Source organism: Canis lupus, chromosome 28 (assembly GCF_003254725.2).
Source record: "Canis lupus dingo isolate Sandy chromosome 28, ASM325472v2, whole genome shotgun sequence".
NCBI classification, from domain to species: Eukaryota; Metazoa; Chordata; class Mammalia; order Carnivora; family Canidae; genus Canis; species Canis lupus.
The window spans coordinates 11,011,222-11,139,010 of NC_064270.1; the positions used below are offsets into that span (position 1 = coordinate 11,011,222).

At 47.8% G+C, this 127,789-nt stretch overlaps 5 protein-coding genes, 1 long non-coding RNA gene and 1 pseudogene across 15 annotated transcripts in view; 4 read left to right on the plus strand and 3 right to left on the minus strand.

Moving 5' to 3' along the window:
• Nucleotides 1-631: 631 nt before the first annotated feature.
• PI4K2A (phosphatidylinositol 4-kinase type 2 alpha) lies at nucleotides 632-41,473 on the plus strand. 2 transcript variants are annotated; one of them, XM_049103633.1, is made up of 9 exons: nucleotides 632-1,174; nucleotides 9,197-9,397; nucleotides 14,187-14,318; nucleotides 14,674-14,827; nucleotides 20,951-21,012; nucleotides 22,895-22,994; nucleotides 23,677-23,810; nucleotides 24,312-24,371; nucleotides 41,014-41,473. In XM_049103633.1, exons 1-9 carry the CDS (start codon nucleotides 722-724, stop codon nucleotides 41,173-41,175), a joined length of 1,458 nt encoding a protein of 485 aa, XP_048959590.1. In that variant the 5' UTR covers nucleotides 632-721; the 3' UTR covers nucleotides 41,176-41,473. The 2 variants fall into 2 exon arrangements, with proteins under 2 accessions (XP_048959590.1, XP_025322602.1); XM_025466817.3 differs by lacking the exon at nucleotides 41,014-41,473 and adding an exon at nucleotides 30,103-32,560 and having other exon boundaries at nucleotides 637-1,174.
• Nucleotides 33,603-58,853, minus strand: AVPI1 (arginine vasopressin induced 1). 5 transcript variants are annotated; one of them, XM_049103635.1, is made up of 4 exons: nucleotides 41,536-41,707; nucleotides 39,030-39,104; nucleotides 35,169-35,465; nucleotides 33,603-34,202 (listed from the first exon to the last, which is right to left on the minus strand). In XM_049103635.1, the coding sequence occupies exons 2-4, from the start codon at nucleotides 39,038-39,040 to the stop codon at nucleotides 34,043-34,045; spliced, it is 468 nt and encodes a 155-aa protein (XP_048959592.1). In that variant the 5' UTR covers nucleotides 39,041-39,104; nucleotides 41,536-41,707; the 3' UTR covers nucleotides 33,603-34,042. The 5 variants fall into 5 exon arrangements, with proteins under 5 accessions (XP_048959592.1, XP_035563585.2, XP_035563586.2 ...); XM_035707692.2 differs by lacking the exons at nucleotides 39,030-39,104; nucleotides 41,536-41,707 and adding an exon at nucleotides 58,555-58,853; XM_035707693.2 differs by lacking the exons at nucleotides 39,030-39,104; nucleotides 41,536-41,707 and adding an exon at nucleotides 58,555-58,853 and having other exon boundaries at nucleotides 35,137-35,465.
• LOC112672148 (40S ribosomal protein SA-like) lies at nucleotides 47,051-48,171 on the plus strand (annotated as a pseudogene).
• On the plus strand, nucleotides 57,589-62,016 carry MARVELD1 (MARVEL domain containing 1). Its single transcript, XM_049103636.1, has 2 exons — nucleotides 57,589-59,825; nucleotides 61,122-62,016. The coding sequence occupies exon 1, from the start codon at nucleotides 57,828-57,830 to the stop codon at nucleotides 58,347-58,349; it is 522 nt and encodes a 173-aa protein (XP_048959593.1). The 5' UTR covers nucleotides 57,589-57,827; the 3' UTR covers nucleotides 58,350-59,825; nucleotides 61,122-62,016.
• Nucleotides 62,017-77,242: 15,226 nt separating this feature from the next.
• ZFYVE27 (zinc finger FYVE-type containing 27) lies at nucleotides 77,243-98,722 on the plus strand. Of its 5 annotated transcripts, none has more exons than XM_025466822.3 (13): nucleotides 77,243-77,441; nucleotides 78,808-79,005; nucleotides 82,831-82,901; nucleotides 84,671-84,857; nucleotides 87,792-87,887; nucleotides 88,644-88,756; nucleotides 89,486-89,625; nucleotides 90,131-90,202; nucleotides 91,562-91,582; nucleotides 91,752-91,896; nucleotides 95,641-95,687; nucleotides 95,988-96,069; nucleotides 96,332-96,665. In XM_025466822.3, the coding sequence occupies exons 2-13, from the start codon at nucleotides 78,809-78,811 to the stop codon at nucleotides 96,484-96,486; spliced, it is 1,326 nt and encodes a 441-aa protein (XP_025322607.1). In that variant the 5' UTR covers nucleotides 77,243-77,441; nucleotide 78,808; the 3' UTR covers nucleotides 96,487-96,665. The 5 variants fall into 5 exon arrangements, with proteins under 5 accessions (XP_025322607.1, XP_025322610.1, XP_025322608.1 ...); XM_025466825.3 differs by lacking the exon at nucleotides 96,332-96,665 and adding an exon at nucleotides 96,679-96,797 and having other exon boundaries at nucleotides 77,244-77,441; XM_025466824.3 differs by lacking the exon at nucleotides 96,332-96,665 and adding an exon at nucleotides 97,097-98,722 and having other exon boundaries at nucleotides 77,245-77,441.
• A 6,363-nt stretch (nucleotides 98,723-105,085) lies between these two features.
• SFRP5 (secreted frizzled related protein 5) lies at nucleotides 105,086-111,003 on the minus strand. The gene is made up of 3 exons (XM_025466827.3): nucleotides 110,166-111,003; nucleotides 107,877-107,954; nucleotides 105,086-106,182 (listed from the first exon to the last, which is right to left on the minus strand). The coding sequence occupies exons 1-3, from the start codon at nucleotides 111,001-111,003 to the stop codon at nucleotides 105,836-105,838; spliced, it is 1,263 nt and encodes a 420-aa protein (XP_025322612.2). The 3' UTR covers nucleotides 105,086-105,835.
• A 15,902-nt stretch (nucleotides 111,004-126,905) lies between these two features.
• LOC112672585 (uncharacterized) overlaps nucleotides 126,906-127,789 on the minus strand; it is a 10,186-nt gene continuing 9,302 nt past the window's right edge. Inside the window, exon 3 of the long non-coding RNA XR_003144365.2 lies at nucleotides 126,906-127,442. This is a non-coding gene — a long non-coding RNA (uncharacterized LOC112672585). The remainder of the gene's footprint in view (nucleotides 127,443-127,789) is intronic.

Here is a 127,789-nt window from a genome sequence, read left to right on the forward strand (position 1 = left end):
ACACAGGCAGAGGGAGAAGCAGACTCCCTACGGGGAGCCTGATGTGGGACTAGATCGCAGGACCCCGGGGTTAGTGACCTGAGCCAAAGGCCGACGCTCAACCATTGAGCCACGCAGGTGCCCCTATAGTGGTAATTTTTTAAAACCTTTTTATTTAGGTAGATCAGGGGTTTTTGTTTCTTTGTTTTATTTTTGTCTCTAGCACTTAAGAACATAGTAGGTGTTCGATAAATATTTTAGGATTGGGTGCATGATTGCATGAATGCAAATACAAAGATTAGATTTCTGCAGTTTCAGAGCCGGCTGGCTCCTGGCAGGCGTTCAACAAACGACTGACTGATTGGGCAGGCTGCTTCACTGAAAGCACCGGAGGACAGGTCAGCAATCGGAAGCTGAGCGAGAGGCAGGGCTGCTGAGAGCAGGGGGCGTGTCTGACCCAGGTTTGGCTCCTGGAGCATGGAGCATGCGCAGTCTTCACAGACGGTGACGGGCGAAAATTGCGGAGGGCGCGATTACGTAGACGCCGGTTCTGATTGGCTACCGTTCGCGCGCGAGGGGTCGTGCCTACTCGTCGCCAAGTAAACAGGCTGGGGGGGGGGCGGGGCCAGCGAGGCGCCACGACCTGGTTGGCCAGGCGGGGGTTGGGGGTGTCGCGGATTGGTCCCGGCCGGGAGCTCAGCTGTGTGGAGCTCACCGGGCCCCGGAGCCGGCCGCCTGAGGGATGGACGAAACGAGCCCACTGGTGTCCCCCGAGCGGGCCCAACCCCCGGACTACACCTTCCCGTCCTGCTCGGGCTCTCACTTTCCGCAGGTGCCGGGGGGCGCGGTCCGAGTGGCGGCGGCGGCGGCGGCGGCGGCGGCGGCCGGCCCGGCCCCCTCTCCACCGGGCTCGCCAGGCCACGACCGGGAGCGGCAGCCACTGCTGGATCGGGCTCGGGGCGCGGCGGCCCAGGGCCAGACCCAGACCGTGGCGGCGCAGGCCCAGGCGCTGGCCGCCCAGGCGGCGGCGGCGGCGCACGCCGCGCAGGCCCACCGCGAGCGGAACGAGTTCCCGGAGGACCCCGAGTTCGAGGCTGTGGTGCGGCTGGCCGAGCTGGCCATCGAACGCTGCATCTTCCCCGAGCGTATCTACCAGGGCTCCAGCGGAAGCTACTTCGTCAAGGACCCCCAGGGGGTGAGAGTGGGGCGGAGGCCGCCGCCGCAGCCTCTGGGGAGGGCGGGCCTGTCCGGGGAGTTAGGCGCTTCGCACAGCCGGAGGCAGGGGGGGGTGAAAGGCTACGAAGGGAGCAACTTCTCAGTGCAGAGCCCCCTGGCAAGATGTTGGAATGCCCCTGAGGACTGGAGATGGAGAAGTCTGCGAACCGAAGAAATAAATCAGGACCTATTTGGTGGGGGAGGAGTGAGCGGAGAATGAAAAGAGGAAATTGACCAGATACGGGCGAGGAGGGGCCCAGCGGTGTGGTGGGGCAATCGGCCTGTCGCCGGGACACGCGCGGGGACGTGCTGCTTTCTAGTAGGTTCCTTAGCTTTAAACTGCGGAGTCTGCTGTGCGGCCGTTGTCCTACAGATTTGAGCTTTGGGTCCATTTCTTCTTTTTGGACCGAACCAGCGTTGTCGCTGTTCACCGAGGAGGACGGGTGATGCATCAAGGGCTCTGAGGGTTCGGTGCCAGCCTTCTGTGTTGTGGGGATGTTCCCGCCGTCCCAGAGCTCTTACTGGCAGACGTCGGTGATGGAGTAGGTGGACTTAAACCGGTTTCATCTGTCCTGGTTATTGCTCACTTCTGGGAAATTGTTCAAGTTCTTTTTTATGGTTTCTCAGTAAAGAGTGTGGAGTTTTAGAAACCGAGGACTAGCTGCTACATTTTACTTTTCATTTCTCTCCCAGGACTATCAGCAGTTTGCTTTTTTTAAGCTAAGGCAAAAATGTTTGCTGACCTTTATTTTGTACCCTGTGTGTGTATAAAGGGGGACGGGGATGAGATGGGTTGGGATGGGACATGGGGTGACTGGGGCAGCTGAGAGGTGACTTTATTCTTTCGATAGCTGCAGATGAATTCAGGGCGTTTATATCAAACCAGAGGTATCATTGGAATATCAGTCGGTCAAAAAATACTGATTTTTCCTCTCAGATCTCGGATGGGCCAGAATGTTTTTTTGGGAAAATATACTATTGTTATATACTCACTAAAATAATGGTTGTCCTATCTCCCGCAAAAATTTTCCCTGCGTCTCCCCCGTGGGAACACTTTAGATGGGTGGTGGTCTGTTCTTATAGGAGTGACAAGTGGCCCGGATGGTCTGACTTGTAGCCCTTGGGGAGGTTTATTGAATGATCTGGTCGTTCTCCCAGATGTTGTTGTCCCTAAATCATCAAGAACCAGAAAGCAATTCTATCAGCTCATTTAACATAAATTGAGGAAAACTTTGGGAATAATAAGTCTTTCCAAGCCCCTCGAATAAGGGAGCAGTGAGTTAAATTGAAAGCTCAAAGGGGAACCATTACTTCTAGAAGAAAAGAAGAGTGGGTGTCCTGAGGTCTAAATGTTAGCAAGATACTTTGTCTTTTAAATAAGTGGTTTTTGTTGTTGTTGTTAATTTTACCTTACTTTTTTTTTTTTTAAAGCTTATTGGCTGATGTAAGAAGGGGCTAATTATCTTTGATAGGTATAGTAACAGGGGGAAGGGTTTTATTTTTCCTTCATGACTCTGTTAAAGCTTTGTGGAAGTGTGTCAGGTCAGCTGAGAAGTGATCTGGTGTTCTGACAGGTAGAAGCAATAAGATCTTTCACCTTTACCTGGCAGGTAAAGTACTACCACCTCTGTGCATAGGCTTCAGAGAATGACAGACTACAGGTATGTTTCTTGGTGGTTTGCAGGATCACAGGGTATAAATTTTTCTGGTCACTGTCCTTTCTTAGAGAGGAAGTCAAAATACATATGCCCTGACAAAACTTTTAATATAACCATCTTCCTCCCACTGAGGAAAATGTGGCTCACAGCAGAGGACCACTTCCTAAATGCTGTGGTGGATTATAGTGGACCACAGGCTCACTGTAGTTGGTCATGTCATCCTTGGCCCTGCTCCAAATATGTTTGTTTATTTTATTTAACAAATACACAGATAGCACTTACTATCTGCTAGGTACTGTTTTAAGTGCTTTACAAATAATAATCACTTAGCACTTATAACACTCTTGGAAGTAGGTACTATTATTCTCCTCACAAATATTGAAATTAAGGCACACAGTATAACTAATTTGCTTAGGGTCTAGCAGTAAGCTAAGGAGGCAGGATTCAGACCCAGGCCTACTGGCTCCAGAATTCATATTCCTCACACTATGCTGTGCTGCCTCAAAGAGAGTCATCTGAATTTCTGCTTTCTCTTTTCATCTACCATATTGGTTAGGATTAAACTTGTCTATGTGTGGCAGAAAATTTAAAACAATAATGGCTTGAATAAGTACATTTAACTCTCAGAAAAAACCTCTAGGCTGTTCAAGGCTGGCATGGCATTATGAACAATGTGTGTCCTTCCGCAGGCTGATGAGCCATCCCTAGCATGTGGCTTCCACTTTATGATCCAGGATGGCTACTCAGACTGTAGACATCTTGTGTGTTTTTTAGCCAGTTGGAAGAAAGAAAGAAAGAAAGAAAGGAGAGGGAGAGTATGCCCTCTTCCATTAAGACATTTCTTAGAAGTTGCACCAGACCCTTTTTTGCATCCCGTCATTCAGAACTTAACTGCAGTAGTGACTGGTAACCGTAGTCTTAATTGGGCCCCACTAAATGCAGAGTCCTGTGTCCAAGGAAGAAGAGGCAACAGAGATTGGGGGAACCAGCAGTTTCTGCCATAGCTGCTTTTGGAGCTAGAAAGGCTAGAAGGTTCTTAAAGATAATGGCCCTGATTTCATTTCCCAATTTAGGATGGTTTCTCCCTCAAGGCAAGCAAGTGGGGACCTAGAAAAGTAAGATGGAAAATGCTAGATCAGAAGGCATGGTAGAGAGTGCTCATGTTATCCTCCTCACTTGCATTCTTGTGCTTTCTGGTCTTACGCTCAATCACCTATGAAAATATTTTTTGAGCATTTTCTGATTTGTGAGGCTAGTAATACTATATGTTCATATTGCCAAGAATCATAGAATAGCATGTGATTCACTAGTTTATTAAGAAGATTAAATGCGATATCACACATGAAAGCCCCTGGCATAGTTCCTGGTGCTTAGCAGGAGCTCAGAGTTTAAAAACCACTCTGCCCCACTATCTTAAATTTTTTTTTTTCCTCTTAAGTTAATGCCCACTGACCTCTGGGTTAGGCTTTCTTGGATACATGGCATTGAGTAAAGCAAATTTGTAGAATTGTGAGAAGATGATTTTATGATCATCTGAGAATGGTAATTCATTAGATAATGCTAACTGGTATTTGCTTCAAAATTTTGCAGATACTGCTCACGTGTTCTAGGAACGAGGCCTTGTATCAGTAATTTTCAATTTTTTTTTTTTTAAATATTTATTTTTTTTTTTTTTAAATTTTTATTTATTTATGATAGGCACACAGAGAGAGAGAGGAGAGAGGCAGAGACACAGGCAGAGGGAGAAGCAGGCTCCACGCACCGGGAGCCTGACGTGGGATTCGATCCCGGGTCTCCAGGATCGCGCCCTGGGCCAAAGGCAGGCGCTAAACCGCTGCGCCACCCAGGGATCCCCCTCAATTTTTTTTTTAAAGATTTTATTTATTCATGAGAGACAGAGAGACAGAGAGAGAGAGAGAGAGAGAGAGGCAGAGACACAGGCAGAGGGAGAAACAGGCTTCATGCAGGGAGCCTGAAGTGGGACTCGATCCTGGGTCTCCAGGATCACGCCCTGGGCTGAAGGCAGCGTTAGATCGCTGAGCCACCTGGGCAGTCCAATTTTCAATCTTTTAAAAACACTTATCCATCAAGACCTTGTCATGACAATGGTACAGGTTTTGTTTTTTTTTTTTTCTTTTTTCAAATATAAAATTATGTTATTGAGTGTGCTTCTTCCAACTACCTGTGCCCTCCCAAGAAGTTCTGATATCCTTACACATGGCTGAGAGCAACACTGATAGCCCAATAAAGAATAAAGATCTCAAATAGAATACTTTTTTTAAAGATTTTATTTATTTGAGAGAGAAAGCATGCACGCAGGCAAGCACAGAGGGAGAGGGAGAAGCAGGCTCCCTACTGAGCAGGAAGCCCTAAGTAGGGCTGTATCCTAGGACCCTGAGATTACCACCTAATTGGAAAACAGATGCTTAACTGAGCCACCCAGGAGCCCCCAGAATAACATTTTTTTACTAAAGTGTTAAGAGGCTGTCAAGTTTGTATATCATATTGATTGATTGATTGATTTTATTTATTCATGAGACACACACACACACACACACACACACAGACAGGCAGAGGGAGAAGCAGGTTCAATGCAGGGAGCCCAATGCGGGACTTGATCCCAGGCCTCTAGGATCATGTCCTGGGCCGAAGGCAGGTGCTAAACTGCTGAGCCACCCAGGGATCCCCTGTACATCATATTTAGATGTAGTTCTTGAGGTGGTTTTTTTTGTGTGTTTTTTGTTTGTTTTTGTTTTAGTTCTTGAGGTTTTTTAAGCATCGTTACTATTACAGGGACCTGTCCCAGGCCACCAGTTGTAATGGATGAGGCAGGTCGGGTCAATGGCAGTTGATAGGAAAATAAATACAGGCTTAATCTCTTCCAGTGCGTTCTATTTGGATCCCACCTTCTTTCAGAGTTTCATATATTTGGAGTAGCCCATCCCTCTCTTTTCTAAGAGTTAATATGTAAATAAGGCTTCTCTCCCTAAATAGGAGTGCTGTTTCTGTCCAGCTGATAATACAGAATACAGCAGTTCTCAGAGTGAGGCAGAAGGACTGTAGGAATCCATTTAAGGGTGCACAGGTCAAAATAATAACAATTTTAAGACTATTTGTCATTTTCATTCTCACTTCCTATGAGTGCACAGTGGAGATTTCCAGAGGCTACATGATGTGTGATATCGAAACAGATCGAATATTAAGAAGACATAAAAAACCATAAAAATACAGTTAGTTGCCTTTTATTAATAAGCCAGACACTAGAGAGTTTTGCAAAAATGTAAACCAGTGACTGCCTTTTCACTAAAAGTTGTTTTGAAAATAGTTATTTTTCATAAAAATATATATCACTTATATTAACATGTAATAGGTTTATTTTTATTAAGTGAATTAACAGTCTTAACATTTTAGTTTTAATTTGTAGTATAGCAAATGAAGATTTTACCCACATAAACAAGTTTTGGGGTCTTTAATAATTAAGAGTTTAAAGAGATTTTTTTTTATTTTTATTTATTTATTCATGAGAGACACAGAGAGAGAGAGAGGCAGAGACACAGGCAGAGGGAGACGCAGACTCCATGCAGGGAGGGAGTGTGACGTGGGACTCGATCCCGGGTCTCCAGGATCACACCCCGGGCTGCAGACTGTGCTAAGCCACTGCACCACCGGGGCTGCCCGAGTTTAAAGAGATCTTAAGACAAAATGTTAGAGAATCATCAACTTCATGCTTACCAAATTAAAAAAAAAAAAAAAAAAACTTTTATTAAAAGTTATTTTTGTGTATTTTCACTGTGCAATATGAGCAATGTGCTTGAACTATCTTAAATTTTAGCAGAGCACAATGCCGTCCTCCTTGGGGCTGCCAGAAAGATAGAGAAAACCCTTTGAGTTCCAGGTACCAGTATTTGGTTGTGGGTTCTGACACCAGCCAGTGAATGGCCTCTTGCTTCCCGGGAAGTTGTCTTTGCACTGCAGCTCCATTGCGGCTGCTGCTGCTTAAACTTTCTGTACATCACCCTCTTTATTAAAGGAGGGTTACTAAGTGGGTGTTAAGGAAAGGTATTTGAAAAATATTGGCATCAAACCAAACCTTACTCCTAAATTTAAGAAAGGAACTGAAAGTAAAGAAGAGAGAGGAGAATGAGAAAAATTAGGCAGTAGACATTTTCTTTCTCAACCAAATAATGTGAGTGCCTTTCTGATTTGAGTGGTTCTAGAGTTTATTTTCTGTGAAGTAGGAGAGTATTCTTTAGTACGCAGGAACACAGCTGAAAATGTGAAGTTCACATTAGCTTTGGAAATTAGACCCGAGGCTGTGTCGTGTATTTTGTGGCACCTGCGGCGCTCACACGTCATCTTACACAAACGATGCACTGAGCACATGTTAACAGAATTGAATTGAACTGAGGCCACACTTAGTTCTGAAAGGCCTTTGACTCCCTTTCTGCCTCATGTCCTTCAGTTCCTCCATCCTTCCCGCCCTACCATCCCTCCACGTGTCCTGTCCAAACATTATTATTTAATGAGCCCTGTGTGATACTGAGGCAGCGATGATCACTAATGCTTTCATAGTCGTCAAGATACTTTCTGTTTATCCTTATGTCTGAAGGAAATGGAGAAGTTTAAGAAGTGAGTCTGTTAGTGGGGCTTTGGCTGTCATCTTGGCTTTCAGGTTATTCTTTCTTTAATGCAAGTACTTAAGCCTAGACCTGTTATTTTTTAGCCTTGCTAATAGGAGTGTCTTGGTCTTCCTCCCACTGGGGACCAGCCTGCCAAACCCCACATTGTACCTCAGGTGAACTGGCTGCTGTGGGACGTGCCTCAAGCTGTCCTGTGGATTATACCTACTTCCAGAGTTAGAATGGACTCGTCGGATATTCTCTGAGTCATAGGAGCCCCTTGCTACTGCTGCTGTGTGGCTTGGAGCCCAGAAAGATTGCTGACTTAGACCTTTTGCTAGACATTTTGGATAAAAAGGTAATTCTGAAGACCTAGGATATGAATATGCATTTGACCTTTCCCAGTGATTCAGTAAAATTGTTTGTGTTTATTTATTTATTTTTTTAAAGATTTTGTTTATTCATGAGACACACAGAGAGAGGTAGAGACACAGGCTGAGGGAGAAGCAGGCTTCCCGCGGGGAGCCTGATACGGGACTCGATCCCAGGACCCTGGGGTCGCGCCCTTTGCTGAAGGCAGATGCTCAACCCCTGAGCCACCCAGGTGTCCCAAGTTGTTTGTGTTTAAAAGTAAATTGATTCCTATGGAAGGAGGAGAGTTCTGTATTTTTCTTGTCATCTCAAATTCTTACAAGGCTTCTTGAAAGAATTAGTTTCAAGATGGACCCAATTATTGTTAGAGACCTGCATCTAGCTAATTCCTAATAGGAGTACATACTTAATGCAGGCAGATGGGCGTATGTTTTCTGCTGTGACCTGCCTGTCAGGAAGTGACACCCACAGGAAAATGTCTTATGACCCAGACTAGCTTGAGTTGGCTGTGGGGTAAGGGGAGAAGGAGAATCATATGATACAAAGATGAATCACTTGGATAGCATACTTACTTTTCTTCCTTTGAAAGTACCAGTTTGGTGACTGGAGGGAATGAGACAAATGTGAATAACCGTGGAGGGCAGCCTGGCCTGGGGAAGAGACTCCAGGAGGGAGGTCTGTAGTTTTGGGGTTGCAGCAGCATCCCGTATTTACAAGGACCTCTGAGGATTAAGTTACAACCTGCCAGAGAAGATGGTTTTTAACCTTTGTGGCCTCTCAGGTTCTAATCTGTTGCCTCTCAGAGTTACTTAAAAGAACCCCATTCTAATCAGGTGGCAGATTCTTTTTCCTGCTCTGAGTTTTCCCTTCTGTTGCTTTCTTAGTTTGTCATTCCTAAACTTTTTATATGAAAGTTTTGTTAACACTCAGGGAGTGGGATAGTAAGACTGATAAGAGGAAATCAACCACTGGTGGAGTTTTCTTAGCCTCATTCCATAATACCTTACTCATTTCCTATCAGTTGATACTTAATTTTGAGTTTTTACCTAATTGATGCAGAATACCAGTTTGTATGAATTTACCCTGGAGGTTGGGGTTTGATGGTGTTAAGTCTGTTTTACCATTTGTGTTAGATGTGGCATCTTCTTTGGCCACAGCCCTTTCTGGCAGTGGGTCTCTTAGCTGTGCAAATGAGCTGTGTCTTCCCCTTACACGCTGGGGAGAAATCAGTGTCTGTCTTTTAGGATTGTCTGCCTATGCCCTCTCATGTCTTTCTAGATTCCTACTGACCTGGTCTGTGACCTCCTTTAATCAATTTGCCTTTAACATCCTATTTTTCTTTTTTCTGTGTAGAAGATCATTGCTGTCTTCAAACCCAAGAACGAAGAGCCATATGGGCACCTTAATCCTAAGTGGACCAAGTGGCTGCAGAAGCTATGCTGTCCCTGCTGCTTTGGCCGAGACTGCCTTGTCCTCAACCAGGGCTATCTCTCAGAGGCAGGGGCCAGTCTGGTGGACCAAAAACTGGAACTCAACATTGTACCCCGTACAAAGGTCAGTGACCTGTCTTCAGGGAGCTTTACTGCCTATCCAGAGTTTTCCTGGGCCTAGGTCCTGCTACATGTTAATGGGACCATTAGGTCCAGGGAGGGCTATGTATGTCCTAAGTCTAGGGTCCTGAACCTTTTGTGGGGAGGAGGTGGTTGGTTTAGGCTCATGATTTGATCATCTGATAGAAACCATTCTGAGAAAGATACACGTAAAATTCTTGCATATGTTTCAGGAAATTCGCTGATCCTCTGATGCACATTTACGAGTTCCCTGGGTCTTTTGATCCCAGGTAACTGCATGCTGGTTAGAAACGTAGCTACTTTTGTAGCTCATTCTCTTAGCTATTCCATGGTTTAGATAAATCTAGAATGGACTAGCTGTTAGCTAGTCACTTATGTAAGGTCTGCAAGGAGGAGTCCAAGAGGGACTGAGGGTTAGGATAAAGGTCTGGCTTGAACCTGTATAGGGAACTGACATGGAATTCTCATTTTATTTTATTTTTTAAAAGATTTTATTTTTTTTATTTAACAGAAAGTGAGAGCACAAGCAGGGGAGTGGCAGGCAGAGGGAGAGGGGAAGCCAGCTCTCTGCTGAGCAGGGAGACCCTATGTGAGGCCCCGGGATCATGACACAAGTGGAAGGTAGCTGCTTAACTGACTGAGCCACCCAGGCAGCCCCCACCTGAGATTGAGTAACAACTTCAGGTGGAACTCTGATCTGATGCCCTAAGGTTGCAGGAGCATTTTTATAGCTATGGGCCTTAATCCTCTGAGAATTAGACTAAAGAGGTTTTGAAGTTTTCTTTGCAGGTTTAGATAGTAGACTCTGTGGGCAAAAATACTGATCAGCAGATGAGAGCTTCCCTTCAAACTTGTTTTTTCTGTTTTCCCATGGAGTTTTAGAAGAAATTTTGATTGTTGTGGTTGTTTAACTGTCTACTCTTTTGCTACCAAACTCCAAACAATAAGTCAACTGGTTTGTAAGTTTGTAGAAGTCTGGTACTATTTCTTGAAATTTCCTCTTATTCTCAGCATCTAGCAAAGTACTGTGGGGGGTTTTTTGTTTGCTTGTTTACTGTTTTTGTTTTGAGAGAGAGAGCTATGTGAGTTGGAGGGTAGGGGGAGCAGAGGGGGAGAGAGAGAATCCCAAGCAGGCTCCATGCTCAGTGAGATCCCACAACCCTGAGATCATGACCTGAGCTGAAATCAAGAGTTGGACACTTAACCAACTGTGCTTCCCAGGTGCCCCAAGCAAAGTACTGTTTTTATAGTAAGTATTCTGTAAGTGCCAGCTGAATCAGTGAGTGAATATCAAACCGTGAGGGACAATCCTAGTGATCCCCCAACTCAGGTCTATGAGGAGAGTGTTTGCTTATAGCTCCCACTGACATCTGGTTCATTTCCTGGTCTTATACAACTCATTCCTTCCCTTTATACTTTAGTTCTCTCTGTACACAGAGTTAAATAGCACACTTTGAATATCTTGTATGATAATTAAAGCTCTGAGATCTCCTGCCTAACCTGAATTCCTCCTATTAGGCTCCTCCTAGACTCTAGAAATTCTTTTAACTACTCCTTGCTCATCACTGTTATTCCCTTTCTTTACTGGGTAAATAGCAGTCTGCACCTGGCCCTGTGCCTGCTCTGCCTACTCTGCCTGTGCTTCTGGAGTGTAGTGCCTAAGAATCAAGGCTTGAGTCCACATTCTGGCTCTGTAGCTCTTTGTTGGGTGACCCTTGGCAAGTCAAGACACCCCCACATGCCTTGCCTGCTCAGTTTCCTCACTATAAAAATAGGGATATAAATAGTTCCTACTTGATGGGGTGGCTATTAAGATTACACAGGATAATCCATGTAAAACACGTAGCCCAGTGCCTTTGCACAATGGAAACACTCCATATGTCTTAGCCTATGGTATTTTTTTTTTAAGATTTATTTATTCATGAAAGACAGAGGATAGAGAGAGGCAGAGACACAGGCAGAGGGAGAAGCAGGCTCCAAGCAGAGAGCCTGATGTGGGACTCGATCCCAGGACTCTAGGATCATGCCCTGGGCTGAAGGCAGGTGCTAAACCACTGAGCCACCCAGGGATTCCCAGCCTATGGTATTTTTATGACAATTCTAATCATAATAGAAATGTCACTTATATAATCCTGTTCTTCCCCATCTCTGGTCTTCCTCTTTCGCTGTTAGAGAACCTTAATGTGGCTTGAGGATCTTTTGCATCAAAGTCAGCAGTAACAAAAATACTCATCTTCCATGAGACTGGGATGAGACAGAACTTTGCAAGTTTAACCTACAGCTGCTAGAGAATAGTGAGAGGAAGTCTCTCCCCACCCAACCTCCTCACCCTTGTGACAAGATTCTATCCAGTTGATGAGAACATCTGTCACTATGGGAACGGGGCTCATGTTATGATGGAGCTTCAAATAGTAAGGCTCTAAGTCTCATTTGATAGCTTGTTTCAGCTCTCTGTTCTTGTGAGGTTTCAGATTATGATAATTTCATTAGTCATAGAGAAAAAAGTGGGTTGTTAAAGAGAGCGCTTGAGAAAAAACCTGATTGAGGGGAAAAAGGTGGTTTATTGCTTTGAGAGAGTGAGGATTTTCACTGTGGAAACCGGTAATGTAGTCTTAGGAAAGCCTTTTTTCCCCTTAATTCCTATGCATGTGTTTTCTGGGCATAGAGTGCCAACCTACAGTACCTTGCACATCCATTATAGATACTCTTGTTAACGTTGGAGGAGAGATGGATGGATAGGAGGGAGGAAATGATTTTGCCCCTCTTTAAGATTCATAGGCACAATAATTAGTTATTTGTAACGAATTTTACAAGGCTTTGAAAAGAACGAATTTTCGTTTAAATTTGATTTTTAGGAATTTATATGCTAAGACTCATTTGTTGCTATCTTTGAAAGAAGCTTGTTGGGGATCCCTGGGTGGCGCAGCAGTTTGGCGCCTGCCTTTGGCCCACGGCGCGATCCTGGAGACCCGGGATCGAATCCCACGTCGGGCTCCCGATGCATGGAGCCTGCTTCTCCCTCTGCCTGTGTCTCTGCCTCTCTCTCTCTCTCTCTGTGACTATCATAAATAAATAAAAATTAAAAAAAAAAAAAAAAAGAAGCTTGTAACTCATTCATGCATTCACTTAATAAATAAAGAATATGTAAAAAAAAAAAAAAAAAAAGAACATGTGCCATGCACTGTGTTAGGGACTGAGGATCCTAATGTGAATAAAAATAAGATGTTCTCTTTTTGGGGCAGCCCTGGTGGCTCAGAGGTTTAGCACCACCTTCAGTCCAGAGCATTATCCTGGAGTCCCAGGATCAAGTCCCACGTCGGGTTCCCTGCATGGAGCCTGCTTCTCCCTCTGCCTATGTCTCTGCTTCTCTCTCTCTCTCTCTCTCTCATAAATAAATAAAATCTTAAAAAAAAAATTTTTTTTAAAAATAAAAAAAGATGTTCTCTTTTTCCCCAAATCTCTTTAGTCTTTTTTTTTTTTTAATCTCTTTAGTCTTAAGAGAGGTTAGATCTATTAATGGATAATCACAAGACAATATGATAAGGGTGATAATGGACATACATATGGATTAGAGTTTATTACTGCTATTTGACAGTCAAATGTAATTTATTTTTAAGAGGGAGGGAGGGAGAGAGAGAGAGAATCTTAAGCCCCCATGGGGCTTGATCATAACCTGAGATCATGACCTGAGCCAAAATGAGGAGTCGGATACTTAATCAACTGAGCCACCCAGGCGCCCCAATCAAGTGTTATTGATGGCCCACTAAAAAATGTTTTTTGAAGTGCTGCCAAGGTGGCTCAGTCTGTTGAGCGTCTGCTTTTGGCTCAGGTCATGATCCCAGAATCCTGGGATTGAGCCCCATGTATAGCTTCCTGCTTCACAGGCACTCGCCATACTCACTCGTGCTCTCTTTCTCTCTCAAATAAATAAAATCTTTTTAAAACATGTTTTTTTGAATAGGCAATGCACATATCTAGTATAGAGATCAGAAAGCACAGTAGGGTAAACAGAGAAGAATAGTTTAGCCTCTCTCCCACCCTTCCTGAAAGGCAGCTGCTAGTTCTAGTTTCTTTTGTAATATTCCAGATACAGTCTGTGTAGATATGCATAAATATAGCAATCCACTAAAGATTAAAACCCATTTTAATGCTTATTTTAAAAAAGTGAATAACTGCACATAGTACAGAATATAAGAGAAATAAAAGGATAGAGAGTAAATTGCGATTTTTTTTTTTTTTTTTAATCTGGAGAGAAAATAGGGATTGGGCACTCTTTTAATGAACCAGGAGGTGGCAATATTAGGGGAATTCATGCTAGCTGCCATAACAACCCCTGAATCTCCGTGGTTTAATGGATCTTGCTCACACTGTAGATTCATGCCAGTTAGGCAGTTCTCCTAGATCCCTTGTCATTCCGTGTAGTGACAAGAGATCTGAGATCCCTCCATGATGTGGTTTTGCCATCTCAGACCCCTTCGTTTCCAGCTGCACAGATTGGGGAGTGTGAACTAAGGATCATGGGAGGTTTTAGGGGTCAGGCCCAGAAGTGATACATACATACATCACTTTGTCAGCATTCCACTGGCCTGAACTAGTCATATTAGAAAGACAGAAATGCATTCTTTCTGTATGACCTGGAGAGGAACAGTATTGATAAGCATCCAGCTATTCCCAAATAAGTATAGAACATACTTATTTGTTCTATACCACTACAGTAATATAGTTCCTTGTATTCGACTATAAACTAGGTATTTCTTCTCTTTCCATTGTAGGTAGTATACCTGGCCAGTGATACCTTCAACTATAGTGCCATTGACCGAGTGAAGTCCAGGGGCAAGCGGCTTGCGTTAGAGAAAGTGCCAAAGGTTGGGCAGCGGTTCAATCGCATCGGCCTACCGCCAAAGGTAAAAAACACCTGTGTGGCTTAGTAAAGGTGATGGTGTATGGTGGCATAACCATCCAAGTGCTGAAACAAGGCACTTGCATATAAACATGTGGATAGCCTGCCTCGAGGCTCCTATCTTCCTCATTTCTGAAGGCCTAAGGTTTGGGGAATAATTCTCCAGAAACTGAGTCCCTAACTTTCTCACTTTATTCCTCTGGCACATTTAGGTGGGGTTCTTGAATTTGGATGGGCAATCACTCATGACTTTTTTCTGATATAAACTCCACAGTGCTTTATGGGCCACCTGGCTTACTCCTGAGCTTTTTGGACTTGAGCTATAGGGAAATACCTTTATTCCTCCTCTTTGGCTGCAGGTTGGTTCATTCCAGCTCTTTGTTGAAGGCTACAAAGATGCAGACTACTGGCTGCGGCGTTTTGAAGCAGAACCTCTCCCTGAGAACACTAACCGGCAGCTACTGCTGCAGTTCGAGCGGCTGGTGGTGCTGGACTACATCATCCGCAACACCGGTAAGCAGCCATGGGCACCTGGGGCCTGTATTAGACTGCTGTGCAGCATGCATGCAGAGGCTTGGGAGCTTGCCAGACTCTACTCCAGAGTGCCTTCTAGGGATGAGGGTTTTCTAAGTGAGAAGGGCCTCAAAAATACTTTTCCAAGACAAGCTTTATTCAGGATATCATGTGTGTTTATCAGAGGTAGTGAGTCCTAGAGCTAGTAATAACTAACGTTTTATCTTAGTCTCTTTTCTGGTCCCAGACAGAAGATATATTGGCTCTTCCAAAGCAACATGGAGAGTACTTTTGTCCTTGATCCCTAGTTACTTATAGTAGCAAGACCTATCACCAGACAGTTTTGTCTTTAAGTACTTCTTATGAGTGGGCTTATACAGTATGTCATTTTACGACTGGCTTATTTCACTTAGCATATGCTCTGAACCTTCATTCATGTTGCAGCATATATCAGAATTTCTTTCCTAATTTTTAAGGCTGAATATACATTGTATGTATATGCTGTATTTTGCTTATCTATCTGTTGATGGACACTTGGGTTGCTTCCATGTTTTAGCTCTTGGCGAATAATGCTGCTATAAACATGGGTGTACAAATATCTTTGAGATACTACTTTCATTTCTTTTGAGTATATACCCAGAAGTGGAATTGTTGGGTCATACGGCAGTTCTGTTTAATTTATTTTTTTAGGATTTTTAAATTTATTTGAGAAAGAGAGAGAGTGTACACGTATGTGCATAAGCAGAGGGAGGGGCAAAGGGAGAGGGAGAAGTAGACTTCCCACTGAGTAGGGAGCCTGACATAGGGCTCTATCCAAGGACCACTGAGATCATGACCTGAGCCAAAGGCAGATGCTTAACTGACTGAGCCACCCAGATGTCTCTGTTTATTTTTTTTTAATTAAAGTATGATTGACCTGTGTTTAGTTTTTTGAGGGACTGCCATACTATTTTCCACAGTGGTTGCATCATTTTACATTCCCATCAATGGTGCACAGGGATTCCAATTTCTCCATCTTTTCCTCACCACTTCTTATTTTCTGGGTTTTGTTTTGTTTTTCAATCATAGCTATCCTAATAGGTATAAGGTGATCTCTCATTGTAGTTTTGCATTTCCCTAAGTGATGTTGTGAATATCTTTGCATGTACTTTTTGGCTATTTGCATATCTTTGGAGAAATGTTTTTTCAACTCCTTTTGTTATTGATTTGTAGGACTTTTTTTTTTTTACATATTCTGGATATTCCTTATCAAATACATGATTTGCAAATATTTCCTCCCATTTTGTGGGGTGCCTTTTTATTCTGTTGATAGCATATTCTTCTTCTTCTTCTTCTTTTTTTTTTTTAAAGATTTTATTTATTTATTCGTGAGAGACACAGAGAGAAAGAGAGGCAGAGACACAGGCAGAGGGAGAAGCAGGTTCCATTCAGGGAGCCCGATGCAGATCCCAAGTCTCCAGGATCACGCCCCAGGCCTAAGGTGGCACTAAACCGCTAAGCCACCGGGGCTGCCCTGATAGCATCTTCTGATGCAATTTTTAAAATTTTCATAAAGTCCAGGTTGTCTATTTTTTTATTTATTGTCTATACCTTTGGTGTTATAGATAAGAAATTATTGCCAAATTGGATGCCATGAAGCTTTTGCCCTATGTTTTTGTCTTAAGAGTTTCATAGTTTTCAGTCTTAGATTTAGGTCATGGATCCGTTTTGAGTTCATTTTTGTATATGGTGTGAGATAAGGGTCCAACTTCATTTTCTGTATGTGGATATCCAGTTTTCCCAGTACCATCTGTTGAAGACTGTCTTTTCCCTGTTGAAGTATCTTGTCACTCTTGTTGAAAACCATTTGACCATATATGCAAAAGTTTATGTCTAGAATGTATTGTATTCCATTCATCTATATGTCTGCCTTTATGCTAGTACCACACTATTTTGATTACTATAGCTTTGTAGTAAGTATAGTTTTGTTTAAGAGAGAGAGAGTGCATTCGTGTGTAAGTCAGTGGGGGTAGAGGGAGAAGGGAAGAGAGAATCCTAAGCAGCCTCCATACCCAGCACAGAGCCTGACATGGGGCTCAATCTCACAACCCCGAGATCACATCCTGAGCTGAAACCAAGAGTTGGACATCCAACTGATTGAGCCACCCAGGCACCGCTGTAGTAAGTATAGTTTTATAATAAATTTGGAAGTTTTGGAGAAAGTATGAGTCCTCCAGCTTTGTTCTTCTCTTTCTGGATTGTTTTGTTTATTTGGTGTCCCTTGAGATTCCATAGGAATTTTAGGATGGGTTTTTCTATTTCTATGAAAAACATCATTGGGATTTTGATAGGAATTGCATTAAATCTGTAGATAGCTTTGAGTAGTATTGACATCTTAACAATATTGAATCTTCTAGTCTATGAACATAGGAGGTCTTTCCATTTATTTATGTCTTTAATTTCTTTGAGCAATGTAGTTTTTATTTACAAGTCTTTTATCTCTTTGGTTAAATTAATTCCTAAGGATTTTATGCTTTTTGATGCTAATGGAATTGTTTTCTCAATTTGCTTTTTGGATTGTTTGTTGTTAGCGAAAGAAATAAAAATTAGGGATCCCTGGGTGGCTCAGTGGGTTGGCACCTGCCTTTGGCCCAGGGCGTGATCCTGGAGTCCCGGGATCGAGTCCCACGTCGGGCTTCCCGCATGGAGCCTGCTTCTCCCTCTGCCTGTGTCTCTGCCTCTATGTCTATCATGAATAAATAAATAAAACTTAAAAAAAAAAGAAATAAAAATTATTTTTGTGCGTTGACTTTGTATTCTGATGCTTTGCTGAGTTTATTCTCTTTTTTTTTGTATGGCATCTTTAGGGTTTTCTACATATAAAACCATATCATCTGCAACCAAAGATAATTTTACCTCTTTCTTTCAAACTTGGATGCCTTTTATTTCCTTTTCTTGCATAACTGCTGTGGTCTTCCAGTAACATGTTGAATAGAAATGTTGAAAGCAGGCATTTTTGCCTTGTTCTAGATCTTAGAGAAAAAGCTTTTGGTCTTTCACCATTGAGTATGATGTTTATTGTGGGTTTTTCACATATGACTTTTATTATGTTGAGGTAGTTTCCTTCTATTCCAGTGTTCTTATGAAAGGATATTGAGGGGCACCTGGGTAGCTCAGTTAGTTATGCATCCAGCTCTTGGTTTTGGCTCAGGTCATGATTTCAGGGTTGTGAGATTGAGCTCCTCTTCCAGCTCTGCACTGGGTGTGGAGCCTGCTTAAAATTGTCTTTCTCCCTCTCCCTCTGCCCCTCCACTTGCACACATGCACTATCTCTCTAAAAAAATAAATAATTTTTAAAAAAGGATGTTGAATTTTGTCAAATGCTTTTTCTACATCAATTGAGATGATCATGTGTGTTTTTTCCCTTCATTCTGCTAATGTGGTATATCGCATTAATCAGTTTTCATATGTTGAACCATATTTACTTTGCAGTAATAAATCCCACTTGGTCATGGTATATAATCCTTTTTTTTTTTTTTTTAAGATTTTATTTACTTATTTGAGAGAGAACACAAGTGGAGGAGAGTTGCAGAGGAAGAGGGAGAAGCAGACTCCCAGCTGAGCAGGGAGCCTGATGAAGGGCTTGATCCTGAGACTCTGCGATCATGACCTGAGCCAAAGGCAGACACTTAACTGACTGAGGCACCCAGGCACCCCATAATCCTTTTAATATACTGCTAAATTCCATTTGCTAGTATTTTGTTGAGGATTTTTGCAGCATTATTTATAAGGGATGTTGGTCTATCATTTTCTTGTAGTGTCTTTGTCTAGCATTGATGTCAAAGTAAGGCTGCTCTCATAGAATGAGTTTAGAATGTTCCCTCCTCCTCAAACTTCTGAGAAGTTTGAGGAGGATTGGTGGTAGTTCTTCTTCAAGTGTTTGGTAGAATTCATCAGTGAAGTGATGGTCCAGGGCTATTGGTTGGGAGATTTTTCATTACAGATTCAATCTTCTTACTGGTTATAGATCTATTCAGATTTTCTATTTCTGCATGATGAAGTCTGTCTGTTTTTTGGGTTTTTTTTTTTTTTTTTTTGAGAGCATGTGAGTGAGGGTCGGGGGACAGAAGGAGAGGGGGAGAGAGAATCCCAAGCAGGCTCCATGCCCAGTCATTTCTTCCTGTATTATTGTTTCTTTGAAGGTAATCTCTTTTTCTCTAGCTCCTTTGAGATTTTCCCTGTAGTTGGTTTTCAAAATTTTTACTGCCATACGCTTGGTATAGTTTTCTTTGTATATATCCTATTAGGGATTCATAGTTTTCCTTGAATCAATAGTTTGAAACCTTTTGTCACTTTTGGAAAATTCTCAGCTATTATCTCTTTATTTTATTTATTTAAAAGTTATCTACTTAAGTAATCTCCACACCCACTGTAGGGCTAGAGCTCACAATCCTAAGATCAAGAGTAGCATGGCTCTTTTGATGAGGCAGCCAGGCATCCCTATTCTCTCTTTATTTTATTATTTTTTTTAAGATTTGGGATCCCTGGGTGGCGCAGCGGTTTGGCACCTGCCTTTGGCCCAGGGCGCGATCCTGGAGACCCGGGATCGAATCCCACGTCGGGCTCCCGGTGCATGGAGCCTGCTTCTCCCTCTGCCTATGTCTCTGCCTCTCTCTCTGTGTGACTATCATAAATAAATAAAAATTAAAAAAAAAAAGATTTTATCTAATTATTCATGAGAGACACAGAGAGAGAGGTGGCAGAGACACAGGTAGAGGGAGAAGCAGGGTCCATGCAGGGAACCTGATGTGGGACTCAATCCCAGGTCTCCAGGATCACCCTGGGCCAAAGGCAGGCGCCAAACCGCTGAGCCACCCGGGGATCCCCCTATTCTCTCTTTAAATAATTACTTCTGCTCATTTTTTTTTTCTTCATTCCTTCTTAAGAATCCAATCACATGTTGTTAGTAACACATTTTTTCCTGGGTGCTTCATTCTGGTTTTTTTGTGTGTGACTGTCTTTCAGATCATTACTTCTGTCTTTGGCACAATCTATTGTTAAGCTCATCTATTGGAGTTCTCAATTTGTTTTTGTTTTAAAGATCTTATTTATTCATGAGAGACAGAGAGAGAGAGAGAGAGGCAGGCAGAGAGACAGGCACAGGGAGAAGCAGGTGCCATGCAGGGAGCCTGATGTGGGACTCAATCCCGAGTCTCCAGGATCATGCCCTGGGCTGAAGGTGGCGCTAAACCGCTGAACCACCCAGGCTGCCCATGAAGTTCTCAATTTGGTAACCATATTTTTCAGTTGTTAAATTTCTATTTGATTCTTTTTTGTGAATTCTTATTTTCTGCTAATATTCTTAATCTTGCCTTTTATCTTCTTAAACATATTAAGGATTTTATCTTGCATATTTTAGTGTCTGTATTTTCATTGTTCGAAGTCCCTGTAGATTTATTTTACTTTTATGTTTTCTTTGTTTTTATTTATGTCATTGTGTCTCTTTATATACCTGTTTATATATATATATGTGTGTGTGTGTATGTATGTATAGATAGATAGATAGATAGATAGATAGATAGATTGATTGATTGATTTTATTTATTTATTCATGAGAGACACAGAAAGAGGTAGAGACAGGCAGAGGGAGAAGCAGGCTCCATGCAGGGAGCCCAATATGGGACTCGATCCTGGGACTCTGGGATCATGCCCTGAGCCAAAGGCAGACTCTCAACCACTGAGCCACCCAGGCGTCCCTATATCTGGTTATTTTTGATTGTCAGATATTCTATATCAAAAATGGTAGAAATATTTGGAGGCCTGGATGCTAATATAAATCCCATGTAGAAGAAGATGTCTGTACTTGGCAAGCAATCCGAAGTGTTGGACCTGGAAGACACGTTAAGACACTCTTAATGGTCTTGTTAAAATCTCCAGTACCTTCAAGAGATTTAAAAAAAAATTTTTAGCAGTTTTTTCTAGTTCTCAGTAGAATGATAGGTCCAAGTGCCCAAAATATGAAATCCCTCATACTGAAAGTGAATTTCAGTTTTTCCTAACTTCATGTTTCTGTTTTTCCTAACTTCATGTTAGGAAAAACATGTTTTTCCCCAGTTTTTCCTAACTTCATGTTTCTGTTCACAGATCGAGGCAATGACAACTGGCTGATTAAATATGACTGTCCAATGGATAGTTCTAGCTCTCGGGTAAGTGGTTGATCTCTGTCTCGAAGAAGAGGATGAAGGATGAGGTAGTATGTATGCATAATACAGAAACATAATAATCAGAGATTAGGTAATATAGGTTCAAGAGAATCAGGATAGCACATGTGTTTAAAATTGATAAGTTAATATTTGATAGAGTTATCAATCTGTTTTTTAAGCAATATCTTGAGTGATGTTAATAAAGATAGAATGAAGGAAAGTTCAAATATCTTTGGGCTATATCACATATTTTATGCCTTTCTTGGAGATACACTTGCATAGTACCATTGTAAAGGTCTGAAAAGTAGTTCATTAGATGAACCTATTTAATTTTATTTGGCCCAGTGATTTCTAAACTTTTTAAGAATATTTTTCTCCTAATAGTTCCACAGACAGTTCCACAGAATATCAGTTTAGAAGAAGCTGGTTCCTGCAGCTTTCCATACTTTTTCATTGCTTGCGTACTCCACCATGCTTCTGTATTTCTGCTCAGTCTGCACATTTAAAAAAATTAGTGGGAATGCTACCTAGAATAGGAGAGTGAGATTGACTTTTATTTATAGTGAGTGTTTTTTGTCCTGCTTTATTTAAATATAATTGACATACAACCGTGTGCAGTTTTAAGATGTGCAATGTGGTGACTTTAATGTATATTTTGCAAAGTATTTACCACAGTAAAGTTAGTTAACACATTCTCATAGTGTTTTTACTTCTCTAATAGTGGTTCTCAAATTTTGTATGTCTGAATCACCTGAAGAGCTTATTAAAAATAGTACAGATTCTTCAGGCCTTTCCCTCACTAGCTCTAGGGTAAAACTCAGGATTCCAGACTTTTAATAAGATATCCTAGGGGATTCTGATGCAGGTATCCTTGACCCATACCCCTGTTTCTGTGATGGCACCTGTGAACCTGAAGCATGGAGCCAAATATATAGTCATGAGGGTGGCAGACTGTCGTGGGTACCCTGCCCCACTCTTTGCAATTGACCTTGTCCCTTATCACTGAAATGGCAAGAGACTCTCTTGTGCAAGAGCAACCAGCTGTTACCTTCCATGGCTCCGTCATGTCATGGGAAAATATGGTCACCAGTGAAGTAGCATCTGGTCAAGGACCTTAGCTGGCTGAATTTGATTTTTCTTTTTCTTGTTCATACTCTCAGGACTCTCACTGCCTTTCCCTAGGAGGAAAGGCTTAGAGGTACCTTTGTTATTGTCAGTTTCCTTCTTACCAAGGACTGTGGCAACTCCTGGGGAAGTGTACCTTTTCTAAGATAAGGGAGTCTTAGAACCTTGAATAGGCCAAGGCCAAGGTGCCATAAATGTACTAAGTTTAAAATATCAGTGAGAATGACAGAACATGAGAGACTCCTAACTCTGGGAAATGAACAAGGGGTAGTGTGAAAGGGAGGTGGGTGGAGGGTTGAGGTGACTGGGTGACGGGCACTGAGGGGGGGCACTTGATGGGATGAGCACTGGGTGATATGCTATATGTTGGCAAATTGAACTCCAATTTAAAAAAAAAATACTGGGATCCCTGGGTGGCGCAGCGGTTTGGTGCCTGCCTTTGGCCCAGGGCGCGATCCTGGAGACCCGGGATCGAGTCCCACGTCGGGCTCCTGGTGCATGGAGCCTGCTTCTCCCTCTGCCTGTGTCTCTGCCTCTCTCTCTCTCTGTAACTATCATAAATAAATAAAAAATTAAAAAAAAAATAAAAATAAAAATAAAAAAATAAAAAAAAATACTAAGTTTAGGTAACTATGAAAACCAGTTCAGAGGTTGAATAAGGATTGGTGCCTGAGGGGGTTGAGGTGGGGTGCTTTGCTACTACTTTAAAGGGCATGAGACAGGTGAGACTCTAGATATTTAGTCTTTCCTTGCTCTTCAGGACACAGACTGGGTGGTGGTGAAGGAGCCAGTTATCAAGGTGGCTGCCATAGACAATGGTCTGGCTTTCCCCCTGAAACATCCTGACTCCTGGAGGGCATGTAAGTCTGAGACCACTGTGGTCTGGCTCTTTTCTTGCTCACTCTCAGTTTCTCATCTATGCAATGAAGATAATAATAACTCTACCACAGGATTGTTCTAAGAATTCATGGAATAAAGCAGCTCATGCATTTAGCACAGTAGCTGGCATATGGCAAGTACTGCAAAATACAAGCTATTATTGTCATTTTTACCTTATATTTTTCCTATTACAAGCACACAGTTGAATTTTCTCATCTGTGTTTGCATATTTCTCCTTTCTGAGGACTGTCTTATTATAATTTATTCTATTTGGGTTTCTAAATATAAGCCATTGTTAGTGTTCTATATTCCTTGTTGACATCCTGGAAGTCAGCCCCTGCCCTGTTATAATGAGAAACTCTTGGAAAAAGAGAGCAATACAAGTTGGGGGTCACTAACTCCTTTGCAGTATCAGTCTGTCTTTTCAGTGTCTCCTTGCAAGTCACTGGAAGGTCATGTCATGTCTGGAAAGAGATCTAGGATTCGGCAGTCCTAGGTTTAAATCCTAATTCCTCCAATTACTCTATAGCCATAGGGTTAACAGCCCTTGTAATTTTCTTTCCTGTTGTATATCATGTGAGAGGGGTGTTCTGCCTTTTGCAGTGCTCTGAAGGTGGAGGACATAGCTGGGCAGCTTTGCTTTGTGTTTTTTCCTCTTTTCAGATCCCTTTTACTGGGCCTGGTTGCCCCAGGCAAAAGTTCCGTTCTCTCAGGAGATCAAAGATCTGATTCTTCCAAAGATATCGGACCCTAACTTTGTCAAGGACTTGGAGGAGGACCTATATGAACTCTTCAAGGTTAGCCCTGGGATCCTCAACCTTATAACCATATGGAAGAAGGAATTTCTAATGGCTTTTCTAATGGGTCCTGATACAAGCCAAGAGAGAATGGCTAACACTCTTCTGACTTGTGTTGGCCAATGAAGAGCAAGCAAGATTCCCACATATGGACAGCAAAGACCTAGCTTGGGTTGGTTTGAAAAAAATTGACATCTGTGATGAATCACCATGGGTTTATCCTGCATGTCATGGGGCTGTGGTGTATCTGCAGAGCTCTCCCTTTTCAAATGGAGCACTAGAGCCTGGAATTCTTTAGAGTTAATAATGAGACTTAGGACAAGATACTTACTTGTTCTCTCTTTCCCTGTCTGTGAAACAGTTCTTGGGGTGGTAGTTAACTTCACTAAGCCTCGTAAGTCTTATGTAAGTTTTCTTTATTAGAAGGTTTCTATTTGGGGGAAGAAAATGAAAAAGAATTCTGAGGGGTTCATGCAGGTTCCATCTCCTGCCCTTTTGCAGAAAGATCCTGGTTTTGACAGGGGCCAGTTCCACAAGCAGATTGCTGTCATGCGGGGACAGGTAAGCCTGGGACTTCCTCCTGGTGTCATTCTTGGGATCTCTCTGGGAGGGTTGTATGCTCGTGTTGAGTAAATGTGTAAAGCTTGTGTTGTATATAGCCTTTGAGTTTATGCCATGCTTATTTATGACTCTGTCTTAGCACATGGGAGAGGAAAGGTAGCCCTTTCCAATTTCCCATCTCTTCCATGGTATCCAGTGCTTGGTGAGGATTTACTGTGTGCTCAGCTTTGTGCCAGGTGTTGGGTAGTTCATTGGTAAATTGACCCAGGGTCCACTGTCCTCAAGTTGTTCAAGGCAGGCCATATGCCTTGGTGGTTAAGAGCTAGCCTCTGGAGTCAGACCTCTTCACTACTTGTAAGCTCTGCGATCTTGGGCAAGAGCCTCTGTATCCTTGTTTATAAAGTGTGACAATAATAACACTTTGCAGAGCTGGCCAGAGGATTACATAAGATAATGCATATCAAGTGTTTAGTTAAAACAATTACCTACATAGTACATAGTTAGCACTCATATATATTGGCTGTGGTTATAATTTTTGTAATGGTTATAAGTCATATTATTTCTTCTCTCTCCATTTTACCTTCAAAGAGAGCTAAGGAAACCCCTAGGGCATTGCTGATCTTCCAAATTAGTAAAGACTATGCCTGAAAAATTGTTTTAAAACTCTTTTTTTGGGATCCCTGGGTGGCGCAGCAGTTTGGCTCCTGGTGCATGGAGCCTGCTTCTCCCTCTGCTTATGTCTCTGCACCTCTCTCTCTCTCTCTCTCTGACTATCATAAATAAATTTAAAAAAAAAAAAAAGGGCAGAGGGAGAAGCTGGCATCATACAGAGAGCCCGACGTGGGACTCGATCCAGGGTCTCCAGGATCACGCCCCGGGCTGCAGGTGGTGCTAAACCCCTGTGCCACCGGGGCTGCCGTTTTAAAACTCTTAAAGGGCACTGATGTTCTTATCACTTTAAAGAGATTTGGGATGGGGGCGCCTGGGTGACTCAGTCAGTTGGGTGTCTACCTTTGGCTCAGGTTGTGAAGAGCTCTGCATCAGGCTTCCTGCTCAGCGAGGAGCCTGCTTCTCCCTCTCCCTCTGCTTGCCGCTCCCCCTGCTTGTGTGTGTGCATGTTCTCTCTCTCTCTATCTCTCTCTCTGTCAAATAAATAAATAAATAAATAAAATCTTTTAAAAAAAGATAAAGAGATATGGGATGGCCTAACAGTTAAGGGGCACACCCTGGTCTTGGTGCCTGTGTTTGAATCCTGGCTCTGTCACTTATTGGCTGTGAGGTCTTGGAGAAATTACTTAGTCTTTCCTTCCTTTAGTTTCTCCATTGGTAACATGGGAGTAATAACAGCACCTACACCATAGAGTTATTATGAGATAAATGATTTGGAGTAGTGCTTGATTGAAATTCTCGATAAGCATTAGCTGTTTTATGATTATGTATAGAGAAAAGGCAGCTTGTCACATCTTTAAAGGACAAGATCTTTCTAGTTGTAATTATGCATTTATGTCTTCTTACCATTTAGGTAAAGGCTTCTGGTGAGAGCAACTCTTGGGGTTACTGAGTCCATATTTCCTTGGAAATGGGATGTATAGAGGTTTTAAGAGCTGCAGTTAGAGCTTCCTGCGTACCAGTAACTTGGTCTTCCTACATTTCCCAAGTAGTGTAAGGGCACAGTTAAGCTGGCAGAATTTTTGGAAACCTTAAAAGCCACTTGATGTACTGTGGTATTAGGGAACCCAGCCTAAAGGAATGAACTTCTCAAGTTTATGTAGGCTGTGCCTCTGTGCCTGTGGTATACTCTCTTCCCTCAAACCTTCCCAACTCCATCCCTTGCCCACAACCCTAGCCATCCTCCTTTCATCTGCTCCAGTTAGGGCCGTTGTCTAGAGTGGCAAAAAGGAGGAAGTGCAGTTTTTCTCTTTCTTCTGTTTTGTGCACCTAATGTCCTTTGAGAGCCTTTTGGCCTCTTACAGCCTAGAGTGGCTGCCTCTGGACCCCATAAGGTTTCATAAGCATCCAGCTCCTTTCAGCATGTAGGAGGCCAGTATATTAGTCACATCTTCACTTGCTCACCAGTCACATCCCGTGGCAAAATGAGCTTTTGCCTTCCAGAGGTCGGCCACACCACAGGGAAAGGGGGTCACAATCCTTTACCTGCCTCAGCTGTCATCACAGAGTGCCTGTGTGAGGGCTCTGAGCCAGAGGGGAAGAGTCAGGAGCTCCTAGAGACACAGAGTTGGGGGAAAGAAGTTGTCGCTCACCATAAAATCTTCACACCAGGTGTTAGAGTGTAGGGTCTGAGGTCAAGCCTCTTTAAATGGCCTGTTCAAAGACAGTGTTGATTCTTTCGCATTATGTGCCTGCTATCAGTTTTTCATCAACTTTTTAATTTGAAAAATTTCAAACCTCAGTAAAGAGTAGGATCTTTTCCTGATTCACCAATTATTACACTTAGCCACACTTGCTTTATATCTGTTTTTTCGTATCTCTGTAGATTATCTATTGGAATAATATCTATCTCTGTATATCCCTATATATTTTCTCTCTTTAAAATACCTGTGTAGGGGATCCCTGGGTGGCGCAGCGGTTTGGCGCCTGCCTTTGGCCCAGGGCGCGATCCTGGAGACCCGGGATCGAATCCCATGTCGGGCTCCCGGTGCATGGAGCCTGCTTCTCCCTCTGCCTGTGTCTCTGCCTGTGTCTCTGCCTCTCTCTCTGTGTGACTATCATAAAAAAAAAAAAAAAAAATTAAAAAAAAAAATACCTGTGTAGGAGATCCCTGGGTGGCTCAGCGGTTTGGCACCTGCCTTTGACTCAGGGCGCGATCCTGGGGTCCCGGGATCGAGTCCCACGTCAGGCTTCCGGCATGGAGCCTGCTTCTCCCTCTGCCTGTGTCTTTGCGCCTCTCTCTCTCTCTCTATCTCTCTATTTATTCATGTCTATCATGGATAAATAAAATCTTTAAAAAAATAAAATACCTGTGTAATTTGTCTCTCCCTAGATAGATTGATATATTTTATTTTTGGCCAGATCTTTTGAAAGTAAGTTGTAGATAATTTGACATTTTACCCCAACTCCTTCAGAGGCAGCTTCTAACCCAAAGAACCAAAGGAAGCTCAGGAAGAACCAGCCAGAGCAGGTTTAAAATCCTCTCTCTTGAATTGGGTAGTCTCTGCACAATTCACTCCAATTCCATCTGAACCTCCTTTTCATTCTCTACCCTGAGTTCAGGTTCAGTGGTCTTTGAAGCAGTAGAGGATGCTGACAGGTACCAAAACAAGTGAAAAAAAAAGTTACTGGTAGGATCCAGTTCTCACTTCTCACCTCTGTTTCAGGTGTATCTCTGCCTCTTCATGAGCAGCATTTGCAGACCAGGAATATTTATGGCTTGAGGGCTGTGTGTCTCCTTGATTTGAGGGTGCAGCTGTGCTTACCCTCCCCTGTGTCTGTGGCCTGGCCGTGAAAATCTTCAGTACTATGCAGTTTTTTAATTTTTATTTTTATTTTATTTTATTTTATTTTTTAATTTTTTTTAGTATTGTGCAGTTTAAAGGCAGTTCATGGGCTGGCTGGCTCAGTCGGTAGAGCATGTGACTCTTGATCTTGGGGTTTGAGTTTGAGCCTCACGTTGGGTATAGAGATTACTCAAAAATAAAATCCTTTTTTTTTTTTTTTTTTCAAAAATAAAATCTTAAAAAAAAAAAGAAACTGTGTTTTATAAAGAAGGAAGGCCATTAAAAAAAAAAAAAAAAGGGGATCCCTGGGTGGCGCAGCGGTTTGGCTCCTGCCTTTGGCCCAGGGCATGATCCTGGAGACCCAGGATCGAATCCCACATCAGGCTCCCGGTGCATGGGGCCTGCTTCTCCCTCTGCCTATGTCTCTGCCTCTCTCTCTCTCTCTGTGACTATCATTAAAAAAAAAAAAAAAAAAGAAGGAAGGCCATCATAGGACAACTTCCATTTTTGTACTGTCTTGTCAGAATAGATAATGGTGGTGATTCTTATTTTGATGAACATGTTCCCATGAACACATTTCTTTCTTTTTTTTTTTTTTTTGTAGGATTTTATTTATTATTTGAGAAAGAGAGTGAGAGTAAGAGAGCACAAGCTGGGGAGAGGGAGGGTCCTCGGATCATGACCTGAGCCAAAAGCAGATGGTTAACTGAGCCATCCACGTACCCTCCCATGAGCACATTTCTGAAATCTCTGTAAAGTATGAACAAAAGTTGGTAAAAAGCTAAATGCAGTGTGGTATCCTGAGTGGGATCCTGAAATAGAAAAAGAATGGTACTGGAAAAGTAATGAAAGCCGAATTAAGTCGAGTTTGGTTAATAGTAATGTTTGCAATGTTATTTTCTTAGTTCTTGTAAATATACCATAATTACATGAAAATTTAAAATTAGGAGAAACTGGGGCAGCCTGGGTGGCTCAACGGTTTAGCACCTGCCTTCAGCCCCGGGCCTGATCCTGGAGACCCGGGATCGAGTCCCATGTCGGGCTCCCTGCATGGAGCCTGCTTCTCCTCTGTGTCTCTGCCATTCTCTCTCTCTCTGTGTGTCTCTCATGAATAAATAAAATCTTTAAAAAATAAAAAAACTAAACCTATTTAAAATAAAATAAAATTAGGAGAAACTGAGTGGTGTACAGGAATTCTCTGTACTATTTTTTTTACCTTTTCCATAAGTTTAGAAAACAATGATAAAGACACAGCATTAGAGGGAGAACCCAAATGAAATATTTGACTCTTTTCAAAATGTAGGAAAATCAGAAAATAAGGATCAACAATGAGCAAATAAAAATCACCTATAAAGGATGCCTGGGTGGCTTTGCAGTTTGGCGCCTGCCTTTGGCTCAGGGCGTGATCCTGAAGACCCAGAATCGAGTCCCACATTAGGCTCCCTGCATGGAGCCTGCTTCTCCCTCTGCCTGTGTCTCTGCCTCTCTCTTTTGTCTCTCATGAATAAATAAATAAAATCTTTAAAAAAAAAACACCTATAATTTCTCGACCCAGAGATAATCACTGCCACTTCCAGAATTTGTTTCTATATAGATAGGTAGATAGGAAGAAAGAATTTCAGAAAATAAAGGTGGAGTCACATTATAATCCTGGCTACAGTCTCTATCCTGTTCTAATGACATCGTGATCAACTTTCCACTCCAATAAAATAAATCTTTTAATCACTGTTTCTTATTCCTTAGATTATGAACTGATCCCATACTCTTGGGTATTTATACATTTTCACTGTTATAAACAATACTTCCCTGTATTAGTTGAAACTAAGTGTTTTGTGCATACCCATGATTGTTTCTTTAGTTCCTACAAACAGAATTGCTGAGTCAGAGGGCCTGTTCACTTTTAAGCCTTTATCATCCACTTGTGTTTTGGAAAAACTGGCCCAGGGTCTGGCCCCAGAGCCTGACTCTCTGAACTGTTTTCCAGATTTGAGGCTGCTGCTGCTGCTTCTGTATTCTTTTAAGGGGAATGGCAAAAAATGGGAGTTTTGGTTTTAATTTTCTTTTTTTAAATGACCGGAGTGGTAGTGGTCTCCATATTCTGTGTTTTGCTCCTTTATTTTTCTACTTTTGGAAATACCCTATTTGCATAATTTTCCATTAATGTATTGTTTATTTTTGTATTGATTTATGGAAGTACTCTGTCAGCAGGTCTTCCTTCAGAGGCAGACCAGGATGCCTTGGTCATTCCCAAACTGATCTTATTTTTCCTGCTGCAGATTCTAAATCTGACCCAGGCCCTGAAAGACAACAAGAGTCCCCTGCACCTTGTCCAGATGCCACCCGTGATTGTCGAGACGGCTCGATCCCACCAGCGATCTTCTAGCGAGTCCTACACACAGAGCTTTCAGAGTCGGAAGCCCTTCTTTTCGTGGTGGTAGCCCGAGAGGCAGACAAAGACATGTTTGAAACTTGGGCTGGGAGGAAGCCTGGGGAGTGGGTTGCAGGAGAAGCCAGAGAAGCCGGTGGAGAGCAGTGCCCTTAAGAGCCCTTCTTCTCTGCTTGCCACCCCCTCAGTGCTTTCCCAAGCACAGGGAGAAGCACAATCAGATGGACAGTGTGTGCTATTGGACCCTTTTGAGTACTAGGGAGGGCTGGAGCCTCCGTGGGAATAGTCCAGAGGCCCTGGAAGGAGCATCTCCCAGCGTCCCCTGGGGGCAGGCTGGGACATCCCCTTCCCTCCCTGACATCCTGCTCTGTGGCAATTCCTCATTATATTCTGCATCAGAAAATGAACACACAAATACGAATTTAAATATTAGTAGCAAAAGCCAGGCAGAATCCCAGATCCTCTCAGGTCAGAAAGCTCTGATCCAGACCTAAATTTGCATGGACCCAGACACTCACGTGCCTCACAGTTCCTTACTCTCGTGGACCAAGGCGGCTGCGTGATTCAGAGGGCGACTGGGGGACTCACCAATTGGGACAGACAGAGCCGCATCTTTCCTTTGGGTTTTTGCCAGTTTTTCTTCCCCTTCTTCCACCAGTGCAATAGGCTGACTGAAAGCCTCCCAGCCCAGTCTCACAGTGGGGACGCTTTTGCTCCAGAACTCTCAGTGGTTCTGCAGATGGTCATAGAGATCAGCTCTGCTCTCTGCTCTGGTAGGGATGCAGGTTCCCTAGGCCAGGCTTGTAGTTGCCCATCATACAGGCAATGGCAAGAGGGAGGAAACAGCCGCCCCAGCATGCAGAAGCAATCCCTTTTGGCCTAAGGGCATGCTGGGAGCTGTAATTGGTCTGTGGGTAAATTTATCCCAGCCTTGCTTCCTGAGTCTTGTGATACAACTCCACCAGTCCTCTAATTTGTTCTGTTGTTAGATTTTTTTTTTTTCTCAGCACTTTTGACTTAGGGGTTCAGTTCTGGGTTCTGGAGTGGGTCTCAGTGAGGTGCATCTCAGCTCATAAGAGGACAGGATATTAGGTCCCTGCACTTCTTTTTATGGTACTGCTGCTGCTTGGTGGAGGTTACTGGACTCGTATTCTCTTCCTAGTTGGCAACTTCCCTTTGCTCCCTGACTTCTTGTTCCAGGCCAGTTGTTCCATGGGTTCTTGAGAAAGGCAGCGCCCGGAGGAGAAAGGCCTTCAAACTGTCCCTCAGTGCCTGCCCAGCTCAGTGTGCATCTTCCTGTTTCCATGTCTCTTCCCTCAGCTGTCCCCCTTCCCAGGTGTCCAAGCCCTTTCTACACCAAAGCAAAGAATGGCCTCAAGAGGGAGTAAAGAGGGTGCCATCTGTGGCTAAGCGGCAGTTCTACGCTGCTAGACACTTCAAGATTCTGGCATCCTGCAATTGGTCAATCAACCTTGGAAAGAAACTATCTCGAAGGTTTGAAAAACAACCAAAGAAAGGGAGCGAGGACTATGGCTGTGTGCCCTCTGCTTGCCCAGCTCCCGCTGCCCAGGAGGCAGAGCGGAGATGTACAGCCCTCTTGTCAGCTGGGCCAAGCTGGTACCTTTGCATCCTAGCTCCAGGAGCCAGCTTGTGCTGGGATTCCCTCCAGCTGACAGTAAGAATCTCTGGGAGCTGGATATGCATGCCTGGTGGACAAAGACACAGCTCTTAGCCCTGACAATCTCATTCGACCGACCTGGAATCTGGCCTTGGGGACCATGTTTGTGACAGTGCCTGCCCCCAGACTGCAGGGGCAGCAAGGCTTCCAGAGGCCAGAGGGGGTACCATGGTGTGTTTAGCTCTCCAAGACCTCTCTACATAAACCTGTTGGTAAAGTGTCTCATCTGGGTGTCAAGAGAGCCTAAGCAGTCTTAGAGGAAGCTGGTTGCTTCCTCCAGCCAAGTAGATCTGCACATTGCCCTCATCCAGACCAGCCCTGTGATGAGAAGGAGATTGGGTTCAGTGTACGAGGGGGCTGGTCCCAATCCTGGCAAGAGTGTGGGGCATCCTTTCCTGGCATGTTTCCATTCTCCTTGAAGTCTGTACTCAGGTTGCCTTGAATGTGGACTCGGGGAGAGCCGGGGGCCCAAAGTGCCAGGGCAGGCTTCTGGGTGGTACTCACGGGACAGCCCAGCCCTCTGCCAGCCCGAGGCCCTGTTCTCGTGTCAGGGAGGTGAGGCTGGGCTGGGAGAGTGTTGCTGCCTGTGTTGTTCTGCCAACGCACTGTAGAACTTGTATGTAATGTATTTAAATCAATGCAAATGTATGAATAACAAGTCCAATTCTGACCTTTGTCGTCTAGTATTCTTGGGTGAGAGAAAGACAAGGTAGAATGAAATTTTAAGGACAAAGAACCCTGTGTTTCCATGGAGTTTTGGAGATATGGCTCCTGAATTATACAGGTCCTCATTTCCAAAGTCCTAGTGCTCTGAAAACCAAAAATATTTTCATTAACTCATTTGACACCAAAATGTGACTGAACCTACATTGATATGAATTGAAACTATTTGTAACCATCATGTTTTCCTCTTAGTGTGTATATTTGTTGCAGAAGTATTACTGTTATGTTATGAGATATTTCCCTACTAGGGATTATGCAGCACTTGTACTTAGTACTTCCCAAAAACTGAAAAAATACTGAATAGCAAAATCATCTAGCCCTAAGGGTTTGAGATGAGGAATATGGACTCAGCTTCTCTTCGTGGCCACAAGAGGGCAGCCCTGTTTTGTCTGTGCATCATAGCCTGCTTGAAGTTTTGAATCCTGGGTTTTTGAAGTGGTAGGTAATAGGGCAGATAGGATTCCAGGGGAGTGGAGCTGGATGCTAATGAGCACATGATATACTATTGAGGCAAAGCCAGTAGAGTAACCAAAAATCCTCACTGAACATTTTTAGGCTAGGAAACCTCAGATAATGCCAGAGGCTCAAGAATGATTGGGCTAGCTATTGATGGTTGGCGCGTGGGGAGAAAGAAACCAGCTGAAGAGCTGGCATCCCAGCACAATGACTGCAGGCTCAGTGCTCACTATGCAAGGCCAACTGGAATAACCTCTCCCTTCTAGAACTGGCCAGAGTCCAGGAGCCCTCTTCTGTGGATCAGGACCACCCTATAGAGTTACATCCATCTCCTAATTGGACAACCTCTGGAAAAGGAGGCTTTGGCACAGGGGGCCTAGGAGGTTGGGGGACTCACAGAGAAAAAGGAGGCCTGTCCTATTATCTCCTTCCTGGGAACACCCCCCTTTTCCCTGCAATAAGCACAATCCTTCATTCCCTTGTTTAAGAGTGTCCATTTGGGGATCCTCCCTTTCTGTGACAGACTCACACAATTATTGATGCAAATGTTTTTATTTTGCCACTTAAACCACAGTTTCCTTGTGCTAGCCTGACAGGGGCAGGGATGTGGGCAGGCTGCTGGACTGTGGGTTATAGCAGGAACAGGAGGGTTAGTAGCAGGAGTGGTGAGATGCTCAGTGTGAGTGTCCAACACTTAGGGGAATATCATGCAGCCCAGGTGTACTGTTAGATGGGAAGAGCTGAGGCGCGGTTTCTTCTCATTCTGGTGAGGAATGGGTCCCATATAACCTAGAGCTCAGGAGACATTTCCAGTCCTGTTCCAAATGGAGCAGGCCAGTGGCAGTAGTCTTTCATTTACCCCTGTGGGGCTATCTGTCTCCAGTCTCTCCTCCTTCTTTACCTCCTGGGCCTTTTGGCAAAAGTCCCTGTAATTCCTGGGGAAGATAATGCTATTCCCAGCTCCTTCCCTGGATCAGTGTCTGATTTGATGGAGGTAGCTTGTAGGGCCTGGCTTCTTCCAGTTCCGGCGGATCCTGGCACTTGTCCTCCTGGAGTTCAGATACTGATCACCAGAAGCTGTCTCCGTGCTACCACTCTGTGGGTTGGCCAGTGGAGCGCAGGGCTCGGGGATTCTGCGGAGAACAAGTGTATAATAGGCCCACATCAATAGGAAGAACAGAATGGGAACTAAAGAGATTTGGGTCACAACGGACTATTAAAACAGACTGTTCAGGGTAAAACAAGACCAGAAGCCTGGTTTGGTCTACCCCCTGAAAGCTAAAGCCCAGGCAAAGCTTTCACATTTCTGTAAAGAGAGCTGGGCTAGAACAGGGTATGTGATACTCAGCATTTCTCCAGCTTCCTCATGCTGTACCCATGGCAGCCATCATCAGTCAGCCATGATATGAGACTGGAGAAACAAATATCCTCCTTAGCAAGGTATATTAAACAGGAATTGCAAGTCAACTGGAGGTAATATGAGCAAGGGCCTGATTTACTCCCCCGGACCTGATGACTTGGAAGACCTGTTCAGGTCTAATGTTCTAACTGGGGGCCCTAAGAAAGCAGTGGGAAGAATAGAACCCAGATCGTAACCCACAGTGATTGGCTAGGCTGTGTGGTTTGGCTTGGCCTTGTGGGGTTTGCGGTTCCCAGGCTGTCCGTGACCTAGGCAAAGGGGGATGACTAGTGAAAGTTTAAAGATCCTCAATTTTGAAACCTCATTGCCTCTACGAAACCTTCCTACACTATGTTCTCCATAATCCCACAGGTAAGATTGTGATTGTTACCTATTCTGCAACAGGGAAGCAATTTTTTTCTCCCAAACAAAAATCCCTCCCCTGGCTGAGACTCACTGCAAAATTAAGTGATACCAATAGGGCCCAGGCCTTCCTTCCCATGGAAGTTCACAGGGTCAACATGACTCTAGTAGTAACTGCAGTCACAGGCACTGTGTAGACCTCAAAACCCCCACAGCAGGTGCTTTACAGTGAGGCCAAGTCAGTGGTTCCAGGTCACCCTGCCAGGTGGCAGGAGCATGGTGGAAGGGGCATCATTGGTGCTCACCTTCCCTCAGCCTTCCAGTTCCAGGAACCCACCTGAGCCGGCTGCAGTGGTGCAGTGAGTGGGCCAGTGGTTTCAGCCGGGGGGGCCTCTTCCTACGCAGCCTCCTCAAGGCTTCTGCCACACGGTGGTCTCCTGCACACTCCCAGATGATCTGTGCTCGCTCCTCAGCCAGCTGGTCCCCACTGCGCTGAAACAGGCCCTGGATCTGCAACAGCTCAGCGTCCTGGAAGATGTTGGCCGAGGCCTGCTTGCGGCCCCGGGCTTCGGCTGGAGCTTGCCAAAGGGGCGGCTCACTCACCACAGAGGCTGGGGTGCCCATCCTGGATGCTCTGGGGAAGGAAAGCATGGAGACACTTCAGTCAGTAGGCCATTCCCAAACCTGCAGCCTGACGGATGCAAGGGCTTCTGGTGTTTCTATTCTCCAGGAGTCAACGTGCACTAAGTCTTAGTCACTCTAATTTTCAGGGCACCTGGGGGATATAATGTGAATAACGACAAACTTTGTTATGAAGTGCTTATGTGTACAATACATGTACTATCTCACTGAAGAGTCACAGCAACCCGTGAAGTAAGAATGGTTTATTCCCACCATACAGATGAAGAAGTGTAACTTGGTTGAAATGACCCTTTGCAGTCACAAAGCCTTGCATAAGCAGAGAGCTGGGAGCAGAACCCAGGTCTGTGGCTGTAAAGCCCAGGCCGACCCGGGATACCTACGTCCTGAGGACAGTGCTGACAGCAGCCACGGAACTGTGTTGAGCCTTTAAATGTATTGGGCATGGCTCTGAGAGTTGTAATCCCACAACCACCTCATTGAAACGTGATAACAGCAACCCTATGGGTAGATACTGTATCCTCATTTCACTAATGAAACTTTAGAATGGAAGCCAGGTCTCTCTAAGGCTCTGTAGCACAGAGGTGAGAAGGGTTTTGGGGTTGGAATATGTAGGTTGGAATCCCACTTCTGGCCACCTCCATCCCTGAATGGCTCACTTGCTTCCTGTGTGAATGTGTGAGCTGCACCAATTCCTACTTCACAGGGCCACAGTGGGGACTTAGGACAGTGTTAGGAACGGTGCCCCCCCCCAAAAAAAAAGAACGGTGCCCAACGTTCTATTCTGCTTTTCCAGCTGGAAAACAGAATGGTCATCCTACCTATTTTCAAGACCCTAGAGACACACCAAGTCCATATGGTTCAGTAAGCACAGTATGAAACAGACTAATCAGATCTAACTGCAGACCAAAAGGCCATGGAGAGGAACATAGGGGCAAAGAGGTGGCTACAGGGTTAGAATATACAACCACGGGCAGAGGTTGGGATCTAGAAGAGTTCAATAAAAGGAAGGCTCATGTCAATGCCCTCCCTCCATAGGAAATGAGAATTAAATGATCTTCCTCAGTTCTAGAGAGTTCAGTTTGAGTAACAAAGACATTTGAGGCTCACTCCCCCCATCCTTGTCTCCAGTACAGCCTGAAAAAGCTATGAGATTGGAAAGCAGACCAAAGACCTTGGCATTACACAGAACTGGGCTTGAATCACATTCCTGCCACCTTCTTAACTGTGACCCTAGGCAAGTTACTCAACATCTCTGAGCCTCTGCTTAGCTGTAAAGTAGGGCTCATAACCACTTGTCAGGATTGCTGTAAGGACTGCGTGAATCCAAAAAAAAAAAAAAAAAAAAAAAAGGACTGAGTCCAGTGTGGTATCAGGTACCAGATAAGAGCCAAATAAATGCAAATGCCACCACACCCTCTGTTCTCACCCCCACACCCTGTCCCTTTTGGCTTCCTTGACTTTTGTAATTGGATCAAAAAGAGGATCTCTTTTCCTCTGTTCTGGCCTAAACCAGCTGAGGATTTGCCTGTGCTCCTTTCACCCTTCAGCCCCAGTGAAGGAAGGCCTAGTGGGGAAGGCCTGGCTGCTACACCAGACCTCCTCTCATCCACGGTGAGCTACAGAGATATCGGTCAACCAGAAACCAGCTTAAAAAGGGAGTAAAAATTAAAATACATTTCAATACAAAATGTCTATGCTCCTTGTAAAAAACTCAAACAGAATGGACATCACATAAAGCATTCCCAGCTTCACGGCCCTTAACACTCACCTGCCTTTGTTTTCCTGAGACTTTGAGACCTCTCTCCAACTCTGATCAGACTCCTCAAATGTAACTGGCCCTCCCTCAATAACCAACCTCCTTATTCCAGTAATTTCCAAACTCACCCTGTCCCAGTGCCTAGGCCTCCTATCATAAGAACCCCACTTTCTTCAAAAGGTTTAATAACTAAAACCTCCACAAGAGGGCATCCCGGGTGGCTCAGCGGTTTAGCACCGCCTTCAGCCCAGGGCGTGATCCTGGAGACTCCAATGGAGTCCCACGTAGGGCTCCCTATAGGGAGCCTGCTTCTCCCTCTGCCTATGTCTCTGCTTCTCTCTGTGTCTCTCATAAATAAATAAAATCTTAAAAAAAAAAAAAAAACTGCACAAGACTCAGATAAATTAACTCCACAAAAATTGTGTTTTTTATCTGGAAATGGGAATTTTTCAATCTACATCTCCTTAAGCACTATTTTGAAATCCAGTTAAAAACCTGGTATGTGTGGTAATCAAATCCCCTGAATTGGATGATAAAAAGTGACCAAAAAACAATAGTCACCAGGTAACACTTTCAGGCTGATGTTAAAAAACTAACTCTGGGTCATTTACTGGTGATAGGACAATATGCATGATATTTCATCCTCCAAATAGTTCTAGGAATCAAACACTGTTACCTTCCTCCCAGCTCAGAGAGGAGCAAAGAAAGCCAAGACACAGATTCAATGCCAGAGGCTCAGCCAAGGCCAGGACCTGGTGTAAGGGGCTGCAGCTGTGTTTGAATACCTCGGCTGCCTTCACAGCCAAGCAGCACCGAGCAAACTGAAGCCCATCATTTCTGTGGGGGAGAGGGCTCTGTTCTCACCTAATTCATAAAAGGGGAAACCTGCCACTTGGAAAGGGAACAATGACGAGCCCACACACAAGGTAGGGGCGGGGTTGTAGAGTTTATCTTTTCTTGAGTGTCAGAGCTGTTGACTGTGATCTGCTGTTGTAGCCTTGAACCCGCAGCACTCAGAGTTAGATTCCCAGCTCCCACAAAACAAATCTGGAACCACAGCTCAGCCCAGCCCAGTGCACACAGTACCAGCTCCTGAGTCAGAGGACTCTGAGCCCTTGTGCCACTCGCTGGCTGAGGAGCCTCCAGTACTTCACATCACCTCTGTGGGCCTCTGTTTCCCTCATACACCAGGAAGAAGGAACAGCTTCGTGCTTTTGGTCTCAGGGCGTGTGTAGTCAATGGTTCTATGACGAGGCTAGGTCTGTACAGAAGCAGTGACTGGATTTGCTCGTCTGATGAGGCCTTAATGCAACGTGTATGGACAGGTCTGGCTAATTAGGTGCCAGGAAATTCCCCAACCAGTAGTTCCTCCTTTTCTGCTCTCCTCAACCTTCCCTAGAGATAAGACACTGTTTTTGCTGCTGTGGGACTTGGGGTTAGGGACTGGGAGAAGACAGAGAACTCACTGCTCTAAAGCACTCCAGTGACCTACGCTGGCTGTGGCCAAGCCTGGGGCAGCCTCCTAGGCTGGTCTGGGTGGCGGGAGAAGAGGCCATGTTGGGCTTCTCTCAGATTCAGGCAATCTTACCCTCCCTTCAGAGAGAATGGCAACAGGATTAAGTAGCAGCAGCTGCCTCAGGGATGACTTGGAGCCCAACTTCCCAGATATTCACAGCCACCAGTGTGTGCTACGAAGCCCTACAAGGCCCCACCTCCAGCCTCCAGCATCCCAGTTACAGCAAGTTACAAACACACCAACAAACCATCTGGGTGAGTCTAAGCCTCCAGCTTCAAACATACCCTCCATGCATTTTGGGGTGGGGTGCCTTGGTACCTCTAGATTTTGAGGATCTTCACTCTTGGCTTTGCCTGCCCCTGGGAGTCAGCCAGCAGTAAGAGAATAAAAATCAATATGAGATTTCACATAGGATTAAACTTTGGGAAAATGAATTAGAACACTTTTATTATCAGAATAAACTTTTTTAAAGATTTTATTATGTTTATTTCTAAAGATTTTATTTATTCATGAGAGAGACAGAGAGAGAAAGAGAGGCAGAGACACAGGCAGAGGGAGAAGCAGGGAGCCCGACGTGGGACTTGATCCTGGGTCTCCAGGATCACGCCCCAGGCTGAAAGCAGTGCTAAACCGCTGAGCCACCTGGGCTGCCCTAAGATTTTATTTTTAAGTAATCTCTACACCCAATGTAGAGCTTGAATTTACAACCTGAGATCAAGAGTGGCTCACTCTACCAACTAAGCCAGCCAGGCTCCCCAGAAGAAATATCTCATCTTATTCAATGTGTTATTTCCCCCCTAATTTCTTGGACAGGACCTGAATTCATGGGAAGTCAGTGTATACTTGAACAATGGTACTTTTTTGAAATGGAAAATGACACCATAGAGATATTAAAAGATTACAAGTGGATCTTTCATCCCAGAGCTGACGTGAAAGAATATAAACATGGGTCTGTGAACAAATGAGTAAAAACGCATTGCAAAATACTTCAGCATGACACAAAGTAGCTTAAAAATGAACCCCCAAAGTAAATACCAAATGTGGAAAAGGACAAAGTTCAACTTGTTTTGAAATAGGCAATAAATGAATTATAGAGCTCTAACAAAGAAATATATTTAAAAAGTGACTCACCATGCAATGAATTTGTAATACATAAATATAGCGCACAATTGAGCACCCTTTGTAGTCTATGAAGCTCAGTTTAGACAGCTAGCTATTCTGACCATGGTCTCAGAGAGGCACAGGTAACCAACTACCAGAGGCAGAACACACTTGCACGAGCTGCCAGCAACTGCTTCCACACTCAGCTCACCTCCTTCAGATAACCCTGGTGATGGTAATAATCTGTAATCAGAGGCAAAGGGCCTTTGGAAAAAGAACTGGAGGCTCTGGCCCAAGGCCCAGATCAACACTTGTGGCCCTGGCCTGCCTCCCCTGTCGCTGGACAGCAGCCAAAATCTGTGGTTCCTCCACTCGGAGGCGGAGTCAACAAGGCCGTGTGAGCTCCCAGGCCCTTAAGGCCTACCCTACCCCGAGAAGAAACTGAGAGAACTGCATACATGTCAGTCTGCAGATCTAATGTGGAAGTGGATAAAAGGGCCCTACTCCTTTGGTCCTGAGACCAATTCTCAGACACGACTGGAAAATAAACTAAGTGTAGAAATAACCCTCTTCAAGAGTTCAAGAACCCTGAATTCTGGCCGTGCCACTGAAAACTGGGTGACATTGACAAGCCTGTTTCCCCTGCCTCATTTTGCCCATCATCAAATGAGTGAGAATAACTAACCCTTAAAGGAATAAGGGTTATTCCCTTATTCCAGTACATTGCTGTACTGGTGAAAGCATCCATTCCAGTACATTGCATCATGAATGAGTGATGTAAGGGAAAGGCAATTTAACAGCCAGGCAGTATAGAATCGTTGTCATTTTCATGAAACTCCCTCAAAAGGGGCCTTCACTTGGGAAAAGATGGCAAAGGGGAATGGATCCATGTGTAGACCTTTAAATCACAGCTGCCAGTGAGGCAGCTTGCTCCATGTCAGACACAGAACATCACTTTCAAATAGGTGATCTTTTTAACTCACCCCTATGAGGAAGCACTATAACTAAAAAGGTTATACCCATTTTACAGATGAGAAAACTGAGCTCAGAAAGGTTAAGTGACTTGCCCAAAGTCAAACAGGAGGTGGGTGGTGAGGCTGGGATATACCCAGGTAGTGTGATCTCAGCGCCCAGCCTCTCAACCACTGCTATTTTTGTTCCTGCCAGATGGTTGTCGAGGTCTTCAGGGGAAGGAACGACCCGGAGGCTCAGAAACCTCTCGGAGCCTGCTATCTGCTTCTGCGGGCTTCGGAAGGCGCAGGGATCGAAAGGCAAGTCTCCCAAGCCTGCCTCGGCGCCCTCAGCACTCCACGGCCCGCAGGGAGTTAGAGCGATTACTCACCGCGCCGAAAGGCAGCGCCGACAGACCTCAAATCGGGATGGGGCAAGCTAAGAGGCGCCCACCCCAACCCTTCGCGGCTTTGGCAAGGGCGGGCGCTTCCTGATGCGAAGGCGCTCACGAGGTCCAGGCGGCGCTCACCCACGGGTCGAGAGCTTGGGAGGGGATCTCCTGGCCCAGGCTGCAGGGCCACATCCCCAGCACAGGTCAGCCCCCGGGGCTCAGACGTGGCCGCTTCGCACAATGCCGGGCCCTAAGCGGACTCCGGGTTCGGGTCCCAGCGGCACCGGGTCTGACGGCCCGCCCGCCCGCTCCCACCGCAGCGCGAGCCGGGCCTCGGAGCTACGTACCTGGCTGCCCGAGGCGGGCCACCTGGGTCACAGCCGCGACTCGGGGAGAGAGCGCTCCCCGGCCGGGGAGGAGCCAATCCTCGGCCGAGCCTCGGCGAGAGCTCCGGGGCGAGCCTCCCAGAACCGAACGCGGAGACTCCGTGGGCCAATCAGCAGCAGCGGAGGCGCGAGGGGCGCGCCGGGCCCCGCCCCTTCCCCCCCGCCGGCCTCGGAGCCCAGCGCGAAGGTTCCCCGGGCCCAATCAGCCGCGGCGCAGCGGCGAGGGGCGTGTCCGCCGGGGCCCCTCCCGCCCCCTCGGCCGCCCTAGCGCGGCGCCCGAGGCGCCCCCTTCATTGACGTCAGCACCCGGGGAGAGCGGGGTTTCGCTGGCGCGGGAGCGGGGCGGGGCCGCATTCCAGCCTCGGGGTGCGGCGGCCGCGGGCCCTGCGGGTACACGTGACGCGTGCCCCTCCCCCGGGCCTGGGCGCCGCGCTCCCGGCCGCGGTGGCCTCTGCAGACGGACCCGCAGTGCCTTAGATTCGTCTCCCTTCTGGCTCCAGCTCTGAGGGAAAGGAAGAGAGAGTGAGAGCGTGGGCTCCGAAGCTAGAATGCCGTGGATTCGAATCCTGAATCAGCTGCGCAACCCTGGGTCAGTCAGCTAAATGAGCCATACTGCGTGCGAAGATTTTATACATTCAGGGGACAAGGGTCCATCAGGGACCCACCGCGTCCAAGTTCCTTAACCTGCAGTGAATAGGAGACGTCTGTAAGCCCGTGCCCTGGGGGAATTATAGTAAGGAAGGCAGACATTAAAAAGGTTAAAACGGGGGATCCCTGGGTGGCTCGGCGGTTTGGCGCCTGCCTTTGGCCCGGGGCGCGATCCTGGAGTCCCGGGTTCGAGTCCCGCGTCGGGCCCCCTGCGTGGAGCCTGCTTCTCCCTCCTCTGCCTCTTTCTCTCTCTCTCTGTGTGTCTATCATAAATATAAATAAATAAATCTTAAAAAAAAAAAAGCTTAAAACATTTAGTAGTGGTTACAACTGTGATAAACATTATAACTATAAAAGGATCAAACGGAGGAAATTCAATTCCCTGTAGGAGGTCCTGGGAGAAGGAGAAGTAACTTTAAGCTATGAAGAAGTTGAAGTTGGTCAAATGAAGAGGAGCGGGTCTGGGAAGAATGCTTAAGAAAGAGAGAATAGGGCATCCCTGGGTGGCTCAGTGGTTTGGCGCCTGCCTTTGGCCCAGGGCATGATCCTGGAGTCCCGGGATGGAGTCCCACACCGGGCTCCCTACAGGAAGCCTGCTTCTCCCTCTGCCTATGTCTCTGCCTCTCTCTCTCTCTCTGTGTGTGTATCTCTCATGAATAAATAAATAAAATCTTAAAAAAAAAACATAAAAAAAAAAAGAAAGAATAGCATGTGCAGAGTCTAGGAGGAAGCTTGGCTCAGGAGGACTTAAAATGAGACCTAGAGGGGAATCCCTGGATGGCTCAGCGATTTAGCTTGTGCCTTCAGCCCAGGGCCTGATCCTGGAGTCCGGGAATCAAGTCCCACGTCAGGCTCCCTGCATGGAGCCTGCTTCTCCCTCTGCCTTGTGTCTCTGCCTGTGTGTGTGTGTGTGTGTGTGTGTGTGTGTGTGTGTGTGTCTCCAATGAATAAATAAATAAAACCTTAAAAAAAAAAATGAGACCTGGAGTAAGACTCCCAAGGGAGAGAGTGGTGAGAAAGCAGAAGACAGAGGCGGACAGTGAAAACATTTCCATTTGACTCTCTGAGGAGAATAGCATTATATATACTTGTCTAATAGATATTTTATATCTAAATGTACCAGTCAGCACTTTACAGATATTAGCTCATTTCATCCTCATGAAAAATTTGTGTTTTTAGAAGGCCACTTTGGCCACAGCTTGGAACGTAGATCAGAAGGAGTGGGAGTGGATGCAGGGTCCAATAGGATCTTTTTTTTTTTTTTAAGATTTATTTATTTATTTGAGAGACAGCATGAGGAAGGAGTTGTTGGGAGTGGGGAGAAGGAGAGAGAATCTCGAGCAGACTCCCCACTGAGTGCAGACTCCAACGCTTGACTCAATCTCAGGACCCTAGGATCACTATGCTGATATCACCGCCTGAGCCTAAATCAATAATCAGATGTTTAACCAACTGCAGCCACCTATGAGCCCCCAATAGGTTCTTGATAAATGCTTGTTTACTTCCTTGGAAGAGGAGGAGTTATTTGTACACTGGTTCAAAAATGGTCAGGAAGGTACCTGGGAATAGGGAGCTAGGTCTCCCTGATTTCTTTTTCACTTCAAAGTTGACCTTCATAGTCATTTAAGTGTGATCTCTCCTCTGTAAAAGTTGCGAGGGAGAAGGAATAAAAGCCAGCACATAAGGATTTGTGGGTCCCTTTCTGCAAGGTGGAAGGGATGTTTGGGAGCTGTTCTTCCCCATCCCAAGGTCTCCAGTTTCTCTTTCTGTCCTCTACAAAAACATCAGCAAATGCTTTGCTATAGTTAAAAGGGTTTTAGCAGCAGTTTCTCTTTGCTTTTTCTGAAGACCTAGGGAAATAGCAAATGAATAAAGAAGTCAGCAATGTTCATCTCCAATAGAAGGCACTGATTGCTGCAAAACCTTTCAGCCAGCTGCTTGGCTAAAGAAAGGAGTGTGTGGAGTCCTAAATAGGGAGACTGAGCTTCTGAACCAGGGACACCCTGTTCCCCAGTCTCAGAAATAGAAAGGGCCAAACTCTTGGCATATTAGTACTTGGAGAGCCTAGGACTTCTGATACCAGGAGCTCAAATGAACATACCAGGGTGGGAATTGGGAACTTGTGGCTTCTGGGTCAGACGTGACTAAGGCTGGGTGGAGAACATCTGGTGTCTCCAAACATTTTTGTAGGCATGTGACCATGCGCTTATCACACAATGGAAACATTTCTATTGTTAGAGCTTTATGATTCCGTATGTCTGATGAGAAGATAGTGCACTTCCATCATGCAGGACTGGAGGATCTGGGATCCACCTCCCCAGCAGGGAAGGCCCTGTTTCGAAGAGAAAGTCAAATCTGAGGCTTGGAGCCCTGGTGTAATTCAGGCCAAGATTTGGTTTTACCAAGAATCAGATTAAGGTAAAGTGAGTAAGGAATACTCCTTGGGTGCAGTATTTAAGGGGACACAAAAAAAAACTCAGTAATCAAGATAAATATTTTAGTGTAATATTTTTAAAAATCAAAATTAATGTAAAGCATCCATGATGAACAAAATATCAACACTTAAAGACAAGCTCTGGTTTGTTTTATGACCTGGTGTCATTTTGCAACAAGAATGGTCATTTCCAATCAGCCCGTGGTTCCCACACAGGTTGCTGTTATGCTCCCTTCCAATTAGCTTTCTGAGGGTTGAAAATAGTGTGTGAACCGATTGGGCAACACAAGTCTTTATGGATGGCCATGTTTTTTTTATTGTAGGGCTTTCATCAAATTTTTCCATTTGATTCACAATATGGGAGAATATTTTGATAGGTGTGTATAGGAGTGCACATGTTTCCTTTTGCCTCAAGTGCCAAGAGGGCTCAGTAGACTACTAATTTCTAGGGGAGTAGAGTCTAGAAAAGGAGTTTCAGCTGTTCAACCTTAGGCAAATAACCTCTCTGCTTTCCTACTTCCTCATCTATAAAGTGGAAAGAATCATAGGCACCTCTCTGTTTTGCTGTGAGGATGAAGTGAGGTGCTATAGGCATAGCGCTCAATATAAGCCTTGCTACAGACACTAACCCAACATTTGACCCCTTCTCTCTCTGTCTTGCAGGAATTGTTCAAGCAGCTCTTACAAATGGTTCCCCAGTGGAGTTGAGGTTTGTTCCAAAGGGTTTGTGGTTGCTATCTGTCCTATTCTGCGGGGAGCAGAGAGAACATTGTGTGACTCTCTTGAGTTAATTCTGTTTTTCTTGATCAGCGATCTTGGTAATTCTAAACTTTTTAAAAAGCACCCTTCTGGGGATCCCTGGGTGGCTCAGCGGTTTAGTACCTGCCTTTGGCCTAGGACGTGATCCTGGAGTCCCGGGATCAAGTCCCACATCAGGCTCCCTGCATGGAGCCTGCTTCTCCCTCTGCCTGTGTCTCTGCCTCTCTCTCTGTGTCTCTCATGAATAAATAAATAAAATTTAAAAAATAAATAAGTTGTAAATGTATACATATGTTTAAATGTATTATGTGTGCATATATACATGTGTATGCTTACACACAAACACATACAAGCACATACAGCTGTTCTCCAGCTGTGTCTGCTGAGAGGGCCTAGAAGCAATGATACCACAACAGGGATATGCACATTTACAGTTCACATACTGAGTTCTCTCTTTTTTTTTTTAAAGATTTTATTTATTTATTCATGAGAGACAAACACACAAATACAGAGGCAGAGACACAAGGCAGAGGGAGAAGCAGGCTCCATGCAAGGAGCCTGATGTGGGACTCGATCCCAGGTCTCCAGGATCACACCCTGGGTGAAGGTGGCGCTAAACCGCTGAGCTACCCGGGCTGCCCCACATATGAGTTCTCAATATTCTCCACAAAAGGAACCATGGCCCCTTGGGGAAATGATCAATTCAGCCACTGGGGTTGAGAAAGTTCAGGATGATTCTAGAATATCTTGTCCTAGAAAGCAAAGAAGTACTCGAAGAAAAATGTGAACACATCAAAGGGACAAGGAGTCCTTTTATAAGGGCTCCCATTAGCAAATGCAGAGCATCAAAATAAAGCATGACGCTAATAGATTATAATCCAATGAGTGAAAAAACACCTGAGTCCATAGCACTATAAATAAGTGAATAGGTAAACAGAGGAGAAGAAAAAGGCTTTCCTTATAGTAAAATGCCAACTAATAAGTGTACAAGGAATAAAGCAGCTAGAAAATCATTAATGGCTACTAAAACAGCCCGGTGGCCAGTTATAAAAAGGATTGTAGGGCAGCCCAGGTGGCTCAGCGGTTTAGCGCCACCTTCAGTCCAGGGCTAGAGACCCAGGATCGAGTCCCATGTCAGGTTCCCTGCATGGAGCCTGCTTCTCCCTCTGCCTGTGTCTCTGCCTGCCTCTCTCTCTCTCTCTGTGTCTCTCATGAGTAAATAAATAAAATCTTAAAAAAAAAATAAAAAAAGGATTGTAGCAGCTTTGCATATTTTTTGTTATATATACATGGTGTTTTTGTACATAGTAACCTTTTCTCTCTCTCTCTCTTTTTTTTAAAGATTTATTTATTTATGATAGACATAGAGAGAGAGAGGCAGAGACACAGGAGGAGGGAGAAGGAGGCTCCACGCAGGAGCCTGACATGGGACTTGATCCTAGGTCTCCAGGATCAGGCCCTGGGCTGCAGGCGGCGCGGCGCTAAACTGCTGCGCCGCCGGGGCTGCCCCCTCTTCTCTCTCTTATGCTTTCATTTCATATGTACGTTTATATGGAAGTTATTGGATATTATCGTTACTAGCTTAGTCTTTAGTTACCAGTATATTTCAAAGGACCCTAACAAAATCCAAGAAGTCTTTTTTTCTTTCTGAGCAGTACTTAATACAGATCACTGAGACTGTATATCTCCTTATTTTGAAGAGAGGGGGTAAGAATGTCATTTACAAGAAAGATGCTTTCCTTTTCCACGCTACCCAGGGAAGGGTCCATACAGCGTTGTTTTTCGTTCCCATCAGAACTTAAAGGGAAACTTTAACAATGTCCGGAGCCCTTGATGTTCTGCAAATGAAGGAGATGTCCTCAAATTCCTTGCAGCAGGAACCCACTTAGGTGGCACCAACCTTGACTTCCAAATGGAACAGTACATCTACAAAAGGAAAAGTGATGGTATCTACATCATAAATCTGAAGAGAACTTGGGAGAAGCTTCTGTTGGCAGCTTGTGCCATTGTTGCCATTGAAAACCCAGCTGATGTCAGTGTTATATCATCCAGGAATACTGGCCAGCGAGCTGTGCTGAAATTTGCTGCTACTGGAGCCACTCCTATAGCTAGCCGCTTCACTCCTGGAACCTTCACTAACCAGATCCAGGCAACCTTCCAAGAGCCAAGGCTTCTGGAGGTTACTGATCCCAGGGCTGACCACCAGCCTCTCACAGAGGCATCCTCGTTAACCTGCCTACCATTGCTCTGTGTAACACGGACTCCTCTGTGCTATGTGGACATCGCCACCCCTTGCAACAGCAAAGGAGCTCACTCAGTGGGTCTGATGTGGTGGCTGCTAGCTCGGGAAGTCCTGCCCATGCGTAGCACCAGTTCCCATGAGCACCCGTGGGAAGTCTTGCCTGATCTCTACTTCTACAGAGATCCTGAAGAGATTGAAAAGGAAGAACAGGCCGCTGCTGAAAAGGCTGTGACTAAGGAGGAATTTCAGGGTGAATGGACAGCTATAGCTCCTGAGTTCACTGCTACTCAGCCTGAAGTTGCAGACTGGTCTGAAGGCATGCAGGTGCCCTCTGTGTCTATTCAGCAGTTCCCTACTGAAGACTGGAGCGCTCAGCCAGCCACTGAAGATTGGCCTGCAGCTCCCACTGCTCAGGCCACTGAATGGGTAGGAGCAACCACTGAGTGGTCTTAAGCTGCTCTTCCACAGAAGCAACAAAATGGAAATAAGGCTGACCGAAAATAAACAGTTTCTAAAAAAAAAAAAAAAAAAAAAAGAAGAAGAAAAGAAAAGAAAGATGCTGTATTTCATTAGGTGGAAATATGGAGTTGTTTCATTGTCCTATGGAAGCCCAGATGTATATAGAAGGTTGTATATGGAAGTTGAGTCTCCAAAGAGGTAGACTGTGCCAGTTATCTCTGCGATAAAGGAGCCGAGTCCTGTAAATATTTCTCCTTTTCCAGCTGGCACAATGCTCAGCTTTGTCAGTAGAGGGAGCTGGCAAGACACCGTAGGAGGAAGGGTTTCTCTCCTCGTTAAGGTGTGCCCTTTCACTGAGCTCCCGCAGCTTGCGAGGCTTTTCCAGTGCCTGCTCCTGGAGCTCAGGTGACTTTTCAAGCGCCAGGTCTGGCAGTGTGGGTTCCTGAAGTGTGGGAGGCTTACCCTACAGCACATGGCAGCCAGCAACACACAGGGACTAGTGGCTTCCCTCAGCCCCTTGGGTGGCTTTGCAGTAAACTTTTTTTTTTTTTTTTAATATTTATTTATTTATTTGGGGAGGGAGCAGAGGGAGAGGGGACAAGTAGACTCTACTGAGCACAGAGCTGGACGTGGGGATCAATTTCATGACCCTGAGATCATGATCTAAGCTGAAATCAAGAGTTGGAGGCTCAACTGACTGATCCACCCAGGTACCCCAGGCCGGGTTGTTTTATTTTATTTTTTATTTTTTGATCAGGTGGTTTTAAAATGTACTGGAGATTTTGGTTTTATTTAGGAATAGTGAGGCCAACAGATCAGGAGATAGCTACCATTGAAAAGATAACTTAGGGCAGCCCGGGTGGCTCAGCAATTTAGCACCGCCTTCAGCTCTGGGGCATGGTTCTGGAGACAGGGGATCAAGTCCCGTGTCGGGCTACGTGCATGGAGCCTGCTTCTCCCTCTGCGTGTGTCTCTGCCTCTCTCTCTCTCTCTCTCTCTCTCTCTCTCTGTGTGTGTGGCCCTCGTGAATAAATAGATAAAATCTAAAAAAAAAGAAAAGAAAGAAAAGAAAAGATAACTTGTTACTCATAGTTCCCCAGAGGAAGGGATATGCCACACAGGGCCACCTGGGGAAGCACAGGGTCAGTCAGGAATCAGAAGGGACAAGAGAAAAGCATGGACATGAGCTTTTATTGTAGTTTTTGTGGAAAGAAATGGGTGAAGCATAGTAAGGAGGGTAGGCAGGTATAGGATTGGCTAGTTTGAATAATTCCAGCAGGCTCTGGGGCCTAGAGACTGTCTTCTTTTCTTTCTTTCTTTCTTTTTTTTTTTTTTTTTTAAGATTTTATTTATTTATTCATGAGAGACACACACACACACACACAGAGGCAGAGACACAGGCAGAAGGAGAAGCAGACTCCATGCAGGGAGCCTGATGTGGGACTCTATCCCAGGACTCCAGGATCACGCCCTGGGCCGAAGGCAGGCACTAAACCACTGAGCCACCGAGGGATTCCCAGGGACTATCTTCATTTGTCTGATACCTTTCCCTGGAACAATTAGAGCAGAGGAATATTGCCTCCTAGAGTGTAAGAGCCAAAATAGAGAAAGTGGTTTGGAGTATGGGCTCTGGATCGATTAGTTTGCTCGTCAAAGGCACACTCACAGTCACATTATTTGCTATCTTTAGGAATTAGCTAAACCTGGGAGGGGCAGTCCCTGCTTGGATCTGCAAGGTCCCAAGATGTCAAAACATCACAAAACAACAGAAAATAGAAAGCATGAACCATACACAGGAATTCAGATAGTGCACAGTGGGCATGGCTTGTCTCTGCCCTGTGATGTCAGGACTTCAGCCAGAAGTCTGGAAGGCTGAGATTGCCTTGACAGCTGGGGTTAGAATCATTTGAAAGCTCACTTCGTGTATCTGGTGCCTAGGCTAGGAGAACCTGAAAGCCAGGACTATTGACTGGATTCTCAATGGGACCTGGAACATAGATGTCTTCCATGGTGGCTCAGGGACACAAGTGAGGTCTAGTGAATAAGGCTCAAGTGCCTTTGTCTTTTGGACAGAACTTAGAAGTCATAAGTATGGTTTCTGCCATCCTGCCATCCTTGCCCAGATTCAGGGAAAGGGGACATAGACTCAACCTCTTGATGGGAGAAGAATCAAAGAATTTGCAGTTCCACCACCACAGAGTGGAACTATGTTACACCCTAGCAGTTAGTTAGTTAATGTGCTTCATTCCAGTGCTGTTATAAGAAGCAGAAATCTGTTCAAGTTAGCTAAAATGAAAAAGTGCAGCGCAAGGGGTTGTTACTGTAAAGCAACAGTGAGTTCACAGAACTGAAGTCTAACAGAACCACCCAAAGCACGTCACAGGCAACTGTCCTCTCTCACCATCTTTTGTGCCTGCATAGCTGCCTGTGATGGTTAATTTTATATATTAATTTGACTGGGCCACAGAGCACCCAGAGAGTTGTTGAAATATTTTTCTGGGTGTGTCTGTGATGGTGTTTTTGGATTAGATTAACATCTGAATTGGTAGACTAAGTAAAGCAGATTGCTCTCCCTAGTGTGGGTGGATCTTATCCAATCAGTTGAAGGCCTGGATAGAACAAAAAGGCTGACCCTCTCATGAGTAAGGAGGACCTCCTTCTGCCTAGAGAAAGTCTTAAGCAGGCCCCATGCTCACTGCAGAACCCAATACAGGGCTTGATCTCACAACCCTGAGATCATGATCTGAGCAGAAATCAAGAAGCTTAACCAACAGAGCCACCCAAGTGCCCAGAGACATTGTTTATTTTTCCCCCCACCTTTGGACTCTAACTAAAACCCTGGCTCTTCCTGGGTCTTGAGCCTGCAACCTTTAGAGTATGCTACACTATGGCTCTCCTAGGTGTCCACCTTGCCAACTGTAGATCTTGGGACTTAAAAGCCTCCTTAAAACCTGTAATTATATTACACAAACCAGTTTCTTAGAATAAATCTACATATCTATCTATCCTTTCTGTTTCTCTAGACAACCCTAACACACTGCCCTCTTCTCTGCAGATCAACTTCTGCCAACGCAGGATTTCTACTTCGCCTAAATTTGCCTCATGTACTGCCTTTGGTCACTCCAGCACTTGCTCCATTTAGGAATGACCATTTGGTCAAATTGCAAAAGAAGGAATCTGATAGGCCCAGTTTGGGTCAGAAGAGGAGATAGGAAAGTAGGGGCAGAGCTTTATAGTATAAATATACCATCTATATCTAGAGCCACCAGTCCGACAGGGGCTGTGAGTACAGGGAAAATGCTGCCATGGGAGAGGCAGGCAGGTCTCCCAAAGCATTTCAATACCACTGAAGATTTTTGTTTCTTCTCTTGATCCTTGAATGCCATGATGTTAGCTATTTTGGCATCTTCCTAATAGGCCAGGACAAGGTCCAGTGGCGTCTGTGACTTTTGAACTTGTTCAGTCATGGCATCCCACTCTGCCAGTCTACGTGGGGGAGGGGGTGGATTTTTGGCAGCAGAGAGAAAAACCAGAGTTGGAGAAAATCTCCATGATTAGCCACATCTGTAAGGGACCTCAGTGGTAACAGGAGTTGGAGACCAAGTGGTAGTGGTGGTGAGACCATCTTTCCTTTTGCCTTGTGATTTCAATGAATAATGTCTGATAAAGGGTCTGGTGAGACTGACCTAAGCGGCAAGTTCATGGTTAAAGTAGACTCAGGGAATCTCAGACAGCTGTAGTGTTTCCAGTGGTCCAGAAATCTAAATTTAGTTCTTAGCCTAATCTTTCTGAGTCTCATTTTCCTCAACTGTCAAGTGGAGATAATGAATTTCCTATCTCCCAAGGTTGTTGCAAGGGCCAAGGAGGAGATGCAGGTGGGAACATGCAGCGCAAAGCATCATCTGATGGTGACCCTTGGGCCTCACTCTTCTTGCTTTAAAGCTCCAGTCATGGATGGGCTAGAGAATTAGGGGGACAAATCCCCCTTTCCTGGAGACCCTTGACATAGCAGGGTAAGAAATAGAAACAGCAGACACAGTCAGGCTGCCCAAATACAGATCTTAGGGCCTGTGACAGCCACACCCGCTCTTGTGGCCCCCTACCTGCTGACCATCTCTGCAACATAGGCATCATTCTCTTTATCACTGCTCGGGGGCAGTCCTCTGATGTCTTGTCACTTCCAAGACCAAGGCTGAAATCTGAGATATATGCACTGATTAAAAGCCTGGATTTGGGGGTGCCTTGGGTGGCTTTGTCGGTTGAGCAGGTTAAGTGTCTATCTTCGGCTCAGGTCATGATTCCAGAATCCTGGGATTGAGTCCTGCATCAGGCTCTCTGCTCAGTGGAGAGCATGATTCTCTCTCCCCCTCTGCCTCTCCTGTTTGTGCTCTCTCTCTCTCTATCAAATAAATAAATAAAATATTTAAAAGAATAAAAGCCTAGGTTTGGACATCAAATATTTGAATTCCGTTCTCCATTAGATATGTGACGTTAGATAAGTCACATAAGCTCCCTGTGCCTCAGTTTCCTCATTTTAAAGTAGAAGTGGTTTAAAGGCCCTACCTCACAGAGCTATTGTGGGAAGTAAGTGAGACAAGAGTGGAAAGCACCTGTCATGGTGCCTGGCCCATGGTAAATGCTTTGCAAATGTTGGTTATTACTATTGAGCCACTGGCACTTTTATCCAAGGCTGACTGGCAGAGTGGTGGTGACTGATTCAGTCCATCCTGGCTCAGAATGTCCATTCTTATAAGTGAGGATCCTCTTTTCTCTAGGACTGTGGTCTGCTGAGGTCTGCACATCCCCATCACAGGTCCCAGTAGTAGGTCATCTTCAGTACCTCATAGGCAGCCAATTAACGTGAAGTCTCCTGGGCTTCTACTTTGGTCACCCATGGTTACCCATGGTTACTTAGCCTTAGGAACCAGCCTTGCCAGCCAGTGTTCTGGGTGGCTTCACACAAAGATAAGCCTCAGAGGGTACCTGTGGCTCCTGGTCTGGTCCTGGCCAGCTTCACCTGGGGAGCAAGGGCTGAGCTTTGTCAGAGTCAAATGCCTTTGCCTCTTCATCATGCTTAGCCCCAAGGTGCCAGAATCCAGGCCACTTTATAGTTCCAACAAAGGCCAGGTCCCCCTCATGGGCTGGAATAACAAACTCAAGAGCCACCAGATTTCTACCCAACTCCAACCCAGAGGGGACCCCACCCACCATTCCAGAGGTCCCTGTTCCCACAGCCCTGGGAACAGGTCTGGAGGTGTGAGCCACTTGGCCAACAAATGAGAGTTCACGTACAGAGCCCCCTGCCCTGAGTGAACACTGGATTGTGAATCAGGAGGCCAAAGTCCTCTTCTTAAAAAAAAAAAAAAAAAAAAAGATTTTATTTATTTATGAGAAACAGAGAGACAGAGAGAAAAAAACAGGCTCCATGCAGGGAGCCCAACGTGGGACTCGATCCTGGGTCTCCAGGATCACACCCTGGGCTGAAGGCAGCACTGAACCACTGGGCCACCGGGGCTGCCAGAGACCTAAGTTCTAAACTTGGCACTCACATCATCAGCCAGCTGTGTGACCTAGGGCAAGCCACTTATCTTCCCCAGGCCTTAGTTATCCCTCTAGAAAATGAGAAGCCTGGAGCACATGATCTTTAAGGCCTCTTCCAACTCAGGTGTAGGATTATAGCATAATGCCAGGTATACACATAGTAGGGTGTTGAAAAAACGTTTATTTAGTAATTTATAAGATTCAAGGCAAGATTCTGCAGGTCCCAACACCCATCTCCTTCCTCACTGTGAGTTTGCCTCTGCTGTTAGCTAATTTATGTCAAGTGCCAGCTCAGGGCCTGGCACATAATAGGTATTAAACCAATGTGAGCTGAATCTATATATGCAGTGCATTTACGGTAGCCCAGAGATTGAAGACAGAACTGAGCTGTTCATGGGATCTCCGGGTGGTCACTCCTTGTTACAAGCCGCCTTCCCTTCTGGGCATAGTGAAAGTCATCGATTTGGGACTTAGATTGTTTTGGGACTCGCAAACATCACTACTTATTCCCTCTGCCTATAGCACCTGTCAGGGGCTGGGATTTACCCCCACTTTCAAGCTAACAAGCTAGCCTGCTATTGTTTCATAAATGCTGGCGGAAGACCCGGTTTCCTGAGTCAGACCCAAAGGATCTACCAATCTTGGCACAGCAAGCAGTGTGAGCATCATCTTTATGTCTCTTTCCCTTGTTTCCTAGTTTCACAGGGGCACCGCTGAGGGGCCCAGGTGGATATTACCCATGCAGGAGCTTTATGTCACAGCTACGGAGAGCACTGCGCTTCGAGAACCCACCCCGTCCCCTCCTACCACCACCACTTTTATAGTTAAGCAACAAGCAAGCCTGCTCTCAGCCTGGGAGATGTTCCCTCATCCCACAAAGTTGCTGGCTGCAGAGCACAACAGTAAGAAATGGTTGGGAAGCAAATGGGCGACCGTGGCTTTGCATTCTGAGCACACTTGGTGACGAGAGCCAGGACCGCTCAGGCCCCATGGTAGACTGCCTTGCCCAACAATGCCCAGCCCCCGTCTCTGCTTTTCGCAATTCTAGCCACCCTCCAGAGACACTTCATTCTGAAAGCTTTCCCAGCCCTCTTATCACACATACTCTCCCTTTCGGATTTCCTTGTATCCATCTCCCCATTTCACGTCCACAGCTGTCCCACAGAAGAGTGCAACACTGTGAGGGCAAGAGCCCTGCTTCTTAATTCCTACCTTCTACACCAGATTATTTGCATCCCACAGGTGCTTAGGCCGTATTTGTTGCGTGGGAGGAATCAAGATTTTCTTGCATGCTTATGCTTTTGCAGAGTCTTCTGGGACTGCCCCTCGGAATGTTTTCAGGATTCCAGAGGCTAAAAATATCTCTCCAAAGCCACCCCATTGTCTTCCTTGTAAGGAGCTGGACTTAGCTGTGAGGCGGGAGGTTTGTGTCCACCAGGTGGCGCTCCACCCTTAAGTCTCCAGATGCCTTTTTTAGACGACAGAACTCTCCCAAGTGTTTATTTGGTTAGATCCCCTGCTCACAGAGGTGTTTGTGTAGCATAACCCCGTCTCCAGCCAGCACCCAGATTCAGCCTCCAGGTGTCTGCCTAGCTCCAGCCCTTCTCAAGATTGGCACCCTGAGGTTGTCTCGCCAGGGATGCTGAGAGAAAGGCCCCAGAATTGGGATCAGAAGACCTACATTTGAGTCTCCACACTGACGCTTAGCTAGTTCTGTTTCCCTGGGCAAGTTATGTAACCTTTCTGGGTCCTTGTAAGAGTAGCTGAGAATAAGTCATGGGAAAGTATATATAAGCTCTTTGAATGTGAACCTGGAGTCAGCCACACCTGGGCTCCTGTTTAAACTGTCATCCATCAATTCTGTGAACATGGTCACCTTCCTTAACCCTCTGAGCCCTGGCATCCACGCCAACAAGTCAGAGTTAACATTGCCTAGAATATAGGGGTGCCTGGCTGGCTCAGTCGTTAGAGCGTGTGACTCTTGATCTTGAGGTCAGGGAGTTCAAGCCCCACATTAGGCATAGAGCTTACTTAAAAAAGAACAACGCAAAACAGTGCCTAGAGCATAGTAAGCATTCAATTAATAATGATGACAGGAGTATTATGTATCCCTAAACCCTGAAATGGTGCCCAGTGCCTAACAGGTGCTTAATATCCATTTGCTGAATGTAAGGATTTCACAGATGAGGAATCCGAGGCACAATACGGTTAAGTGCGAGCACGTGCACGCACACCAGGTCCCAGCATGAGGGAGTGGTGAAGTGATGATGCATCGCCAGGGAGTCTGCCTCCATGGTTTGCACCCTAAGCCTCTAGACCATGCTATCTTATGTAGATATGGATGTTATACATCACCTTTTATTCATTTAAAATAAGTGTTCAGAGCTTTCTCAGGTCCCTGTAGGTGAGGCTGCTTTAGCAGTGAGAGGCATTATTCCCCTGAGAAACCACTTTTTCCCATGAGGGGTGCCAGGCTGCTGGAAGAGAGACCTGCTCAGCCAGGCCAGCAGGCCAATGGACACATCAGATGACCAGGAGATGAGGGACTAGTTCTGCAGGTAGGGTCAGCTAGGGGACTGGAGCATGCATGATCCCCGGGTAAGAGGGCCCCCTGTTTCATCGCTGCTCCCACCGCCACTGGGTCATCCACCGCACTGACATTTATTGGGTCTCCTATGTGCCAGGCAAAGATAGAGGTGACAACCAAGAGTTGCAATGTACCAGACCCAGGAGTATTGCAGAACTACTGGGTGCTCCAAAAGAGGGCCTAAAGAGCCAGCATTCAACGGCCTGGGAGGCTGGACCAAGGGGAGAGGATTCCAACTAGGCATTGAAGGATAAACAGGGGCTTGCCAGCCAACTGAGGTCTGGGAATGAAGGGCATTCTGAGCTTATTTGGGGGAACCTAAGAGGTTTGGTGGGGTTGGCATGCTGGGTGGGAATATGGGTAAGGAAAGGAAGTAGAAAACCAGGAAAGTGAAAGTCAGTTGAAGCCAGTTTGTGAAATATGCCCATAGAAGAGATAGAACTCTATCCTATGGTCAGTGGAGAAAGCAACGCACCACCAGGTCTGTGTTTTAGAAAGAGGTCACAGTGCATGAAGTTTGAATGGGATGGGGAGAAAAGGGACACCAGCTTCATGGTGTTTACCCCTCTAGACTTCATTTCTCCTCTTCAGTAAAAGGAGGAAAATAATTGTATTTCTGAGGTCGTTTTGAGGCTTAAATGGACATAAGTGTAAATGACAGTGTAAAGCATCATTAGGTTCCATTAGAGGCCACGATGCCTAGTAGTTAAGCACGCAGGCTTTACTGTCTCTTACCCCAGGCCTGGTGTCCTGGCCATGTTGGGTAGCACATTTTTAATCTAGGCAATTAAGGATGTTGCAAAAGTGAGGATGGACGCTTGGCTTTGGGGTATGTGGGAAGGGCAGTGGGGTCTCTGGTAGGTGATGGTCCCTTGAGAGCCCAGCTCCGGACGGCCGGATAAACGTGAGGGTGGACACGGGTAGCATATCCCAGATGTCCAGGTGGGAATGGATGTCAGCTTCAGACCAGCGCTGTCCTCCGCCAGAGCCAGGAAAAGGCCCTAGGGCAGGAGAGAAGAGAAAGCAAGGGGCCCAGCCAGAGGCTGAGAGAAGGCTTCGGAAGACAGCTCTCCCCTCCGAGGCCGGCCAGGAGCCGGAGAGAGGCAGGGCGGGCAGGGTGGCCCCCGACGTGCCAAGCTTGGGGGGCGGCCGAGCCGAAGGCCCGCGGTGGGCCGGGGCGGGAGCGCCGTCAGCCGCGCCCGGGGAGGAAGGAATCCGAGCTGGGAGTCTGGCGCCGGCCGGCGGGAGAGGGGGCCGGGGTGGTGAGCGAGGCCCGAAAGGAGATGGCAGGAAGCCGGGAGGAGCGAGCGGGGGTGGGGACGGGGTGGGAAGGCGGAGGGCGGGTAGGACTGGCGGGGGGACGGGGAGAGGAGGGCTGGAGGGAGGAGAGAGCGGAGGAAGGGTGGGGAGAAGCGGGAGGAAGCGCGAGGAGGACTCGCAGGGCCGCGCGCAGGCCGCGGCGGGCGCAGTGGGCACTTCGGCCGGGCCACCTCCGCGAGCCGGGCGCCGCCGCTCCGCTGCTCGGGCCTCCTCCTCCTCCTCCTCCTCCGCCTCCGCCGCCGCCGCCGCCGCGCCCCGGGGCCATGCTCCCGCCGCCCCCGCGCCAGCCGCCGCCCCAGGCGCGCGCGGTCCGCGGGGCGGTGCGCCTGCACCGGGCCTTCCTGCGCGGCCCGCTGGGCGTGCTGCGGCTGCTGCAGCTGCTGGCCGGCGCCGCCTTCTGGGTCACCATCGCCACGAGCAGGTACCAGGGCCCCGTGCACTTCGCGCTCTTCGTGGCCGTGCTCTTCTGGCTGCTGACCCTGGGCCTCTACTTCCTCACGCTGCTGGGCAAGCACGAGCTGGTGCCCGTGTTGGGCTCGCGCTGGCTCGCGGTCAACGCGGCGCACGACCTCCTGGCGGCCGCGCTCTACGGCGCCGCGACGGGCATCATGATCGCCCAGACGCGCAGCCACAGCTACTGCAACCTCAAGGATTACCAGATGGCCTGCGCCTACCACGCCTTCCTGGCGGCCGCGGTGTGCGGCGGCCTCTGCCTCGGCCTCTACCTGCTGTCGGCGCTCTACGGCTGCTGCCGCCGCTACCAGGGCGAGCAGGAGGTGGCCTAGCCGCCGCGCCGCGGGGCGGCGACCCCCCCGAGGCCGGCGCCCGCGTCCTCGCCGCCGCCCCGCGCCCGAGCGCCCCCCGGCGGCCCCGCGCCCCCGCCCGCAGCTCCCGCCCGCGCCGTCGGCAGGGGCCCGCGCAGCGCCGCATCCCGGGAGCGGGCCCCACGCTCAGCCTGGCGGTTCGAGGCGAAACCCCGCGCGTGCTCACCCCCTTCCGTGCAGAGAGCGAGACGTGGACAGGCGCCGCGTAGATCCGGGGGAGGCTCCCAGCTGGAACCAGCCTTCGGGCCGCGCCACGGCCCCTCCCTCCCGCGCCGCGGTCGGAAGAGCACCCGCGTCCCCGGGCCCGGCTTCCAGCCTCGAGTGCTGCGGCGGGCAGGCTCGCAGCCGCGGGCGGAGCCGACGACAGGCCTCCACCGGTCTCAGGATGAGCCAGGAGTTTCGTTTTGGCTCGGGATTGTGCGGGCACCCTGCGCATCCGGGCTCGGCTGTTGGGGTGGGGCCCATCTGCAAAGGTGAGGAGGCATCGGGAAGGCCCGCGGGCTGCGCCTTGGCACGTTTGGAGTCTTCTCTCGCCTCTGCCTGCTGCGCCTTTGTCCTCGGGGTTCTTGGAGGCCAGGCTCAAACGCACACTAGTTTCACGGGCCTCACCCTCCCAGCCTTCTTCTCACGGGTTTCTGCGCCATCACCCCCACCTCTCAGTATCTTTTTGCATTAGGGGTCCCACAGAACCCTGAAGGAATGTCAAGGTGAGCCTCACCCCTTGCTCTTGGCAAAGCCAAAATAAGGTTAGAACTCCGTTTCTGGATTCCCATTAGAATCCCCCCCCCGCCCCCCCGTTTCCAGACTCCCAGTCCAGCACTGTTTACATTAACGCAGTGGGTGTTCCTAGGAATCCTGGCTCAGGAGCTACCCTCTAAAAGAGGGTGTCGGTGCCAAATGGGTTTGTCAAGGTGCTATCTCGCCTTCTTGGAGATTCACGATGCTCATTAGCATACCAAAGGCTCTGAGAAGTCCTGCTGTAAAAGAAGCTCAAGTGATTTGGTTTACAGTGTTAACTGCCTCTGGACCTGGACCAGTTACTTTTTGCCACCTAAGACTTCCGAGCATCCCTGTGCTGGCTTGGCTGTCATTCTTTCCTAAGGGATCCAACCCATTGGCTGTGGTATGATTGAAGATCTGGGGTGCTCCTCTTTCCTAGGGAATTTCTCTAGCAGAGGGAGGGCTTGCCTCAGTGGGGGAGAAGATAGCCATCCCTGCCAGGCCCCGGAGAGACCTGGGAGTCGGTAGATCGGAACATTGCTCTACATTGTTTGAAAAATGAAGTCAAGGTTATCCAAGTGGTTACCTACTCAAGAGGAACATTATCTGTATGAGATGCTGGCATTGACTGTGAGCAACTGGCAGGAGTGGGTCTCATTCGCCAAAGAGAGAAGAACACTCCGAGTTGGGGTGAACAGCTGGCCCAGTCTCTGTAAGGTAAGGTGCTTCTTGACTTTCTGGAGGGGTCATAGGCCTTTGAATAAAAAACACAGAGCTCTCTTCTCTAAAAGTTAACAGGATCTTATTCAGGAAGCAAGTTGGAGGAGTGATCGCAACTCCCAAAGAGTTGTACCAACTCAGCCTTTTTGCTACATCATTCAGAGGCTTGCTCTTTGAAAAAGCTCAGCCCCGTCTGGATTAGAAATTAGAATAGGGGAGGCCAGAATGTTTTTGTGAGTGTGTTTTTAAAGCTTGGGTAGACAGGTTGAGGCTCTTCTCTTGTAGTTGTGAAGATCTGGGAGCTACATAGTGTGGAGCAAGAAAGCATTTATCTGGGCTGTGTGTGCCTGGCACTGTTTGAAGCTCAGACCTATTTGTTTCTTTCTTTCAACCCAATTGAAGAGAGTTCTGTTACTATTCTCATCTTCCCTAGGAGGTTAAGTACCTCGTCCAGACTCTCCCAGACGCTGTGCCTGGTAGAGCTAGGATCTGGACTCTGGCAGTTTGGCCTCTTGAGAACTGGACTGCACTGCATAGAGTAGGGGGTCAATACACATTAGACACTGTTAATGTGGCTACTTAAAAAAAAATTGAAATAAAATATACACAGCATAAAATCGACCCTTCAACCATTTTATTTTATTTTATTTTATTTTATTTTATTTTATTTTATTTTTATATTTTATTGGTGTTCAATTTACCAACATACAGAATAACCCCCAGTGCCCGTCACCCATTCACTCCCACCCCCCGCCCTCCTCCCCTTCTACCACCCCTAGTTCGTTTCCCAGAGTTAGCAGTCTTTACGTTCTGTCACCCTTTCTGATATTTCCCACACATTTCTTCTCCCTTCCCTTATTTTCCCTTTCACTATTATTTATATTCCCCAAATGAATGAGAACATATAATGTTTGTCCTTCTCCGACTGACTTACTTCACTCAGCCCCTTCAACCATTTTAAAGTGTACAGTTTGGTGGGCATTAGTAGGTTCACATGGTTGTGCAACTGTCACCACCATCTATCTCCAGGGCGTTTTTCATCTTGCAAGACTGAAACTTTGTACCCATTAGCATTGTGGTTATTTTGGTTGTTACTGTTATTTTCCCTCCTTGGAGAAATCCTAAAACACTGGGCCCTTCACTGTCTCATGTAGGCTGCAGTCCTGCTACCTTCTTCCAGCCGGGGCACCTGTTCTCTCAGACCCCACTGCTCGTGTGGGCCAGAGCCTGGGGTTGGTCTTTGCTGGGATCCTTGGCCTTGGAAGCCTCGTGATTTTGATTCTTCTGTTGCAGGTTTCCAGGTACAGAGATTCCCAGGGCTCGCTTCCCTGGGCAGTGGACCCTGTTCTGGCCTGGGCCAGCAGAGAGGCTGCCGAGTGGGGAGCGCGGATGACCCCTGCCCAGCAGCTTCCCTTCAGCATTATCCAGTGGAAGATCCAAGATGCGTAAAGATTCATTTTACATTGACACATGAGAAATTCTGAATCTCTTTATGGTGTGCCTTGGGCCCAAGATTCCAGACACCTGGAACTGAGCCGTGCACCTCTGTGCCCTGAACAGCGGGCTTTAGCTCCAGCTTTTGTCCCTTTTTTCTCTTTCCAGATCACCATTGAAATTGCATCCTCAGCTCAGAACCAGCTCAGAACTGAGGATCACTTCTTAGTCCCCCAGCTGATGGTACTCTGTCTGTGGTCAGGTGACCTTACTCAGGAGTAGACCTCTCCTTGGCCTTCATGGTACCTTATCTCTCCAGATGTGCCTGAAACATTCCAGAGCTCACCGGCTCTTCTAGATGTGCCTTCCTGCTTGGTCTTCAGCTGCTTCTCTAGATGTGAGAAGGGCGTGCAAAACAGCCCCCACACTCATCCCCTCCTCCCCTGAGACCCTGTACCATAGGAATGGCCACTTGACCTACTGGCCCAGAATTTTTGGATACTGGAGGCAGTCTCATTGGCCTCCCTCGTTAGAATCCGGGACTCAGTCCTACTTGAGACCATTTTGGTTCTACCAGTGCAAAAATCTAGAACTGATTGTGGATCTAAGAGAGGATTTTTCTAGTGTTCTACAAAGGCCAAAAGAGAGGGTGAGAGTGGGAGGGGCCAGTAGCCAGAGGGGACCTATGTGCCTCATTTAATAGTTTAGTGGTGATTACTAATTTGCTTTTCTGAATAAAGTTTGGTTTGTCTGATGTTGGTGTACATGTCTTCTCTCCCGGCCTCCTGCAGCAGCCCTACATAGGGAGGGAGGACCGAGCCTCCCTCCATCTTGCTATGCCACACTCTCCTGTTGTCTACCTTCCCAGCTTCCGCTTTCCTTCTCAGAGGGGAAGAAAAATGAGTTCAAAAGTTTTCAGTGCACTTAGGGCAGGACACTGAAAGCAGAGGGAAGAAAACTGCCTGTGTCTGCCCCTGACAAAAACTGGTGGGAATTCCAGAGGCTCCTATCCCAGCTCTCAATGACCCCTCTGTTTTTGGAAGCTCCACTCCCTGACGGGCAGGCACAGAATGACTATGGTTATGGAGCCAAAGGGTCCTGTTCTAGTCTGAATCCCTTCTTTTGCAAAAAGGGAAATGAACCCCAGGGAGGAGTGGGGACTTGCCTAGTGTCACAGAGGTGGGTGGGGTGTCCTGGGGCTCAGGCTCGGGTGCAGACCATAGCACCTGCCTTGGTGTTGCCTCTTGGACACACCCTGCATGGTTTACCCCTGATTCCAGCCACAGCCTGATGAATACGGAGCTTCAGAAAGGCAGGAAAGCAGAGTTAGCTGGATTCGTTGCCAGCTCCTCCCTCTTGTGCCCTGGACCTGAAGTCTGTAGCCAGAACATAAGATTTTCCAGCCAAAGCTCAAAACTCACTTAGAACACCTCCAGGCAAGAATCTGATGCCTGGTGTGCTCCACACCCACTCTCTTCCAAAGTACCCTCCTCGGCACAATAAACACACACACACCCTCTTCTTAATGGTTTGGATTTCCACGGTAGAGGAAATCGCCAAGGACTCTCCCTTATTCTCCTTTTCCTGTTGTATCTATTCATGAATTTTGCACAAATAAAAAGTGGCCTCCCTTTATGCAAAGGCTGGTAAGCCCCTTGCTCTATTGCAACTTTGTGGAGAATTTTGCAGTTGAAAATATGCTTCTACTTGCATGACTTTATTTGATCAAATTAACAGCCTTACTGGTTGGTGTTGTCATCTCCATTTAATAGGGGAGGGGAGATAGAGCCTCAAAGAGGGGAAAGGCCTTATCCATGGTCACAGCTGGATATTGGCAGAACTGGGACTGGAAGGCAGATGTTTTCTCACTACCCTTGGCAGCTGGTAAGTCCTTTTGGTCCTCTGGCAGGCTCTGAGGTTTCGGTGGAGTTTGGTTTTCATTCCTGCAGATCAGGTATTGAGGACTGATCTACTCTGACATTTCCTATTCAATGCTGGGGGCACTTTGAAATGAGACACTGTTCTTCAGGGACATAATTGAGTCTGGGGAACCTGAGGGATTTGCTCATTTATGTCTTTTACTTTTCCTGCTTTTCTGAGGATGGGGGTGGGTGGTCAGTGGTGAGAAAGGAAAGCTAACAAACCTACATTTTCAGGGATAAAAGGGGAAGAGCAGGAATGTGAGAGAGAAAGGTCTGATTAGCACTATTTATAAATTTTGTATTGTTTCATTTGTTAGAGTAGTTATTTGTAAAATAAAATACCAATATATTTCCATTAAACATATAATAGCAATATATACCCATTAAAAAAATTAAACTGGGCAGCCCGGGTGGCTCAGCAGTTTAGCGCTGCCTTCAGCCCAGGGTGTGATCCTGGAGACCTAGGATCGAGTCCCACATCAGGCTCCCTGCCTGGAGCCTGCTTCTCCCTCTGCCTGTGTCTCTGCCTCTGTGTGTGTGTGTGTGTCTCTCATAAATAAATAAATAAAATCTTTAAACAAAAAAATTAAACTGTTCAGAAGGGCACAAAGTAAAAAGAGAAGCCATTCATCCTAATCTCAAATGCTAGAGATAAACCATTGCTAACTATTAACTCTCCTTCTTTAATTTTTATAACTAATCAAACATACATGGATACACGCACACACGTGCACACACACACACATATATACATTTGACTAATTTTACAACTTGCCCTTTAAAATTAATGATAGGGAACCCTGGGTGGCGCAGTGGTTTAGTGCCTGCCTTTGGCCCAGGGCGCGGTCTGGAGACCTGGGATCGAATCCCACGTCGGGCTCCCGGTGCATGGAGCCTGCTTCTCCCTCTGCCTGTGTCTCTGCCTCTCTCTCTCTGTGACTATCATAAATAAATAAAAATTTTAAAAAATTTAAAAAAAATAAAAAATAAAATAAAGTAAAATAAAATTAATGATAATAGGGACACCTGGGTGGCTCAGTGGTTGAGCATCTGCCTTTGGCCCAGGGTGTGATCCTGGAGTCCTGGGATCAAGTCCCACGTCAGGCTCCCTGCATGGAGCCTGCGTCACCCTCTGCCTGTGTCTCTGCCTCTCTCTCTCTCTCTCATGAATAAATAAATCTTAAAAAAAAATTAATGATAATATAGTTCTAACCCTTTCTAAATGTCCATGCAAATAGAGACTGCAAGCATTTTGTGTACTTTCTGGAACATTTATAACTTTCTCACATGGATTAACTCTGTAACTCCCATAGCTGCTTCCTGTAGAGATCTTAGTAAAACCCTTGGCGGGGGGGGGGGGGGGGGGGGGGTCCTTTTTTTTTTTTTTTTTTTACAGATGAGTAAATAGAGGCTTAGGAGGGGAGGTGAAGTGATTCCCCAGGTCTGTGTTCTCCATGCCTCCACGTTGCCAAGAGTAGCAAGGAGCAGAAACAGCCCTGGGGTGGCTGCATTCCACTTCATAGACAGTCTTGGGAGAGAGGAACACCAGGGACCAAGTGTAGTGGGGGCAGCTGAAAAGAAGTGAAGAGGCCCCGAGGCTCTCTAGGCCCTGTAAGGTAAGGGAGAGGTATATGCTGAGGCGGCCAGAACCCAAAGGAGAGCACCTGGCATAGCCAGCACGCGAGTGTGGACCACCCATGGCAACCTCTCAGCCTGTAGAAATTCCAGGCAGGCTCCTAACCCGGAAGCCCTTTTGCCCTCCCTGCTCCATGACCCCATTCCTTTTGAACCGGATAGCTATTTGGGATCTTACTGGCACTAAGGCTGTGACATTCTTTCTTCAGCACTGAGGTGAGGGCAAATTCCCAGAGGCAGTTCTCTGCAGATTCCTATCCGTATTTCTCACAGGTGGAATGCAGGCTCTCCTTGTGGCCATCTCCAGGAGTCCTGAAGGGGGCGCCCTGACACCCCAGTTGTAAAGCACTTCTGAGTCCCGCAAGGTTGGCAGGGAAAGGAGGGAAAGTTAGGGGAACTAACTTTATGAAGTGTCTGCAATGAGCCAAGAACAAGCCAGAGGATACCTTATGCAACAGCTCTTACCATCCTCACAAGCCCATGAAGTATTTTTTTAATAAAGATTTTATTTATTTATTTATTTGAGAGAGCAAGAGAGGTCATGAGCAAGGGGGAAGGACAGAGGGAGAGGGAGAAGCAGATTCCCTGTGAGCGGGGAGCCCCATGTGGGGCTCCATCCCAGGACCCGGAGATCATGACCTGAGCTGAAGGCAGATGCTTAACCGACTGAGCCACCCCAGTGCCCCGCCCATGAAGTAATAAATACCCCTATTTGCTAGCCGTGGGGACAGGCTCCGAAGAGTCACTTAAGTGACAGAAACAAGATTCGAACTCAAGTCTACGCTACCATGCCACGCTGTTTCAGAGGACTTCCCGGCCGACAACCGGCTCTCCAAGCCATCCAAAGACCCCACTGAGAGCTGCCGGGTTTGTCTAGTAGCTGTGTTGTGAGCTAAGGCAGGAAGGAGAGACTGTAAAGAAAGCGCTGCCATTACAAATCTGAATCGTGCCAGCTACCGTCTTCTCAATTTACAGTGAAGTGAGGTTTAATCAGCTCAGGGCGCCGAAGCCACTCCCCGGCTTCCTGGAGCCTCTCTGTCGGCCTGACGGAGGCGTAGCGTGGCCCTGCGCTCAGCCCTCCTCCTCCCGAGACCTCGTGCCAGGGTATGGCACCGGCCCTGGGCCCAGATGTGGATGCAGAACCGTCTGCCTTTCGAGACCTTGCTCTGCACTCTGGGCTGTCTCCTTCGGTGCCTCCTCGGCAGTTAGTATGACCGGCTCTCATCCTCGGGTGAGCTCAGCCTGTCACGTCAGAAGTGAGGCCAATCTCTGATGCGTTGTCTGTTCCTTAGGCAACCTACTAGAGCTCTTCATCTGTTTCATGGCTTACTAAGCGGGGTTAATGCTAGTAGCTACCCCCTGGTGGGTGGGAGAGGCTTGCTGACATGCCTACAGGGCAGAGTGCCTGGCACCTAGTCACTGCGGGGCAGCTCTCAGCCATGTGATATTGTTGGGAGGACCTCAGAGAGCATGTTTGTAAAGGGCAGACCTGAGCCACAGTAAGTGCTCAGGAGTCTTATTTCCCTTCTCCTGGGCTCCACCCTGCTTCTCCTCCAGACCGAGAAATGACAATCACCAGCCACGGATTGAGCCTTCTACTCTTCTTTCTTGTGGTCAGATTTGAGCTTTCTTGAAAGCACAGAAGTGTTAAAAATCACCGTTATCTACGTGAAGATCAGGATCCTCTTTTCTCCAGAGTCCAAGGTCCTTCCTTGCCTTCCTTTTTATTCCCTCACTCCTTTTTAAAGATTTTATTATTTATTCATGAGACACAGAGAGGCAGAGACATGGGCAGAAGGAGAAGCAGGCTCCCTGCGGGGAGCCCGATGCGGGACTCGATCCCAGGACCCAGGACCACACCTGAACCGAAGGCAGACGCTCAACACTGAGCCACTCAGGTGCCCCTTTATTCCTTTTGATAGTCCCTGCAGTATGCTCTGTGCTCCCAGCAGAATCCCTGTCTGTCTCCTTTTAGTCTGGAAGGAGGACACCTGCTCTCATCTTGTTTCTTGAGATTCTGGTCCATCTAGAGAGAGATAAACTGACCGTGTATTCTCAGGTGTCAGTAGTGAGATGTGCGCAAACTCCCCTTATTATGTGTTTGCAGGCTCCTCCATGACTGTGCTCAAAGCAAAATTTGTCCAGACGTGGAGGCGGGGTGGTGGTGGAGGTAGTGGTGTGTTCTAAGTGGTTGGCTTCCCTCGATGTTTTCTATCTGGGCATTTCACAACATGTCTTTCCTCACTTCCCTGGTAAACTGTAAACTCTGTTGTATTTATCAGCTTATCACCTCCTCCCAGCCATCCCTAGGAATTAGTGCACTTGCAGAGTTTGTTTTTTCTTTTAAGTTAACGTGATGAACTACCAGGGCACCTGGCTGGCTCATTTGGTAGAGCATGTGCTCTCAATCTCTGAATTCTAAGTTCAAACTCCAAGTTGGGTATAGAGATTACTTAAAAATAAAAATCTTTAAAAAATGATCAATTAGGGCGGCCCAGGTGGCTCAGCAGTTTAGCGCTGCCTTCAGCCCATGGTGTGATCCTGGAGACCTGGGATCGAGCCCCACATTGGGCTCCCTGCATGGAGCCTGCGTCTCCCTCTGCCTGTGTCTCTGCCTCTCTCTCTCTGTGACTCTCATTAATAAATAAAATCTTTTAAAAAATGATGAATTAACTCAGTGATTTTTTAAATTTTTTTAAAATTTTTATTTATTTATGATAGTCACAGAGAGAGAGAGAGAGAGAGAGAGAGAGAGAGGCAGAGACACAGGCAGAGGGAGAAGCAGGCTCCATGCACCGGGAGCCCGATGTGGGATTCGATCCCGGGTCTCTGGGATCGCGCCCTGGGCCAAAGGCAGGCGCCAAACTGCTGTGCCACCCAGGGATCCCGGTGATTTTTTTTTTATTTAAAATTTTTTTTTATTATTTATGCATGAGAGACACGGAGCGAGGCAAAGACCTAGGCAGAGGGCGAAGCAGGCTCCCTATGGGGAGCTTAACTGAACCACCCAGGCGCCCCTAGATATTTTTTTTTATATATTTCTTTTCTTAAGCAGATTTATTAGGATATGCTTAATGTACATTAAATTGCAGTTAGTGGGCAGCCCCGGTGGCGGAGCGGTTTGGCGCCGCCTGCAGCCTAGGGTGTGATCCTGGAAATCCGGGGATCGAGTCCCACGTCGGGCTTCCTGCATGGAGCCTGTTTCTCCCTCTGCCTGTGTCTCTGCCTCTCACTCTCTCTCTCAGAATGAATAAATAAATCTTAAAAAAATAAAAAATAAAAAATAAATTGCAATTAGTTTAAATGTACACTTTGACAAGTGTGTACACTTTGTATGTATACACTCATGAAACTGCCACCACAGTTAGGATGGTAAACATATTCATCATGCCCAAAAGCTCCCTTGTGCTCCTTGGTAATTCCTTCTTATCCCCCCCACCCCCAAGCGACCATGGATCTACCTTCTGTGACTAAAAATTAGTTTATAATTATAATATATATGTATGCTATGTGCTTCTTTTTCTCTGGGGTGAGGGGAGGTGTTTGGTTTCTTTTATTCAATTATTTTGAGATCCATTTGTGCTACTATGGTAATATAGTTTGTTCATTACCATCACTGAGTATTATTCCATTATAATTTGTTTTTCCTTTTCTTTTAAGATTTTATTTATTTATTCATAAGAGACACAGAGAGAGGCGGAGACATAGGCAGAGAAAGAAGCAGGCTCCATGCAGGAGGCGTGATGTGGGACTTGGTCCCCGGACTCCAGGATCATGCCCTGAGCTAAGGGCAGATACTCAACCGCTGAGCCACCCAGGCGTCCCTGTAATTTGTTTTTCCTTCTTTTATTTTTTTATTTTTTATTTTTTTAAAGATTTTATTTATTCACGAGAGACATAGAGAGGCAGAGACACAGGCAGAGGGAGAAGCAGGCTCCAAGCAGGGAGCTCGATGTGAGACTTGATCCCAGGTCTCCAGGATCAGACCCTGGGCTGAAGGCGGTGCCAAACCACTGAGCCACCTGGGCTGCCCTGTTTCTCCTTTTTTTTTTTTGAAAAAAAAAATATTTATTTATTGATGAGAGACACACAGAAAGAGAGAGGGGCAGAGACACAGGCAGAGGGAGAAGCAGGCTCCATGCAGGGAGCCTGATATGGGACTCAATCCTGGGTCTCCAGGGTCATGCCCTGGGGTGAGGGGAGCACTAAACCACTGAGCCCCCTGGGCTGCCCTGTTTTTCCATTTATTTGTTGATGGGCATTTGTGTTGCTTCAAGTTTTTGGTTATTGCAAATAAAGCTGCTGTGAACATTTAGGTACAAATCTTTATATGGACATATGCTTTTTATTTCTCTTGCATAAATAGCTAGCCGCGGAAATGTTCAGTTGTGTGGTAGGTATTCCTATTATTTTTATTTTTATTTTTTTATTTTTTTCCTATTATTTTTAAATTGGCTATATTCTAGATGATGTTTGTTGTGTGTGTGTGTGTGTATGCTATTACCTGCCACTTGTATCAGTGATGGCAATTCTGGAGTCACAGAATAAGTTGGGAAATTTTCCATCTTGCTCTTTTTGGAATAGTTTAACGAATCATTTTATTGGTGGGTTTGATAAAAATTGTCTACAAAAGGATCTTGGCCTGATGTCATTGAGGAAGGTTATTGATTCTTTCAATTTCTTTAATAGTAATTGATCTATTCAGGTTTTTGGTGGGTTACCTACAGCAATCCACTGGTGGCATATTTATTGAAGTAGTCTCCCATCTAATTCTCCAGTTTAGAATTAGAACTTTTTTTTTTTTTTAGAACTTTTTTTTTTTTTTAAGTAATGTCTATGTCCAATGTGGCACTCAAATTAACAACCCTGAGATCTAGAGTCGCATGCTCTACTGACTGAGCCAGCCAGGTGCTCCTAGAATTAGAACCTTTTGACGAAAGAATTTGCGGCTACTCATTTCTATATTCCCCTGAAAGGTACATAATAAATAGTTGTTCAGTAGAATTAATGAATTTTGATGGTGAGCTGCTGTAACAAATATTCCCACCAATCTGGTAGCCTAATTAAAAATCTCTTTGTTATTCACATACAAATCTATTTCTTCTTCATATGACTGTCTATTGTGGAAACCCCCAGGTCAGTAGGAGCCTTTCCACTGTGATGATTCAGGGACTCAAGCTCCTTCCACCTCGTGGCCTGGCCATTCCCTCTGCATTGAGCTGGCATTTGGGAGATGAGAGGAAAGAGGAGGTTTCTGATTTTTAAATGCCTTGGTCTAGAAGTAACGCTCATCTCTTCCATCCACTTCCTTTGGTGGGTCACATGACCTGATCTAGCCGCAAGGGCAGCAAGGGCGTTGCAAATGTAGTTCCTGGCTGGGCCTCTGCTGCCCAGCTGTGACTGTACCATGAAGGAGTGGGTGAGACTTGTTGGTGGACAGCTAACTGTCTCTTTCACAGGAGGCCACAGGTTTTAGTGCTGAGGTTTTCACTATTTTGGTCTGTGAGGCTTTTTTTGTGCCTGTGTTTGATGAATGGTTGTTTTCATGGCTGCCAAGAGCAATTGAGTAAGAATGTATCTGCAGACATTCATTTCCTTGCTGTGTTTGTCTGACAACTCACTGTCTCACAGCCGGGAAAGTCATTACTCACAAGTACTTCTTTCCCAGGTACATGAACATAAAGATGTATTTATTGAACTCTTTTCGGAGCAATGGCAGTGAGCTATTAATCAAAAACTATACTCACATCTTAAGTGTAAATACTAGAGAAAATGCAAATATTAAAGACAATCTAAAAAGGTGTATCAGTCAAATATTTATTCATTCACTTTTTAATGGAAACATAATTCTTATGACATAAAATTTCACACAATGTAACATAAAAATCTGTTTTAAAGTGTACAGTTCAGTGGTTTTAGTATACTCACAAAGTTGTGCAACTATCACCAGTATCCAATTCCAGAACACTTTCATCATTCCAGAAAGAAACCCTGTACCTGTAAGAAGTCACTCCCAATTCCTGCCCTTCCCTGCCCCAGTCCCCAGTGCCTAGCAACTACTAATCTACTTTCTCTCTCTATTGATTTGTCTATTCTGGACATTTCAGATAAATAGATTCATACCATACATGGTCTTTTGTGTTAGTTTCTTTCACATGGCATATTGTTTTCAAGTTCATCCATATTGTAGCTTGAGTGAATTGTGAATACTTCATTCTTTTTTTTTTAAAGATTTTATTTATTTATTCATGACACACACACACACACACAGAGGCAGAGACACAGGCAGAGGGAGAAGCAGGCTCCATGCAGGAAGCCCGATGTGGGACTGGAACCCGGGTCTCCAGGACCATGCCCTGGGCGGAATGCGGTGCTAAACCGCTGAGCCACCGGGGCTGCCCTACTTCATTTCTTTTTATGGCTGATTAATATTTCATTGAATGGCTATATTACACTTTGTTTACCCATTATTCTTTCATGAAAAATTTCTAATTATGGCAAAATACACATAACATAAAAAATTTGCCATCTTCACCATTTTTTAAGTGTACAGTTCACTGGTATTAAAGTACATTCACGGGATCCCTGGGTGGCGCAGCGGTTTGGCGCCTGCCTTTGGCCCAGGGCGCGATCCTGGAGACCCGGGATCGAATCCCACATCGGGCTCCCGGTGCTTGGAGCCTGCTTCTCCCTCTGCCTGTGTCTCTGCCTCTCTCTCTCTCTCCGTGTGACTATCATGAATAAATAGATTTTAAAAAAAAGAAAAAAATTAAAAAAAAAAAAAAAGTACATTCACATTGTTGTGAAACCATCTCCAGAGCACTTCTCATCTTGCAAAACTCAATCTATTTCCATTAAACAATACACCCCAGTTTCCCCTGCCTCTAGCCCCTGGCATCAGCTATTCTACTTTCTTTCTTTTTTCTTTTTTTTTTAAATCTGCCTTTTTTTTTTTTTAATTCACTTATGATAGTCACACAGAGAGAGAGAGAGAGAGAGAGAGAGAGAGAGAGAGGCAGAGACATAGGCAGAGGGAGAAGCAGGCTCCAAGCACCGGGAGCCCAACGTGGGATTTGATCCCGGGTCTCCAGGATCGCGCCCTGGGCCAAAGGCGGGCGCTAAACCGCTGCGCCACCCAGGGATCCCTATTCTACTTTCTATCTCTATGAATTTGACTACTCTAGGTACCTTATAGAAGTGGAATGGTACAATACTTGTTTTGTGACTGCCGTATTTCACTTAGCATTCATGTCCTCAAGGTTCATTCATGTTGTAGCACATGTCAGAAGTTTCCTACTTTTTAAGGCTGAATAATAGTTTATTGTATGTATATACCACATTTTATTTATCCATTTGTTCATTAATGGACACTTGGAGTGCTTCCACATTTTTGGCTTCTGTGAGTAATGCTGCTATAAACACAGATGCAGGGGCAGCCCGGGTGGCTCAGTGGTTTAGCGTTGCCTTCAGCCCGGAGCGTGCTCCTGGAGACCCGGGATCAAGTCCCACGTCGGGGCTCCCTGCAGGGAGCCTGCTTCTCCCTCTGCCTGTGTCTCTGCCTCTCCCTCTCTCTGTGTCTCCCATGAATACATCAATAAAATCTTAAAAAAAAACCAAACCACGGATGCATAAATATCTCTTCAAGACCCTGCTTTCAGTTCTTTTGGGTATATATCCAGAAGTGGCATTCATGGATCATACAATAATCTCTATATTTAATTTTTTGAGAACATGATATACTGTTTCCCATAGAGGATGCATTATTTTTTTTTAAAGATTTTATTTATTTATTCATGAGAGACGCAGAGAGGGGGGTGGGGGAGAGGCAGAGACACAGGCAGAGGGATAAGCAGGCTCCATGCAGGGAGCCTGACGTGGGACTCGATTCCGGGTCTCCAGGATCACACCCTGGGCTGAAGGCGGCGCTAAACCACTGAGCCACCCCGGCTGCTGGAGGATGCATTATTCACATTTGCAACAACGGTGTTCAAGGGGTCCAGTTCCTCCACATCTTCACCAACTCTTGCTATTTTCTGTTTTATTCATTTATTTTAAAAATAAGCGTTCAGGAGCACCTGGGTGGCTGAGTGGTTGAGCCTCTGACTTTGGCTTAGGTCATAATTCTGGGGTCCTGGGATTGAGTCCCATGTCAGGCTCCCTGCAGGGAGCCTGCTTCTCCATCTGTCTATGTCTCTCCCTCTCTCTGTGAATAAATAGAATCTTTAAAAAAAAATCATTGAATACTGGGGATCCCTGGGTGGCTCAGCAGTTTAGCACCTGCCTTCGGCCCAGGGCGTGATCCTGGAGACCTGGGATCAAGTCCCACGTCAGGCTCCCTGCACGGATCCTGCCTCTCCCTCTGCCTGTATCTCTGCCTCTCTCTCTCTCTCTTTCTCTCTCTGGGTCTCTCTCGTGAATAAACAAATAAGAAATCTTTTTAAAAAATCATTGAATACTTACTATGCCAAAGCTCTATACTTGGCAGAAACTGGAGCTGCCAAGATGTTAAATTGCAGTCTCTCTGCTCTCAAGAATAAAGGGAGATTCTAAATAAATTGAAATGCAAGGTGATAGGTACTTAATAGGATCAGAGTTTTGTGTGAACACAAAGGAGGAAATGAGGAATTATTTGGGGAAACCTTCACAAAGGACTTGACACTCAAGCTGGATGTTGAAAGGTGTGTGGGAGCAGGTACTACAGAGCAGTACCTAGTAGCTAGCTTCCAAGATGGCCTCTAGGTTGTCCCCATTCCCCATGACTACCCCTGGTAGTCATGCTCTTGTATAAGCCTCCCATTATACATTGGGACATTGAATAGTTCTGACCTTTAAAACCAACAGGATATTGTGAAAATGATATGTGCCTTCTGAGGATGTATCATAGAAGATCTTGTGGCTCCCTCTTGGATCTCTTGCTCTGGAGGAAGTCAGCCACAATGTCAAGAGGACACTCAAGATTCCTTCTGGAGAGTGCCCAGTCAAGAGCAACTGAAACCTCCTCCCAGCCTATCAGCATAAGAATGCCAGCATCCGGGATCCCTGGGTGGCGCAGTGGTTTGGCGCCTGCCTTTGGCCCAGGGCGCGATCCTGGAGACCCGGGATCGAATCCCATATCAGGCTCCCGGTGCATGGAGCCTGCTTCTCCCTCTGCCTGTGTCTCTGCCTCTCTCTCTCTCTCTGTGACTATCATAAATAAATAAAAATTAAAAAAAATAAAAAAAATAAAAAAAAAGAATGCCAGCATCCATTTATCTGTTGTGTGAGATAGCTACTGTGGACGCCAGTCCTCCAGCCGCACCAAGCTTTCAGATGAAGGCAGCCATGGCCAGCCTCTGACTGCAATCTCATTAAAGTTGGAGCCAAAATCACCCACGAAGCCCCTCTCCATTTCCTGACCAAAATTACCCAAAAGCCAAAACCAATGTGAGAAAATATAAACTTATTATTGTTTTAATCCAGTCAGTTTTGAAATAATTCGTTATACACAAAGAAATAATGAATACAGCTCAAAGTGTCACAAAGTCTGGTATGTGGTGGAAATGGTGGCAGGAGAAACCACAGAAAACTCCCAAATTTAAAGGGAACTACGAAACCTCAAAGTTTGTGCAAGAGTGGGTGAGGGAGCCATCTGGTGGAGGTAGGTGTGCTTAGACATTCTTTTCTCTTCCCACTCCTATTTTCCAGCTCTTCTATCCAGCATTTCCCACTAGTATTTCTCCAAGGTCCAATCATGTGGGCCATACACACCTTCGCTTAGAGGTGCAAAGACTAACCTCTGGAAAACGTCAAGTGATTAGTTATCCTTTTTTACTATTTTCTTTCTTTCTTTTTCTTTTTTTTTTTTTTAAGCTTTTTATTCATGAGTGACACACAGAGAGAGAGGCAATGACATAGGCGGAGGGAGAAGCAGACTCCTTGCTGGGATCCTGATGTGGGACTCAATCCGGGGACTCTAGGATCACAACCTGAGCCAAAGGCACATGCTCAACCATTGAGCCACCCAGGCGCCCCAATTTGTGAATTTTAAATAGCTCTTTTTATAATTAAGACCAGGAATCTTTTTTCCCTCTCTCTTGTTTAGAAAATTCACACTTATGAGTTTTTCATAAAATCCTAACACTCTGTCCTTTGAGGCCTGAATTTCAGGCAGATTAGTGAGGGCGGTCATTTCAACTGGGAGACTTCTATCCTTTTATAGTCCTACTGTGTAGGTGTAGAAAGATAGGGGCCATGACTGAGGGAAGTCTGGCTGCAGACATTGTTTAAAGATGTTCTGGAGCCAAGATAATCGAGAGTGGAGCATCAGAAATATCGTGGCTTGTAAAAGGGCAGAAAAAAGGATCAAATAAAGAGATACTGGACTCTAGAGTTTTGTTGTCCTAGTCATAACCAGTAGCTGTATTTAGCTATTTACATTTACAAATCCCATAAAGGGGCACATGAGTGGTTTGACTGGTTGGACAGCTGACTCTTGGTTTCGGCTCAGGTCATGATCTTGGGGTCAAGGAATCAAGCCCCACCTCAGGCTTGGCACTCAGCAGGGAGTCAGCTTGGGTTCTCCCTCTCCCTCAGCCCCTCCAGCTCGTTCTCTATCACTTTCTCTCTTTCTCTGTCTCAAAATAAAATCTTAAGTTTCCATAAAATAAAATTAAACACTTATTTCCTAGTTGCGATAGATGCCTTGTAATTGCTCTGTAGCCACATGTGCCTACTGGTACTCTATCAGACAGCCCAGATAATAGACCATTTCTTTCCATTGTCCGTGAAGTCCACCTGGACCATGGTGCTCTAGAGGGAGCAACAGTGGAAATAAGGTCAGTCTCAGTTAAAAGGCAGTATGATAAGAAGGAATAGAAGAAATAGGGAAACGGGAAGAATGGTATATACAAATAGTCTCCAGAACACCTTGGTCTTTGGTTCCTGAGGACCTCCTTTTTGCCTGCACTCCCCCTGTAGGTGATCTCCTCCAGGCCCATTTTGTTTTTTCAATAAAGTATTAGAGTTTTAGGTTTACAAAAAAAAAATTGCCAAGAAATACAGAGTTCCCACATCCTAGCACCACCTGCCCTTGCACACGGTTTGCTTATCAACCTCTTCAACGGTATACTTGCCACACTGACATTCTTTTCTCTTCCCACTCCTATTTTCCAGCTTCTTCTACTCAGCATTCCCCACTAGTATTTCTCCAAGGTCCAATCATGTGGGCCATACACACCTTCGCTTAGAGATGCAGACTAACCACTGCAAAACGTCAAGTTATTAGTTATCCACTTTTACTATTTTGTTTCCTTTTTTTTTTTTTTAAGATTTTTACTTATTTATTCATGAGTGACACACACAGAGAGAGAGAGGCAGAGACATAGGCAGAGGGAGAAGCAGGCTCCCTGAAGGGATCCCAATGTGGGACTCCATCCTGGGGCCCTGGGACCGTCCTCTGAGCAGAAGGCGATGCTCAACTGCTGAGCCACCCAAGCACCCCACTGCTATTTTATATTCTCTTTCAGTCTCTTTCACTTAGCAGTGGCACTAGGACTTGAGGCAAAGTATGAAGACAAAATGCTGGAGAAGGGAAAGAAAGAACTGAGCAAACTTCATTATACAAAATTCAAAGTTAGACCCCCCAAAAGCAGAGTCTAGCTGACCAGTGTCTAATTATCAGGAGAAGCCATCGTTCATTGATATTGGTCGTGGCTGTTCCTTTCTGGTCTTTAGAGCCTTCTTGTATCCTCGTATCCCCTCCTTGTATCTCCCTCTATCGCACCCCCCCCCAAAAAAAATGTCTAGTTCTTGAATAATATCTCTCAACGCAGATCTGCTGGAAGAGAGCACCAATTATACTACCGGACAGCCACTGGCCCACCCAGTGAGGAATTGCAAAGAAACTAAAATTCATCTTTGGAGTAAGTTATTGATTTACAACTACTTGTGAAATTTCAGGTGGTTAGGATATTAAAGAAATAAAAAACCATCTTTCTATACTTCTAGACTCATCCAAAGGAGGAGAGGCAGAACGCGGCAGACAAGCCTGGCCCAGCCACGGAGCCAGGTCCATTCCCCTGAGAAGGAGGAGGATTTCGGGCTGCTGCTTAGTGGTGCGCGTGGGGATGCGGCTCTGTCTGCCCTGCAGCTGTTTGGAGGGGGGAGAACTTCCCGCTGGGGCACAGAAGGGCTACAGACATCTGACTCCCGCTTGGACCAACCGGTTGGATTTGGACCAAGGCGGCGAGACGAACAGTCGTAAAGCTCGTGCTCCCGGGGCTGCGCGGCGACTCCGCGAACCGCGGCCCCCCGGGACCCACCGAATCCGGGCGGGGCCGAGCGAGGAGACGCACAGGCGCAGTGCGGCCGGAGGCGCTCACCTGTGCCGGGGTGGGCGGGGCTAAACGCGGGCGCGGGAGGCGGGGCGGCGTGGTGACGTCATGAGCACGCCGCCGCAGAGCAATTCGCGTCCCGGAAGCGTTGGCGGCGGCGGAGGCTCTTGGATTTGCGGCTCCAGAGAGGCCCCTGGAAGCGGCGCGTCCTCGGGGTGGGGCGGGCCTGAGGCAACGCTCGCGGGCCTCGTGGCCCTTCAGTGCTCCGTGGCCGTCCCCGCCCCTCCCCCGCCCCCCCAGCGACCGGGCAGGTGAGGCGCTACCCGTCCTTATCTCCAGGCCTCCGCCAGCCGTGCGGACTTGGGCGCCTGGACGCCGCGGGGGTCACCACCTGCTGGCCCAGCCGCTTGGGGCGTGGCCTTCCGTGCGGGCTGCGGGCCCCGGGCGGGCTCGGTGGGCTGCGGAGGGGACGGTCTGGGCCTCTGCCGGCGCTGCCCAGCCCCGCGCCCTCTCGGGGTCCTTTAGTCCGAGCTCCGCCTGCGGGTATTGCGGGCTCCCAGTGGCCACTTGGTCACATCCCCACCCCCAACCCCCGGCAGGCCGCCGTCCATTGCGAGGGACTGGCTCGTGTGCTGTGCGCCAAGGTTCCCGCGTGCCGCCCCCTCCTTTTCTTTTTTAGAGTTTGGAGTAGGACTTTGAATTAGGGAAGAGGGTGAGGGTGCCCCTCCTCGGAGACGGGCTTTATGGAAGGAAGTGACTGCCCCGTGGGGTTGAAGGAAAAAGGGAGATAATGAGCAGGAATGATCCGGGAAGTGGTTGAGAGTAGAAAGGAGAAAGAAGCCGCAGATGTGGCGGCCAGGAGAAAGCTTGGGAGCCCTAGAGGATGGACAGTGCGTTCGCTCATTAGTGAGCATTCATTAACCGTCCACTGAGTGCACAAGCATGGTAAATGGAAGACGTGGTTTTTGACCTGTCAAGAAGCGCAGACCGGCAAGAAAGCAGGGAGTTTTAGTTTGGTGTGATAAATGTTTTAGGGCAAGTACCTGATCCATTGGGATTATTAGAGATGGTCTCCCATTCCAGACTGGGGGCCTTGGCAAAACAGATCTCTCAGATCAAGGGAGCAGTGTTTCAGCCCATACCTGAAGGATGAGTAGGAGTTAACCAGGTGAAGAGTGGGTGAAAAATATACCAGGTCATCATTTCTTTTTAGACATCATGCTGCCTCTTCGCAGCAACCATGTGTGCTTGGTCTTTATGGTTTTTACTCTTGATGGATCTGTGGGGAAAAGAACATTAGATGAAGAGTCATATGAGAAGGATTTTATTTTATTTTTTAAAAGATTTTTATTTTATTTTTATCCGTGAGAGATAGAGAGAGGCAGGGACCTAGGGAGAGGGAGAAGCAGGCTCCATCCCAGGACCCTCGGGATCACAACCTGAGCCAAAGGCAGACTCTCACCAGTGAGCCACTTAGGGGCCCCGAAGAGCAGGATTTTATATCTGGGCAATTCACTATTCCCTGCTGAATGTGTTTCCTTTCTGTGAAATGGGTATTCCATCTGTAACCCTTCCTACCTCTCAGGTTTATCATAGGCATCACGTAAAATAACGTAAGTAGAAGTGTTTTGGGGATTGTAAGGGCAATGCAAATATCGGGAATTATTATGATTGCAGGATGCAGACGTCAGAGCGTGAGGGGAGTGGGCCAGAGGTGAGCCCCAGCGTGATCCCTGAGGCTCCCCTGGAAACTCCACCTGCCCCTACCAAGTCCCCGGCATTTGATCTTTTCAACTTGGTTCTATCCTACAAGAGGCTGGAGATCTATCTGGAACCCCTGAAGGATGCAGGTGACGGTGTTCGGTACTTGCTCAGGTAACAGACTTTGTAGAGTTGCTCTGATTGTCTTGGCCTTCTGCTTTCCTGCTCCATAGTTGTGCTGGTCGTTTAGGTGGTTGCTGGGTTGTCCCTTCTGCCCTAGTGAGGAGTGGTTCTGGGAGGTCTGTTGGTTCCCTGGGCTTATTCTGGGCCTGCCCCAGGAGAGGCAGGCCCTAGGAACCATGTGGTCTTTCTGCAGTTTATTTTCTGGGCTTTAGTAAACTCATTCCTTAGGACTGCTAACTAGCTCTGAACATTGGGCTTTCTAAATCTTGAAGGAGATTTTTTTCCTCTTTTCTCTCAATATTAGCATAATTAATGTTAAAATTAGGATGTAATTTTGAACATCAGTTAAATAAAAATACCTGTGAATAAGGAGGTACCCTTTTCACCAATCTTTTAGGATTATGGAGCTCAAAATTTTTTGTTCTTATTTTGCTTTGAGTTTTCTTATTTTTGTTTTGTTCTTGATTTGCTTTGATGAAATCAAATAATTTATAAAAGAAATCTCTAGTTTCTTTTTTCCCTTTTCTGCTCACTGTATTTATCTTAAAGACTTTTATTTATTTATTTATTTTTTTAATTTTTATTTATTTATGATAGTCAGAGAGAGAGAGAGAGAGAGAGAGGCAGAGACACAGGCAGAGGGAGAAGCAGGCTCCATGCACCGGGAGCCCGACGTGGGATTCGATCCCGGGTCTCCAGGATCGCGCCCTGGGCCAAAGGCAGGCGCTAAACCACTGCGCCACCCAGGGATCCCTCTTAAAGACTTTTAATTACAGATATATGCCATTCCACTCCCTAAATACTGCAGTTTATTTCTAAATAACAAAGGCATCCTTTTTAATGAGAAAAAGCAACATCACGTCTAACAAAGTTAACAGTAATTCCTTTATGTCATCTTATACCCAGTTCACATTCAGATTTCCTCAGTTGTCCCAAGAATGCTCTGTTTTGGCCAAATCAGAGTCCAAACCAGGACCACATTCTTATGTGGTTATTATGTCCTCTAAGTCTTTTTCAATCTAAAATGGTTTCTTTTTTATGGTACTGACTTGCTGGAGACTGAGCTGATGGTCCTGGAGGATTTCCTAGTTAGATTTGTCTGGTTGCTTCCTCATGATGCAAAATGGAATTTAGATTTAAAGATTGGATCATATTCAAGTGAAACCCCCCCACAAAGGTCATATGACAAAGGTCATATGTTCCTAATATTGGGAGTCACATAAAACTTGGTTGTCCTACAGAGCAGACATTCATAGCCCAGAGACTGTGAGGGGGGCTTTAGAGATCACTGAACCTCCTGAAACTACATGTAACACTTTGTAAGTGCACGCATGTGTATTTCTAAGGGAGAAGCTTCTGGTTTTCATCAGGTTCTTTTAAAGCTCTCTAATCCTCTGAGAGTGGTAGGAGGCAAGATGAGTGGAGTTGGGTTAACCTCTAAGAATGCTATTGAATATTCATTCTTAACTCAGTTTGGAAAGTGGGAGATTTATTTTTAACACTCTGAACAAGGCCTTAGGTTTTTCTTGTTCACCCCAGAACCCCTTTAATTTCTGACATTAGTCCTAGCGATGAGCTAGTTTGTATTCCAGAGCAGTGTTCTCTACCATTAGATCACTGAACCCTTGGCACAAGGGATAGGGGAGAGGGTACGAGGGGTTTGTTTTATGATCCCACCATGACGATCCAGCTGAAATGAATTTTTGTCTTCCGTAGTGGAGGGAATGGGTCTTGGGATTTTCTGTCTTGCACATATACAGGCGTGTATGCGTGCCTATGTGTGTTTTATTCTTTTTGTGGCAAAGCACAAAAATTAAATATATCCTATTGCCCTTCTCCTTTTCCACCGCTGGTCTTTCAGTGCTTCTTGGCACTCATGTGTTAGGGTTTTTCCATTTTATGAAACTAGAAATCTGAGGATGTGGTGGGACTCATTAAAGCCTTTGTCCTAGGAATTCCCCCAGAGCTTGTGTTTTTTTGCTAATGTGCACTGGTCTGTGAGAATGGCTGTCAGATTAGTTTGTGCTCTTGATTGTTCTTTTCGTAGCAAAGAGGATTTGACGTTCAAGAGGGACCTAATCTTGAGCTTTGTCTGGCAGGTCTGAAGCCTAGAGCTGCATTAGATTTTTAAAAGACTCCTCTCTTCTGGGATCTGCTACACTAGTAGGTGATCGGTAAGGACATAAGAAAGCATGGGAGAGGCTTTACAGTGAAGGTGACTTCAGTGGTTGTATGATGTTTTTATTTCTGAAATGGGATTGGCCTTAGACCATTATTTGCTCTTCATGCTGGTAGCTGCCACTAGCTGGTCCTGAGGCCTCATTAGGGAGGCACAGTGGAGGATGCTGGGTTGCAGAGAAAGGCAGACGGAGGTCATTTCATTCCCTTACTCATAACTGTTATTAACAAATAAAAGCAGGGGTGCCTGGATGACTGAGTTGGGGTGTCTGACTCTTGATTTCATCTCAGGTTATAGTCTCAGGGTTTGGAGATCAAGACCTGTATCAGGCTCCACAGTCAGTGGGGAGTCTGTCTGAGATTGTCTCTCTCCTTCTCCCCTTCCACCCCCAACCAATAAGTAAAAAAAATAAAAGCAGCACATAAATTAGTGAACTTCATTCAGCAACTGATACACGTCAATCACAGCAAAAGAAAATACATTGAAGTTCTGAATGCACTACTTGCCAGCAACTTACCTGTTTATTTTTCTCTTTGACACTCTCCTCTGTTGGCTGACCTTAGAATTGCTACACTGCTGTTTAGAATATTGGTGTCAGTGGCTTCATTGTTGCCTCTGTGCTCCTTTTCCCTATTAAATATCCTTTATCAGGGATGAAGCCAGCAGATTTGCTTGTCCTCAGAGAATTTGCTTGTCCTCAGCAACCTGAGTCTGGTTTTCTTTCTTTCCTCTTTGGGGCTTCTGCACTGCTTTTTGGTGGTGTTGGTGGGGGCTGAGTCTGCATGTGCTTCCAGCTGTTGCAGTTCACCTAGGGCATGTCTACTGGAAGAATGCTATACCCCAGTTTCAACTTCTTTTTTGGTATATTAAAACAAAATCTTAATTATTGTCTTCCCCTTTTGGATTAACATATATTAAAATTTCAAAATTTCAGAAAGAAGAGAAAGTCACAAATGTGGTCACAGAAATCCTTCACATTTTGTTCTCTTAATTTCTGTATATTAGATGGCTCTTGCACAGTGAATTTATGTTCCTGTGAAATTGTAAAAAAGAATAAGGGAAAAAATATATATATTTTTTTATATTTATGATAGTCACACACAGAGAGAGAGAGAGGCAGAGACACAGGCAGAGGGAGAAGCAGGCTCCATGCACCGGGAGCCCGACGTGGGATTCGATCCCGGGTCTCCAGGATCATGCCCTGGGCCAAAGGCAGGCGCTAAACCGCTGCGCCACCCAGGGATCCCAGGGAAAATTTTAAAGAAGAAAGTTCGTCATTGTCACCTCTTAAAGAGACCAGAACGTTACGAAACACAGGTTAAAGTGTTGACTGGGTTTCTTAACAGATACTTTATATAATCTTCTCTTCTGGGAGAAAGTTCCACAGGTCTTCTAGTTCTGAGAGGATACCTTTTCTTATCCTGGGGCCTAATGTGTGACCTCAGCTCCTCTCCTGGTTGCCTGTCCATGTGAGAGGCCTACTTTTCATTTCTCCTTGACACTCTGAGCTCTGAGCCCCCTCCTCTTGCTCCTGGTTTTGATGACCCGCCCGTGATGGCTGCCCCTCCCTTTCCCCTCTGCCCTGCCAAACTGGAGGAGTGGCCATTTTCAGTGACCAGGACTTTCTTGTGTTGTAGGTGGCAGACGCCTTTGTGTTCCTTGCTGACCTGCATGGGCCTCAACGTCTTGTTCCTCACTTTGAATGAGGGTAAGAACTGATTCCAGGGGGTTTTTGTGAATGAATGTGGGAAGGAATTCTAAGAATTGGCCGCTTGTGTTGCCATGGAGTTGGCCTCCCTCCGTGTCTGCTCCATGTCAGAAAACCGGCTTGAGAGAGACATACTCTGAGCTAGAATCATGGCTAGGTTGTTGGGGTGACTTTGAACAGGGGTTTTTTAACCTGTTTTTTAAGGCCTAATTTTCCTCATCTCTAAGGGGAGGATAATAATAGTGCTGTTCTCAGAGGGTAGTGGTGAGGAACGAGGTAGCCTGTGTATAACATTTAGCACAGTGCCTGACACAGTAAGCCACCAATGTATTGTAGCTAATGTTTCCTTCTTGACTGAATGCTGGTGCTGTGACCTTTTCCAATTTTTTTTTTTTTTTAATTTTAAGACTTTATTTATTTATTTATTTATTATTATTTATTTATTATTTATTTATGAGAGACACTGAGAGAGAGGCAGAGACACGGGCAGAGGGAGAAGCAGGCTCCATGTGGGGAGCCTGATGCGGGACTAGATCCCCGGATCCTGGGATCACGCCCTGAGCTGAAGGCAGATGCTCAACCACTGAGCCACCCAGGCGTCCTAGCCTTTTCCTATTTTGATTTCCAAGCTGATTGTTGGGGTCATTGAGGGCATGACATGGGGTGAGGGTGCCAGGAAGGTGAATGGTTAAGAGATTTCTGCCACATTTATTGATTTCCTCTAGCTCGGCAGGTGAGCCTGGATGGGGCTGCCAGGCAGTCACCAGCTCTGAGGGGTCTGTAGCCTTTGAGGTGGATGTGTGGACACGTGGGTGGCTCTTGAGATCTTGGGTAATAATGTCTTCTGGGGACCTCTTGTGACAAGGTATACCAGGACCCAGCGCTTTTCCTGTTTGGAACTGACAGATGGCTGCAGAAAAAGCCATCTTTTTCTGAAAAAGCCCCCCCTTAGTGGGGGGGGGGGTATGTGAAAGGCCTGGGACAGAATGTTCTGAGGAGCTGGGTTCTTTATTCATGTATTCATTCTTCTATCAAACTTATATTTCTCAAGTGTCTCCTTTGTTTCCTATGGAGATACGGATTCAGTGGATTGAAAATAAGCCCTGTTTTCACATAAGACCTCATTTTGTTTCTTAGTAGGACCCTTTGTCTCATCCAAACTCAGATATCCTTCTCAAGCTGTTAAGATTTTTCTGTAATCCTATGACCGATATTTAACCAGCATTTGCTCTGTCCCCAGTGCTCTGTTAGCTTGCTTTGGGGGTACCATGCTAAATGGAAGAAAGTCCTTTGGATTTTCTCTCAGCCTCCCCATTTCTCAGTCTACAGTGGTCTGGTCTGTGGTGGTCTAAAAGCCCTCGTGGCCCAGAGGTCAGAATGTCAGTCGTGGGCAGTTCCCAGCAGTCAGACTCCAAGCATGAGCCACCTGCTAGGTGCTAGCATAGGTTGGTTAGTATTTTTAAAAAAATGGACCTGGAACTATAGCAGTGACCAAATGGATGAAGTCCCGGTCCTTAAGAGCCTGTTTTATTTGTGGAGGAGACAACAACTATGCCTGTAATCAGTCATGTGGTGATAAATCCTCTGAGGAAAAGTAAAGCTGAGTTAAAGGAGAGTGAGCAGGGGTGACACTGTTTCATCTGAGGTGATCAGGGAAGGCATTTTGGACAGAGCCCTGGAGGAGGTGAGGGAGTAAGCATGTGGGCATCTGGTAGGCAGAGGCTCCTGGTCTTGCTCCTCATTTACCTGCAGTGTTATTGATCCCATAGGCGCATGGTACTCAGTGGGTGCCCTGATGATTTCAGTGCCTGCCCTCCTGGGCTACCTTCAGGAGGTATGCCGGGCACGGCTGCCTGAGTCTGACCTGATGCGGAGGAAGTATCACAGTGTGAGGCAGGAGGACCTCCAGAAAGTTCGCCTGTCTCGCCCTGAGGCTGTGGCTGAGGTGAAGAGCTTGTGAGTATGGAAGGGGCCGGGGAGGTGGGAGAGATGGTCACAGGAACGGGAGCCACCACACTGACTGCTTAGTGTCAGGCGTCATGTCAGGGAAACCACAGATGTTCTTTTCTTTCATCTTTTTAACAGCTCTGGGAGATAGCTGCTATTATTATTATTTTTTAAAGATTTTATTTTTTTATTCATAACAGACACACAGAGAGGCAGAGAGACACAGGCAGAGGGAGAAGCAGGCTCCATGTGGGGAGCCCGACATGGGACTCGATCCCGGGTCTCCAGGATCATGCCCTGGGCCAAAGGCAGGCACCAAATCGCTGAGCCACCCAGGCTGCCCAGATAGCTGCTGCTATTTTCCATTTATGGATGAGGAAAAAGGCTTACATGGCGAAAAGGTGACCCGGCTGGGATGAGAATCCAGATCTAGCTGATTTCACAACTCGTGTTCTTTCCACTAAAGAGACAGTTTAGGGTCTTGACTAAGCACGTGCATGCATAAGTCACGGGAAATCCCACACTTGATGGTTGACATTGGGTGGGTTGCTCAGCCTCTCTGTGACTCAGGTTCCTCACCTGTTAAATGGGATACTAGTAGACTTACCTCCTGGGTGGTTGTGAAGATTGAATGAGTGGTACCCGGGAAGTGTTCGGTGAATGTCACTCACTGTCCCTACACTATTGAAAAGCTTCCTTAGTGTGATAGAGCTGGTACTTCTGAAGAAGCATGTTAAGACCGTTGATAACCATAACCATGGCATCTGCAAGGCTTCAAAAAAAGTTACAAACGGAGGCCTGCGTCAGCTGTCTGGAGTGGGGTCTGGGTATCTATGGTTTTTAATCCCTTCCCCCCTTCCCCCTTTTTAAATGACTTTAAACTCAAATGGGAATTAGAATAATACAAAGAACTGCCACAGGCCCTTTACCCAGTTAGAACAGTTACTAACATTTTGCCACATTGGCTTCATCTTGCACTTTGTTCTTTTTTTTCTTGAACTGTTTGAAAGTAAGTTGTAAATATCATGCCTGTTTACCCCAAATGCTTCTTTCCTAAGAGCAAGGACATTCTCTTATATATCCATAAGCGTGGAAATTTTACATAGCTAGCATTCGCATTAGTGCATTTAATATATAGTTCATAATCAGATTTTACCAGTGGTATTAATAAGGGCTTTTATATAAATTTCTTCTGATCCAGAATCGAGTCCTGAGTCATACGTTGCATTTTGTTTTTATATCTTTTTAGACTCCTGTTTTTTTTTTTTCTTTTTTTTTTTTCTTAGACTCCTGTAACCTGGAATAGTTCTTTAGTCTTTGTTTCTCATGACTTTGACATTTTTAAAGAGAACAAGCTTATTATTTTGTATAATTTCCCTCAATTTGAGGTTGTTTGCCTCCTTATGAGTAGACTGAGGTGATTCATTTTTGCAGGAATGTGACAGTATTTGTGTTGTTGTCAGTATATGATATCAGGAGGTACATGATGTCAGCCTGTCTCCTTAGGGGAGATTTTTTTTAAAGATTTATTTATCATGAAAGACAGAGAGAGAGGCAGAGACATAGGCAGAGGGAGAAGCAGGCTCTCCGCAGGGAGCCAGATGAGGGACTTGATCCCAAATCCCTGGATCACGCCCTGAGCCAAAGGCAGATGCTCAACCTCTGAGCCACCCAGGCGTCCCCTTAGGGGAGATTCTAACTTTGATCATTTGGTTAAGGTTTCTCTACTATAAAATGACCATTGCTGGGTCTTGTCTTTATTAATTTAGTACTGTAACAGTTGCAAAGGTGATTTTTGAGTTGTCATTGTTAGCTAGCATTCTGCTCTAGGAAAGAGCTCTTCCATCTTATCAGTATGAACTGAAAATTCTTAATTTCATTTAGTGAATTGTAATCCATTACTGTCATTATATTGATCTCATTTTTTTTTAATTTTATTTATTTATTCATGAGACACAGAGACAGAGACACAGGCAGAGGGAGAAGCTGTCTCCATGCAGGGAGCCTGACGCGGGACTCGATCCCGGGTCTCCAGGATCAGACCCTGGGCTCAAGGCGGTGCTACACTCCTGAGCCACCCAAGCTGCCTGATCTCAAACTGTCCTAAGTTGGGCAGTAGGAGCTCTTTTGAACTGGCTCCTGTGTTCTTTTGGTGTGTCTCCATGTTTTTAAAAAATATTTATTTATTACAGAGAAAGATGTGCAAGTGCATGCACATGGAGGTGGGAGGGTCGGGGTGGAGGGGCAGAGGGAGAAAGAGAGAATCTCAAGCAGACTCCCCACTGAGCTTGAAACCTGTGTGGGGGCTTGATCCCATGACCCTGAGATCATGACCTGAGCTAGACTCAAGAGTTGGATGCTCAACTGACTGAGCCCCCTAGGCGTCCATGTTCCATCATTTATGAGTGCATATGATACTCAGATTCGTCTTATACTTGGCACTGCCCCAGCTCTGGAATCAGCCATTTCTCCACGAAGCCCTTATAAACCGAGAGCTGGGTGCAGCATGCATTTATTGCTTCTGAGGGTGCATTCATATAAAAAAAAAAAAAAAAAACTCTCCAAGTGAGGCTGCCTCACACCTCAGGTGGAGACCCAGTCTCCTCTATCCTGCCATTTATCCTACAACTGCAATGTGTTTGTGAGGTGGGTACCTTGCCTTCATTTTACCTCAGCCCTGGGAAAGTTAAGCAGACATCCCGATAGCAACAACTAGGAAGAGACCCAAGCAGGAACATTTGTACTGTTTGCATCTCTGTAGGGGTCCCAAAAGAGGACTGAAATGTGTGTATGCAGTTTCTCCTGAGCTCTCTGGCTCCTCCCATGGGTTCACAGGGACCAGCTGCTTCTGGCTAGCTGTGCCTGTGAAGTCCTGGGTTCTGTGGCACCGAGCTGTGGTAGGCCCTTGGGCGTGTGGCTCACGGAAGCCCCCTGTGCCCACAGCCTGATCCAGCTGGAGGCCCTCCTGAGCCGCCTCTGCCGCACCTGTGAAGCTGCCTACCGCGTGCTGCACTGGGAGAACCCCACCGCATCCTCACAGTGAGTGGCCCCTGTTCTCCCCACTGCTGCTCTGTGGGGATTTGCCACAGCAGCCTCTGCTCCCCTAGCTCAGAGGAGGAGAACCTCTGAGGCTCTTGGGTGCAGACCTGCACATGAATGTCAGGGATGTACTGCTTTTAGCTGTGGTGAAAAAAAATTTTTTTTAAGATTTTATTTATTTATTCATGATAGACACAGAGAGAGAGAGAGAGAGAGAGAGAGAGGGAGAGAGAGACAGGCAGAGGGAGAAGCAGGCCCCACGCAGGGAGCCCAGTGTGGGACTCGATCCCAGGACTCCAGGATCAGGCTCTGGTATGAAGGCAGGCGCTAAACTGTTGAACCACCCAGGAATTCCCGAAAAAAAAAAAAAAAATATATATATATATTTTAAAGATTTTATTTATTTATTCATAGAGATGCAGCGAGAGAGAGAGAGAGAGAGAGAGAGAGAGAGAGAGGCAGAGACACAGGCAGAGGGAGAAGCAGGCATCATGCAGGGAGCCTGACGGACTCATCCAGGATCTCCAGGATCAGGCCCTGGGCTGCAGGCGGTGCTAAACCGCTGCGCCACTGGGGCTGTCCCTGAAAATATTTTAATAGTAGAAACAGAACTCACCATGTAATCTTTCACCCTCTTGTTTGATTAGCAGATGTCGTGTTTATTAAGTGTGCCAGTTGCCGTGTGTCTGTGTTCCACAGTGATGTCCTTCTGATCTTACGAATTTCTCATACTTTGGTTCCTCTCTGTCGATGCAGGTTCTATGGGGTTCTTCTGGGCACGGTTTGCATGCTGTATCTGCTGCCCCTGTGCTGGGTCCTTGCCCTTTTAAACAGCACACTTTTTCTGGGAAATGTGGAGTTCTTCCGAGGTAAGTCCTGGACAGCTAGACAGAAAGAGATGGGGCCCAGACTCCTGGCTAGGGTGGGCTCCACTTTGTATGTGTCTCTACGGCTAATAATCTGTTTGCTGTGCCTTCCACAAGGGGGCAGCACCACACCAGGGTACTTCCTGGGAGGGCTCCTGTATCTCTAAGGTGTGAGGTGGGATACAGGAGAGACTGCTACTGTAGGGATCTCCCTTCCCAAGGCAGGTGAATCCCTGCTCACATGATGTGATGGCTTCTGGGAGATGAGAGATGGTGGTTTTCCCAGTGCTGCCACCCGCCTCCTGGGGTGTAGCCACCTGGAGTAGCTGCCACTTCTTGTGCCATCCCAGAGTTCTTGTCTGCTATCTAGCTTCTAAAGCAGCATGGCAGTCTGGGGAGGCCTGAGCCATAGAAACCTGGGCTTGTACTATGTTTGGGTGATGGCTGTATTTGTTTTGCTTCCTGTAGTTGGGTAATTGGTTACAGAAACCCTAATTTATCTCGCACTTACTACATTTAATCTCTCTAGAACAATCACATAGGGTGGGTGGTAGTCTTTCTGTTTTATTTATGGGGCTTAGGTTAGGTGACTTGTTCAGTTAGGAGGGTGACTTTCCTGCAGCCGAGTGGGCTGCTGGTGGAGGAAGCCAGCCACCTGGAGAAGAGGATACCCCCAGAGCACCACTCATTCCATCCTGTTTCTGCCTCCCACCCTGTCCTTGCCCTGGGTAGTGGTGTCTGAATACAGGGCATGTCTGCAGCGGCGGATGAACCCCAAGCAGAAAGACAGTGTCTTTGAGAGCCCACCACTGCCAGAGGCTGGGGGAAAGTGTGCCCTGCCAGACTGCACGCCCGCACCCACGCCCACAGAGGTGAGCACCCCCTATTAGGGCTGAGCCTGCTGCAGGCAGGTCATGGAGCCTTCTTGTTCCCAGCTTGTTCATACCACTTTTTATAGTTCCTGCTGTTTCCCTGGCCTCATCTTCTCTGGAATGTTGAATAATAAACATTTATTGATATTAACCCTATGAGGTGTAGATTGCTTCTGAGAATGAGAGGGTTCTCTTCTGCACAGGAGAAGGCTGAGGCACCAAGTGCTTGTCCCAGTGTGATAGGGCCAGGACTCAGACCAGGCCCTGTAGTTCTAGAACCTGTGCTCTGCAGCCACTGTTGGACCATGTCTTGGGCCCATGTCCGTATCCCTGTTAGGTCAGAGAGTGCCCTCCTTCCCGTGACTTCTTTCTTGCATGTGTGCTGTCTTCTCTGGGGCAAGAATGAGTGTTCAAGAGAACCTGGATGCTGGCTCCCGGGAGCTGGTAGCCTTGACCTCAGGGAGCAAGGCTACCATCCCTCTCCTGTAATAGTCTCTCTTCCCAGGACCTCACGCCCGGCAGTGTGGAGGAGGCTGAGGAGGCTGAGCCCGATGAGGAGTTTAAAGATGCTATTGAGGTGGGTAGCCCTTCCCCACCACCTTCTACTGATCATGCTGGAAAGTCGGGTGGTCCAGGAGCTGGGTGGCTTCTCACATCCCGAGTCTAGGTTTTTCAGTTCTCTTGTATCAAATGAGAAACTGGAACTTGCGAGCTAGAGCTCACTGGGTGAAAGGATGCCTCTGAACTTCCACCCGTTCTGTGACTGACCTAGTCATCTGCCCAGGACAGGGATGGCTCTGGAAACCTCTGGGAAGTACCTGTGGTGGGAGGTGGATCATTCATCACCTAGGCTGGAGACTCTGGGCTTGGGGCCTTGGGTGTGGGGAAGGCAGCTTTAGGGGAGGTTCCTGCCCTGGGTCTCTGACTGCTATTATGCAGAGTGAGGTCCCCCTCTTTTGGGGACAGAGAGGAGAAGCTAGAGAAAGTGGTTGTAGGCCAAGTACTAGATCAAAGAGTCTTTCTGTTTTTAAGACAGTGATTTAAACTGTAGTTCACAGGAGCATTTATTTGTCATGTAAGACTTAAAAGCATTTACAAATGGAGAGATTTCAATGAAAAGTCTGGATTTTCAGTTTTTCTGAAAAATCAGAAGCCCTGGTAGCCCTGAGTCTGTAGTGGTCAGTGTAGCTGGGGAATGACTGTCTCCTTTTACAAAAGTCACCGAGTCCCCACCACTGCCCCCACCCCCCTCTTGTACCCAATCACTGAGTTCTGGTGTGGTTGCTGTGGTCACAGCTGTGCTTCCACATAACAGGAAGTCATTCCTCTTGTCTCTATAATGTGAGACATTGAGGTGTAAGAAAAGGGGTCTTGTGCATTGCCCCTGGGCCTGTGATTTACCCTAGCCCATGTCACTATTACCCTGGCCTCATCATGTAGGCATTTGAATTTTCGCCTGCTTAAAGATTTCTCCAAGACTTGAATATACGATTGTAGACTGTGCATCTTGGTGCTGGTAGGGAATATATGCAGCCAGGGCTTTCAGGCTCTTTTGTTCATAACCCATAGTAATGAGGCCATTTTATGTCTTGGCCTAGTTCATGCTTATGTCTAAAATATGTAAGATGTAAATGAGGCAAAAGCTTTCTGAAAATACATTATAAGGGATATTTTCTGTTCTATTTTGTTCTATTGAAATAATAAGCTACGTAATTATTTCACCCAGTTTGAGAAACAGTAGTATACAGCTTCTCTCAAGCTTATTTAATGCTGGGCTCCTTTTCTGGGGGGCTCTGTTAACATCAACCTTTGTGGCGTGCTTAGACAGAGTGGTGCTTCTGTGTTTCCTTTTGCCTGGGCTCCTCATTCCAGCAGCGTCCTCCTTCTTGCTATCTCTCTCTGTTTTCTCTCCTTCCCCCCGCGACTTGGGAGGCAGGAGACCCACTTGGTGGTGCTGGTAAGTAGGAGCCTTGGTGAGCTGGGCAGGGGCTGGGCAGGGGGAGGGCGACAGCAACTGAGCCAGCCATCACCGTGCCTTGTGGGGTCTACTGTGCTGGGTGCCCCTGCACGTGGGTCCCACAGCGCTGCCATGAGGTGGGCAGGACTGGAAGGAGATGTTCCCACAGGAGGATGACGAAGGTGCCCCGTGCCCTGCAGAGGATGAGCTGGTTCTGCAGGACAATGGGTTCCTGAGCAAGAATGAGGTGCTGCGCAGCAAGGTGTCACGGCTCACGGAACGGCTCCGCAAACGCTACCCTACCAACAACTTTGGTACGGCTAGGGCTGAGAAACAGAGCGGCGTGGGCACTATGGGGCCAGGGTTTTGGAATTGTGGGCCCTGGGGAAGGTAGCAAACACACGGTGGGACTGCCAAGGGAGTGAGTGTGAGTTCCTTCTTGTCACCTTGTCCTCCTTGAACATTAGCTTGTAGGAAGTTGAGGCATTCTGTTCTAGAAATGCCACTCTGAGATGTAGAGAGGTGTAATCCTGAGACAGAGCCTCAGAAGACAGTGTAGAATAATGGCTGAGAACAGAATGTAGTCTGATTGCCCGATGTAAATCTCAGCCCTACTGGGTGTCCTTGAACAAATGATTTAACCTCTCTGTGCCTCAGTTTCCCTTTCTATAAAAGAGTAGTAATAATAGTTCTTACCTTACAGGGTTCTTAGAGGTCTCTAATGAAGTTATGCTTATTAAGTGGTAGCACAGTGCTGGCTAGATCACAGTAAGTGCTTAATAAGGGGTGTTGTTAATACAAGGGGTCCTGGTCCATCCTGCAGGTGTCTAGGAGCTTTTTTTCCTACCCAGGTTGAAACAAGTTGAAGGAAAAAAAATATCTTCCTCTGGGCATGATAGAACCCTGAGGTCCCTTCTCCTAAGCCAAGTTCATAGACCAGCGACTCCTTATTTTATTTGGGAGTTTGGGGAAGGTCAAGGAAGGCAGCTTTAGAGAAGGGTGCACTTGACTGTTGGCATGGTGGGAAACTTGACTCAACCCAGGAGAGCAGTTGCTGAGCCAGATAGAGTTCTCGCTGAAGAAAGCAGGTGATTTGGGGGCCACACTGATCTTGAGGAAGAACCTTGGTTGTGCTTGCTATCAGCTGATAGGAGGATGGCATTGTCTATACTGTGTATTATGGTGGGAGTGAGTTCTAGGGTCTGTACCTGGGAGAAGCCCCTAGGGTTCATTTGAGGAATTTGACCCAGGGCATTCAGGGCACTGCCTTGCTGCCCCTGTAGCACTCAGGGCAGTTGCTTTTGAGGATTAGAGGTCCTGGACATACTGTTGCTTTCTGGTCTGAGTGCCTCCCTTCTCTGGGGCACTGTATTCAGTGCCCTTGCACATACACGGTATCATGTAGTCCCGACGGTAGATGCAATAGGGACAGGCAGTTCTTAGATGCTTAGAAGCAGCTGGGTTCCAGAAGTCCCAAGTACCACTCCACAAGAATTAGTACTCTTGCTTTATCTAGCCTGTGATTCATTTGTATGTATGAAGTTTAAGTAAAGGCCTTAGATGTTCTCATTTGCAGGTGAACAACCTTAGGTGAGAAAAGTGATTTGCCCCATGTCTTCAGCCAGTAAAAAATGGCTGAGCTGTGACTCAAATTCACACCATCTGATCTGGCTCCTGTGTTCTTGTTTTTTCTAACTCATCTTGCTCCCTTTGCCTTAGTATCTGAAGTCCTGGTTTTATGTCTGTCTTATTTCAGTATTTGGTTTTTGGTTCGGGTAATCCCTGCCAGGATGTGTGGAGTTCACATGAGGATGGCGAGGGCAGACCGTGCTGCTTTTTTCTAAGCCCCTGTTAATTCCCATTCTTTGAGACTGCTCACTGTCCTTTCCCTGCAATGCTCTCAAGCTCTTTGCTGTGGGGGCAGGTGCAGCAGCTCTGCTCCTAGGTCTGGCTCCTGCAGACCAGAGTGAGATGAGCCAGCCACCCTTGGACTGGCTGTCACTGCATGATGGGGATGCATGGGACAGTTGAGAACAGGCTGCTCAGGAGCTTCTATGTGGTCCCACTCTGGCCCTGAGGCTCTTCGACTATTATCCTGGCAGGGCCCATGCAGTTGTAGGCTCCTTTCTGTTCCCATGGCATCATCACCTGGTGAGTCAGGCCCTTTGCTGAGAATGAGGGCAAGTAGAGTTGGTAGATTAAGTTGTCACTTAACTGACTGAACCACCTGGGTGCCCCAAGGTGGGTTGCTTTGCTTACATTCTTAGTGTGGGGGACAAGGTGTTGGAGTAGCCTGGTTGCTGGTTTGGCATCAAGGCAGCCGCACCTGTTGTACTTTTTCCTCTCTTCTGCTGGGCCTGGAGCTGACTGGCAGCAGTGGTATTCGGCTTACGCACCTTGGCCTCAGGCTTCTTGCTCTGGCATGGGCCCTTCTTTCTTTCTTTCTTTTTTTTTTTAATTTTTATTTATTTATGATAGTCACACAGAGAGAGAGAGAGAGAGAGAGGCAGAGACACAGGCAGAGGGAGAAGCAGGCTCCATGCACCGGGAGCCCAATGTGGGATTCGATCCCGGGTCTCCAGGATCGCGCCCTGGGCCAAAGGCAGGTGCTAAACCGCTGCGCCACCCAGGGATCCCCCTTCTTTCTTTGAACACAGAAAGTATCCTATAGTGAAGGCTGCTAGGGATTCTGGTGGAACAGATTAAGGGACCACATGTAGCTGTTAGTGTAGCTCTGGGCCTTTATGTGAGGGTGAGGCCTGGGGCTCTGTACCTGGTCACATAGCTGGTTCCAGAGGCCCAGCTTCCTGAAGCTGCTCATTGCTCTGGCTGGATCCCAGGAGGCCTTTGGGCCCCAGGTTGTAGACACTTAATCCAGGTGCCTTATTATCCACTCCCAAGTGTTTTCAGGACCCAGCTCCACTTCCTTCTGGGCCCACAGTCCTGGGCTGGGCTCTGTAGCCCCTTTCGGGACCCCCTTCATGCCCATTGTGGCCCCCTGCCAGGCCTTTCTCCCCTGGCTCAGTGCCCCCTGCATGGAGAGTTCTGCCTCAGGCCACAGTCCATGTTCCCAGGGACAGCTCTTGGAACCTTCTTTGTTCTCTTTAGGTTTTGCTTTTGTTCCTGGAGCTTGGTAAAGTCATCAGGCCCAGTGTGACCTTTCCTGTCCTCAGGCCTCAGTTTGCTTCCTTTTTTGGTTCCCTTCATTCACCCCCCTTCATGTGCCCCCTTCAGCAGACTGTATCTTTATTGCAGTCTGCCTTTCTGTCTGTCATTTTCCTGGGGGTGTGGGTGGGTGGTGAGTGGTGAGCACAGGGGCCTCTGAAAGAATGGTTGGTTCCCCTCCCTCTCTGTCCTTTATGTCTTTTTGAAACCCCCTTGCCTCCTCCCGTGCATTTGCTAAGCTGCCATTGACTCCTCCACCATGGTTGTGCCGTGGTTGCATGTGGTGGTTTGGGGTGGGGATGGGGGTGTTTTGTGGCCTGTCCTGTCCATCCTGCCCTCTGCTTGCAGTGCCTGTGCCCCTGCCCTGCCCTTGAAAGGGGCCTGGTTCTGAGCTCCTCTCCTAGATCTTCAGATGACAGGAAGCAGGAGTCTGGGGTTCTAGGCATTTCTGAATTCCCTGTGAGCAGACTCTTTGTCAGGAGACACTTAGGAAGGGGTTGTATTGGGCAGGTTTCATCTGAGCTCTTTGGAGCTGCCTTCTCTGAAGGATGCATGTCATCAGGTCCCTCCTGACCTCCAGGGAGCAGATTCTGCTGGGTGCTCTTCAGCTTCTGCAGGACATGCGGGTGGGGCCTGGAAGCCCTGGGAGGGTACTTCCACTAGCAGCTGCATATGGTCTGCAGACATGGATTCCCAGGGACCTTGGGAATTTTCCTTTTAGCTTGAGTCCCCTTCTGGCTCTGGATCTGGACTTTGCCCCCTTGCTCATTGCTTCTGGCCAAAATGTGGGGGCTGGGCTGGCAGCCTTAGTGGTCCCATTTAGAGGAGCAGGAGCAGGTGAGAGTTGAGAGCCCTGGGCTCCTCAAGGCTGAGCTGCTGCCTCTGTTTGTCAGGGAACTGTACGGGCTGCTCGGCCACCTTCTCAGTTCTGAAGAAGAGGGTAAGTCTTGAGGGTGCGTTTTTGGGGACTTGGGATGAGATGCAGGGGAGGAGAGGGAGTCATTGGGCCACATCAGGCCTGGGGTCCGAGGTTTGCTTCAGTGAGCAGGGATCTGCTGTCCCTGTGCCCATGTCTTCACCAGCCTTCCCATTGGATGTCATCTTTGCCCTGTCCTGCCCCTCTTGGGCACCTCCCTGTTCCCCTGCTAGTCCCAGGTTCCTTGGGTGGGATCAGCTGATGGAAAGGAGGGAGGCTCCTGGTGTGGGGGACATATCTGATACTGACCATGGCTCTTTGCAGCGGAGCTGCAGTAACTGTGGAAACAGCTTCTGTTCTCGGTGCTGTTCCTTCAAGGTGCCCAAATCTTCCATGGGGGCCACAGGTGAGTGGGGCAGGTAGCTGGGGCTCAGGGCGTTGGGAGGGGTTGGCTGGTTGCCACCTCCCCCAGGGGGTGCTGCTGTGTGTGTGTGTGTGTGTGTGTGTGTGTGTGTGTGTGTGGGAAGGGAGCAGGGAGTCAGTGAGAGGGCAGGGGGACTCAGGATCCTGGCTGGCCTGTAGAAATGTCTCTGCTGTCCTTTAACAAATCAAACATTGAAGTATTTTATGCATGCAGAAGAATATATTTAATGTATCTGAATTATAAGGCATAATACCGAATACCTGTGGCTGCTTCACTGAAGGTAAAAAACAGAACATTAACGACCCCTCCGCCCAAGGCTACCCGGCACCACCCTGCCTTCCCCAAGGAAACTACTGTGCTGAATTTTATTCTTTTTCTATTACCTTGGTAATACTATGAAGAAAATGAAAAAAATAATTTTTTCCATAAGAGCTGTGTGTACTTACTGTAAATAAAAGATATAGAGCATCAGTCTGTGCACATAGGATAAATGCATATGCATGTTCTAAAAAATTGGGAGCATGTTTTGCATACTGCCTGTAATATGTTATAAATTGAGGCTTTTTTTTGTTTTCTTTCTGGTCATGCAAGTAACATATGCTTATTCTAGAAGATTTGGAGATTATTGTACAGAAGAAGAAGGAAGAAAAAAGTAATCCTGTAATTTTACTACCTAGAGATAACCACTGTTAAAACGTTTTGGAAAATTTTTTTCTGGTATTTTATTTAAAAAATTTTTTAGTGATGTTTTCTCGGTGCCTAGATAATTTCTAATGCAGAGCACCTAGCAGAGGCCTGCTGTTGGTATGGTCATGGTCATTCCTAAAGTCCCCAGTCCCCATGGAAAGAGGAGTCTGAGAGCACTCTAGTGAGCTGGGTTAGTGAAGATGTGGACTGAGTGGTGGGTGGCTTTTGTGGGACTTTGCGGGTTGGGAGGTGGTTGTACTATTGGGGGCCATGAACTGAAGGGCATGAGGAAGTGTCTCACCAAGTTCTTCCTCCTTTTCAGCCCCTGAAGCCCAGAGAGAGACTGTTTTTGTGTGTGCCTCGTGTAACCAGACCTTGAGCAAGTGAGAAGAGGGGCTGGGGTCTAAAGTGGGCGTCGGTCCCTGGGGCCAGCAGCAGATCTCACTCTCCTGTCCCTAGCCCCATGTGGTATATGCTGGGCAAATGTGGCCTGAACGTTAGGTAGGCTTCCCCTTCCTCTCCTTGCTGTCTCCAGCTGGGTTCTGGAGCCACTCCCTACTCCTGTGGATGGTTAGTAAATGGCAGTTCTCAAAACCCAGAGGGAAGAGGAGCCCCTGGAGGGCCTGGCACGTTTGCCCTCCTCTGCCCTGGGCTGAATTTAGTGGACTCAGAGCTAGGCAGGAAATATAAACTAGAGGGCAGTAGTGAGCTAGGCCTGGTCTCTGCATCAGGGCGTCACTCCACACCTGACAATTCTAGGAGACCACAGATGAGAGATTGGGAGAAGAGATTCTTCCTCTGCTTGTTACTGGGCCCTGTCGCTTGGCCTCTGAGAACCTGCAGAAGGGCTTGGGCATGGCAGGACCCAACTCTGCTCTTTGAATGTCCCTTCAGGCATCAGCATCTCATTGTTTCTCCACCAGAGGGCTTGGCCAAAGCTAACAAGACCAAAAGTCCTAGAAATAGGGTTGAAGTTTCCATATTCTCCCAGAGGAGGATGTGTCTAGGAGGGCCTGTCAGAGTCCTTTAGTATTAAGTGGAGCAAAACATAGGGAGCCCGAGCAGCTCAAAGGATATCAGGCTCACCTTGAAGAAACCTTGACTTGCAGAATTTCAGCCTACATATTACCCTGGCGACAGCTCCACTGGGTTAGATGCTAGGCATTCAGATTTCCCTTATTCCTCCTGTTCAGAGCCTCCGGCACTCTTCCTCTGGCCCAAAGCTCTGTTTCCCCTCCCTGGCCGCTTGTTCCATGGAGTGTGTTACAGGCAAGCAAAGCAGAGGTCTTGAAGCCCTTGACCCTTGGGTGCCTGGGAAGTGTAGGATCTCTCCGGGCTGTGTCCTAGATTCTAGCATTGTTCCCCAGCAGGACAGTTCACTTACGGATTAAGGCCACTTGAGGACCCCATCATGTATTTTCAATACTTTTATGTTCACTTCTGGATTCTTAGGGTATCAGTGTCTCTTCCTAAGCCTTGAGCGGGCTCAGGCACCCTTTCCCTACCCTGGAGCTGCCCTGCCTTCTGAAATATTTATTTATTTATTGCATGGTTCCTGGGAACATGTGGCACAAGGAATGGGATGAAGAGGATGGTGAGGGGTTCTCCTGCTCTAGGATGCTTCCCTGGCGTCATGGGCTGCTGGGGACCCAGGACCCATAGGAGGGGGTTCCTGAGCAGGGATCCGATGAGGCGGGCAGGGGAGACAAGACCGTCCCAGGCCAGATTTCTTGCCAGTCTGGTTAGGGCTGGTCAGCCAGGGGCCTGCTCTAGGCCAGGGAGGTGCATGTCCTTGGGACACCAGGCAGGCCTTGGTATACTCCCTTCCTTGGGCTCCTTTGTTAAGAGATGACAGTTAAGTACCCTGTGCTTTACTTACACTGGAGAGGAATGCAAAGGATCTCTGTGTATATGGAGAATTGTCAATAAAAAGGCCTGAAGCTTCTTATGTTTTTGTCCTGGTCCTTGCACTAACCCTCTCTCTGAGGCTGGAGATCCAGACTCCCCCCTCATTGGCCAAGTTTGCAGGCTTGCGCTGTGCCTGCAGGACAGGGCTGGAGGGGGCATGGAGACTGAATCCCTGGGGTCTGCGGGGGGAGGGGGAGGAAAGCTGTGCCTGTATAGGTGGGGCTCAGCACGTGTTTTTCAGATTGACTTGAGGCTCCGTCTTGTGACCAAATTGTGAGTGGTTGGGGTTAGGACCAGGACTTGTCAAACACTAAGCAATGCAGGCTTTAGAATGGAAGGATTTTAGCTAATCCTTCTTAGAAAGCAAAAAAGGATTGGTCCCCAGGGAGGCTGAGAGCCAGCCGAAAGAGGATTGGCTGTGAGATGGGACAGATAAGTAGTTCTCTGAAAGCAGGGTTTGTGGGGTGTTTATGGGGTACCAGGCACAGTGATGAATGTTTTGTACACATTCTTTTATTTAATCCTTATGATGGTTCTATGAGGTTGGCACTGTTCTCCCCATTTTATAAGGGAGACATTGAGGCCAAGGGAAGTGAAGTAGTGGCAATGAAAGGTTTGGCCTGGCACCCTGCAGAGTCTTCCAGATGGAGGCCTGGGGCAGTGAAGAGGGCGGGGGAGAGGCCTTGCTTCCAAGGTGAGGTTAGGTTGCAGCCCTGTTCTTGCCCCCAACCCCCCCATGCATGTGCTGCTCTCACAGACCTTGGCCTGGTCCAGGTGGGATTTCGCCTAACTCAGGAACCTCCCCGAGTTGTGGGGCCCTGCTGCCCTGAAGGGCCTCGAGGCACAGCCTGGTGGCAGTAAGAGGTAGGCACTGCTATGGCAGGCCCCATGCTTGGCCTCCTCTGCCATCGGCTGCAGTCATGCTGGAGTGAGTTGCCACAGGGCCATTGGCCCCAGGCCTCTGTGCTGCTTCCTCTGTAAAATGGGTGTGATAGTGATCTCTACATTTTAGGGCTGCTCTGGGGAGTAAATGAGATGATCCACTCTAGGCATGGAGCATGATGCCTGGCGCACAGTAAAAGTTCTACAAATGCCAACCCGTTACTGCCATGCTGGCAATCTTAAGGAAAAGATAACTGTCCTGGGTGGCTTAGAACAGTGTTTTTTGTTTTGTTTTTTGTTTGTTCTTGTTTTCCTTTTTTTTTAAACCAGAGACTAATTTTAGATTATTATTCAGGAAAGAATCTGAGGTCAGAGTGTAGTTTGAAAAAGCCGAGACAATATTATTTTATTTTGGGAAAATGAAAACAAAGCCTAATGTTGGTGAAACAGTTTGTACCACAAGTAGACTTTGGGACATGGGATACTGGGAAACACGGGTTTTATCCATTGGGTCTGGAGCCTTAAAGAAGGGAAGCCAGGGGGTCACCTCCTTGTTCCCTTCAGTGTGTGTGAGGGCCTCAGAGCAGGCCAGGGATGGATGACTTTCAAGTGCAGGTACCACCTGGAAAATGAAGCCATGGAGGGGTTTACCAGGATTGGATTGTGTCTTACAGCTGGCTGGGGTCCACAGTGTGGAGAGGACCAAATGTGAGGTGGCCTGGGGGACAGACTGTTCATAGTAGAACTGGATGCCTGGTTTAAAAGATGCCTCCAGTTTGCTCTCAGGCACCCATTAGGAGGAATAGTAGCCAGGTTTTGCTCCAGCTCTGGTGATCATTGGGGCAGACCTGGGACAGATAGCCAGCCCCCACAACCTGGCTTGAGTTGTGGGTTCTGTTGATCTTTTTGTGGTTTGGTAGGTGGGGAGCAGTCACTGCCCTGGCAGACTTTGAACTGGTCCTAGTTTCTGGGTTCTTCCAGGATTTGTAGTTGATCTGCTGGCCCTCGGAACTAAAGCCAAACAAAAACTCCATTTTCATGCCTTTACCTCCATGGAACCTTCGAGGCACCCGTTTTGAGAGGCCCTGGCTCAGGCATCTATCCTATAGCTGGTGGCTGGTCCTGAGATCACAGTAACACCTACGTTTATTGAGCACTGTGCCAGGCAACATGCTGAGCATGTTGTTTTTACTTAAACCTCATGGCAATCCCAAAGCTAGGTTCTATTATTAACTCCATTTAACCAATGAGTAAAATAGAGGCCTGGAGAGGTTAAGTAATCTGCCCAAGGTCACGTAACTAGTAAGCTGTGGAGCCAGGGTGTGAATCGTGCCACAGGTACTTGTAGAGGCCTTATCAGAGAAACTTTGGGTGAATACACAGCCTTGGCTGTCACCCTCCCCTCTGTTCTACCTTGCCCCCACTAGCTTACCCCCACTTGCCCCAGGATCTTCAGAGCCACTGAGCTAATGAGAGGGACCTGCCCATCCTGAGCCCTAGCAAAGTAGGCTCAGCCTCCAGGGGAACAGAGGCAGCCTTGTGGCAGGAGCACCCCCCACCCCAGCACCATCCCCCCTTGGTTGGGTCTGTTTCAACACCCCAGAGCAGCACATTCCATTCTCTGGCACAGCTGGGGGTTGGGGATTCCGGATTCCCCACCCAGCTGCCTGTTGGCTGCCTGTTTTCTTCAGGGCCCCAGCAGAGCCTGCTGTCTGTGCTCAGATACTGGGTCCCAGCCACATGCATTCCAGCAGCAACCACCCCCCACGTTGGATTTCCCAAGGAGTGAACTTTAGCCAGGATTACAGCCGACTAAACAGTTGTGGGTTGTGAGCTTCCTTTGTGGGGCTCAAGAGCCTCAAATCTGATGAGGCTGAGAGGGGAGGAGGGGTCGGGTAGGCTGCTTTGGGTCAGGAGAAAAGCTGCTGTCTGAGGCTGGCTCCTCTGCTACTGTCAGGGCCCTTGGAGTGGGATCTGAGGAGGGCTCCCAGAAATCTTCCTCTGAGGGTGGCAGAGGCATTGCTGTCTGTATCCCACCCCTACTTGGCGTCACCCCCTGCAAGCAGTAGTATAGTGGTTAAGAGCCTGGGGTCAAATCCTGGCACCACTACTATGTACAAGCTGTGTGTCCTTCAATAAGTTCATTGACCTCTCTGAACCCCAGCCTTCTCATTAAAATGGTGATAATAATACTAACCTCAAAGGGCTGTTGGCAGGCTTAAATTAGAATATCAGAGTGAGGGGTGCCTGGGTGGCTCAGTTGGTTGAGCGTCTGACTCTTGATTTTTGGCTCAGGTCATGATCTCAGGGTTGTGAGATCAAGCCCTGAGTTGGACTCTGCGCTCAGTGCAGGGTCTGCTTGAGGATTCTCTCTCCTTTTCACTCTCTGCCCCTCCCCACTCATGTGGGTGCGCACGTACACTTTCTCTCTCAAATAAATAAAATCTTTTTCTTTTTTTTAATAAAATCTTTAAAAAAAAAAAAAAGAATACCAGAGTGCTTAGAGTAGTGCGTGTCATCTAGCATGGGCTTGATATTTATTGATTACTAGTATTATTATATGTCTTCTCCCTTCTACTGGCTTCTACTCCCTTCTACATACCCCCCAGGAATGTATTTTCTGAAGTAAAATGCCAAATGTAGGTTCTGACCTCCTGAAAGTAGCAACTCTGGGTTTTAGGTGAGATGTTCCTGTCTTCTTTCTGCCTTAACAAATCAGGAATGTACTGAGTACCTGTTATGTGCAGGCACCATGCTAAGCCAGGTCAAGGCCTTTGATTAGTAAAATATTAATTATCATTTAATGAATATCTTCTAAATGCTGGGCACTAGTTCCAGGAACTTTTCATGTGTTTCCCCACTTACCACTCAGCCACTCTGTGAAATAGACATTATTACTCCATTTTATAGTTAGGCAGTGTCCCTAATGTCACATGGTCACTAAGTCACAGGATTGGAACCTAAAACTGGGCCCTACTACCTCTTTTCATGTGATCCTGAGTATTTTTTTTAAAATACTTATTTTTAGAGGAGGTGTGTGAGTTGGGGGAGGGGCAGAGACAGAGAGGGAGAAGCAGACTCCCAGCTGGATGCAGATCCCGATGACCCTGAGATCATGACCTGAGCCGGAATGAAGAGTCAGATGCTTAACTGACTGAGCCACCCAGGCACCCTTGATCCTGAATATTTAGCATCCTGCCCAAAATCCTTCCTGTTCTTTATCAGAACTCTGATTTTGTACCCAACTGAAACACTTGACTTCCTTTACTCCCTTGCAACTAGGGGTGGCCATGTGACTTAGTTCTGGCCGGTGAGCTAAAAGTGGAAATCTACCAGGTGGGACTTGTTGGGAAATTACTGTTTTCCTGATCAAAAGGGCCAGAGGCAGCTGACATGCTGTTTTTGCTCCCCTTCTCTGCCTTGCTGCCTGGAATGTGGTTGAGAAGTGGTGAGGAGGAGGCACTGTTTGTAACCACGAGAACAGAAGCCATCCTCTGGCAGAGCAGGAAGACCAAATGAGTCTGGGACATGGACCTCCCACCTGTCCATCTCCAGACCTCTCTTATGGGGATGCCCTCGTTTCTTGAGGTTTCTGTCAGATGTAGTCATTCACTGACACACAGCCCAGATGCTCCCTGGGCAGCACCACCTGTCTCTTCAGACCGGCCAGCGGGGAGCGTGTTGTGACCGCAGGAAATGAAGGGTGGGCCTAGGCCTTGTGAGGCCTCCCCTGGTTTGGGGGAAGATTCTTCTTGGTCCTAGGGAGGAGACTGCTGGGGGCTCTGACAATAGATGCTGGGGAACAGAGCTGATACATAGAGCATGACCCCTGTGTTGGTGGGTGGGTGAGGAGGGTCTTGCCGGGGCTTCCCGGGATGGGTTAAGGGAGCCTCTCCCCCCCCCTGCTCCATCTCACTGGCTGCCAGCACCTGACAGAGATCAGTATTGTGATCCTGCCAGAAGTAGCTTGAGTCCTGTGTGTTCAGTGGAAAAATAATCCTGGGCCCTGGTTGACCATAGAAGTGTCCGTAAATATTTGGTCGGGGTAGGAGGCTGAGAGACAAGGGGCAGATTCAGGGAGCTGGTAGGCTGGGCAGGCTTTGGGTGAGGGTGGGTGGCAGTGGCTTCCTCAGAGTTGAGGAGAAACAAGCAGGCCTCTGCTGCTCCTGACCTGTGGTGAGGCCACCTGACTGCCCAGGGAGGTGATTTACGGGCAGGCTGTCAGACCACCTGTTAGTTCACAATTGGCCCCACAGCAGAATTTGGACCCTTTTGCCTTCTTCATTTCTCTATGGCATCCTGCTTCTCTGAGAGCCCTGGAAGCCGAGTGCTCACAAGGGAATGCAGCTGCAGTGTCTTGGAGGAACAGGAAGCCTCGACTGGACTTGGTAGCTAGACTCTCACTATTGAGGAAAGCTGCTCTGGGGGTGTCCCCAGCCCCTGCTCTGGATACATCTGCCTTGTTCCTCAGCATCTGATGACAAACTCCAAGTCTCTTTCCTGGTGCCACCCCTTCCAAATGCTGGTCATCTGAATGCAGGAACCTGTTGCCTCCCTTTCAAGCCTCCTCCCCTCCCTGCCCCATTCTGCTCCAGGTAGCAGCACCATCTGCTCTGAGCTCGCTGAAGAAGTCCTCAGTTAGAATAGCCACTTCCTGCCCAGCATGCTGGACCGAGATCCTTCCAGCTGAGTTCCCCTCAGCCCCTCCCCCTCCTCCTGCCTCAGATCAAGGTCTTCAACCCAGGCTGCATACCACCCCAGGGAGCTTATAGAGATTCAGATTTCTGAGCACCCTCCAGATATTCAGATTTAATTGCTTAAGTGGGGCCCCCATTTTGCAAAAGCTCTCTAGATGATTTGAAGGTTTATGTGTTAAAATGCAGATTCTGAAACAGCAGGCCTGGGGTGGGGCCTGAGCTTTTGTGTTTCTCACCAGCTCTAGGCAATGCTGCTCCTCTGGTCCCTGTGGCACTTGCCTACACCATTATCCCCACCCGGTTCAGACCAGTGCAGAGGGTGGGAGATAGGGGTGGAGGGGATGGGGGCGTGGAGGGGGTGGTGTGTGTGTGTGTGTGTGTGTGTGTGTGTGTGTGTGTGTGTGTGTGTAGAGTGTCACAGGGGTAGGAATTGACTTGTGTATAGGCCCTTGGCTCTTCAGAGTAGTGCCCAGTGGTCCAGCCTTCTTGGGATCTGAGGAGCAGGTATTTCCAGGGACGTGCTTCAGGACTGTGGAGCCTTTTGACCCTGGGAGCAGACTGGGGATCTTGGTGTCTCTCTCCTTCTTTGGGAAAAAAAGGATGGTTATCTCCCTTCCTCACTTAGTGCTGGGGAAGAGCAGGGTGATCCTCACTCTGTGCTCTCGGGATCCTACAAGAACATGGGTGTTGCTCTTAGGCATTCCAAGTATGTCTGTGTGGACAGGCTGTGGGTTATGACAAGGGCCTCTTTCTAAAAGTCTCTTCTGAACCTCCCTCTCCCCACCTTTGGGGACCAGCTGACAAATAACCTAGTCAAAACCAACTGTTGTTTTCTTTGATTTAATTAAAAACTTAAAAAAAAAATTAGAAACCAGACCTTGCCTGCATCAGATCTAGTACTTGTGGCCTTGCAACGGTGGTGATAATTTACTCATCAGGGTTACAGGGACATATGGAGGCTGAAGAACAAACCCCAAAAAGCGGCTTCTGGGAGGGGGTTTGGGCTGGGCTTCTCTCCAGGTTTGCAGGAAGGGGAAGAGATGGGGAAGGTGGAGAACTGTGGCTGGAGGGTGCTGTGACCCTAATGCCTCTCCTCTGGGGGGACTCTGATGACACAAGTGGGCAGTGGAGGTAAGGAACTGTCCCCCCAAATAGCTCAGCCTAATACTGAGACTTTCCTCTTCAAGGCAAGGCTTCATCACCGACAGAGGGGAGCAGACGCCATGGTCTACTCCGGAAACTACCTCCTCGGGCTGCTCAGAGCCCCTCCATGCTTCTCGCTCTCTCCTCCACCTACTTTCTGAAACCCTGGAGTTCCTTCCCAAATGAGAAAGCCCTGCTTCTAAAAGAAGAAGTCCCCAAGGACCCAGAACCCCTCAGTTAAGAGCAGCTCAGGCTCCATGCCCATTCCTTAAGACCTGTGCTGGTAATAGCTCTGCATGGGACCACTCAGGCAGGGGCTGGGTCAGCCTGGGAAGAGGGGTGAGGCCAAGTGGGCAGAAAGAGAGAGTGTGCCTCAGGGGTGGAGAGAGGGCAAGGCACAGCTGGCTGCATGAGGCAGGGAGGCGCGCCCTTTAGTGGGGTTCAGCGGCCCCATAGAAGAAGGGGTAGTAGAGGGAGCAGGGATATGAGAACATGAATTTGACTGCGAACTTCATCTCCTTATTCTTTTTGTCCCAGCGGTAGACGGCCATAAGCAGCAGCTGTCCGTCCACCTTGCGGCCCATGACCAGGAAGCTGCCAGCCAGGCTGTCCAGCTGTGGGCAGGGGCAGCTAGCACCGTTCTTCATGTGCAGCACGAGCCTCTTGGTGTCCTTGCGCTTCAGGGGGCCAGGCTTGAGTAGCTTCTTCTTTTTCTGGGCTCCAATCAGCTTCCGGTCCCCATTCTCTATCTTGATCTCCTTGATGCGCATTTTAACCACTGTGTGTGTGCACACATGTGGAGGGGGTAGACAGAGGGACAATGTGAGAGTGGGCAGGTGTGCTCAGGATGCTGGTGGGCCCCCAGTGAGTGCTTGTGCCTGAAGCTCCAAGCCTAGCCCTTGGTGAGGTGGGCTTATATGGGTACATTTTCATATTTTTGAAGATTTTATCATGTGCAGGACTTGCACTGACATTCTCATGCTTCATCTTTGAGGTGGGAGGGAAATGAGGTTTGGAGAGGGGGTGACCTGTCAGACTTGTAGAGCCTAAAGTGAACCAAGGTCTAACACCCCAGAGCCCATGCCTTTCCAGGATACCACAGGCAGGGTGGGGAGCACCTGATGGGGAGTGGAGCAGGGCATTGGGCTCCCCAGGGAGGGAAATGCTTCAGGTGGAGCTGACCAACTGGAGGGGTGGTTTGGTGGGGAGAGGTCCTTGTGACAGAGGGAGGCTGGACTTCATGATCCCTGGGGCTGCTTCTAAATGAGATTTCTGGCTCTGTGTGTGTGTGTGTGTGTATAGCAGTGGTGGGCTGGCAAATGTTTGACAGCTGGCCCTGGGGAGGGAGGTGCTCTGTAGCATGTGCTGGTTTCCATGGGGTAACCCCCCCACCCCCCCCCCCCGCGCACACACACACACCATGGCCTACTGCATCACAGAGCATTGGATTGAGAAGCATGCACACAACCATCTTTTGTGATCTGTGTAAGACTATAGTATATGGGTGAGAGTGTGATGTTTAGTGCTGTGTATTTTATGTATCAGAGTGTGTCTATGGTGTTTTTGGAGTGTGAATATAGGGGTGAGGGAGGTGGTTAAAGGCTAGAAAGTGGTAGGGGTGACTGACCATCCCAGGGTGGCTGTAGAGAGCCTAATAAGTTGTGGGTTGGGAGTCTAGAGCTGGAGGGGACTCACTTAGGCTAGTCTACCCCTTCTTCAGGCCTCTGGACCCCCATCTCTGTGAGCAACCAGGGAGATGCCAGAGGATGACTGTTCACCCAGGGAAGGAAATTGTTATAAAATTTCATTCTTTCTCTCTCTTGGGCAGAGGCATACACACACCTTACAATAGTAGTATTCTCTTTCCAAGCAGACTAATGACATAAAAGACTCAAGTAAGGATTTCATTGCTCTCTGTTTTTTCAGAAAGGGAGGCTAATACACAAAACAGCATTCCACTTGGCAAAGGCCACGTGCTGGGTCGTGTGGTCCTGACTAGACTTGGCTCACTGTCCCAGGAATGGAGAGGTTCCAGGATGAAGCTCCCCAGGCCAGAGGTGCCCAGGGATGAGGGTGCTGCACTTCCATCCTGGGGCCCAGCTCTTTCCCTGATGCCCCTGTCCATCTCCAGGCTTAGCTTGCTTTTCCTGAAGAGGATCCAGCCCTGGAGGCCCCTCTGTGGGCAGGTGCCAAGGGAGGGCTGCAAGAGCCTTGGCCAGGAGTGGTTTTGGGGCCCACAGACCATGGCCTTGAGGGGCTTCTGAAGCCCCTGGGATGACCTGCAGAATGAGGTGCATTTCTTTGGGGAGAGGGTTCAGGGTCATAATCAGACCCGTGGTGCAAACAGTCTTAGTATTCACTAAGATAGTTGTGGACACGTGTGTTCGTGTGTGTGTGTGTGTGTGTGTGTGTGTGTGTGTGTGTCAAGGAGGAGAGGAATTGGGGGAGCGGCCACGTGGGCCCCACACTCACCGAAGTCACTGGAACACATCTGCTCCATGAGGCCATCGGCACTATGCTCCATCTCACACTGGGTGCAGATCTTGGTCACTGAAGAGGGAAGCAGGGGTGGGGTTGAGGGAGGCTGATAAGGGAATCAGAGTCCAAAAAAGCCACTCGAGTACAGGCTTATCCCACTGATGAGCCACCTCCCCCTGTCAAGCCTCCACTCTCATCAGGAAATGGGATGATGGTAATGATGCTCACTGAGGAGTTGTGAGGTTCAAAAGAGACAAGGTTGCAGTGGCACCTTGCAGTAGGCACAATTGCTCCATGACCCTGGCAACTGCCACTATGATGTGCATTGTCTTCCAAACTTTGTTTCGTTTAATCCCCAGCCTATGAAGTAGGTATTATTCTTATTAAAGAAAAGAAGACTGAGGCCCAGAGTGGCTACTCAAGTCTGCAAAACTATTGTGAACTGAGCTTAGAACTCAGCATTTGTGACTCCTGGGCTAGTGCTGAGATGGGGGTATCTGCAGGGTTTTTCTAGGAACACAGGGTCCGGACAGGTGGGGAAACAAGTGACTCTGGCAGGGCAGAGGCTGTGGTAAGCTGAAGAGCATCCTCCTCTACGGTGGGCAGCTTAGCATTACCAGAACTTTTGATTTTTTCAAGGGAAGCCCAAGCTCTTTAATTTTTATGTGAAATATTCTCAGGTTTTTTTTTATTATTATTCTCAGTTTTATTGTGGCCACACAAACACTTCAGGGTGCCTCTGGTTCTCTGCCACCACATCTGCTCTCTGTCCTCTGTCTCTGCCTCCAGGTGGGTGCCACATCACAGGGGAAAGTGGGCTTCAGAGAGGTCAGAAGCATGAGGGCAGAGTGAGGGGGGATTCCGAGCCGAGCCCGAGCCCAGGACTTCCCTTCCCTGCTGTCGAGGCTGTTAATCCATGGCTTCCAAGAGAACCAGAAAAGGAACCATGCTGGGATCCCTGCTAGGGGCTGTGCTATCTCTCCTTGAGCTGGCTCTCTCTCCCCTGCTTCCTGGTCCCATTTCCAACCCACGAACAGGGGTGTTTCCCTTCTCTCAACACTCCCCAGTCACAGGACCCCTACCCAACTGACTCTCAGGAGGGACATGGGAGTGTAGGATCAAGGGCTGTGTGGATGAGGTTAGCCCTGAGGAGGTGGGTAGGGTATGGTGGAGTCCAGTTGCTTTTGGGGGGCTGGATCAGATAGAAAATGGGAAAGCAGTGCTGCCCCTTGGGGGAGTCCCAGCATCAGGGGCTCCTTAGACTCTCGAATTAACTGCCCAAACAAAGCCCTTCTGCTCACTGCCACTGTTTTATTCTCCTGTCTGGTGCCCAGCCCAGGCTTACTCTGGAAGGAGTTTGGCATTTGGGGCAGGGGTGGGGGCTGCACAGTGAAGGGAAGCTGAGACCAGGGAGGAACTAGGGGAAATGGGACTCGGGGTGGGTGGGAGGTGGCACTTAGGATCTCACAGGGTTCTGGAACCTGAGCTCATTTCCTATATTACTTATGGAAAAAGTGAGGTTCAAAGTTAAGCAACAACTAAGGAGGCTCCTGGTTAGTGGCAGAGCCTGGTAAGCTGCTCTTCTGCACTGAACTTTACCTGAAGGTCTCCCAACTGGGGGATTTTGGGAAGAGAGTACAAGAAATTCGGGTTCCCAGGTACAGAAAATGGGATGAGTGTGTGTGTGTATGTGTGTGTGTGTGTGTGTGTGTGTGTAACCATAGCCCAGGAGTGCACTTAGCTCACGATTTTTACACTATATCCCTTCCATAGGCTCCCCTCCCCTCTCAGGTTGTCAACGTGGGGTGGTGGTGATGCTTGTTTTGGTGCCCTGGGGTCCAGAGCTGTGGTGGAGGTGACTGGGCCTGGGCATTCTTGGGCTGAGAGAGGCCATAAGACATTTATGAGGATGCCTCAGGATGGGGGGAGGGGACAGCACTGGGGCTACCCAGGGATTCCAGCGTCTTGGGAAGGTCAGCGCTGCGAGGGGCGCGAGGGGCATCATTGGGAACGAAGCTGGAATGCGTAGAACCAGTGAGCTTGTCCAGAGCTGCGAGAAGGCCCTACTCTGGGAGTTTGTGGGGAGGCTGGCAGGGGGGCAGCGGGGGGTGCAATTCCCGGGCATGCATGCAGGGCTGGGTAAAGGCGTGTGTGTGCGTGTGTGTGTGTGTGTGTGTGTGTGTGTGTGTGTGAGCGGGTGGCGCCTCCGCGGGGCCCCGCAGAGCAGTGCTAAGGGCCCAGCTCCCGCGGGCGCCCGGGGGCTGGCGGCGGCGGCGGCGCTACCTGGAGGCGCGGTGGCAGGCAGGTGTCCGAACTGCATGGCGATGCAGAGGTCGTTGTCCAGGGGGAACTTGTGGCAGTGCAGCATCTCGGGCCAGGGGAAGCCGTAGGCCTCCATGAGCGGCGCGCAGCCGGCGCGCACGGCCTCGCACAGCGAGCGGCACGGGTAGATGGGCCGGTCGAGGCAGACGGGCGCGAAGAGCGAGCAGAGGAAGACCTGCGTGTCCGAGTGGCAGCGCTTGGCCAGCAGCGGCAGCCAGCTGCTCGCCTGCTGCTTCACCTCGGCCAGGCTCTCGTGCTCCAGCAGGTTGGGCAGCCGCATGCGCTTGTAGCCCACGGTGTGGCAGAGCGGCAGGTCGGCGGGGATGTCGAGGCACTGCGGCGGCTTGGAGTACGAGCGCCCGTGCAGCGGCTCCGCCTGCCAGCCGTAGTAGTCGTACTCCTCGGCGCCCGCCGGCGCCCCGTGCAGCGCCCCCAGCAGCAGCGCCAGCGCGGCCGCCCGCGCGCCCCCCGCCGGCCCCCGCATGGCACGCGGCGTCTCCAGCGGCCCCGCGCCCGCGCAGCCGCCCCGCCGCCGCCGCCGTGGCCCGAGTGCCCGCAGCCTTCGCTCGGCTCCCGGCGCGCCGACCGATCCTGGCACCTCCCACCCCGGGGCTCCGGCCTCGCCGCGCGCCCCAGCCAATCTCCGGCCGCCGGCCCCCGGCCCAGGCGCGGAGGCGAGGTGGAGCCCCTCGGCCCCTCCCGCCGCCTCGCGCGCGCCCCGCCCCGCGCACCCACTCCCCTGCCTCGGCGCGGGGCTCGCTCGCCTCCCGGGGCGTTCCCCGCCGACCGCGTTCGCCATCCTTCTCCTTATCTCCCTCCGCCACAGCCTCCCCTGTTCCTTTTCTCGCTCACTCCACTTGCTTATCTGTCGTCTCGGCCTTTCCCCTCCGCTCTGCTTTCTCTTCCCTGACACCTCGGCTCTCCCTTCCCCTGGCGGCCCACACCCGCCTGCTCCGGGAGGGCAGGGCTCCGGCCGTCCGTCTTCAAGCCTGTGTTTGAGCTCCTGCCTGGTTCCGGCACGGTGTTGGCTGCCGGGAATCAGAGATGGATCTGACCCAGGAACACCCCCCCCCCCCCCACCTCCAGGGACACCCTAGCCTAGTGGGGCCAAGGTAATCATAACTGCGTTCAGGGAGCTCCGAGTGCCTGTGGACACTGCACGGCACCTCACTTGCCTTATCGCCTTCTATCTCTATTGATAGCTAATACTTCTTGGGTACTAACTGTACCCAGGCGTTCTAACTGTATGTCGGCATTCTCACAGTATTGCTGTAATAAGGCGAATGGGTACTGTTATTATCTTCACTTTACAGATAAAGGTACCCAGGCAAAGAGAGGAGTTAAGTGAGGATAGGGGCCAGGACTTGACCCCTGGTGGTCTGGTTCCAGAGTCAGAAACAAGGTACAATCAGGAGGTCTGGATTCAGAGTCTACAGGCTTGCTGGCTTTGGGGGACTTCAATCACATAGCTAATAGGTGAGGGAGCCAGGATTTGAATCCAGGTTTGAGTTTCAAAGGCCAGGGCTTAACTACTCTGCCCTAAGATAAATTCCAACCCAGGACAGGAAAGGCTGAGGAAGAGGAAGAAACTGATGATGTACAGGGAGGCATCAGGGAGGAGGCCTTCAAGAACCCCATGATTGGGATCTTTTCCTTCTGCCTGAACCCTGCCTTCCATTGGCTTTCCTGTGGGAGGAGCTTTGGAGAAATGCTTGAGGGTTGGAGAGCTTCTTCTTGAGAGCCTGACCTGAGACCTGACCTCCTCAGTCCTTGGTGGGGAGGTCCCCTGGGGAGGTGTCTTGCGGCACTCCAGGGGCTGGATCTGCACTTGCCCCCCTCTGCTTCTGCCCTTATACTTCCTATCCCCTACCATCCTGAATGTTTCCAAGTCTCCTGTCTCTTCATGGATCTGTCCTTGCAGTGGTAGTAGAGAGAGGTGAGGCTCCACTCTTCTTAATATTCTGCAGACACACATGAAGCACCTACTCTGTACAAGGCTTGAGGTGTAGTATACATGTCACATATAAGGATCCCGAAATGCAGAAGACATAGTCTCTGCTCCAATTCGATCTGGTGTGAGAAAAAGACCAAAGGCAGGGCAGAGGAAACAGAGGACATTTAGCAGACAGAGCCCCACGTGGGGCGAAAGAGCTTGAAGGGGTTCTAGGGATGACCTGCCAGAAGGTAAAGGACCACTCCCTGTGGGACCAGGCAGTGGAATGTAGTAATGGTGCAAGAGCCTGAGCTTTGTGGACAAAGCCAAGTTGAAGTCTAAGTGATGTTGGGCAAGTATTTAGCCATTCTGACCATCCATTTTCTTGTTTGTAAAATGGAACGTTCTCAACAGTTATTGTGAGAGGCAAACAAAATGCTGCATGAAAAGAAAGCCCCCTGCATAGTGCCACACATAATAGCACCTAGGAATGTAAGATGTCTAAGGGATGTATGACTTCAGGGTAAAAATGTGATGTGTGTTCTGAGAGGTCTCTTGGGTACCTTGGCCCTGGCTGTGGTTTGGGACTCCGAGCAGTAGTTCTGTTCTCTGTGCTCCAGCTTACCCTTACTCTGCTGCAGGCTTGGCAGGGCTTCTGTGCTGCAGGGGAGGTGTGGTCTTGTGCACAGGCAGGCGGCGATGGCGCTCCCCAGGTGAAGTGCAGGGTGCTGGCTCCCAAGGCAGCTGGTTAGCCCAGCTGGCCTTGGCGTCCCAGTGTCCGGCCTGGACAACAGGAGGCATTGTTCCTGTTGCTGGTTATGTAGAACTGTCTAAGAGCCAGGTGAGTCTGTACCTGCCACTCCTAAGGGCAGAGGCGCCAGGCTGAAACTCCCCTGGAAGGGGAGGATGGGCAGTTTTTACCTGACAACTCTGCCTTGTGGACCCCCCGAGGCTCCCTGACAGGATGAGATTAAGGAGGAAAGGCCTTCACAGGAATGAAGCCCAGGTGGGGGCTGTGCCATGGGGCACAGAAGATCTCCGCCTGCGGCCAGGTCAGTGGGTTACATTAGCTCTGTGGCCCCGGCAGGGAGGAGGGTGCACACATGTGCTGCCGCTTCCTGATGAGGCCGTTCCAGGGCCTAGGCAGCTGTGTGGAACACCTGGCATGCTGGGCATCTGTCCATCTTGGAACCTCTGCAGTCTATCCAGGTGCACATTTCCCCTAGCTGATGGAAGGGACCATTTGTTAAAAACAACAACAACAACAACAACAATGTGTATTTGTGCTTTGTTGTATGTGTTTGTCCTATATAGGTACCTCTTAGATCAACCTTGCTAATTATGTTATACAATCTTATATTTTCCTGCCTTTTTATGGCCTACTTTAGTGATTCCCCAAGTGTGCTCTCCTGAGGGTTCTCAAGTCCTTTTCAGGGAGTCTACAAGGTCAAAACTGTATCCAGTTCAAAGATTCACTCTAAGTCCAAGATAGACCATTGGATCTTAAGGTAACAGTAAGAAAAGTTTATTGGTATGGATTCAGGTTCTAAAGTACAACTAGCATTTAAGGAATGGTCATATGGCAATTTTTTTGATAGTATCAAAGAAGAATATCTAAAATGTCTCAAAAGGCTGTTAAAATATTCTCATTTGCAGCTACATTTCTGTTGAGGCCAAATTTTCTTCATATAAAACAACATGTAACAACAGATTGAGTGCAGAAGGAAGTATGGAAATCTGTCTATTAAGCCAGATGTGAGATTTGCAAAAATGAAGACAAGTGCCACTTTTTTCACTATTTTTTTTTTGCTTTGTAAAATATAATTATTTTTCACAGAATTTGTTATTTATCTTAACATATAATGGGTTTATTTTTGTTGCTTTAAATGAATTAATTAAATTTTGCTTATTAATAAAATTTTAAACATGGTAAATAGGAGTAGGTGTACATATAAACAAAAGGTCTTTAATCTAAAAACCTAATTTTTAAAGGTGTAAAGGGTTCCTAAGACCAGAAAGTTTAAGAACTGCTGATTTACTTATTCTACTTGTTTCTTTTCTTCCTTTCTTTCAAAAAGTAATTCCTATACACATTGTGGGGCTGGAACTCACAACCCCACAATCAAGAGTCACATGTTCTACTGCCTGAGCCAGCCATGCGCCCCTATTCTATTCATTTCTTTTCTTTCTTTTTTTTATTTATTAATGATAGTCACAGAGAGAGAGAGAGAGAGAGTGAGAGAGAGAGGGGCAGAGACACAGGCAGAGGGAGAAGCAGTCTCCATGCAACTAGAGCCTGATGTGGGATTCGATCCCGGGTCTCCAGGATCGCACCCTGGGCCAAAGGCAGGCGCTAACCTGCTGCGCCACCCAGGGATCCCTATTCTATTCATTTCTGATTGAAGTATATAAGATCTACTTTGTGGGTTTACAATTTTTCCTTTTTTTTTTTTTTTGGAATCACTTTTGCTCTATTTACTCTGAAGCTATGTTGTTAGGAGCATAAAGTTTCATGACCATTATATGTTCTGGTTGGATTATAATTTCTATCTGTATGAAATAGCCTTCTTCATTCCTTTTAATGCTTTGGTTTCGGGAGTAATCATTCCAGGAACCAACGTTTAACTAGAACCTGCTGTGAGCCAGGCATACACACGAAGTAGTCTCAGTCCCTGTCCATGTGGAGAACAGGGACACACAAAGGCAATGTAGTAAGGCAGGGAGAGTCCAGGCTTTGCTTCAGACTGAATGGAGGTAAATTCTGGCCACTTGCTAGTTGTGTATGTCCTTGGACATATGTCTGTTGAGCTTTGAACCTTAATTTCTTCATGTGTAGAATGAGGTGAAGACGATGTATTTAGTGGATGTTAGTGAAGACCTACGGAGGCAAGGGTAGAGGGGAGCAGCCAGCAGAGTGCCTGGCATATGGCAGCTCTGTGATTAGTACTATAATGGAGCCATGAGTGGGAGATCTGCCCCATTCGTGTCTCCTTACAAGCACTCACCCCCTCCCCTGGAGAGGCAGTGCCTGGCAGTGGGAAGTGTACTAGCTTGGATTCAGAAGATTTCAGTTGTGTGTTTCCAACTTCATAACATGTCCCTGCACCCTGAGTGTTTGTTTCCTCATCTGTGAGGTGAGGAGGACCGCCTCTGCCTTACATTCTCCATGGGGCCATCTTGAGGATCAAGTGAAATCGGGAAGAGGAAGGAAGTTGAGAAGATGATGGAGGGGAGGCTGATTTGGTGCTGGCCCAAGGCGGGGCATCTCTGGTCCCAGCCTGTGAGGAAGTTCTGCCAGCATAGGCTTGCCTCCTCCGAGGAGGGTTGGGATGCCCAAAGGCATGAGACACAATCTTGTCCTTATTTTAGAGTCTTTGGGAATTACCTGCCATTTACGATCTCCGTGTTCCCCGCTGGGATACCTGTCTTCATAGCAGTGGCTGCTGATGAGTTAAGCAAAAAGTCCAGCCTGAGTGGCTTGTGTAGTTAAGAGAACTCTTAGAGCTAGCAGGGACCCATTGCTGCTGCCCTCCAGTGTCTCCCATCCCTGGCCATTGTCTGCAGGAGGAAACTAGAACTTGGCCTTCCTCTCAGTCCAGTACTCTTAACTACTACAACTACAGCACTGGTTTACTTTCCATCATTTAGCTTTGTTGATTGCAAAGTCAGCATGTGTCGCAGAGGTCTCCAGCTCTCCAGAGCCTTCCTGCTGTGCAGCCTGTGCTCCAGGAAGCAATTCAGGAGGGCCTGCTTAGGATCTCTGGGTGCCCTGGTAGCAGTAGGTTCCTGCTGGTAGAGGGGATGGATTCACGGTCACTGAATCAAGTGGTTAGGGAGGCAAGTTGCATGACCCTGGACACTGGCAGGCACACTGGTTATCCTGGATCTCACGAGAACAAAAGCAGAGGCCAAGCTTGTCTAGGACAGGGGCAGGTCTAGCTCTAAGAATGCCTGTCTGAAGTGCCAAAGGAGGGGCGTGGGTGGGCACTCCTGGTATCCCTGGAGGGCTGGGGATGGAGAGGCCTTCCTTTCTGGGTCCCCAGCACAACTGGGACCCCCAGGGTCTGGCTAATAGGCAACCCTGACTAGAAGTACATCAGAGAGGCAGCCAAATGTTTTGGTTAAGACCAAGAACTCTTGAGTGAGACAGGATTCTAATTTCAGCAACGCTGCTTGACCTTGGGCAGGTTTTTGAACCTTTCTGTGCTTTAGCCTTCTCATCTATAAAATGCAGATGATAAAGATAATTCCTTTTAGGATTATTTGGAGGACTAGGGTTCATGTAGTAATTGCTTACAGTAGTGCAGATAGGAAGAACTATCTGTATAGTTGTTAGTTAATACTGTTGAGCATTGGCAGTGGTCTTTAGAGATGGTCACCAAATTCTGTGGCTCCTCGCTCCTAAATTTCTCTTAAATCCACCTGTGCTCTGCCTCCTCCCCCGTTGTCCTTCCTCACTGTTCAGGGCTGCTCTCTGGTCTCTGGTTTTCTGCACTGCAGGAGGGAACCTGTCACTTCACACTGCTAACCTGCTAGCCTCTCCCTTCAGCTCAGGAGAGCTTTCAGTTGCTCCGATTACATTTAGCATCAAGTTCTTCCCAAGACTCTGGGAGGCCAGGCCTTCTCACTGGGCTTGCTGGGCTTGCTCATAGCACCTGAACTCCCCTTTGCGGCCTCCTCATACTGGTCATCCTAGAGCAGTAGTTTCTCTATTGAGAAATTTTCTCAATTTCTGGTATCCCTGTAGACAGAGAGCTCCACAAGGGCAAGACCTCTGTTTCTTTTGCTCTTTGCACACTGCCAGGCACATAGTAGTGCTGAATGAACGAATGAATGAATGAATGAATGAATGAACAGATGACTTCTGGGTGGGAGGAATTATCAGAAGAAAGGAGTCTTTGGAGCCAGTCAGACTCAGGCTGGAGCCAGCTTCCTTTAACCCTTTTTCATCTCTCTTGGAACTCTTGGAAGGCCCAAGGAAGATCTGGAGAGTTATAGGGTGACTGTAAGGAGAGCTGGTGGAGATCAAGTGGAGTTAGCTGAGGAGTAATTTAGTGCTTGCTGAGGGATGGTGGTGATGGACAAGCTCCCTGTGAAGTCAAGCTCATGTTGACTTCCCTCCCTCCTTCCCTCTCCTCTCTTGAGCAGGTGTTTAGGGGATCCTAGGTGCCCGGCATTATGCTCTGTGCTTTTCCGCACATTATCTCCTTTAATTATCCCAACAGCACTGTGAGGTAGATATTATTACTCCCATTTACTATAAGAAAACTGAGACCCAGAGAGGTTCAGTAACTTACCTACAATCACACTGGCAAGAACCAGAGCCAGAACTCGGAAGCCAGGACTTCCCGCTGTGATTTGTGGATTCCTGCCTGGATGTGAGAAGTGGCTGGGGCCGCTGACCCCAACTGTCTTGTAGAAGAAGAGGGCCCTAGGGCCAGTGCAGAAACTTCCATGGAACTCAAGTAGCTGAGGCTGCCAGCAGGTTCGACTCTGGTTGGCCAGGCCATTCCCTCCCTAGGGAGTGCAAGATCTAGAGGGGTAGCTAGGCATTGCACAAATACATGAATGGTTTATAATCATAAAAGCAACTTCCTAGTGGGGAGGTGGAGATACCCCAAAATGTCCTCTTTGTGGAAAGGAGAATGAGCACCAGAGGCAGTCAAAGGCACCTAGTATTAGGCTTTTTTGCTTCTACCACTTATGGGCTGTGAGGACTCGGGTAAGACACAGCTGCTTGTGCTCTAGTTCTCTCCATCTGCTGCAGATGTGTGGGTAAGATGAAATGAGAAATAACTGAAGATACTTAAAAGTGCTGCAGCGTAAGTGTTCAGAATTTTGTGGAGTCACAGGGGACAGCCTGTGCGCGGCTCCCACTCTCAGCCCCAGCTATGGCTTGTGGGCCCTTGGGACCCCAGATTATAAGATGTTTCAGTGGAAAGCTACTTGCTATTCCGGTGGTTCCTGACCACCAGGGTCTGTGAAGGCACTGATAAAGGTTCATAAACTATGCCCCGTGTTTCCCCAAATCAACACAGAATGGTTCATTTGCTCTGTAAATAAAACAACAGATTTCTTTGCTTTTGGCTGGAATTACATGCTCTCAGGATGGAACTCCCCTCTCATGCTGAACAGGAGTAGATTGGCAGTCCATGCATCTTTGATTAACTTAACAAACAGGCTGGGTGAGGGAACTGAGTGGCCTAGAAAGGGGAACTGTAGGTCAGAGAGGCCCTGGGGCTTTGTGCTCAGGGTATAGGGGAGGAAGTCAGGAAGCCCCCAGGAGGTGCTGGAGGGCAGGACGGCAGAGGGGAAAGCCAGGGCAGGAGTGGTAGGGGGTGGGGCCCAGCTGTTGGGGGAACCCTAGGCAAACAATGGCCTCATTAAAAAGAGGGTGCTGGTGGGGGGAAGCCCAGCAAGGCCAGTGAATCTCCAATTCCCTACCCTAGCCAATGGAGCAATTGTCCTCTGTTGGGAAGGAGCTGGGGCCTGGGCCTGGGAACTGCTGAGCGCTTGTCCTGAGGGCCACGGAGGTGGTCCCAGCCTCTTTGCATGGGTTCAGAATGGCTCTTCTGTGCTCAGTGCAGAGGGGTCAGGCCACGGTAGGGGCTACCTGGTCCTAGTTCTCCCAGCTGGCGGTTCAGGGGGTGGGTGCTTGTATGAGGCTCTCTGAAAAGGGGCCCCTATGTGCCTCCTGCCCACTTCTGGGACACCGAAGCTCTGGCTAGTTGGTCTGAGGCTCAACCTCAATCTGTGCTTTTCTGTTCTCTACTTGCCTGCTGTGCTGTGGCCTTGGGCTGGTTGCTTGACTTCTCAGGTCTTAATTGTTTCACCTATAAAGCTGGGGAGCATTGGGCTAGAAGTACTTCTCAGCTGCATTGGTAGTCCTTCCGGCCTGGCCTGGGTTTGGTTATCAAGGAGACTGGGGCTGATACTGGCATTTATGGGCAGGCGCTGGGGATGCCTAATTCCTGCAGTGTTCAGCCCAGCCCTGCATGACCAAGAGTTGTCTGAAGCACTCATAAATCAGTGTTTTTCACCATTGGTGTTTTTAAAGTAAGGTGGTCCTGTTTTCAAATGATGTGGCTTGTGGGAACTCAGCAGATAAAACAGATGGAGGGGGGCAAGTGTGGTTAGGGTTGGGGCAGGCCCCGGGGCCCTACCCACAGGGCGTTTCCATACCCCACAGTGGCCCCGCCCAGTGTGAACTCTCTCCAGGGCCTCATGCTGCTGCCTGGGCCCGATTTGGCTGCTCTGGGTGTCCTGATTGGTGGGTAGTATTCTCATCCATTGGACATCTGCTAAGATTGGGCAGCATCTGCACAGAGCCAATTGTTATGCCTTACCTCTGTACCATGGTGTTTTTGTTAGAGGTGCAATGGGCAGGTAAGGATGTGAATTGTCCTGGCCTCCTTGGTCTCCCTGGACTGGGCTGGTTGATTTGGGCTGTCACAGGGCACAACCCACAACCAGGCAAGGAGAGGTTTCCACACTTGCAGTGTGAAGCAGTCACCTCGTTAAAATACACATTCAGATTGCTGCTGGGTCATCTGCAGATTCTAGTTCAACACATGTCACCCTGGGTGATTCTGGGGCAGTGGCCTGAGGACTGGGGTGAGAAATGCTGGCCTCAGAGGGCATCTTGCCTGCTTCCTTCTTCTCCTCCTGCTCCTCCTGCAGGTTGCAGCCACTCTCCAAGGCTCATGGGGTTCCTTGAGGCGGAAATGAAAAACTCTCCCTTCTGGAAGCTCTATACAACCTGTTTCCTATGCCTGGGAATGAACCTGGTCCATCTCACCTTCTCCAGCACCTAGCTCAGGGCTCTGATTAATAACAGAGTTAGCATAATATTTTTTAAAAAGGCGGGGGGTGGGGGAACTCGTGGGTGGCTCAGCAGTTTAGCACCTGCCTTTGGCCCAGGGCGTGATCCTGGAGTCCTGGGATTGAGTTCTACGCCGGGCTCCCTGCATCCATGCTACTCCCTCTGCGGGTGTCTCTGCCTCTCTCTCTATGCCTCTCATGAATAAATAAATAAAATCTTTAAAAATATATATAAAAAAATAACAGAGTTAGCAGATGGTCACACGTCCCACGCTGTGCCAAGTGCTTTATCATCTCATTTAAACCTCTCAACAATGCCAACAGGCAGATGTTCTTATCATCGCTGTTTACTGATGAGAAATCAAAGGTGATTGAGGAACTTGCCTGAGGTCACACAGCTGGGAATCTTCCAGATAGATGGGACTCCACCACACACATTCCTGCACAGACAGGGCAGCCAGCCTGTCCCTCCATCTGGGATTTCATAATCCCCCTTCAGTGAGTCTGGCAAGGTGTTGTTATTAGTATTACTATCATCGGGGACTTGGTCTTAAGACTTTGCAGAGGTGTGCGCTTACTGGGAATCCTCATGAGGACAGGAGTTGAGAGCTGCTGGGGTCCCAGCAGGGAAAACTCGCCTTTCCTGGGTGTTTTGGAGTGTCATCTGTTTTTTTCATTCTTTTTTTTACTTCTCTCTCTCTCTCTTTTTAAAAAATATTTTTATTTATTTATTCATGAGAGACACAGAGGTATAGGCAGAGGGAGAAGCTGGCTCCCCATGGCTGAGCCAAAGTCAGGTGCTCAATGCCTGACCCACCCAGGTGCCCTGGGAGTGGCATCTGTTATCTTGCTTCACTCTTATGGTGACTGAAGGAGGCATGAACGATCAGTCCCCATTTTATTGAAGAGGAAACTGAGGCTCAGAGAGCTGAGCTTACTTACTCCAGGTCACCCAGGCGGTACAGTGATGGGGCTGGAACCCTACAAAGCTCTGACCGACACCCTCCCCCCCCACATTCCTTGCTTTCCGCTGCCGCACAGGTCTGGATTGTGCCAAGATCAGGAACACTTCTAGGCCTTTTTAGCCTGCGATGTGCCCCCACCCCTGTCCCCGTCCCCACCTAACAGGAGGACTCTGAAGTCGACCCAGGGTCCACTGGAGACATAGGTCTGTGCCCTCTTGACCGAGTTCTGTGGCCAGGCAGCTTGGGGTCAGGGAAAGGTGCATTCTTTCCCTCCACTCACATTACCCAGCCTCTGGCTTCCTGGAATTTTTGTTAAAATTCCAAATCACTTGGCAATAAGTCAGTCCTCTTCCCCACAGTTTTGGCAAACAGGAACCAAACACCCTTCATCTTCCAGACTGCACACTTTCACACCCTTTCCCGTTTGAGACTTGTGCCAGGCCTCTTCAGGAGAAAGCGGATCTGAGAGGAAACCGAGTCTCCACGCTGTACACGTGGAACAGGATGGCCTGATGGCCATGGACTTGAGTTGTCGCTTTCTGGACCCAGCTTGGAGGGAGGCAGAAAGGCCTTCAATCTTGATACCTGAAGACCCAAGAGCAAATCCCTGTGCCGTCATTTCCTGTGCAACCTTACACATCTCCTCTCTGGGTTTCCCCATCTCTTAAAGAAAAATAATAACACCATCCTGGTGAGAGGGTCAGAGAAGGTAATGTATGTGAAGATGTCTTATTACTATTATTATTTGATTACCTGAAGATCAAAAAAAATGTTAAAGATTTTATTTATTTGAGAGAGATTGAGCAAGAGAGAACATGGGGAACATAGCGGAGAGGGAGAAGCTCCCACTGAGCTGGGAGCCCAACACAGGTCCTGCATAACAGGACCCTGAGATGATGACCTGAGCTGAAGGCAGATGCTCAACCCACTGAGCCGCCCAGGCTCAAGTTTGATCACTAAGATCAAGTTTGTTTAAAAACCTGTATTGAGGGATCCCTGGGTGGCGCAGCGGTTTGGCGCCTGCCTTTGGCCCAGGGCGCGATCCTGGAGACCCAGGATCGAATCCCACATCGGGCTCCCGGTGCATGGAGCCTGCTTCTCCCTCTGCCTGTGTCTCTGCGCCTCTCTCTCTCTCTCTGTGACTATCATAAATAAATAAAAATTAAAAAAAAAAAAAAAAAAAAAAAAAAAACCTGTATTGAGGGATCCCTGGGTGGCGCAGTGGTTTAGCATCTGCCTTCGACCCAGGGCGCGATCCTGGAGACCCGGGATCGAGTCCCACGTCGGGCTCCCGGTGCATAGACCCTGCTTCTCCCTCTGCCTGTGTCTCTGCCTCTCTCTCTGTTGTCTATCATGAATAAATAAATAAAATTTAAAAAAATAAATAAAAACCTGTATTGATGGAAATGTGTTATATCTGTGCACTCTAGTCTGTAACCACTGGCTGGCTGCATGTTGCTACTGGACACTTGAGATGTGGCCCGTGGTACCGAGGAACCGAATTTTTAAGTTAATTGAACATTTTTAATGAGATGAAATTCTCGTCACTCCAGAGGAGATGCTGTACACGTGGAGTGGTCTCTCCCAGTTCCCCCTGCCTGAAGCCCCCGGAAACCACTCTGCCTCTAGGGATTTGCCTATCCTGGACATTGCCTATAAATGCAATCATATAGTATGTGACATTTTGCACCTGGCTTCTCTCATTAACAGAATGTTTTCGAGGTACATCCATGTTGTAGCATGTGTCAATGCTGCAGTCCTTCCTAGTGGATAGATAATTAATTTTAGTTTTTTTTTTAAGATTTTATTTATAGGGCAACCCTGGTGGCCCAGCGGTTTAACACCATCTTCAGCCTGGGGTGTGATCTGGAGACCCGGGATCGAGTCCCAAGTCCCAAGTCCCGCATCGGGCTCCCTGCATGGAGCCTGCTTCTCCTTCTGCCTATGTGTCTGCCTCTCTCTCTCTCTCTCTCCCTGTGTCTGTCATGAATAAATAAATAAAATCTTAAAAAAAAAAGATTTTATTTATCATGAGAGATACAGAGAGAGAGAGAGAGGGGCAGAGATGTAGGCAGAGGGAAAAGCAGGCTCCATGCAGGGAGCCCGATGCGGGACTCGATCCCAGGTCTCCAGGATCACGCCCTGGACCGAAGGCAGTCGCCAAACTGCTGAGCCACCCAGGGATCCCCTAATTTTAGTTATTTTCAATAGCCTCATGGGGCTAGTGGGCTACTGTACTGGGCAACCAGGAACCTCTCGAGTCCTTCTGGGCAAGTAAGGAGACAGAATCTCCAGGTGTCTGCTGGTACCTGAGGGGACCCCATGGGAGAGTAGGAGCTAGGAGGATGAAAAGGTGGGGACGAGTGCCCCAGGTTCCTCAGAGGAGCTCAAAGCTGTGGCCAATAGCCAGCATGCTCCATGAACTCATTCTATCCTTGCAGCACCTTTGACCTTGATGTAGCTCTGTCTTTCCATCATCCCTGTTTCACAGAGGGGAAGACAGAGGCTCAGAGTGATTAAGTCACTCGCCCAAGGTCACACAGCTACTAAGTGGGAAGAGATGGGTCTGTGAATCCAGGTCTGGTCCCTTTCTAGCCCCAGATCTTCACCACAAGGCTGTCCAGTCTTTTTACCCTGATCTTGGGTGCTGCCCTGATGAAGGCAGATCTGCACCCACACAGCTTGAGACAGGGCTTTCTAGCACTGTCCCCTGTCAGCCTTTCTGAGCTAAGAACTGCCTCTTTGAGAGTTGGGAAGGGGTGGATGATGGGACATCTCGGAACAGGACTCAGGAGTAATTCCCATTGTTCATCTGAGAGTAACCTGGCCTGTCGGGGCTCTCAGTGTCCTCTTTGGGCCCCCCACTATTAATTGATCTGGGAGAGAGACTCTGTTAATTGCAGACCCAGAGTAAACAGTGCTGGGATAAATGGGACTGATAGCAGAGAGTTTTCCTTGGCTGTGCTGCCCTTTGCCCTTTAGGAAGGGACAGTGGGAAGAGGCAGAGAATCAGGGGGAAGGAGTGGTCCTAGGAATGTCTTTGGAGGGGGAGAGGGAGACTGGCTTCCTGGGGCCTCAGAGAGTCAATCTGTATGTCCTTCTGGAAATAAAGTCCTCTGCTGGGCTCCTTGTTTGCTGTACCCTGTCAAAGCAATGGGGGATGGGGCCGGTGAGACTCTGACATCCATCTCTCTTCATCCCACCCCTCATCCATCCATCCATCCGTCTGTCCATCCCTCTGTTCATCTATCCATCCATCATCTCTCTATCCTTCTCTTAGAGCACCCTTCCATCCTTCCTTTCTTCCATTTGTCCACTCTCCCCTTCTATCCAGCTATTTTTCTTTCCTCCACTTCCATTCATCTGTTTCTCCCTTATGATATCTACTCATCTGAAAGCCCACCCTACCCTCCCTTATCCCTCCCTTCCAGCCTTCACTCATCTTCATATCCCTCCACCCCTCTACATAGAGACATGTGCTTCTTCTTATTATTATTTAAAGATTTTATTTATTTATTCTTGAGAGACACAGAGGGAGGTAGAGACACAGGTAGAGGAAGAAGCAGGCTCCCTGCAGGGAACCTGATGTGAGACTTGATCCCAGGACTCTGGGATCACCACCTGAGCCAAAGGCAGATGCTCAACCACTGAGCTGCCCAGGCATCCTGCGACATGGGTTTTTTTTTGGGGGGGGGGGGGCAGTTTTAAAAAAAGATTTTATTTATTTATTCACAAGAGAGAGAGGCAGAGATATAGGCAGAGGGAGGAGAAGCAGGCTCCCTATGGGGAACCTGATGTGGGACTGGATCCCAGGACTCTGGGATCATGATCTGAGCCAAAGGCAGATGCCTAACTGCTGAGCCACCCAGGCGTCCCGCAACATGTGCTTCTTCAGAAAGCTAGGGAAGAGGTTGGTGGGAGTCCTCTGAGCCATGGGGTTCTGGGGCTAGGCCCTTGCATGGCCCTGATGGAGTTAACTGCCTGACTTCAGATGTGCTGGCCATTGGCTCAAGGTTAGATGGAGCTCTTCACCCCTCAGGGAGAATAGAACCATGTTTTTTCAGGCTAGGGGCCACATAACTGATTGTCCAAGGGGGATACTTGGGGAGTGAAAGGGTGTGCTACTAACAATCATACCCAAGCAATGGAGTCACCTGGGCACAGCAGAACATCTGGTCCTTCCTCCCCGGCCATAGCCAGGGAGGGTCTGTGACTCAGGTGGCCTTTCTCTCCCACAGAAGAGCCTAGATTTGGGGATTGGTTCTGTGAGCAGCGACATGCATCAACTTGAACCTCTTGGTCAGAATATGGTGTCTCACCCTGTCTGGGAGCCCAAAGCCCACACTCCAGTAAGACATGGAGCAGTCCCAACAGCTTTCCAGAAGTTTCATTGCAAAAATGCTGTGTGGACACCAGAGATTATAAGACCACTTTCACAAAGAAATTGAGGCTGAGTGTGAAGGCATTTTCTAAAATTTGATAGCCAAATAAACAAATCCCTAAACCCACTCTCAGGTTACTTAATAAAGTAATGTCAGACCTACAATCCTGTTTCCAAACCCCAAATCCAGGCCCATTTATAGATAGGGCACCTGAGGCTGGAATGGGAAGTGACTTCCTGGCTAGCTCATGGGCTGTCCAGTGGTAGAGACTTTGGCTAGCAAAGTGGGGCAGCTCCACCCCAGGGCAGGCATAGGCCCAAAGACTCCCACAGCTGACATTAGCAGAAGGTAATAGTGGTTACCATTTATTGAGCTCCTATTATGTGTTAGGCACAGCCTTGAGTATTTTACATATTTTGCAATGATTCAGTTCAAGTAGGAGAGCAAGATGGCAACTAGAGAACAGACCCCTTGGTGCCCTCTCCTCCTGCTCCCCGCCCTCCTGCGGACCTCTCAGGTTGATCTAGGGGGCAGAATGTGTCCTCCTGGGGCCCTGCCACTACCCATTAATCCCTAACCGCTGCAGCTGGGAGATAAGATAGCACCAGCCCATTAATCAAGGCAGCCTGGCAGGGAGGGTGGGGGTGGGGTGAGACAACATCAACTCACAGGTGGAGATAAGCCCCCTCCTCCTGGCTTCCTCAGGGGCTGGGGCAGTGGAGGATGCTGGGAAGTTTGGCCTCTGGTCCCAACTTTGGGTATCTGGGTGGGTGGATGGAGCCCATAGTGGGCACTGGGGCAGGTGATGCTGAGAAAGGCAGCCCCTGTGTGCAGGAGAGAAGGTGGGAGACCTGGGTTCCAGCTCGTTTCTTCCTTGGCTGCTTCTGTGTCCTTAGATAACCCACTGCACTTCTCTGGGCCTCTTTCTATGGATGAATGGGAAGGGGCACTGGACTACATGACTTGGGGGGCAGAAGGGCCCTTTGATCATGAACATACTCTGTGACCAAGCATGGAGTGAAGGGTGGGCTCACCCCGATAGGAGGGAGAGGACCGAAGCACTGCCTTGGCTAAGGGTCGCAGGCTGGGTGGGATCTGTCCCAGGGCCTGTGTTAGTCACACTCACAGGAGGGAGGGTGTGGTGGCAGTGGTGGGGGCTGAGTGGGACACGAGCGGGGAATGGGCCTTTGAGCCACTGTGCCCTTCAGGGGGCCACGCAGTATACTGGTTAAGCACTTGGAGTTTGAGTCAAATCCTGCCCTGTGTGATCTTGAGTGGGTTATTCAACCTTTCGCACCTCAGTTTCCCCATCTGCACAATGAGGGCGATAGTATTTCCCTCTTGGGGTTTTGTTAGGAGGATAAGTGGAAAGTGCTTGGCTCCATGCCTGGCAGATGGCAAGTGCTCAGTAAATATTAGTTATCCTTTTTTTCATGGCCAGGAACCTCTTCAGTGCAGAGTCCCTGTGACCGCAGCTATGGAGGAGTCTGGGGCAGCTTGACTCCAAAGCAATTGCTGTCCTAGGATGCTGATGCTAAAATGTATTGCTTATATATATATTTTTAAAGATTTTATTTATTCATGAGAGACACACACACACACACACACACAGAGAGAGAGAGAGAGAGAGAGAGAGAGAGAGGCAGAGACACAGGCAGAGGGAGAAGCAGGCTCCATGCAGGGAGCCTGATGTGGGACTCGATCTCAGGTCTCCAGAATCAGGCCCTGAACTGAAGGCGGTGCTAAGCCACTGAGCCACCTGGGCTGCCCTGCTTATATTTTTATAGCTAATAAACAACAAACTTAGGATGGCAAGCATTTATGATCTCCACCGCCTCTGTGGGTTAGGAACTCAGGAGTGGCTTAGGTGGGTAGTTCTGACTCGGGATCTCCGATGAGGTTACAATCAAGATGTTGGCGGGGGCTGGAGGACTGCTTCCAAGTTCATGCATGTGGCTGCTGGCCAGAGGCCATACGGACAGCCCCAGTGTCCCCACAATATGGTAGCCGGCTTCCCTGCAGCAACTGATCTAGAAGTAGGCATGGAGGGGACGTACCGTTTGCTGCCTGCTGGCTGAAGTGCACACTGTCACTTCTGCTGTATTCCACTCATCAGCAACAAGTCGCTCAGGCTGGCCTGCGTTCAAGGACAGGGAGGAATATCAGACACTGCAGTAACCCCACAGTAACCACGAATAATAAAGCTGTTCTGTGCCCAGGTGCTCTGTGCTGCTGAGCTGCGAGCTTGACGCGCGTGATCTCTAATCCCCACAACCACTTTCTAAGTCAGGAATGATGCTTCTTTTGCAGATGAGAATATAGTGGTTCAGAGAGGTTAAGTGATTTGCCCAAGGTGACCCAGCGGGGGGCGGGGGGGGGGCTCGTAGTGCTGTGTGGTCCTGGAGCCCGGCCACTCCCCACCCCAGGCACCGCCCTCAGCTTCAGCCGCACCCCAGCCAGCCTTGTCTTGGAAGCCACATGTGA

Bases quoted from the DNA above. Each gene is read 5' to 3' on its own strand.
- SFRP5 (XM_025466827.3), bottom strand. From the start codon at position 111,003: ATGGCGAACGCGGTCGGCGGGGAACGCCCCGGGAGGCGAGCGAGCCCC. The intron at 107,955-110,165 runs GTAGCGCCGCCG...TTCCCTCTTCAG, and splicing joins GCCTGCCACCGCGCCTCCAG to TGACCAAGATCTGCACCCAG. The intron at 106,183-107,876 runs GTGAGTGTGGGG...GCACACACACAG, and splicing joins GATGTGTTCCAGTGACTTCG to TGGTTAAAATGCGCATCAAG.
- PI4K2A (XM_049103633.1), top strand. From the start codon at position 722: ATGGACGAAACGAGCCCACTGGTGTCCCCCGAGCGGGCCCAACCCCCG. The intron at 1,175-9,196 runs GTGAGAGTGGGG...TTTTCTGTGTAG, and splicing joins TCGTCAAGGACCCCCAGGGG to AAGATCATTGCTGTCTTCAA. The intron at 9,398-14,186 runs GTCAGTGACCTG...TTTCCATTGTAG, and splicing joins ACATTGTACCCCGTACAAAG to GTAGTATACCTGGCCAGTGA.
- ZFYVE27 (XM_025466822.3), top strand. From the start codon at position 78,809: ATGCAGACGTCAGAGCGTGAGGGGAGTGGGCCAGAGGTGAGCCCCAGC. The intron at 88,757-89,485 runs GTAAGTCCTGGA...TGCCCTGGGTAG, and splicing joins AAATGTGGAGTTCTTCCGAG to TGGTGTCTGAATACAGGGCA. The intron at 91,583-91,751 runs GTAAGTAGGAGC...ATGTTCCCACAG, and splicing joins AGACCCACTTGGTGGTGCTG to GAGGATGACGAAGGTGCCCC.
- AVPI1 (XM_035707692.2), bottom strand. From the start codon at position 58,853: ATGGGCCCCACCCCAACAGCCGAGCCCGGATGCGCAGGGTGCCCGCAC. The intron at 35,466-58,554 runs GTGAGCACGCGC...TTCCTTCCCCAG, and splicing joins CGCTCTCTGCACGGAAGGGG to AGCATCCAGGATGGGCACCC. The intron at 34,203-35,168 runs GTGGGTTCCTGG...TGTTCTCCGCAG, and splicing joins CACCACTGCAGCCGGCTCAG to AATCCCCGAGCCCTGCGCTC.
- MARVELD1 (XM_049103636.1), top strand. From the start codon at position 57,828: ATGCTCCCGCCGCCCCCGCGCCAGCCGCCGCCCCAGGCGCGCGCGGTC.